This window comes from Poeciliopsis prolifica, unplaced genomic scaffold (assembly GCF_027474105.1).
Source record: "Poeciliopsis prolifica strain line A6 unplaced genomic scaffold, Auburn_PproV2 SCAFFOLD002, whole genome shotgun sequence".
Lineage (NCBI taxonomy): Eukaryota > Metazoa > Chordata > Actinopteri > Cyprinodontiformes > Poeciliidae > Poeciliopsis > Poeciliopsis prolifica.
In genome coordinates, this window is record NW_026562377.1 from 16,050,929 (window position 1) to 16,172,824 (window position 121,896).

Genomic DNA, 121,896 nt, shown 5'->3' on the forward strand with positions numbered 1-121,896 from the left:
AACTGTCTAAAAATACACATTTTATATCTTAAGAAATTTAATGTCACTGTCATCAACTTAAGGTTGAACACAAATATTACTATTCAGGGTTAGGGTTCTGGGTGCCTCAAAGGGGCAATATTATGTAAAATTGACTTTTTGAGCTTTATATCATGTTATTATGCTATTACTTCATAAAAAATATACATAGAGTGTTGCTTTGATTCTGTCATGCATGTTTGGGAAATACTTTAATCTCCCAGGGCAACTATTCAGCTGTTCAAAACTCTTGGTGGGACCGAGCGGCGCCTTCATCAACCAAACGCCTACTAAGAGCTGCAGTTTCTTCAGAGGAATTGCAGCAACTGAATTAATTATCTGATCCACTTCACTTAACAATGTGAAAACATGTTAAAGGGTTTTGATAGGGGAGCCATGTTCTGATGACTTCCTGAAGGCGGAGTTTTTAAAGCGACACAGGCCCGAATTCAACACGTTTAATCATGAAGCCAAATGCTTTTATATATACAGCATTTTTCTAACAAATGGAGACAACATGGTTTCTTTATCGTGCTATAAGATGATAGTTTGTGTGCGATAAATGCTTGATACTGCCATTTAACTGTTCAAACATCAAAAACTCAAGTATTAATATCAGTGAAATCTCCAGCCATCAGGGAAATGATAAGTTCTGTGGACGTGTTTTGGTGGGGAGCGGGTGTTTTGACCCCAGAACAGAAGCAGCAGACCTTGTTAAGATGTTGGCTGGATAGAGAGAGTCCTTGTACCGACGTGAACTGACTGGCTATTCATAGAGGAGGAAGCCATTACTCAAAACACATTTCTTCAAATGCTCTCAGGGACCTTATGTTGTGTAGTTTGATGAAACTAAATTGGAGCTTGTGGTTATAAATGTTACTGCTACATTTGAAGGAAAACGGGCAGAAGAGTACAAGATTGAGAACACCATCCTGAAGTAAGAGCGGAAGGACAGAGTTATGATATGTTTTATTCTTGTTTGTTTGGTTGGTTGGGTTATTTTTCCACAAGATACATGTACTTCACAAATTAAATGACATCATGAGGAAAATACTGATGTGGACATATTGAAGCAACACCTTCAGAAAGTCATTGCGACTGATACCAAACGATAAATAAAAGGGTTGTTTGGATGGAAATGTTGACTATTAGGATGGTGAATGTTTTCCGACGCATTCTGCTGTTTAAATTTTCCCCCCTCGTTGTTTATTTAAACTACTATTAAATGGTCAAATCTAGATTTATGGCACTTAGCTTGTTCCTAATGTACATTTTACGGTTAATGGTCTCGATGCAAAAAAAAGAAAAAGAAAAACAGAAGAAGCTTATTCCAATTACAGTTTTTATTTCTAGAGATCAGCTTTAACAACTTTATAGTTTCTCAACTATAGGTGACAGTCCTAAAATCCTTTGTCACTAGCAGATATAAACTGAAACATAGACACTTCTGATTTAGATTTTTATAAATGCTTCTAGTTACATGCAGCACTTTTAAACCAAATTTGCTAAATACATTCACAAACGACCGCCACTTTTTTGCTCTCATCTTCACGTTTGGCGGCTGCTGCTCCAAACCAGCATTAGGCTTTTATAGATAACAAGGTTTCCCCTCTGCTCTCCTCCATCATCTGGTATCATCGTGAGCTATAATTAGAAAGGTAATGGAGAGTAGAGAAACTCCATCCCCATCCTTCTTAATGAAAAGAGCCATAACAATGTAAATACTGGCCCCTTGATTACTCCGATGCCGACAAGTGTCATACCTTTTTAACTTTTTAAGTATCAGAGTGAAGCCCCAACACTTGGGGGAGGTAGTGAATATGGATGAGGAGATGCGGTTCCTAATTTTAAGAGGGCTGGGGGGGAGTTATGAGTCAGCTCAGATGAATAAAATGGGTAATAAAATTGGGAATGAGGGCATGATGAGACTTTGCCCTCTCTCCTCCACCCTCAGTCCATCACCTTCTAAACCCGTCCACCCACTCCTTTTCTCTCTCGCAAAATGGCAGGGACTGTCTGCTTTCCTATCCATTGTAATTCCTTTTTCATTTCCCCCCTAATTTTCTCCCTCCACATCTCTCCCTCTTTCTCTTTTCAGCCTCTGCTTTTCCGCTCTGTCCCCCGTCAGCTGATCTGTTTTTCATCCGATCACATCAGCAGTGAGGAATGGGGACGATATCAGCAGTAAAGGCAACAGCTGGAGGGCGTAAAAATGCAGGTACCTGAGTCTTTAGAGACTATTGAGCTCCAGCTGAGACTTAAGAGCTTCAGACTGTAATAAAGAAGAATATTTTTGACTTAGAGTGTAAGCGTGGACAGCGCTGGGAATGCTACAAGGGGGTAAAGCAGCTCAGCTCAGTTCAGGGATTAACATCATGCACATGATGAGCATGGCGACAGTGAGACTTAAACTTGTTAAAGTTCAAGAAGATGTTCAAAAGGATATGAAAACCCCCAATGCTCAAATAATAAGCAACTTTTATTTTTCATACAGACCCTCTGTCTTACTTATGTCGTTTGTTTGGCTCCAGTATAGAGATCCAGCAACATTAGACAACATCGAAATACATCAGTGTTCAAAAAAATACATTTGAAAGCTTTTATTTTATTTGTAAGCTTCATAATTATAAAAGTGCTTTAACATCATTTTAAAGCACTTAAAGGGGCATTAAGGAAGCTAGAAATAACTCATCTATGCAGGTTGATGAAAATGTTTTTGTTTTTTTTAATAAAATTAAAGGCTGAAAAAATGTGCTTTTTGCCAAGATGGAAAGTTGTACTCTCAATTACTTACACATTAGAAGTCTCTTTCAGGTGTTTCTAGTGATGGTTTACAATTAATAGAAACTAAAGGGAAAAAAAAATCATTTTATTTATTTTATTTCAGGGTTCAACATTTCAGGTGGGTCCATGCAGGGCTTTACAAACCAAAGAGAGGTTGAGGCTTTTCATTGATTAAAAAAAAGTACCATGTTTTGTAAAAATTGAGAAAATGATCACTACCTATCATCAGTGTCACCTTGCCGGAAGATATTTAAAACCCAGTGATATTCAGTGCAAATTAACTCAAAAACAATGTTGAGTGTCTCTTACCAATTTCAACCTCGACATCCAATATGGCTTCCTTGCAATAAAACCCGACTATTTCAATTTTTGATCTCAGCAAATCTTTTGCTCACATGGTACAATAAACCCTCCTTCAGTGAACATTTTCCTACATTCTTTTAATGTAGCAAATTTGGAGAGATGTGGCGTATTAGCCTGCATTGATGTTAGCATCACAGTTAGCACACGGACTCAGCATATCAATCTCTGGTGTTCAAACTTGAAACTGCAACGTGGTTTTATGTCAGTCCTAGAACCAAGATCCAGTTTTAAATACCTTACACCACAAACCTGGATCGTGGTGTAAGTGGCTGCCTGTAATTGTTGCTGCGTCGCTTTTACTCGTTTTCTTTGTCCGGTTTACTTGAAGAAAACTCATTTGTGGTTGTAAGGATCTACAACACAGTTCAGTTCACCTGAAAAATAATCAAAATGTCATCTAAGTACCCCTGAATGCAACACAAGTACAATCCCTCAGAAATTGAGTTTTAAACCGTTGTCCAAATGTACAGTGTATCATAAAATGTTATGAACATTTATCATATGAAGATGTCATTTGAAGTTTTGACTGAAATGTATACATGCAATATATCCTAAGGTACAAATAGTGGCTAAAACTTGGATTAGTGTGTGTGAGAATGTCTTCTGTAGTTCCATCAGCCTGTTGTGAAAAAAAGGATGTTGAACATTTGGGTTTGTCTAATCACACAACCACAGACACAAAAATCGCCTTATCCACCGTTCCTTCCTTACTCTCACCTTCTACAAATAATTTCCGTTGGAAATTCATGTTTTAATAAACAGGTTCACTTTTAGAAAATGGCTATGACACGTTTAGCTTATGCTGTTATTATGGCAACACTCCCTGAGCGAATGAGAGCATGTTATCATTACCCGATGCAGAGACCCTCCAGCCATGAACCAGACAAAAGATAAGGCATCTCTGTGCATCGTCTGTTTATGTCTACTTGTTTATTTTCTGCCGCTGTTGGGACCCCGCCCGTCCACGTCTGACTGGTGAGACAGTCTGTCCTGCAGGGACCAGATCTTAGTCTAAATCAGCAGGTTGCCACCATGTTTGGAGCAGTGGTGCTGCGCCCTACAGCAGTCTGGAACATTAGCAGAGGGGGGCTTTTACCACTGCTGTATTTTGCAAAAACAAATTTTTTTTACACAAGATAGTTTATTTTTTATTTTTTACCCCCTACAATCGAGCATGAATTTTGTTTTTAGCGACTTTTACATATCTTTAGCACAGACACCAACAATAGGGACGGTGCTGCGCCTTTGCCATGAACACGACTCCTTTAAAGCTTCGAGATTCTTTATTTCAAATAAAAAAAAAAAAACTGAAAGAAAAATGATGGTTATTTAAAAATGAGAAATCTCAACAATAGCTACTTATAAAAACTCTTGTAAAAAGCAAAAAAGTTAGGAAAAGTCTCTGTCCACCTAATGTTCTGATTAGATGGACTGAGGGCAAATATTGTGTTAATAAATTGTAAAAGATGCAACACCCATCTCTGCTTTCAACATTGGCACTTTATTTTTTTCTAATAAATTGAACATTATGAAAAGCTTCCTAAACACTGACTTAAGCAGATATTTATAGTAGTGCTGCATGTGCAGTATATTTAATGTATGTCTATAAATAATGAGAAAAATTTATTTTATTTAAAGTTTATCTAATTTACAAAAGGTTTTAGTTGATCTTGAGATATCAGAAGACACAAAGAGCAATCAATATCCCCCATGCAAGGAGTTAATCACGTTTTGATTTCTAATGACTAGGAAAGGTTTCATTAAATCAGCACTTAAAAACTTAGTTTTATTTCAATATTTTTAATAGAATTGTTTTTTTAATGGGTTATTTGCCTGTTTTGTTACTGCTGAGTCAAAGAAAACAAATGATCATCGGATTCTACTCTCTTTTCTCTTCTATGAAGGAAAGGCTCAAAATGATCTAAATAATTTATGCAGGTTTTCCAATGTGACGCAGTCAAGCGAGATGCTAAATCTTCCTTCCTCTGTTCAGCACTTGAACCAAAACCAGTTGTGAAAAGGTGTGAAAAGCCAGTTCAGTGGTTGCCATCTCCAGAGCTCAGAGTGTGAGAGGACGGTGCGTTCTGGACAGGTGGACAATCTGTCAGGACAACACAGATACAGGCAGTCACACACAAACACACACACACATGACTTGATGACAAATTAGACAATTTAGAGTCTTCCTAATGCACATGTTTGCCACCTCTGGGAGGAATCCGCAGTAACCGGAGAAAAACCAGAGAGAAAATGAATACTTAAAACAGACAAGGCAGCAGCCAACCTGAGTTTTTAACCTTTCTGTGTCCTGAATTATACAGCATAAAGCAGAACCAATCTTAGGAGATTTAAACATGAGGTTCATGACATCTTAATTGGATGTTTGTCTTCATTAACCCACCTGCAGCCCCTGACTAAACTGGCACTTTGCTCTGGTATAGCAGAAAAAGCATTTTCTTTTTCAGTGAAAACCGAAAACATTGGCGCTAAGCAGCCGCTAGTCCCAATTCAGCACTGAACCCGATTTAGTAGAAGAAATCTCTAAAGAAGCCATGAAGCACCGTGTCCATTTAAAGTTGCCAAAATGTGGAAAGAAGCATTTTAAAATGTAGCTTTTGCAGAATATTAGAAACGATTGATATCTGTACAACACCAATGCCAACAATTTTCGGATTGTGCAAAATATAAAGAGAGAACAAATCACATAATAAATACTTTTAATGTTGGTGGAGACATCTAAATTTAATAGAAGCAACTTTCCAAAACGTTAGGACAGGGGATTTAAAAGTTGTTAAAAAAAAAAGAGAAAGTCAAACAACTGCAGGAGTATTTTGCAACTAACTGGTTTAATTGTCAACGGGTCAGAAAGAGCTCTGTGTTTGAAATGAATATTTCAACGAGGCTGAGTTTCTCAGATGTGCAGAGGTTCGAGACGCTGACTCAACAAACACTGGGGAGGATTTTGTACATCCCATCAAATTCAGTTCATTGTATCATCAATTTTATTCAGTGTAACTGCTGACAATGTTTCTCCACTTTGATGAAAAATCCCACAATCTTTCACTGCATCACTGTCACTGCCACACATCCAACCAAAAACAGCCTGACCACAATCCTCTCCTAAAACACAAACAGCAACAAAGAGGAATGTGGCTCAAGACGTTGGTGGATTTTTACTTTACAACAAGATAAGTTAAAAAATGCCAGACATTGACCAATACCGATAGTTCTGCACATATGTAATTTATTTCTGATTGAAGCATGACTGGTCCAAGGTGTAGATGAGATTTTCTTTTCTAGTTTAAATTTTAAGACTTACTTAAGAACACGAGGTGAAGATATTTGCCAGAAGTTGGAGCAGATCCCGTCGTTCTACTGGGATTGAAAAAAAAAAGACACTTCACTGTCCTTGGGGAAAATGAGTGCACCTTTACGAATAGGTAGAATATTATTGAAATGTTCATTTACTCCAATAATCACATTCACTAAGAGAGACAGATTATTTAGAAACTTAGTGATGTCTTCAAGCCTTTAAATGCTTATTGTGATAATAGGAGAAATAAAGTTTAGTTTTGTTTTATTCTTAGTTTTTAAAAAATACTTTAAACAGAAATGTGTGTTTCATGAAATTGTTTTTCAAAAGGCACTTTTAATCTGACAAACAAGCCTTACCAGAACATATGTGGTCATATTTTTTCAGTGTGACTGTAAATCAAGGTCAGAGCAAAGACACTCATCAGTAAGAGCAAAATTGTAGCGGCACTTATAAAAACTAGTATGTTCATTTTCAGGGGCTGTTGTGCCACAAGCTTTTGTTCGCTCTTGCCTTCCAGTAATAATCTGCATCACTGATGTGATAGAAGTGTCTCAAACTGAGGTTTTACCTCTTGGTAGACTTTGTGACTAACTCTGTCATTATTGGACTTAATTTCAGGAAATCACACTAATTGGGATTCATGTTAAAAAAAATTAAAACGGTGTGAAGGCCAACCATGAGTAAGCACTCTCAGTGGAATGACCTAATTTCTTTCATTTTTAAGGCTCTGTTAGTTCTTTTTATTTTAATTTATATCCAACTAATGAAGTAATATTCCTATACCAGTTTCTTTTCTTCTAAATCAGTACAAAGGTTTAGATCCACATAAGTGATATAAAAAAAATCCCTTTCAAATGATGGAGAAAATGCTAATTTGTCTGTCACTAAGAGAGCATAGGTTAAACCAAACCAATGTAAACATTGTTAACATAAATTAGGCATAATTTGGATTATTTTTGCCTGTGGTCCTCACTGTGGCGTAACAACAAGAAAGAGTGTGCATCAGCAGACTGGAGGCTGAGTTTCAGAGGGGATTGGAAGAAGAGATATTACAGAAAAAGGAGGATAAGGTTGAGAAACCAGAGTGATAAAGCTCTCTGTGGGAGAAAATCGATGGGCTCAGTTAGGACCTGGTGAGGGATGGCATTAGATTCTAATGAAAAAGCTGCCTGGTGGTATTCATCGCATCTGCAGTCGTATTATTTCATGACCAACTCAGGAGCTGAAACTGACTTAAAGCCCATTTGCAAGTTCTGAAATTATGATCGGTCTCTTGAAAGCTTGGTGTGGCAGAGGGTTAAAATTAGGCAAGCGTTAAGGTCATAAACACCCTAAAGTATTCAATATGTTGGGAAAACACTGAGGAAACAATAACATAAGGACTGAATACAAAAATTCAAAACCCATGATCCATTTACATAATGTACTCATCTGGTAACCTACATGTGTAAAAACTTAATTTTTTTAACTGTGAGAAGTATGAAACAGAAGAAAAGAGTTTTTAGCATTGTTTTGACTATGTAAATAGATTTCCCCCTTTGCAAAAAAAATAAGAAAACAGTGATAAAAATGTCGATATCTTAATAAACAAGGCGCAATGAAAGACCAGGTACAAAAAATACCAGGTGCGCTTCATTTTTACTGCAATTAGCAGTGTTAGAATCACAACATTTTGTTCCCCCATGATGGTCATAGTTTACCATCTTCCTGCTCTTTATGAAAGCTGGACAGGTGGATGATTTACCAGGTGGACGTGTTTTTGACAGAGTATTTACTTCTTATTGCCTTTAAGCTTCAAACTAATCCTGTTTCCTCGTTGTTTCTGCTGGCTTTAACAGTCAACAACAGTTACTGGAGAAAAGACGATAATCTTTAGAAATAAATCATCACAATCCCCTTACTCTCGTCTTTTCTCTCTCTGTGTATTCACAGAGAAAGCCTGGAGTCTTTCCCATCAGTCATTGGGTCGGAGGCGATGTTGCATCCTCAGTTCACTAGATCGTAGAAAAACTTACGTAAAAAAATAGATTTTGTCATTTGTTGTCACACAAATCTTCTTGCTTAGAAACACATTTTGGTGTGTTTGACCATGTCTGAGTTATTTAATGAAAATTGTGAATTCTCACCAGTAAAAATAGAATATCAGAATCAAATTTATGCTCCTCATATAGTGAATAAAACTCTGAGTACCGCAGAGAGGCTTCTGTGTTATTTTTTGTACCTAATTTTTACTTCAAAGCACAATTATTTCAAGCTGTCTTGCTTTCTTTGATTCCTCCAATCTGCCATAAGTGCTCTCACGCAGGTCTATTGCTTCTCTTCTCTGAAGAGAGGTTTCTGCTGCGCTGTTCTATCTGCAGACTGAACATCACACGCCGTGGAGGTCACAAATATATTGAATCAGACCTTCATTATCCAGCAGACACCACGGTGCTTCTGACAGACGGCAAACAAAGAATGAAGATGCTGCTTCCCAGTATGGCAGTGATGACATTTGTCATTGTTACACGGATATTTCATATTTATCAGCCTTGCAACTAGTTTTTTTTGTTTTTTCCTCTTGACTGGAGGGTTAAAGTTCTTTAAATGTCTCTCTGGGAATAATTAATCATTGGGTGTAGAGATAATCTAGTTTTCACAAACTCCTTCACTGTGATTTATGTTTCCAGGCATTGGTGTTTTTTTTTTTTTTTTGCCCAGAACCTGAGCTGTATTATTGGCAGCATTTGGGATCAGGATGCATATAAGTGCATGTGTGTGATAGTCCCAGCTGTCGTTATTCTGACTTTAAAGTATCAGCTCTTCCTTATCTTGCTATGTGGAGATAATAAATTAGCCAATGGTTGTGGAGTTGGGAGAATAACAAGTGAATATCATTTGAAAATAATGACTGCAGGCTTTAAGGAAGAGTTGCAACATATTAAAGAAAGAGACATATTAAGGGAAATTATTGGATTAAAATGTCAACATTTTTGCTCTTTAAATAAATGTGGGCTAAACAGGACTCCCCAAATACATGCACGTAAAATTTCCAGTCTACCTTTGTTTTTTTTTGCATAATGTTATTATGCTTTCTCCTTCAGGCTAATTGTCCCTCAGCCCTTCAAAGTTAAAGCCCTGCTGATTCTATGGGATTATCTGATTTGGCCGTCATATCTTTTTCAGAGACTATGTTACATCCGTCTATCGTCTATTCCTCCTTTTCCTTGCAGGGTTGCAGGATGGTTGGTGCAGTCATTGGGTGAGAGGCAAAGTACAACCTGGGCACCACACAGAGACATACAGGACAAAAAATAATCCATGTACAACACGGAGCTGTTTAAATTGTCAGTCAGGCGACAAATACAAATTTTAAAAGTTAAAAGATGGGCGTCTTTGTGCCTGAGGGAAAATTGCTTGACCTTTCCACTGGAAGACGACCACCTAACCAAAGAGCTAGCTGTTTTCAGAACCGCCTAACTTTCACAAGTTAGCCAGTTCTGCATATTTACATGTTTTAAACAAAGTGTGACATTCTGTTTTTCCTTCTTCTCGGAAAAACACACTGAATCTCTTGCTCCACAACAACCAAGGTGACTGTGACGTGTGAATTTCCTGAAAATTTGTATTCGCTGCATGGTGTAAAATCATGCAGAGGACAGAACAAAGGCATGGCCAGGTGTGAATTTAGAGACCTGCACCCAGTGGAACCCGAGGGTTTCAACAGAGAGAGGAAAGAGCAACGGAAAAACATCCGAAAAATATATTTATATGTCCTGCAAAGCAGGTAGAAGAGAAAACAAAGCTTTGTATTCATTCACTGCCTCATTAATGCAACCTTCAATCTTCCATTTTCCCAGCTACTATTAAAGTAAAAAAACAGCAGGAAAGGATAAAACCATCTGTGATCATCAAGTTTGAACTGATAGAGACAACAAATACAACCTTCATCTAAATTTTAGACTTGATTTAGTTCTGCGAAGCTTCTGCAGTGCGACCTTTTAAATGTGCTTATTGGACATCATAAAAATATTTCCAGGAGCTGCTTTCAGAAGGCATTTTTTTATTATTTTAAAAACGAAAAATCAAAAAGGAATCGCAGCTCATTAGTTGTGCTGCCCAGCTGCTGCAGCCTTTCTTTGACTCATCTTTATTAATATCGCTTATGATTATGGATGGTGCTGCATACTATGCATCAGATTTAAAGAGCTGAAAAAAAAACCCAAAATACTGCACCGCTGTGATGAAATGTCTCCCCTAAAAAAGACCTATCAGCGAAGGTTTCAAAAGAAACCATTTCTCCCCATTCTGTCTGCTTTATAGGAGCTTTTGGTCCCTTGCCTTAAGGTGAAAAACACAATCAGATTTAAAGCCAATCCTCTCATCATTCTCCTCAATTTGTTCCAAATGACAAGATGAGTCTAGAGAGGAGAAATGAACAGTTTGACTAAGTGGTTTAGAAAATGGGGGAAGCAAAGTATTAAAAACACAAAGGCCATAATCCTGGTGTTTCTGCCAGAGATGGTCGCAAACTTTCTTTTTCAATTGATTCGTGGGATCCAGGCTGAGTGAAAACTGTTTCATAGCATATTGTGATTTCAAACATGTAAATGTTTTGCTCCAAATTGACTAATTATGTCATTTCAAAAACTGACATAAGTTTTTGAAATGACATCATTTCAAAAACGTAAAATTGTGACATTATGTCAAAACTTTAGTCAAAATATTTTTCGAAGAGGATTGTGAGGAACTGAAGCACATCATGCGCAATTAAAAAGCTGCCGCTACAATAGTAAACAATACCTGATTGATTAAATGCACAATTAGCCCAAAATATTCCAAATCATTCTCAACTAAAAAAAAGTCACAAACGTCGCCTGTCATGTGCTCAAATAAACAAATTCAACAGTACGAAATAGTCAAAATATGCAATAGCTTCTGAGAGTATATTAGCTTGACTAAATATTCATTTAGACATTTCATAAGATTTACATCAAAATATCACAGAAGAATTTTTTTGGATTGCAAAACATTCTGCAGAACATGATCCAAACTTTTTTACACGACTATTTGTGTACTAGAGAAGAATAAACTTGATCCAGCGTCATCTGAAAAAAGTAAATAATTTAGCTGTACACACATTCACTTTTTTATGCTTGCCAGTTTTTATGAAGACATTCTTGTTTGGCCCAAACTGTGTGATTCACAGGCTGTTGCTGGATTAATTAGGTTTTCTTGTATTTGTCTTTCTCTGATGGCTTTCCGTCCGTTTGGTCTTCATCAGTCTGATCAGGAAACTTAACGGAGGAACCGCAGAAAAAATAAATAATCAGAGCAGTAAACAACAAACCACTGAAGCCTGGCTGGAACAAACATGCAGACACATTTGAGTCAGAGTCGTTGATTAATTTCGCAAAAGCAATTCCTTGAATCTTTCACCTGTGCGTCTGAAAAATAAATGTGCATCGAAACGCGTAAGAGGCACTGCCAGGCCGCCGAGGGTAATAAAACAATATAATGAAAAAAGAAATTAGACACAGCGAGCTCAGACCGTTGCTATCATCTCAATCATGTTCAATCCCCAAGTGCAGCTGGAGGTCGGACTCTTATCTGCACCTCTCACAGCTCTGTGACCAATCAATAGGTTTAAGCTGCTTTGCTCTCAGCCCGGTTGGAATCTGTGAACGCCCTCATGCCAAGAGATCTGCTCATTTTCCTGCTGAAAGTCTCAAAACAGCTTGACGTCAACAAGGTGAAGATTTCTGCAAATCGCAATCCAGCTCTACACTCTTAAATGTTGTGCAAAAACATTGCTGATCTCGTGAGTATTTTAATGTTATGACAATCAAATTTGTTTAAATGTTTTAATTTTTCAACAGAAACAGAAGTAAACAGCATAAGTACAGAAGGAACAAGTGTCCTCTGCCATGTGCATTGGATCAATAAAACTCTTCTCCCTTGTGATCTCTCCTCACTCAGCGATTATTATCCTCTGCAAAAGGCTCAAGATGCAGAGCATTAAAGAGAAAGTGCTCCGTCTACGTCCTGTGAAGTTACCATGACATGTACACTTAAAGAACATTCACAAAGCAGAGACCATAATTTACTCCTATATTGTCTGGAGCTGCAAATAACACAGGGGAGGGGGGGAGTTTTCTTCCAGCCTTTTGACGGGTGCCCACTGTGTGGTAAGAAAAAAAAAAAAGAAAACTTTAGTAGAAACCTAGAGTAGTTGGTTTCGTAGCAAAGAGAGTAAAGCCTGAGACACTGACGGGCATGCAACTATGGTGTATAGATGCTGGAACAGCATTTTTGGGTTTTCACACTGTTTGGAGAAGCAAAGAAACTGTAAATCCAGCAGCACCATCACACAAGGCATAAATCAAATTTCAAATATCTAAGCTACGCTGCTCCTTATCGTACAATCTCTGATGTCTTTGCGACGTGAAGAATTTCAGTCTGAGTTAAATTATGCAGCATTTAGAAGACTTTTCTGAAACAAAACCCTCTGATGAATGTTTAGATCCAAGAGGATGATGCAACCGCAGCAAGACATGACCACCTGATGGACAGTTCGTTTTGCACGAGGTGTTGGTCACACACAAATACCGGAACTTAGAGGAAAAATGCGTGAGGCCACATTACATAATAGTGTCTCATTATCGTATTTGTAACATTTAGTCCAGCTAAATAAAACTCATTTAGAGCCACAAGAGTTACGTGACCTTTGCAAGACATTTTTTAAATTATTGATTGAAAAATGTCAAATTTCTTGTATCCTATAGTAAATTTACTTTTTTTAAAAATCTAAATTTTATTTCTATTTTTAAGTTTTAATATACAGAAAAACAAAGATTTTTAGCAAAAAGAGATGGATGCAACTCTTTCATGGGATTTTAATATTGGCAAAATATAAGCACATTGTTTTCAACCTAATGACAAGATAATTAGAAGAATGTTATTGGTGCAATTAAATTACTAAAAGAAAAAACAGCAAAATAGAACTATTTTCTTTTCTTACTAAACCTGAATATGAGTCCAAAACCAGGTGATGGCCAACGCAAAATGAAAATAGAATGGAGTTGTAGAAGTCAAATAATGTGTCTTGTTCCAAAATCTGATATTGCCATCACAGGCCTGTTTATTTCCAATCTGTGACTCGGCCACATAGTGAGCACTTCCTCTGTCAACAAAGCCACTCGTTGTTTTCAGAGTGCCACCACTCAAATTTAGCTCAGTACACACAGACACATTATTATGGGCATTTTATCCGTTTTCAACCTGTCTTAATAACTGATCGTATTTGTGGAATCTTTGGGTATAGAAATAAGTCTAAGTATTAAGAAATTAATAATATGATTTATTCTAGATCAGCAGTTCTCCTGACTTCTAACCATTTACCCAAGCCTATCCTCTTCCTTATAAGCATCTGTCTGTGTAAAGCATTGAACTTTAATCCTCAGATTAGACGATCAGAGGAACATTAAGTACTGAGCAATCTCCTATTTATACCCACAAATTCATAAAATGTGATGGGAAACTCTGCTTCAGCAAAGAAATGCAGCAGGAGTGGATTATTCAAACTATGAAAACCAACAACATGTCAACAATTAAGTTGTTGTTTTGCTACAATGAGATCAACCTCTTCCCTGCTATGTCTTTCACTATACAACAACTTGAATAAAAACATGCAGGCGGTAAAAAAAAAAAAAAAGTCTGGTGAGGGTTTTAGCTGCTTCATTCAGCCTTTGTTTCTTTGTCATGGCGGATGATATAAACAAATGCAAACAATTATCAACACATGAGACTTTTTTTTTGTTCTTTTGAGTGTTTAGCGTCAGCTCACACTTGATTTCAGAACAAAAACAGATTTTCTTTTCCTTTTTATACAGACCAATGTCATAAACATGTTACGTGCATGAATAGCAATGACAGGGAAATACTGGACATGCACTAACAGATGCATTCACAGCTCCATTAGAGTCTTTGTCGCAGTAATCATGCTCACAACATTGGAGTTCAATGTTGTCAACATGTAATCATCTTCTCTTAGTTGCCTTCAGCAAGGTTCAAAGAAAGAAAGCTGCACATCAACCCCTGCAGGGATTGATATGTAGCTTGCCATTATGGTAATGATGGCAAGATGCAACGCTGAATCAAGCAGCCATTGTGTGCTGTAGACAGTTTCGGTGGATCAAAATAAGAAATAAAAATTTATGAGTGGAGTTTAAGATGTAATGAGGAGCAAATGCCAGTAACTTATAAAAAAAAAACAAGAAAATAACAGCAATGCAAATGATGATGACATTAAATTTGTCTTACAAGCACAGATTTTCTTGTTAAAAAAAAGTACTGCAAACCAAACTGAGTCCATGGAGAGCAGTGTAGATGTTATTTTCTCTATTCAAAAGTTATTAATAATGGCACACAGAATGTTTATTAATCTTTTTTTTCATATCCCCAATTTTAACCAAGCTAAAGTTTGTCTTTAATTATAGAAAAAGGATATTTTTGGTAGAGAGGTCGCTTGCCAGGATCTGAAAGCTTCAGTGTTTCCTAATCTTTGGTCCAGTTTACAGCAGTCTATAGGGTCCTGTTTAAATGATCGTCAGTTTTCAAACTCATTCCTTAAAACTATGACACAATCACGAGTAATAAGCAGAGTTACAAAATATTTCTATAAAGGATTTAACGCTCTAGATTACAACATGATAGATTCTCTCAGGGCATCACTGTGCTAATAAAACACTCAGTGCAAGCTGGAATTAGGGAAGCTGAATTGTTTTGGGTGGAAAGTATTTGTTAAAAGTGTCACATCTGAAGGCAGCATGCTGCTACAGAGCTGTTGTGTTAAATTAAAAAGTACACCATCTGTCAATTGCTGGATTCTTCACAAATAAAAGGAAAAGAGAAACCAAAGCTAAATGTGATATCATAAGAAAGAAATAATTCAGCTAGGTTCAAGAAGATCATCACCAGCAGAATATTATTTTTGCATTTCCCAGCCTCCGAGGCCGGCGAGAACCCCGGTTATTTTAGTTCTGTCAGCATGAAATCATTAAACTAATGATCCGAGTGTGAGTTTACATGGTGCATATTTAGTTAGTGACGTCCGAGTGTTTGGAGAATGATTCATGTTTGTGTCTCTTATTTCTGTGATCAAATATTGCAGCTTTGTCCGGTTTCGATCCTGGTGTGAACACAACACACACCAGGATGTGTGTTGTGTTCTACCGCCCGGCCAAACCAGACAGACCAGTAACAGCAAATATTGGACTCTAAATAAATACGTTCTACTTCATGCTGTCACCACCTTGGGATTGGGAAACTGGTTTTGCTCAAGTTTGTATCTTTTCTGCATCCAGCAGCCGTGACAATGTTTCAACACTGCAGCTGATGGCTGACTAAGCTTTTCACATTTAGGCACATTATTCCCGGTGTTGTTCGATTTAAAGTTTAACTTGCATTTAATAATCAGTCTTCTCTCTTAATAATCAGTCTTCTCTCTTAATGTAAAATCATAGGACAAATGATGTTAAGGAAATGTGAAGTTAAAGCATGTGAAGCCTGGTTGTGTGTGGGATTTAAACAAATATGGAAACAAAACAATTCCACATTATGTGGAACTTCAGCAGTGTTTCCAAAGACAATGTCCACCTTGTGTATCTTATAGGTTGTTTTAAAATGCAAAACAAACCCATGACTCAGTCAAAATACTGTATCTGGGCAGCAAATTCCTAACATGACTATAATTATCCTGCAAGATTTATTGGCTTTTAAGGATTTCCCATTTACATGGCCCCTTTAATTGGACCTGCTTTTAAGATTGAACTGTTCTTTGCATCTTCAGGCAGAATGAAAAACACAGCGATCCACTCAGTCAGGAGCACAGACTGTCTTAATATTCACCCTCCAGAGTTTCCATGAACACCTTCTCTGCAGGAGCTTTCGTGTCAATTTGAAAACCCTCCTTTACTTGCTCATTAGAAGAGAGAGCAGCACTGATCTGACATTTCCTGCAACACAAAGTAATTAATAAGGTAATAATGAGAAAATGTTAAACCAGAAAACTCTCAAGATCTTTGATTCTCATGTCCTTCTGCATGTGCAGTGATTTTTTTAAATTTTTTTTTTTATGAGGTATAATCACAGTAGGAAAGCTGGAATGATTTTAAATGCTGACTACAAACACCAACTCACCTTCTGCTGCTTTGGACATCACTACAGAAAACAATGAATTTGAGAAGGTTCCTGAAAGCCTACGCTGATTGAAATGACATAGTTAACAATGATTATGGTGCATGATTTATTAGTAGAAGAAAAATACTTATCTATTTATAAGTATTTATATTCTTGATCACTCATCTCTTCATACTTTCAGTCATCGATTGCTTTTCAAAAAGTGAGGAAAATCACTGTATTTGAACATAAAACTGATATAACCCTGTCATAAACATTGACAGCTATGAACACGAAGGAGTGTTTATGAATGTCTCTGACTGTTGTCATGAAGTGTCATAATAATGAAACTGTTAATGAACTTTTGACGCAAAGTTTTTGTGCAACTTTGCATTAAAAGTGTCATTATTTACTGAATGACGACAGTCATAGACATTCCTAAAGACTCCTCCATGTGGTTATGTCACATTTATGACACGTCAGTCTTATGCACGCCGCTTCAAATAAAGTGTTGCCAAAGTTGGTAAAGCCATAGGACAGGCATATGTGATGGCAGGACAATGAAATAAAGGAATTAATCACCATCTTATCTGAGATGGTGAAACAGAAATGATGAGAGGGAATCTGTAAAACAGACAATAACTCTTCAGCACGAAGAAAATGTTGTTTCATCCTGAGTAAGATGAATAGCAGGCAGCCAGCTTTAGCTTTAGGAACCGGCTGAGTGACTCGGGAGTCCAATTAAAAGAAACGACAGATTATTAAAATGTCTGAGATGGAATCATCTCTGCACAGGTGGAGAGAGAAGCTTTCTTCAAGACTCGCTATTCGACCAACATAAATGTTGGAAATGTAAGTTGAATGGAAGAACAAAAAAAAAGGAGTTGTGCAAGACCTCACCTTGACATTAGTGGTACGGATAGAGCAAGCGTGTCATTTTTGTATCTGGGTAAGCAAGGTGTTCCAGTTAGTGGACCTGTATTAAGCTCTGAGCATCAGAGATTTTTAGTTCAGGGTGTAAGGACTGATTATCCAGACAAGAGGCGTTGTGGTCTTAAAGAACAGCATGTTGTGTTCTGCAGGAACATTAGATTCAACAGCTGTTGGAGCTAAAGGGTCAGTGTAGTCTCCTTGTTGTGACATTTGGCAGATGGAACCACCAGCAGAAAGTTTACAACAAAATAACAATTCTTCTTATTTTACACCAGTCGAATTGGTTTGGTAACACTTTGTGGTCAACTTTGCTTCTCTGGCTCTATTTTGGTGGTTCAGTACAATCTGACGTAATGTGCATTTAGCTCAGTTGATCATAAACAGCACATTAAGAGATGGAAGTTAAATTTATTCAAGCTTTGGCCCCTGGGTCAGACTCTGGGCTCGTCTGCAATTTTTTCTTTTATTACTTTTATTACAAATTTTCTTATATTAAAACTGTCCAGACATATTTGTGTGGTATAATTAAAGCCCGCTATCTGACTCGCTCATTTGAAAGCAGTGCCAAAGCCATGGGCGCACCTTTCTACCTGTCTGATCACATCAAATCTGCAAATTCAGTTTTTTCCCCAAGTATATGGTCATAAAGACAACGATGTTGATTCAAAATGCAGAAAATTGCATGGTCTTTAATTCCACTCTTTTAGTGCAGGTTACAGGACTGAATAATCCATCCTCTGCTTCAGCCAACGTGACAGATAGCAGAGGCTCCTGGCACTCTTTGCACATTAGTCTCACAGCTAGATGCTTGCTGAGAGGCATGGTAATGGTCGACCTTTTTTATTACGACGCAGGTAGCTTGTTGTGTGCCTTGAACAATGGAAAGAGGAATCCATTTCACTCAACTTGTCCCCACAAGGTATTGATTCAGGATATTTGAGTCCAGAGATGTCTTCAGAAGAAGCAGCGGCGCATCGCATGAGTGAGAAATGGAAGTCCATTCGCTGGAATGATCTTTTCCGATCAGAGACGTTGATAAGTTTGAGCACAAAGAGTAAAACTGAATGATCAATATGTGATTTTTTTTTTATTATTATTCAGCAGGATTACCCTTCTTCACCCCCCCCTTCCCTCAGGGTTTGTGTGGTGATAAACTAATCATACATCTTGTAGTCTCTGGATCGGACACCTGTTCATTTGAAGGTAAATTTTATGGCGGCAGCGCGTTGATAAAAAGCCGGGATAACACGCTGATTTGCTCGGCTGTCCTGCTCTTTCCTTTGCGTTTCTAATTAAGATCCTGGCTCTGCAGCACTAATGGTAATTCACAGGTGTCCGCTGCCTGGCAGTCACCATGACAACCTCAAGGTATGCCATCGAATCCACAACGCGCGCGCGTGCGCACACGCATGCGCACACGCGCGCGTGCGCACACGCATGCGCACACGCGCGCGGTTTTATTCCAGCTCTCTTATCAGAGTTGATTAATCCGGACAACAAGCGCTGCTCTCTGCGGCGTGGGCAACCTGCCGCTGATTTCACCTCCACAGGAAATTGAGTCACTCTGGTAAAAGTCAAACCTTTAAACTGCACTGTTGTTTGAAAACAGTCCTTTGAGGGACGGTCACGATGAAGCACTAAAGCTCCTCAGACCCGTTTAGTTTCATTTTAAAAGTGATCGGGAAAGATGCTGGAGCGCAACAGGGTCGATTTAAACCCCCGTCCTGCTCCGTTTTGCTTTGTTGTTGTTGTTGTTGTTGTTTTTCTTCCACTGGTGCTGCATGGAGCCTGCTTGTGTTCTCCCACCCATCCAAGCTTTATGGCCTGAGCAAACAGGAGCATATTGCACACGGTTCGTTGAGTCACACACAAAACTTTCGACATTAATTTACCGCAGCGTTTCTCCCTGTGTGTTTGCAGATGTGTCTTTACGACGTTATTGTCTCGAAGTTGTTGCTCACAGAGGAGCCAGACTCACTGTTGACCCGAAATCAATTCAGTCTCATAACTTGTCCCACAACATCTGAAGCATTCATTTGCATTTTCGCGAGTCAACAATTATTATTGCAAGCAAGAGGAGAGGATGTCTTGGATATTTATTTATTTATTTTTTACATCTGATGTTTATTTACAAGAAAAGATGAATTCTGTAGAAACTAGAGCAAACATCACATCTGCTACCAGTTATCTATTTGATAACCATGACTTAAAAGTTTTAAAATCAGCTATTTACATACATTTTTTTTTGTAAAAGAGAAACATTGCATTTGGTTACTGAAATAAGGTGAAACTGAAAATAAGTAATTAAAAGAAAATAAAGAAATAACAGTAAAATTGCCATTCAAAAATGATTTGGTCTAACCTGGCCTGCAGATGAAGGATGTTATCCTGAACTTATTTTCTTGTTCAACTTTTCAAAGCCATCTCAGCAGATGAGTGATTTCCATTAGTTTCTGCAGCAGGTATTTTTTTTGCCTTACAATAAGTTAACTTCTCAAGCCGTCTCAGGTTTTGAAGGTCACTTCTTTCCACTCCACATTTCTGCTCCTTTTATGGATCAAATCTCATAGAAACCCACTTTTGAAGAGCAAGTTACATTTTTAGCATTTGTTTTGGGTCATTATCTCGTTGGAGTGCCCCTGACCTTAGATTGAGACCATGCTTTCTGACAAATGGGAGCAGGTTTCACTTCATATGCCTTGATATTTCATTCAACCCAGCGCAGACTCAAGCCCACCTGTGCCAGTAGCAACCCGAGAACAGCAAATGTAACTCTCTCTTTTTTTGGAAACCTTAATTTTGCTCGTGTAAGTTGCCTGAAAATCCAGTGTTGTCTCATTTGTCCATAAGGAATGTTTCAAATTTCCCGACAATAAGAAAAGGCGTAGTGAGAAAAACACAGTTTTGGCCCATTGGCCAATACTCAGTGACTTTCATGCTGCATAAAATCTTTAAAACCACTGACCACTTTGGCATCTATGTTTTAGAAATAAACTTTCAGTCAACACAACAAACATTACGACTGCCTTTCTTAAAAAAAAAACAAAAAAAAAGCTATTAAGTGTTGATTTTGTAGTAAGTGCCCTTATTTCACCACAATCTTTGCTCCACTGTTGAAACATTAAGTGTTTTGCTATCGTGAAAGGCTAATAGCGTCCCTCAACAAAATCATTTAAAAAAATCTAAATTGTTGATTTCTAGAATGTAATTTTTTTTAAATCACCATTTTATGTTTTTTTTTCTCTACAACTCAACTCATTCAGCGTCTCAGAGAAGACATACTCTGGTTTCTCTTCTTTTCCTTTGACTCACTCTTATCTAAAAAATTAATTTGTTCATGTAGGCTACATGATACAAATTAACACCCGTAAAAATATAATTCTGATAATCAGCTTGAGGACCGAAGATTGCACTTCCATCATTTAACGTTCCTCTGCATTTTAGCAGTGAGCAGAAAGAAAAGCACAGGAAGTAGAAGTGGCCAATCGGGGTTTGGTTTGCAGAAGTGCCAGCGTTTTAGAAACGTCCGCCTGCTGAGTCTGCAGATAATCCTCTCACTTCATTCCGTTTCTCTGGATTACAAAAGGACATAAAAATAATGCAAGCGTAACTTTTCATGTTGACTGATGTGTTTGTATTTGTTGTTGTTTTACCGAAACTGGTGCACTCAAATAAATCCCTGCACTTGATTCATTGATCATCAATGAAGCTGACAGTGTCGTGTAAAACGCAAAGGGCGTGGGGTGGGATTCAAATATAGAGTCACACTATGTAAAATATGTGGTGAACATCGCCAATTAAAGAGAATATACTCCTGTGTTATACATTAAATTATCACAATCCACACAACAGACCAACCACTCTCCTCCTTCTTGGTTTGGTTGTGTTTGTGCTGTTACAGCAGAAACTGACCATGGCTAAAATCCAGTAATAGCCACAGTGTCCAAAATAATCACTTCTTTTGCTCACGTCTCATGAACAATAAGCTTGCACAGCCACTGTCTCACTGTAGAGGCATCTCGTCTGCAACCACAAGCTGCTATTGGTTCCCTTGTGACTTTTCAGCATTTTTGAAGGTTTTTATTATGATTAATGCTGGGCTTTGTTCATTTTTTCTGTCTCTGATGACCTATAAACACTTTGCAATATTTTATGCATGAATGGTTGTTTTTACATGTAAACTTGCCCGGCCATTTCACATCGTGCAGTCAGGCTAAGATTGTTTAGACCTGGACATTTTGGCCATTGGCTTAAATGTTCTCCATTTGAAGACTTCTCTCCAAAACTTATTCTTCTGAAGTTGTACGTATGGATGTCTGAGCATTACACACCAGCACAGCACGTTTAATTTCACATCTATTGTGGTGTGGTCGAATTACATGGACTCAAAATCAACCCTCCTGTCTCAGCCTGTGGGGCTCTGTGGACGTTTTCAGTGTCAATCAAAGAGCCACGCGTGACGCTTATTTTTACCAGTGTTGGTTTGACAGGTAGGAGATGCATCTTTAAAGAGCGACACGCTGAAAGAGGCAGGAGATGAAGCGGGAGTTACAGAGTCGAAACTGTGTCAGCTGTGTTTATTGATGAGGACACCATGTCAGGATCTTGTCACTTTGATGAAAGAGATGAATAATTTGTTGCTCAGAGAGAGAACAAACAGTACAGCGCTTCTCTCAAGATTATCGTAGAATGACGAGAGACTGAAGAGAAAAATAGCTCTCTCATCGTCTGCAGGGTCTAATGGCTGTTTAAAATTGCTCCTTTCATTTGCTGTCATAAGGTTTAGGCTTTTTTTCATGAAATGAAATAGTAAGCTATGATCATTTTGGATTCAGTGATCAAAATCAACACTTGCAATCATCAAAAGTGGCATTTCCTGTTCTTTATTTTTAATGACCACTTCATAAACTTCACTGATGAATCTTTTCAAAACTTTAAGGTTGCTTTGGTAGATAAAAGAAGCAACATGCTTTAAAGCCTGCTTTATAAGAAACATGAGAGTGCTTTATTGTTAAAATGTGTTTTTCAGAGATTTTGAAAGAGACCATAATACAACATTAATTATCTAGCTCTGCAACTTGATGGAAGCACATATGTTGCAAAACAAAATTTATTGATTTTGCTTCTGAATGATGTTCAGTTTTGTTTTTAAGCACTCTAAATCAAAGGTATCTGAAGAATCGATTAACAGTCTTGCGGTGCAAATGTTTCACTGCTGAAGAAAATAATCCCTTATTTAACATCCAACCCTATAGATTACAAAAATATATTTTGTTGCCTTATAAACTTTAAAGACCAACTACATTGTTTTTCGAAGAGTACATGAATTTTAGTGATATCCCATTTTTAATCCGTAAAGTTTACTATAATGTTGAACCACCATTTGTAATCTATAACAACTTCAGCTGTTTTGGATTTTCAAGGACTTCAAGGATGAGATTTTTTTTCAACCCTAATCCCATTAGTCTATTTGTGAGGTCAGACACTGGTGTTGGATGAGAGGTAATGGCTCACAGTCTTCAGTCTAATTCTAATGCTGTCCTCTAGGAAACTACCAAATGCAGAGTGATAGAAAAGCATGTTGTGTGACTGTTGATAACACACATTGTCTGTTCTGGAGTCTAATCATTTCTTACATGCATTGGAGTTGATGGTGTGAGGTTTAGATGCAGAACGGTCATGGAGACCCATTTCACAAAGCTTTCCACACTATTTATATGTATACAGTGTAGACTTTAGTATTTCAACACTAAGGAGACACTTTAAGGAAAGCAAAGGCTTGTAATAACAGACAATCAGCCAGCTGTACCGTGGGCTTTGTACCTGTCACCTCCTAACAGGCCAATCAAGTTGGACTTTCTTGATAATCAATACAACAATCACTGTGCCTGTGATTCACAGTATAATTTTGTAGCTTGACTCAAACAGCGGTGCGCTACTTAGAGCTTCCTTTGAGCACTTAGATGTAAGTAAGACGGCAGGAAACAAGACTGCTGAAGATCAAAGCTGTTGTATCAGATCGGTGAGGGATTATTTTCAGCTCTCAGAAAAAACGTTGTCCAAATGAAAATTTGTTTTTCAAATGTCCAGTGGGCGATTCCGCTGCTGTAATGTAAGCCACTTTAATTTTAAGGCATCTTGCACATCTATTGTCACCAGGAGTGGCAATGAATATGGAGAAAACTGTTTTTCCAGAAGCCAGTCACTGGAAACATTGAGTGGATAACATCGGCTAAATCTGAGTTTCCTATGATTTAAAGCTCTGAAGTAAAGACTTGTTGACTTGTGCTGTACAAACAGTTTTCCCCACTGCCTTCTCCTTCACATTTTTACACTGACTCTGAGGAACGCCACTTAAAGTTGTCAGAAAATTGCTGTTAAGGTATAAACACAGCAGGCGGCCATTGGACTAAATGGCAATTTTAACTCCACTGCTGTCAACTCCACCAGACACACACTCACCCTCTTCTATCTCATTCCTTCACTCTCAGAGCACTCCTTTATGTGGTTGCCATCGTAACCAGAAAGCCAATAACAGCCCTCAACCTTCCCCCTCTTAAGTCAGGAAAGCCGTGGATGAAAATTGCCCCAATCAAATTTGCCCCACAGAGTATCGGCTCTCTTTGACGATGCTGCGCCGCGTCCAGAATCGGCTCCCTTCACCCTCAGGCGCTCTCGTGTTTCCGGCGTGTTTCCCTGACTCAGAGGAAGACGGCAGCATAAATCAATTTGCAAGCTGTGAGAGACGTTCAGCGTCGGATGGAAATCAACAGTGGCAGATGGAGGATATTGGAAAACATTTTCTTCCCCCGCCAAGTGCAGCGGCAGCATCTCCTGTGCAGCTGGCAGAGGAACCCTAATAGTGTGTTTGCATGTGCATTCGCTTCGAAGGTGATGAATTGGAGACAATGAGGATCCAGAGAGGATACGGAGTTGTGAATCTCGTGCCTGACTCGCATTTTAACAATATCAAATCATGCAACTTTTTCATGTCGGCCAAAGTTTTTGGAGGTTGACTCAGCTGAATGTGTTGGTAAATGAGGGGCCAACAGGCTTCCACTTCCCTCTTACAGATCAACACAAGATCGATGTGAGTTTGTTGTGAATATTGGGTGGACTGATAACGAGATCAACTCGTTTGATTTTTCCAAAATAAAAAGCTACCCTCTCATGACCTGTATTCTTTTGATATGTATAACTAGAAGAAAAGATATTACTGGGGCCTGCCACAGCACTTCATAGGAGAAGCATTGAAATGCCTTGCAAAGCAAAAATATTCGCCTTTATTATCTTTCTTTTCTCAGGTTAGTGCACTGCCTTCTCATCACCATGTTTTTTTTTTACTTTTGTACATATTTCATTATAATTGCAAATTTCAGACCCATTGAAATTCGTGGAAAATCTTCAAAATCATAGAGCTACAAACTGTTTCTCAGCCTGTTGGTCACACTCTTCATGCTCTTCCTTCAGGCTCCTGCCTGATGGAAGAGGCTAAACCAGGCGTCACCAACACACCCGATGCCCCTAAAAATAAACATTGTCATTAGGGAGCCCTGCCTCGACAAATGTTCATTTTTATGTTTTTACGTTGAGGTAATAACATTTATTTATATTTAGAGTTTTCGAAAAAAGGAAATGATGAAAACATTTAAAATAAGTTGCTTTATGTATGAAACTCTTTCCTACGGTTAAAGTTCAGAACTATGCACAGACGACTGCAGGATATTTGTATCAGAACCTGAACCTGCGATCAACACCCTCCTCTTTCCGTGAGCCACACCGGTAGACTTCACTTCCATGTCTTAATTATTCAGCATCGTCTGAAAAAACAAAAATGTCAGCCACTCTTGCGGTTTAGGTTTGTGCTGATTTTTGTGCGTTGGAGAGGTGGTTGTGCTCTTGCAGGTCAGGTGCAGTGATAGTTTTGTGCCACCCTCTGATCTTACAGAAAAACTCCAAGCCGTGAAATAAACCAAACCAAACTGACCAATAAGATTTAGGCTTTGGCGTGACCCACCTGGGTGAAAGAAAATCACATGTGTAATGATCTTTAAACTGTAAACAAAAGTCCCATTACACACAGTAGCTAGTTACCTTCAGCCTTGTTGCAGGACACACACTGTCTTGTAAGCGAAGTTTCATGTGCAGATGTTTTCTTTATGTTTAGCTGTGAGGGTCTCGGCTTGAGGCCGAACTATGACGTGAGACACTATGATCTGTAATCCAAAGAGATTTCTCATGAGTAAGAATAACAACCTCAGAGTAAAGAAGTGAACATTTACAGGTACAAATAAAAGAGCTCCACTTCAGCAGCAGTGGGATGTCTCTTGACTGATCCAGCATGTCTCTGAGTACTCAAGCTGGAGGACATGTTTCTGTTTAAGGAAGATTTTTTTTTCCCAGGGCCAACCAGTGCTCAGTTGAGAGCACACACACACACCCACACACACACACACACACACACACACACACGCACACACACACACACGCACGCACGCACGCACGCACGCACGCACACTAAAAAATACGAACAGAGATCAATGACACCAGAACCATTCACATAAAATTTAAACAAAATGAATAAAAATAACATGATGAAATAGAAACACGAATAAAATCCATGAGATAAAATCCATTAAGAACCACTGAGAGCGTCACTGTCACTTCAGTGAACAAAGAGTGGTTTAAAAAGACATTTGAAACAAAAAAGTAAAGTTGACGGAGCAGCAATTGGCATGAAATTAAAAGTGTTGTGAATCAGTAAAGCTCGATAAGATATCAAAAAGGTTTAAGGTGGTTTAGAGCCATGGCATTACAGTCTTAGATATTTTTTATGGAGCCGATCCACTGCTTTAGTTATGCATAACTAGACTCTCAAAAGAATGTGAAGGATTTATTTCACGAAGTCCATGACTGATAGACAAAGAGGAGTATCTGATTTTGAAATTAGATGTAAATTGTATTCTATTTATTAAGAGTAACCCAAGAGTTTGAGAAACTCAAGCATTCAAGGTTGGCACAAAATAGCAGGGCCTCAATAAATAATGTCTGGAAAGTGGAATTAGTCCTCTTTGAAGTTTCCAGCACATGTTTTTCTAAGAGTAGATCAAACCATGGAAGGATGGAATATTCCTTCTGTTAATGGACTAAATCCAGTGCCAATTAGCCGTCGTCTGGGTGGTTTCTGCCTCATTTACTTCTGTTAAAAACGTGGTTATTTTAAGACTAAAGCTCCAAACCTAATTAAGTTGAAACTATAGAAAAAGCATCGTTTCCACACCGATGAGACAGGACTTCAGCAAATTATTCCTGTTACTGACAAACATTACTGATATTTTCTAAGGTGTGTAAATGGATGTCATATTTCTATGTAGACAATATTCTACCAGTAGTCACTCAGTCGTTTCAGTCAGTCTGGGTTTGCTGTTGGGTTTCGACTACATTTTGTTAAATCATAAAAATTAGAAGAGTAAATAGGTTGTTTTTGAGCTAAGGCTGATGATGGCCCATCAATTACATGTCTGAAAGTCCCTTGAACATAGAAACGAAGGTCTTTAGCCAAACCCGTTGGAAAGGCAATGACAGATCCAGATACAAGAAAAACAGTCCAAAAAAATCTTAATGCTAAAGACTCTTCAGCATGGTGATGTGCTGTTGCCTTGAAGCAAAAAGGTTTTGCGTTTGAATCCCAACCTGGACTCCTTTTGCATGGAGTTTACCCTGTGCATTAATTTGTTCTTCTCTGGGTGCTCCAGCTTCCTGCAACAATCCAAAAACATGACCATTAAGGTAATGACCCATAATTGTCCGCGTGTGTTGGTGTGTGTGTGTGTGTGTGTGTGTGTGTGTGTGTGTGTGTGTGTGTGTGTGTGTGTGTGGGGTGTGTGGGTGTGTGTGTGTGTGTGTGTGAGGCCAGACCACGGTGAGGGAGATGTTGGCTACAAAGGGCCAGCTGTTGCTGTGAGCGCTGGAGCTGTTCTGGGAAGCCGAGAGGTGATTGATGCTGGAAAATTGATTCATTTCTTGTGCTGATAAGCAGCTTCTCTCTTTGTCCTCTCATGCTGCAGCGGGCTTTGAAAGGGGCCCCTGAACAACACGTCTGTTGTCACAGAGAAAAGAAGCAGGTTGGGAAACAGTATCTTACAAATGCAGAAACACAGGTCAGCATCACAGAACCTTAATCAGTCAGCATACTGTCAGTCTGCACATTGGTGAACATTATCGGCATAATTGGGTCTGGAGGTGTTTCAGAGTTAGCGGTGAATCCAGACGGGATGAAGCTTCAGTTGGAGAATCCTCACTTGCGTGTGTGTATGATGAAAGCAAAGCAGACGTTCACTTTGCTTTGAGGAGCTGCAAAGGAAATGGAGCAACTTCTTATCAGTATGCAGCAGTCCACAACAAGAAGACCGGCTGCAAAAATAAAATTATAAGCCACCCACTTTGTGCGTGGGTGTCCGTTCCAGTTTAAACCTCTGCACCGATGGAAAGGTGAGAGACTAACATGAATGTATTAGTTGAGATTTAGTCCAAAGCAACGTTGTCTTTTCCTCCGATCATTAAGACGTTCTGAGTCAGGGAAGTTCATCTTTTGGTCACAAAGAAGACAAATAAGAATAAATAAAACTGGATGCCAGTGGTAGAATATTGTTTAAAAACTGGAACCTTGATCTTTGCTTTTTTACAAAAACTGAGCTTAAAGATGTTCAACAAAAAAAGAACGAAACAAATGAAGACCGTACACTCTTTGTTCTTCGCCAGAGCCAACATGAAAATGTTTTATTTTTGCAAATGCTGAACAGGGAAAGCAGATAAATAATTCATGTCATCATCTGATATGCAATTCCTGAAAATTCCCATCAGAATTTTTTCAGCTTCTTTTTATCCGGAAAATAAAACTCTTTGACAGTGGCTCCCATCAGTGCCTGTGTGAACACAAGGCAGCTGTAGGTTATTAATATGATTAAAGTTTGTGTAAAAACAGTTCATAGTCTGGAAAACAGCAGACCTTCATGTCTGCTTTCAGTGCTGGGAGAACTCAGCTTCATTCTCACAATAAATGGTGATTTTCAAGTGACTTACATGAGCTTTGTTTTGCTGTCATCAGTAATGAATGCTTGGTCATTTGAAGATGCACGAGTCTGTGTATCGTTGTTATTTTCTAGTCAATACCACAACTTTGAAATTATGAGCCCTGATGGGAAAACTCAGCACAAAACTCATTCTGATCAAACGGTTAACTTTGTTTGAAACGATGCGATTGCATTTTGTCACTTTTAGAAAATAGGAATTTGTTCCATCCTTACAAAACTATGACATTGAGCTTGTGTTTTGCATGTCACCGGGACAGGAAGCCTTAAAAAATACTTGATCATCTTTCTTTGTTTTACTCTATATCTTCTAACACACACACACACACACACACACACACACACACACACACACACACACACACACACACACACACACACCCCCCCACACACACACACACACACACACACACACACACACACACACGCGTACACACACACAGGCTCAAACAGAAGGCTGCAGACTTGATCAATTATTTTGCATGAACACATGTATAAAACAGACATCTACCCAGGGACAGACAATTCGGTCCAACATTTGAGAATATCAAGTCATGTAGATGACAGTCACCGTGGCGACTTTCTCATGCTTTCTGTGGCATCCAGTCAGAGACAGACAGTCTGTCTAAGATTTCCTTTTGGGGATTATTTCTATGTGTGTTTTTGTTTTGTGTTTTTTTTTTAGTTGGAAGGGGAAAAATGACAGACTTTTGTTTGCAGAAGCGATCTGTCCCTCACTAATGAGGAACCGCTTTTCTCCTGCCAGCAGAAGACGCGGCGCTCGGGTTTCACACTCTGACACTACAGTGGAAGGTCTCTCATCTATGTTGTTTTCCCAGTCTGACAGACAAACATACACAACATATGGAAATGACTGCTGCGTTGCATGTGCCAGTCCGATGCAAATCCAGCAGAGTTCCTGTTTGCAAATCCCCGGCATTAGCGAGTTTCTGACACCGAGCAGAGGGGCATGGAGACAAACAAAAGCAAGCAGGTGAGAGTGCGTGTTAAGATGTTCTCTTTAATATTAACTATAAAAAACATGTTTTTATTCTTCCTCCACCAGACTCTACACAAATGTTTCACCGCCTCCAAAGGGAGGCAGTCTCTGGTCACAGTCTATGTCCAGCAGGTAAACAATTATTACAAATTGAAGACTTACAAATGAATTAAGAGCAGTAGTCATGTACAGAGGGCGTCCATATTTGTGTCAAACGCATCGTAAAGAATCAGAAACATGGAAATGAATGCTCCGCTCCAATGAGTTTTACATTCAGGTCAGTTAGTTTTATAATTTTAAATACATTTTTTTACGCCTTAAGGACTCATGAAATTGATACAAGACAAATGAAGAAGTCACAATTTAAATTGATATGAGGCTGAGTTGTTATTACACTTTAATCAACCTTTGTTATATTTGGCCTTTAATGTTATTAAAGTATGACAGCACATTTATCGGACTGTTTCAAGTAGGACACCACTTCATATTTCAGCCACTGACAGACTTTTACATTTCTCTTTCTCTCAGTTATATACATAGAAAATACCCAGAAAGATATTTGAAAGCTTGGATTAACAGATTGGAGGGTTTCTTTGCACCTCCAGGCAGCAATAATGAATTGGCAAAACTGAGCTAAAACTTACCTGCCCATAAAATGAAAAAGTATAAGCATAGTAGATAACATTGAGTGTTCCCAGCAAATGATGAAAAGTATTCAGATTTCAGGCAAAGTCCACCACATTTTCAAACATCAAGCTTCTTCTGAGCCCACAGCATGACAGATTATCCACCATGCTCAACAGTGGGGTCCACCATAAATTGACTCCAGGTCTCACTAGGAGTGTTTATCACCAAAAACAATAAAAAACAGAAGTTGTCAGTTAAATTTTCTTAGATATTATCTTAAATATGCATATAATTTAAGGGTTTGAACATGTCCCTTGCAGGTTTATAGATAAGTCTGTAGATTTCTGCTTAAGTCAACTATATATCCCTCCTGAAAAACTGTGTCCACATAGCATTTCTCCTCCATCAGAAAAGCACTAAAAACCACAAATGCACCAATCAATCGCCCAAAGTTGAATTCAGCTGATTTCCCCCTGATACAACAAATACTGAAAAATCAGTCTTTACCACCTGCTAGTCATTAAATGCTTCTAAAACATAAAAATCCCATTATGTTCAGTCTCCCAATGCATCAGCCAAAACATGTACTTTGGCACACATATTAGCCATTTCTTCATTTTTCTTCTAAGTGCAAAGAAGATATTAAAGAATGGGTTCAGATTTGAGTTGGCAAGTCAGACCTCAAATAAAACCGGAAACCAGAAGCAGAAAAACTCAATAAGTGCCTTTATAAAACTCAAAACAGGCTTGGAAAAACATTCATCTGAGCAGCTTGACAGTGGAGATTTTAACACATTAACCAGTAAAATCATCAGCCAAATTCAGTGTAGTGCAGCAGCTTGAATTCAAATTCAATTTCAAGAAATTGACATGCTTTTCAGTCTTTGTTGTACAGACACATCATATTTCCAAGATTAATAATAGATGATTACAAAAAGCAGCTTATTCGGATGAGTATCTGTCCTAACAGCTCACATTTTGGTGAAAAATGTGAACTTTTCTAGGCTTCTTCTTTATCTGTCTGTAACTGGTGGATGCTCCTGCAGCACTACAGCAGTGGAGTGCATGACCCCTTCTCCACCACTAATGGCCATGCTGTACTTCACAGCATCTCTACTTCAGCAACTTTTACAGAGCAACATAACGCACGGCCCAAACGCTTCTTTTGTAAAGCAATCCTGCCGATAAACACAGGTGTGATTTAAATGACGTGATTCCAGCTTTTATTACAGACCTTTATTACAGATCTTAAACTAAAAACCAATGAAACATGACAGTCGGAGAGGATTTTGTACGGAAAACGTTCTTCATGTGAAAAAGTGCTCAGTCGCTGCTTTTAGTCCTGTCTGCATGATAAACGTGGGGAAGCATTGCGTTTCCTTCCGCCTCACGCCACTGAGTAAAAGAAGCTCAGAGGACTCCGTAGTCCCTCAGCGACTTGAGCAGGACCGTGTCTCTGATGTCGGTGAACACCTTGCGGATGTTGTTGGTGTCCGTGGCACAAGTGAAGTGCGGGTACAAGGTCTTCCACTCCCGGGTTTCTTGGTTCATGGAACGCTGCTCGTACATTTTGAGGATGTACTGCTTTGCGAGCTCAGCGTTCTGCTTTTCACCTGCAAGACGATGGGAGACGATGGAGGGAAAGACAAAAATCTGAGCCGAGTACCAGTAGGAGTTCAAAAAGCCAAAACCATTTGTGTATTTTATAGGGGCGTTAAATTGAGTAAAACATGTTTAGGGAGGCACAACATTTTGAAATGAGCCAAAGTTATCCCACAAGTAGCGGCACTGGAACAACGATTCCTTAAAACATCCTCATCATTTTTATATTCTGTTGCTATTTAGTTAAAAATCAAAGATAAAACCTTATCTTGGAATTATTTTCATTATTGTTTTACTCTAATTACATATTTCTACTTATTGTTTAGACTTTATGTAGGATAAGGGGAACATGTGTATAGTGTCACTTTGGCACAAACAGTGCTGTCATTTGTTTTTAAAATCAATTGAAACATTCCTCAAATACAATTTAAGTTGAGTTTTATGAAAACTTGACTGGATTGAACCGAGTTGTTTCCTTTGACTGACCTCAGCCATTCGGACCCTCAGTCCAAATGTAACAAACATTCAGTCATTCGCCTATTTGACTGGATGAACTCCCATCTCATGAATTTCAGACATTCTTCATTCGATGTTGGTTGCTTTTCAGCGTATTTTTCCTTTTCCCCCCGTTCTTATTTTATCCTCAACTTGTTAACTTTTGAGATCTCCTCAGCAGCTGCTGCACAATTTTCTCCCATGCTCCAGGTCAAGGACTGGAAAGATAATGAATAAAATACCTTTTTGTTAACTTGAAATCTATTTTTGTGTGGATTTTGTCATAAAATGTCTTAGTGGGTTATGCTCAAACAGACGCTGCGCCGCAGCCGACAGGTTAGTGAGTCTAAACAAGCAAGATGCGAAACGGCCAAAACGCCGCAACTGGAGGCTGAATTAAACTATGAAAAGAACTATTATGACATTGTTGTTTTTAATTGCTAAAGAGCGAGTGAAATCGAGTTTCTCAGTGTCAGAGAACAGCGTCAGCACGCAGAGCGACTTGGCAGCAGTGCTTTCAAATGCAGTTACAGCCGCAGTAATAAGGGCCACGCAGTCCCCACACAGGAACACAACATCATTAGCGGCAAACAGCAGCCAGCGGTAGGAGCTGCTCGGAGTTGTCATTAAGGTTAAATTGACATCAAGAAGCTTGACCTTGTATGAGTCATTATTTTACCGTGCTAATGCTGCCGGTAAAACACAGTGGGTGCACTGCAGATGCACACAAGTGTTCGCTCACAGTCACTAAGCCTAACCCTAAGCCACCTGACACACAAACACATGGCTAGTGCATATAGTACACCTGAAGGGGGGTGTGGGGTGTTCAGGTGGTGGTGCAGGGCTGGCAGGGAACAAAGTACCTGACTGTAGTTGCCAAGGGAAACAGAGGGAGAGAGGGTGGAGGTGATGGAGTTGAGGGGGGAGCGATGAGACGCCATAGAGCCTTTTTACACCAGCAGAACCGAAGGTAAGCTGATCAAGAGCACCTGAAGGCATCATTTATTACGAGGGCAGAAGGAGACAGAAGGAGACAAGAGACAGAAGGAAAGAACAGAAAGAACGAAGAAAGGGGAAAAGAAAGGCAGAAGATAAGGAAACAGGGGAGGCAAGGGCGGAAGAAGGAAGGAGAGAAAAATGTCAGAATGGAAAGCAGCGAGGATGAAATAACTAAAGGAACAAAAAAAAAAACAAAGGAGTAAAAACGAACAGGAGAGAAGCAAAAAAGTAAGGAGGAATATACAGGAAGAACTGAAGGCGAAAAAAAGAGATTGCAGAAACAAGAAAGGACAGAGCAAAAGAAGGTATAGAAAAGTGGAAAGGGGAGGAGAAAAGCAAAAGTATGAATGAAATAAAATAAGTATAGAAGGAATAAAATATTTAAGGCAGAAGGGAGAAAACGGAAGAAAACAAGTCATGAAGGAAGCAGGGAGACAGGGATGATGAAACAGAAAAAGAGACGAGAGGAGAGAAAATATGAAGGGGAGGACAGGAGCAATGAGCATAGGAAGGAAGAAAACAGAAAACAAAATAGAAGCAGAGCAGAAAGTCAGAAAGAAAAATGAAGAATGTAAAGAGAAATGGGAGAGCAAACAAGCATACAAAGAAGGGCATAATGAAGGAAGGGAAATGGATGGCAGGAAAGAAAGAGGAAGGACTGTGGAATGAAAAAGTAGAGAGGGAAAAGAGAAGGAAGACAGAAAAAGAAAGGAGAAATGGAAATGTTGGGAAGGACAGAAAAAGATGAACAGAAGTAAAAGATAAAGACTGAAAAGTGTGACGAAAGGAGAAAGAAAAAAGGAGCAAAAAGGAAAAAGAGAAATGGAGGAAAGATGATTATGACAATAGCAAAGAACAAAAGGAAGGAGGAGGAAGAGTAATCGCAGTGGGGCTGAAATCACTTTGTCAGTATTTTTGGTGAATAATTCATTATTTCTGCAGAACATTATGAGATGGTTATAAGTGAAAGGCAAATTGACCGGAGGGCAAACGGCATCACAGCCCTCATGTCCCTGCCGTGGTCCTGATGAGAATAAACAGCTGCCACTGAGCGCGCTGATGGCACTGAAATTGACTGATAACCTGACTCTGCCTCAACACTGGTGCAATTTCTGCTCTGGATGTTTGAACATTTTGCAGCAAGCTTTAAAAAAAAATGCAGTCGTTTAGTAATAGCAGATTGCAGTCAAACTCAAGCACACACGCACGCACGCACGCACGCACGCATGCAAACACCCACACCCACAAACAAAATAAAACGAGTTAAATAAACTTCTTCTTTTCTCTTTTTGGTGAACACACACCTAATTTCATCCAGTAAAGTCTCCGCCTCCTTCTGTAAACTCGACGTTGTGTTTATGGCGGTAAATGAAAACCAAAAGCACATCTTAGAACAACGAACCTGTGAAACTGTCAAAGTATTTCCCCAGATCTGACGTCCGGATCTTGTCTTCCAGGATGTCAGTCTTGTTGAGGAAGAGGATGATGGAGGTGTTGTGGAACCAGGCGGAATGGATGGTGGTGTAGAAGAGAGCCAGACTCTCCTGCATGCGGTTCTGAGGAACACACAGTCAGTTTAACATGTTTTGATTCTGCAGAAAACATACATGTTTTATTTCTCTCTCTCTCTCTCTTTTATCCTTTAATTACGAAATTTTCACAAGGAGAGAAAACATGAGCTGCAGCAGTTTGCAGGGGGCTTTTGGGTAGCTGGAGGCGAAACCGGAGGAAGGAATAATTTAAACAGAGAGCAAGGGGAAGAAAATGAGCAACAGACCAACATGGAGGTTAATGAATGCTGTGGGAGACCAAAAAGAGTCTGGGAGAGATAACAGGTTTAGTCATAGCATGGGAGGGAAGAAGAGAGCACCAGGGGGCTCACAGGAGAGCAGGAGAGACGACGTGTGTTGTACGATAGTGCCACCCACAGGAGGAAGGATGAAATTACACAAACAAAGAACTACTACTACAGACTGCAACTAAATATATCAAATAAAAAGATAACACAATAAAATGTAAAGTGGTAGTAAATTGCTTATTATTCCTAACTTGGTCCTCAATTAGCCAGGGTAGGCTTATTGAGTTCCCGAGTTAATTATCTGTAGTGTTTTAGGGATTTTTTTTCTGCTGTTCTTGGATTATAGATTATGAACAGTTTCTGTCAGTCTAAACATTTCACATAAGATAGATGCACTGATCATTCTGGAGGCAGAGGAGACAACAGAGCTACAAGAGGTGACGCCTCATCCTGTCTGTCTTGTCCTTCAGTTTGCGAGGTCACTGTAGGACTGGTTGGGTAAGATTTTCAGGAGGGTCGAGTGCTGAGGCGTTTGTCTGCTTGTCGACAATAAGAAATCATGTCGGAACATGACTACTGGCTCTTTTTATCTGGATGATCTCAAAACAATAAACTCTTGATAATGAGTTTGGTTTCTGAGACCTGTGTTCAGGTTTTCTACAAAACTTGTTTTTTAGGCTTTAACTGATGAAACATTATAAAATTGGAACTAAAACCAGAACAAAGACATTAAAGTACCCGGCACAAAAAAACAAAACATGTATTAATCTTTTTCACATTTTTTTTAATGTAAAAACTACAAACTTCAAGATACTTGTACTGAGAATTGACCCAATAGATGAATGCAGGAGAAAATTATGAATTGTAAAGTTCTAATTTAATACTTAAAACCTGGAAAATGTGTCACGGCTGGCTGTGTGTTTGGTTTTGTTGACTCGCTTCATTCATCGCCCCTTTAACTCTGACCAGTTTTCCTGTTCCTGCACATGTCCCACATCATGACGCTGCCGCCACTGTGTTAGTTTTCTGCTTCACTTGTCTTGAAAAGAACACACTAACGAGGTGACTTCTGCAGACAATTATTTCAACTGTATTTTATCTCAAGGTTTTGGAATAAAGAGGATTGAATGCAAGTGAGCAGGAACTTTCAGTTTTTTATCTGTAAAATATTTTTTGAGTTCTGCACCCTTGTCCTGAATAAAATGTGCAAATAAATCTGAATTTTAATAAAGGCCTTTTGCAAAAACCTGAAAATCTGATGGAATATTATATTGCAACTTTTCAAATGCTTTCCAGCTCAAGATCACAAACAGCTCAAAAAAACACTGCTCTAATCTAATTTTAAAGCCGAAACGATCACTGAGTCTCCATAATTAAGGAAATGCAGCAGATATGCATTGGAAACACGATATAAATATGATTCAAGAGAAGAAATGGATTCATATTTAATCCACTTCCTGCTTGAGCTGACAGAGTGAAGGGAAAAGGGAGCAAACTCCTCTTACGATGGTCTCTCTCTCCTCCAGGACCTGGTCGTACTCGCTGAGGGAGGCCAGGAAGATGAGCGAGGTCACGTTTTCAAAGCAATGGATCCACTTCCGACGCTCCGACTTCTGCCCGCCAACATCCACAATCCTGAGGGAGGGAAGACGAAGAAAGCCTGTCTGCATCAATGTGAAGGACGTATCGAGGACTGAAAAATAAACTCAAACTCTGAGGGTTTCAAAGAACATGATAACGCTCTCGTGGATAGTTGATCAGTGGTTAAACTCGTCAAACTGACGGAGTTTAAAAAAACCTACAGATGTACATCTGGTCAGACTTCAAAACTACTTTTACAGCAGCAGTGGCAAATTCAAGTCAGGAGGTCGTAGGAAAGGACGCAGAAGAGAGAAAGTACAACATTTTAGAAACAAAAAGGTAGGAGTGAAATAAAAAATAAATGAATCAATAAAGAAACAAAAACCAAGTTCAAAAGGTACGGTTACTAATAAACAAAGGAGGAAAGGATGGCAGGCATGCAGAGAAGAAAGGAGGGAAGTAAGGACATAAAGGATTGAAAAAATAAGATGGCAAAATTAAAGAAAAAGGAAAGAGAAAGAAAACAGAAGGAGGGAATGTTGCATGAAGAGAAAACTAGAAAAGACAGGAAGAAGAACAAAGGAGAAAGAATAAAACAAAGAAAAGGATGAAGGATAGTGGAAAGCTTGAACAAAAAGGAAGGAAAGCAGAAAGGGTTTACATAATCACAGCAGAGAAAAAAGAAAGAGGGAGAGTTAAACAAAAAGTCTTCATCGATAGAAATGGCATCGATTAGAGAAAAGTGTCCGTAAAGGATTTACAAACATTATCAGCAAGGTGTTCGATCACAGGGAACTTAGATTCTTTTCACCAATGCATCTCACGTTTTGCTTGGATGGTGTTTAAATGTTCAGCCGATATGAGAGGAAAAAAACCCTGCTGCTGACTCAGAACCAGAAACGTGATGTACAGTAGTGAGAGCAAACGTTGTTTCTTGACACTTTTTTTTGTTGTTGTTGCTGTTTAAACCAGTCAAGTTGTGTTTAAGAATCGTGCCATTAATTATTGGGGCAGAAAAACAATGACTTGTGTGGAACTGTCCCAGTTCTCACAGATCATTCTCACGCCTACAGACTCTGACGAAGCTGCAAAAAAACCGGGCAGCAAATTTAGGACGTTCTTCACACTGACGATATGTGACGCCTCCAACCGGTCGCTGTGTCAGAAAGGAAGCAAACACCTCCTCCAGTTTAAGAAAAAATAAAAAAATCTAATACAAAAACAGAAAAAAAGCTAGCTAAAAGCAAAAAAAAAGTAAGGATTATGTTAAAAATATGTCCAGGTCGGGCTACTTATTCCTTCTAAAGCTGCTCGGTGTTTGTGTCGCCCGTGAAGGTTTAAATCTTTAACGGTAGAAACCCACATATGTGGGATTTGGATCAAAATCAAACACAAAATGGACACTTCACCTCTCAGCACGAACTCTGCAGAGAGGCAATTAGAAACATGATCCTACTGTGTCCAAGCAGACGCGAGCAGACAAAGCCTCAACAGTATTTTATTCACAGCGCCGTGAATAGTGCCGGTATTGGATTTGTCCCTGTGAGAGGGCGGTAATGTGAGGCCCAGCCACCTTAGCGTGATGTTCTTGATGGTGAAGGAGTAGTCGTGGATGCCCGTAGTGGGAAACCGAACACGCAGCACGTCCTGCTCCGTGGGGATGTAATCGTGGGCCGAGATCCGCTCCAAGTTGCTCAGGTAGCTGAAAGACAGAGAGACTTAGGGAAAACTCTGCTGCTGTTTGCTTTACATGAAGCTTTGTGAGACAAACTGAAAGTGACAGGAGACAAGTGATGAATTAGTGAGGGAAGAAAAAGTGTGATTAAAAAAACAGAAGAGGCGGCCTGGGGGTGGGGAGAGCCCACATTGACCTGTGTGCAAACAGCATCTTTATGGCCGGTGTTGAAACAAGATGTCATCAGCCAGTGTTGACCGACTGTCCCTTATCGAGTCCACATCATGATGACAGAGCTGCTGGGCAAACAGGACGGCGCAGCAATAGAAAAGAGGGACTGAAGAGAACCGGCCGGACCCGGGCTTTGTTCTGATTCTGAGTCACTCTGAGCCTCAGGATCACGCCTACTGCTATTCATTACACCATGACGAGAAACAGCCGTAAACTCTGCACTCTGACATTGAAAGCTGCGTGATTCCACAAAAACGCAGTTTGTTGGTGAGGAAGACGCCGTCTAGTGCTGAAATGTGTGACAGTTTTGCTTTTAGAGGTGAAACTGTGAAAGAAAAGAAGAAAACTCCAATTTCATTTCAGAAACCGAAGACCCCCAAAAAATCACATTTGAATCAAATGTATTCAAACATATAAATTAAACGTGTTTCTATTTGTTAACATTTAACTTGGTGATCAGTTTCCAAGTGGGCATGATTGTGAAGTTTTGTGTTTTTTTTCTAACAACTAATATGTTTAATAGATTAATCAATCAAAACTGCAAGATCCCATCATTTTCAATCCATGAACATCCAGTGGAATGCATTTTGAATCACTGTTTTTGAGATTAATAAAAATCTAATCCAGATTAGGCACATGAGCTCTGATACAGAAGGAGGAACTCGTAATTCCTTCCTTTCCTGTTTTATTAAAAACCATCAAATTTGAACTTCTCCTTTCACTCAACCTTTCATTGATATGTATCTTGTTCATATTTTATGCAACCCTCTTTTACCAATAGGACTTTGTCTTCTCCTACAGCATTAGTGAAGTCATAGCACATGGAGAGAATTCATGCTTTATTTCTACATCTATATAGGTTAAAGTCTGGAAACATGGTGGATATGGAACGAGGTTAATTTTGTGTCCGGTGAAACATCTTTGGTTTGATTTGGTCATACACATTGACTGATAACAAATTTTCAGTATACATTTGTATAAATGTCTTGCTTTATCAAAAATCTGTTATTGGTGCCCAAAACATGCCCACCGCATCACTGATTCTACACTTATCAGAGACAGTAATAATAAAAAGACCCTGTCACTTTTTATCACTCCAGTGGGAAATAGTTGTGACACCAGCAAATTTACTAAAACAACTATTTCTTAGTGTGGCATTCATACTTTGAGTCGCAGTCTTCTGGGAAGACTCTTCACATTTCTGCCATTGCAGAGACACTTCAATCACGCGCCTACATCTGATTCCCAGTCCAGTCAGAGGGTGCGGCTCACTCTTCTCCAGAATAAGTATGTCTTAGTTTTACTCACTACTCGGTGGAGTCCAGGAGCTGATACTCGCAGCGGCGGCTGTAACAGATCCGTATTCCTTGGTCTGACCAGAGGCGGCGGATGGCATCCACATATCTCCTCTCCAGGTGGGCGATGTGCATCGTGTTCACATCCTGCAGCCACCTGGCGAACCTCTGGAGAGCAAACGTCGGATGGTGAGAAAAGTGTTTGAGACGTGTGCAAAGACATGGTCTACAATTATTTTACACTAGAAAAATAAATGATCCAAAGATACTAATTTCCCAAAGAACTGCTATAAGTTTTCAACTCTGCTAACATTGCATGTACATCCAGAAAAACCCAAGCGATGCTCTTTATCCGATTGTTTGGAGATTATTTCTCCATGAAGCTGAGGATCCTACATGCTGACGTTGCAACGCTAACGTTTGAGAGCAACTTGAAAAGTTCAGTGAAAGTCCTGCATCTGCAGCAGTGACGCCGTAGACCTCCTGTACAATAAAAGCTAACAATATCTTCTTTAATATTAACTTCATGGACACAAACAACCCAAGGACACAGGCGGTACGTTAATTCGTACCATTTGTCTGCGGTACGAATTAATGCAGCTTTTCCAGTGTGTAGCCTCTCTCTCTTCTTGTAGATGCTGCAGTCTGTTTTCCAACCACAATAGGATGCACGTGTTTTTGTTTGAGTCATAAATGCCCTTTTCTCATTGCATGCACAATCCAATCAGCCTAAAAAGTGTTTTTTACCTGATGCCTTCACACCTGTGTTTATATGTGAGCATTCAAGTGTAACCAAGTGCAACTGTGCGTATTTATGCTGGCTGACATTTATGTGCGGGGCTCTACCTCGTTCTCCGGGCTGGTGTAAGGGATTCTGAGTGTGGTCATGGCTCCAGTCATGGCTTTGATGGCAGTGAAGATGTTCTGGTAGATACACTTAGCGAAGGCTTTCCGCTCCTCTTCTGAGAAGCCTCGACCGTGGATGATCTTCATCTGTCGGAGGAAGGTGGTTTTCCCACTTTCTCCAGTTCCTGAAGAAACAATAGCAATGGTGGTAATAACTAGGATTATTAAGTGAGCTATATGTAATTCCTTCACCATTATTAATGTCAGCCATGTCTGTAGTAATGTCTTCTCTTTTACACAATTCATTGCTCTGGTTTTCACGCTCTAGACAAACAGATTATGTGATTTTGACATTTAAAAATGTTCTCTCAATCAGTTCTGATTGGTCAAAATTTATTCTACCAATAACCAAACTTAAAGGAACGTCTTTGTTGCCATTTGAGACACATCAACTAAAAAAAAAAATGTTCTAATTTCTGCTCAGTAATTGCATCAATCAACAGCATTTGCAGAGCTCAAAGAAAGGTATAAGTGGGATGTTCATTCGGTAAGTCAGACAAAAACAGACCAAGGGGAGATTATTGGTGCGCACGTCCTCACAATAGGTGCTGAAAAGTATCCATTCTGCTCTCTGTCTGAAAAACCAGCCTCTTCAAATTGAGAAGTTGCTGCTAATTTCCTCGTAAAAAAACAAAGCCATGAAACTCTGATCGATCACACAATGGTTTCACACATGAAACGTTCCCCAAGAGGAGCCGTGGTGAGAAGGCATGCAGCCAAGACGGCTTTCCGCTCCTCTTCTGAGTCGATGAGAACTGATTCTGACAGGCAGAGCCCTTACCCTCCATAAACCTACACAGAATTACTTCTGTTGCTTTTGATATATGAGTATAAAATGATGTGCTTTTACATACAGTGTACAGAATTAGCCAATTTTCCCCCCTTTTTGTACATATTTTACAGTTTTCTTTACCCTAAAAACCTAAAAATAGAAGATAATTTGTGGTTTGTTATTCAAACAAGCATTCATGTTTAATTAATTCTTGACAGATTCTTCATTTCTGAAGATCATGTTAGCTTTGTAGTTGTAGAAATGTTTTTCTTAGCAGGAACCCAGTATACATAAGGCTCTTTGATTTGTAAAGGTTGGTTCAGATTGAAGGAGAAAAAAAGAAAATCCTCCCTCACCAGTTTCAGCTGATCTCATCAAGTTTTGAGAAACGTAAAATTTGTTATATTTCTCTTGTCACATATTTTATGTAACTACTGATAACTACCTTCACCCTAAATGAATGCAAATGCTATGGCTTTTTGCACCCTTCTCCTGACATATATCTTTATAAAATGAAACCCTAGATTCTTAGTAAGCTGTCCTACAGATTGAATATCTTATATCAGCTGAATTTTATTTAAAATTAATCAAAGTAAAAAAATATTTCGGTCCAAGGGGCTGTAAACATGAGCAACCAGATCACAGCAGCTTTTTATTTATATATGCTTTCCTCTAATACATTTTTTCTTTGTTTGTTTTGCACTTGAATTGCGCAAAGTATGATGGCATGTAAAAAAAATGTTTTGAATTTCTTTTTCTAATACAAATGTTTAAGCCCCAGAGACCTGGTGTGCATATACATTGAGCTGTATGATCATAGACAGAGGTTTCAGTTTCAGTAAGGAAGGTATAGGAACTCTTACTTATAAGATAAGACCTAAAAGCTTCCGCTCTAATGAACCATTTTTCTCTATTGGAGAGAAAACTGAGCACCGTTTTCTTCACACAATCCTTTCATTATGGCCTTTAAGAGGTATTTTATGAGGGAGAAAAGTCAGAAAGATAGAGAAGATATAAAAATATCATTACCTCCGCTACCGCTATGATTAGCACTACTGCAGGTCAATGAGGTCTGAGCAGCCTCCTCCTAGGTGACATCACGCAAACGTTTCAAGATCCCATATGCGAGAAGGGTCTTTGGAGTGAGCAGATCTCTAATGATGACTTTTTGTAAGCCAGTTGTTGCATTACCAATTCGTTTTGTTGTTGTTTGCTGGGGAGCAGGCAGCTCCGACCAGGAGAGGAGACTAAACAAGAGCCCTGCACCTTTTTCTGTCTTTGCAAGCTGCTTTAACAATTGAATTTCCCTGCTGTGGGGTCAATAAAGTCAAGTCCTATCTTCTCTTATCGTGTCTGCCATGGCCGTCTGGCCGGAGATGTTTACACTGTAAGGAAAAGACTTTGATTTCCAAAGTTGACTGTGGCACCTGGTGTGGGTCTGACTGCACCACTCAAAAGTAGAGGAGATTTAGAAGCTAAATTTGAAGTGCTTTTCTATTATTTCACATTGAGTTTGACTGGAAACTATTCATATATGTAGATTTAGATTGAAAATACGTTTAAGATACGTTCAGTCAACAGGGAATTTTGTTTCTGAGACAAGCATTCTTTAAAGACAATGCAAAACGAATTTGGACAAAAACATATTTTGCTGAAAAGTCTTTACTGGTGATCAGCTTTTTTGTTTTTAAAGCTGATCATTTAAAAAAGATTAGCTTTTTGAATGTTTTCAGTGGAACTTGAACAATATATTTTTGGTGAGGAGCGGGTCAGGTTGGAAGGCCTTTCCATCACCCTAATCAAGAGACGGCAAAGCAGAACAATGACCAAACAACTTCAGCCTTTTACATCACAAACTGATTCATGGCACTTTTGCTTTCTTCCAATGGCCGAACCTAATTCCTGACACGGACATGTTCACAGCAGCAATAACCTGACTTTAGCAGGCACAAATACTCTGCAGTTTCTCATAATACTTGTCAAACAAATCTTATCTCACCTTATGCACATCTGGACTTTTTTTGTGCAAGGCTAAAGCTTCTGTCTCAAACTGTCTCTGATGTAAATGTTCACACAACTTTACTCAAAACAGGAACAGAGAGAGTGAGGTTAAAATGCCGTAAAGACCTAAACAAAGTGGGACACTTGGCCACCCGAGTCTCTTTCCTGTCCTCTCGTCCCCCAGATGGAAGCTCATGCTAAGGCTTGGTATTCTGTGAGTTTCTTTCTGATAAAATGGAGTGAATGTTGCATTTCCGGTGTAAAATGTGGTCTAAGAGGAAATCAGCATTGTCCTCCACTACATGCCTTTCCCAGGGAAAACAGATCCTATTCCTCCTCATTTTATAATACCAGTCATCTTTTCTGTCTGTTTTTCTGTAGTTTTTCTGTGTTCAGCCTCCTTTTAACCACTGGTTTGTATCCCAGCAGTAAATTACTTTGAATATTTCTGTGGAGACTTTGAAGTGTAACAGGAAGTCAAAGTGAAGACAAACTGCTACATTCTTCATCCTTCAGACATTTTCTTACTCCCTTGCCAGTTAGTACATTTGTGGTTTTGATTGTCTGATGTGGCTTTACCGCTCTAAGAAATGTCTTCCAGCAGAGAATCACAGGTTAATTTGGCTTGATTTTTAATAGCAATTTGACATAAGTGAGGATCAGAAACTAAATAATTGGAAAGCAGAACTGTTTCCAGATAATTACCAATAAATCATAAACCAATAAATTTAGTACAATTGAACCCAAAATGATTCACTCCTCAGACAGATTTTGGGTATAAATAGTAAATTGTTTGTACTTGTATCATGCTTTATCGAGTCCAGATAAAGCACCACATTCACCCATTTACAACCGTTTACACTCTGATGGATACAATAAGCTGGTATTCAGTACAAAATGGAGGTACAAATATGATGTAAACTTGAGACTAATGAAGGTCCACACATTCCCGAAAAACGTACGATCCTGCAATGGAGAAAAATAAAAGCGTGATAAAAAGGTTTGTTTCATTTTATGTAAAGTGTACGCTTTAACATGTGAAATATAAAAAAGTAGAAGGTAAATAACATAAATGCACAAGTGACCACACCCTTTGTTAAATCACCTTCAGATTCACTTCCACCATTCAGTCTTCAGCTTCAGTTTTCACAATTGTATGGGGTGTTTTAAAAGTGTTACCAAAAACAACAGATCTTAAAGGCAATGTTGCATTTCACATTTCAAGCCTCACTATTGTTGCTTGCTGCATGTCACTACACACCAAGTGCTGTTTATATCAGCTGATAACCAGTCCACTGAAAAGCCTCATTAAAGCTCTGAAGAAAACCAGAGCTTAAATTATTCAAGCAAGCTGAGAAACAGCACGTGAAATATCAATAAAATGCTTTGGACGACGGTTTTAGCTCAGAGGAATGAAGGGACTGGAATCTGTAATGCAACACCAACACTGTTTATCGACAGGATCCACAGCGTCTCATCAAACCGACCTCTTAAAGCCGGAGACGATCTCCGAACTTGTTGATTTTTGCTGTAGTTCCCAAACGACACTCTCCAAGAATACAACATGATTCACCGAGCAGCAGGAAGTTGTGTGAAACGCTATCAGGATTTTACAGGCAACCCTGTTCCCATGTACAAACATTTGTTTTCTGTCTCCTCACACAGTCACTCAGGCAATAAGACTGGAAATAATTTTATGTTATTGTTTACAGGATCTCTACACTGTGTCAGGATTTTCCCTAATCCTGGTTCATTCCTGTTATCTGTTTAGCTTGCTAATGTTGGACTAAAATACAACCCGGGTGGGTCAATTAACATCGGAGTTAAGCCACTTTCAATGGGTCAAATTAATATATTCAAGTTTCTCAGTGATTTGTCAGACATTCATAATAAAGACAAAAAAAAAAAGCTAAACATAGCAGAAGTTGACATCAGTCATTAATATTGATTTCGTACAAAGAAGTAGCCTTCAATAGTGAAGCTGTGATCGGCACATTTCAATCATAATTGCATCAACAAAGATGTTATTTTGGGAATTGTTGCTGAGCACCACAAGCAGGAGTCCTGCACGTTTCTTATTTCTTTCTAGGGATGGATGGAGACACAAACGGTTGTAAAGAAAGGATGGAAAGACTTATGAATGGATGGATGGAGAGAACAAGGATGGGGAAATCGACACACAGATGGAAAGAAAATTATACGTTGGTTAAAGAAAAATGCACAGAGAGTCGAATGTATAAATATGAATGAATGGAGTGATGGACAGTGAGAAGAGCAAGAGAACTTGGGCAGAACATGTAGACAAAAAGAGACAGAGCATCAAGTGTTGGAAATGTTTGCTTTTTCATATTTTTAATTTTATGTTTTAAGTTATCCAGACATGGAAAGTGCTTAAAGCAAGTAACGAAAATTTTACCTGCATTGCACCTTTCACAGATAAAATCACAAGGACACATAGGAAAAACACATGAAAATAACATCAAATTGATTAAAAGTCTGTCTGTGTAAATATGTTTTAGCTGTATTTAAAGTCTAACTAAATTCTAGTCGAACAGAAAATTTTCTTACTTCACAAAATTTTCCAAAATATTCACCCTGAGCTTTTCCAGTGTACAAGTAGGATGAATGATCGCAGGAAATGTCGGCTGGCCGAGGACAAAAGCTTCAAAATTGCCACAACTTTATAACAGGTGATCAATTTACAGCACAGACCCACACACATGTAATTTCAGCTTTGATTATTTTTAACAGTTTCTTCCATTTCATAGTTTTTATTTGTTTTCTATCTAAATGAAATCGTCAGGGTGAAACACTGCCCCTGTCTGCAGGACCCCAAGTTCTTTAATCAACCCTGAACACAGCCTCACAGATTTCAGCGAGGTGTGCATCCAAGCACTGTTTCCAGGTGTGTAACCAGACCTAATCTATGTTCATTCTTCACATACTCTCAAAGTGACACATGCCTCACATAGTTTCTGCCTCCTTTGGCGCAGCTGCCAAGCAGGCCGAGCTGTTTGGGGCTGAACACAGGATGGTTCAGGGCATCATCCCACATCCTTTAATTGCGTTTCGCAATTGCCCGTAACTTTCTTCTTTGTGCCCTCGCTTTGATTTCGTGCCATCGTGTGTTTGAACTCAGGTGCAGCGTTGCTGTACTCACCCAGCAGCAGGACTTTAATCTCTCTTCTCTCCTTCTTCTTCTGCTGCCTGAGGATCCTCTTGATCTCTTTGTCCACAGAGATGGCGATCTTCTCATCCTCAGACAGACAGCACACGCAGGTGCGGTAGATCCAGTCACAGCACCCCGCCATGGACAAAACTTAGAAAATCCACCTGTTGACAGAGTAACCACATGGTGTAAAGCAGAACTGATAACAGACATGTTATAATAAACGAGGGCGTCACTTTGATGTTGACTCAACTTGCCATGATTTATTCCATCACAAATTGAGAATATTCAATTAAAACTCTCTATAGTGCTCAGTGAACTTTTAACCTTTAAAAAAAAACAACAAAAAAAAAACTTTACAGTGGTGTTCTGTGTGTAACTTTGAAACTTTTTACAGCCTTTATTTTAGACAAATAACCAGAGCTCACCTGTTTCTTTTTAAGGCTGAGGTGGACTTCAGCTACTTAAGCGTATCTCCTTACCTCCAATCAGAGCTTCAGACTTCCTGGAGATGGTGCAGGTGCAGGCTCCGACTGCTTTACGCAATCCATTTCCCACCCAGTACTCCCCCTGACCTCTCCTCTCTCCTCCTGCCGGCTACCCGCGAACGCCTGCCGTCATTCCCTCCAGCTGATGCCGGGTTCCCAGCGCCTTTCTCCCGGTCAGTCCGCTCCGGACGGTTCTGCCGCGCCCACACAGGAATGCACCGTCTCCTTGATCCGTTGAGCGCTCTGTGAAACTGGAATGCGCGCGGCGTGAAGCGCAGCGGATTTCAGCGGAAAACACGCAAAACCCGCCTCCTCAATAAGAGCGTGCTGCTTCCATTCTGCGCCTCCAGCAAGCCTTTACTTAACCAGGAAAAAAAATAACTCATTGAGAGTAAAAAAAATATCTTTTCTAAGAGTGACAGCAGCATAGAACATACTGTATGTCAAATCTAAAATTCAGAGGCAGAATAGCTTTTAAACTTTAAAAAAAAAAAAAAAAGTTTAAAAACCTTTTCATCAAAGTCACTTCTAACCTGTGATATCCTGAGAGTGTAGGCTGTGATGGCTGAAACTGATAGGCAAAAATATGCAGATGTCCAGGGTTTCATTTATAAAATGAAAACCAGGAAGTGGGAAAGTCTGCAGTCTGAAAAAAGGGACAATTTGCTGTAGCATAGAAAGTGCAGCGATAATGACTGACTGTTTTTTTTATGATAGTCAGTCATAAAAAAAACAGGTCACAATGATGTACAACATCCAAGCTTTTCAAATGCTGAGCTGAGGAGTTCCTAAGTCCATTGAATCTACCGAGTGGCTGAAATAAAGAGGTGAATGATGCGTAACATTTATTTTCTTTTCCAGGTGCATTAATCTTTCATTAATCTTTCATTTTGTTTTTTTTTAAATCACTTTTAGAAGAAAGTGATGAAGATTGTGATTGGTTATTATTTACATATGAGTTTGTTTACTTATTACTTTATTATTCAATTTCAACAAACGCTGTTGTTTGAATTTGCTAAAAAATAAATAAATAAATTATATATATATATATATATATATATATATATATATATATATATATATATATATATATATATATATATATATATATATATATTTCCAGTTATAGTGACTAAAAGTTCAACAAATTGAAGAGTATGTGGTGATTAAAGATGAGGCAGAATAGCTTTGTTTGTGGTTCTTGTCTTGATAATGGTCACACCCTGAGTTTATTGTTCCAAAGTAAATAGGGGACTCTGAACTGTGACAGCTGGTGAAACCTAAATGGCTCCTGACTGTTTCCTTCATGTTTCAGTTTTTTTTTTTTTTTTGCTTTGTTTTGTTTTTTATTTGTTTGTTTCCAGGTGGTCGAACCGTCCTCAGGTCCAGGGTCCTTTCGGTTCAATTCCTCCAAAAACCCCAAAAGGAAACAAACAAAAACAAACTAATTAATGGAGCTTTATTTTGAAAGCACCGACCCAGAAGTATACTCTCTTTGAGTTCCCTGGGCTTTACGCTGTTGTGACTGAGGGTGCAGAGACTGCGGATAAAGTTTCGGGCGCTGCAGGAGCTCACTGCTTCACGTTTCAGCCCAGGCCCAGAGAAACCACAGACCGCAAAACATTTTGTTTTACTTTTAATTTCTAACATAGCTGGACAGCAGGCCTGCACTGCTGAATGTCGGCGTCTGATTGTTTTCCTGTGAATTTGAGGAGTCAATACGGTCGCTTGACGTCTATTCTTAGAAAGAAACATCCATTATGCAAACCAAAAGAGCATGAGAAATGCAAACAATATTGCAAACCATATCAAGCACCCACGACATGCCAAATGTTGCAATGCATCACACTGAGCAAAATAAATCACCATAGCATAGACTTATGAGACACTATGCAGCAGAATTTCACAGATATTCTGTTATTTATTTAAACAGCTACATTTTTTGTTTTTTAATTCTATTTTTTTTAAGTGTACAACAGATGTTTAAACACATTGTCTCCTCGGATGTTATTTAAATGTCAATCCTTTGTTTGCGTGTGCAGAACCGGTTATTCAGGCTTTCATGGTTTCAGATATTGAGATCATCTGAGCCCTCCACTCCTGTGAGAAAAGGGTGAGGCAAGGAACCCAGAGAAAAGAGTATGAGCGGGTGCTGTTAGCATTCACCAACATGAGGACGTAAAACGAGGCTTAACTTTAACAGAGGTTCATAGGAGTGATGTGTTTTGTGTCTGGGTTGCTCACATTTGTGTCTGGGTTGCTCACATTTGCGTTGAAACAGAGTAGAAAAATGGTAACTGATGCATGTTATTTTGACAAACATGTTGGTTCATTGCTCAAAATCTTCAGACATAGGTGTTCCAGTGACAACAGGTGTATAAAGTTAAGCACCTGTAGGCAAGCAGACTGCTTTTCCCAACATTCTGTGAAAGAATGGGTCCCTCTGAGAAGCTCAGAGAAATGGAGTGACGCAATTAAGCAGTTTCTGAAATTTCTAAAAAAAACCTGGATATCATATGCCGGATAGGGGAGGGAGTTGTTTGGAGAGCTAATATGGAGGCGTCAACATGTAGAGTCAGCAGTAACTCAAAACTTTAAGTGGCCTTCAGACTAGTTGAAGATCAGGGAGCTGGAAGCTTTGTGAAATAGGCTTCCAGAGCCAAGAGCAACTGTCTGGATCCAGTTGTTACACTAACTGTGATGCAAAGTGTAGCATGTATGTTTGGATTCTGGGAAGAATGTGGGAAGACAATTTTCACCTTGATTATTTGTTGAGTAGTTCTTCAAAGCCAGGTGAACAGGTATACAATATTAACAACCTGTATTATTTTTTTAATTATGTTAAGGACGTTTAATAGCATCTATAGCAAATACATTTAACTACTAAAAACAACAATATGAAACAAAATTGAAAAAAATTTGCAAATAGCAATTACCTTGCTCCTTTCTTTCCTTCCCAGCCTCTTTAATGTTCCCATTCTTGAGCTTTAGCATGTTGGACTCTAAGATTTGAGCATAAAAGACAAGGAATGTCTATCCAAGAGGCCAAATATATCACTGGTTAGGAGAGTTTGGCAGCTGTAACATAATACCCCAAACATTGCATCCAAGAAGTCATTTAAGACACTCTGAAAGGATGGCAAGGATGAGTGCAATTAATTATACTTTGCAGATCTAGTTCCAGTGAAAGAACTCTTAATGCTGCAGCATGAAACACATGTTGTACTACCTCCCTTTCTAGTTCCGACATGACTGAGCACCAGTAGACAACGAAAGATTCAAAAGAGCATGAAAGGTCAAGTTAGGTGCCAATGGTTAGGACTCTGACTCTTAAAGTAATTAAGTTTCTTTGGAATAGATTGGAGTAGAATCTGTAAACCATGCCACCTCATCCAGCATCAGTGTTTGACCTCCCTAATGCTTCCCTGCAAGAGTGAACCTACAAACAAACTTGCACACAGACAAGGACAATAATCTATGAAGAGCTGGAGCTGCTAAGGGTAGGCTGACTTCATGTTGTATTCACTTTGTGACAAATGGGGTGTCATTAAAATTTTTTTCGAGAAAACAGTTTATGTATAAACGTGTTAAATATTAGTCACAGAAGCAAATTACATAGTTTGTGTTTGCAGGCAGCAATCTTGACAATTATGTTCAGTTTTTTGTGAGTGACTGTGAATTGTTTCAGGGATGCTTTTTTTAAAAAAGAAAAAAAAGCAGATGTTTATTTGAATGTAATTAGTCATAAAACATATATTTTTAATCAGTTTTTATTCAGAATACATCCAAAAACTTCCTAAATATGTGTTAGCAATAGTATTAAATACAAGAAAACAACTGATTAGAGAAGCAAAGGGTAGAAGAAAGGTGACATGAGTGCAGGGAAATCCTGGACGATGTATATGTACCTGAAAAGTACCCGTCTCTTTCTTCTTGCGGCAGGTTTGGCATCACTGTCAGCCTTCTGTGAAGTTTCCCGACCTGCTAGTGATATAACACAAATTCCTCTCATTCATGTCATGAATATGCAGCAGAAGACAAATTGTCTCTGTCACCATATGAGGTGCAAATCAGAAGATGATCAGCGATTACTTCACCAGCGTCAGCTCTCAGACAGCGTGACAAAACCCGGCAAACCCAAGATAGGGCGCTGCAGGCATTTTTTGTGTCAGCATAATTTCTAACAGTACATTCACTCAGACACAGTACTTTTCAGCTCTCAAAGTACAAGTTTGGCTGTTTCATACGTTTTCACCTCAACATTAAAATACACCTGTAATTCAATGATGTCGATGGTTTCTTATGAGGTTATGGAGTCCAAATTTGAGGAAATTCTCATTTTTGCAGAAGTGAAGAACACTTGTGATTTCACACTTCCTTACTGTATGTGGAAAAAATATATGTATAAAAAATACACTAACATTTAATTGGAACATAAAAACAAAACAACAGCAAATGTGCATAATTGTGGAATTAGATGCATGATTTAATATATAGTGCTGTTTAAAACTTAAGTGAAGTTCCTGTCTAATATTTCATTAAGTAGAGCTTTTGGCATAAGTTGTCGCTCAAGATAAAGGCATTCAGGACTACATTGTTATAATTCATACCTGAAGATCTTCCCAATCATTCCAAACATACCATATCCTTGTGAACATCTGTCACGTCTCAATTTTTCTGGCTTGGTGTCATTTGAGAAGTGGGAAATACAATCTGAAAACAATGAGAGACTGATCATCATTTATTTTTTCTGGAAATAAAGGAGGGGATTTTTATTTTTGCAAAATAAAGTAAACCAGATCTTTAACATCAATTTAAATTTGGATTAATACACACCATTTAAATGCCTATGTGAAGAAGAGGGCAGGGCTTGTGGTGTCATTGTGATTTTAAGATAAAACTTAAACTCCTAAAAATGTATTTGTTTCTTGAAAAACAAAATAACAAGAAAATGTGAAACAGGCCAAGTACACCAGATCCTCTTAAAACGTGGTTACATTGAATGCCCACAAGATAATCGCTTTGCTTTGCAGAATTTTAGCATTTGAACAGAAGAAGCTTTGCTAATATTTTGTTTTTGATCTCATCTGCATGAAGGGTCAGCAGTGCCTCATATTTAAATAAAAAAGGTGATGAATAAATAATTATATATATGATAAAACAAATAAAATTAGAAGTACACAAGTTAAATGTTTTTAGCTGCATTTTAATCAGTGCTATGTTCACTTTTTTTTGTTTTTCAAGTTTTGCTGCCAGATGTATGTCAAATTACACTATGTGTGTAACAAAGATAACAACACAGATCTTTTCAAAATGTGGAGCAAAAACATTGCCAGTAGCACCATAAAAATGTCACCTTCAAACAGTTAAATTAAACTTGGTCATTCCTACGTCAAACACATACCAGACTGTAATAAATGCAGGGATAGAGAACACATCCTTCTGTGGCTCTGATTTGTTTTACCTTTCGAAAATCTAATAATTTGTTTTACCTGCAACATATGATTAGTGAAATCTTGCAGATTACAGGCTGAGGTGAAGCAAGAAGTCTGAGGGATGAACAGTCATGATGATGAAATTGATTATTTGATATATTCTTTGTTAAATTTCTATTAATATCCACAACTGAAAGTTTTTAGTGATCCAATTGGATTATTGGTTGAAGTCTTTCTTTAATGTTTTTGCATGTTGTTACAAAAGTACTAACTTCAGTGTTTTCCTTAAAAGTGGCCATGTTAAGGCAACACAAAGTAGTTGCCTTAGAGACCGTGAAATTAAAATATCGGTTTTAAATGAGTTACCAAAAGAAACCGTTTACTGCAACTTGTACTTGTGCTGCTACACCAGATTATTTGAATCTCAGATTCTGTGACCCCAGAGGGAATGAAATAAAAATGGTCGCACATTTTGACAGTTAAACCTTCAGGCAGTAATTTTGGAAATTTGGGAGTATAAAATATATTACTGATCTCGAACATCAGAAGACGAATCCCAAGACTGACAAGCCAAATGATAGCTGGTAACAGTTGAAAAAAAAAGTGACCCAGTTTTTCTTTTTTTTAGGAAACAGTGATTTGAATATGCAACATTCTGCATTTACACACACTTCTTAAGCCAGTGGTAGGTAAATTGTCAAGCAGAAATACTTCATCTTCTATTTTGGTCACATTTTCTCATAACAGCTCTTAAAATGTGACCAGCAGTGTTTCAGTTCAGCGGCTTAACGACGCCCTCTGGAGACTTGATGCAGAAAACGCAACCGATTCTACATCTGGACTGCCAAGAATGAGATGAATAGTTATTCAAAACTTTGCATTCATTTGGTTATGCTGCACGGCTGGAAGATTATTTTTTATTTTTTGCGTTCAGTGATTTATAAACCCAAATAATGTATTTTAAAATCTATTCTCTGAGCTACAGGGAGAGAGTGCAAGGACTTTAAAATTGGGCTGGTGTGCTCTTTCCTCCTGATTTTAGTCAGTAGCGGCTTTCTGGATCAGCTGCAGTTGTCTGGTTGATTTTTTTATTTTTTTTTTAGGCAGAACTGTAAAGATAAAAATAAGCAAATGGAAATCCTAGATCTTGCTGGGACATTAGTTTTTCAATTCAGATAATGTTCTTCAGGTGAGAGAAGGCTGACTTTATAAACATCTTTATGTGGCTCTGACAGTCCAGGTCAGAGTCCCAGATTCAAGCCAGATATCTAGTTTCTAGCTGTAATAAGCTGTATGCTGACTCTGGAACGCTTAAGTCCAAAGATAATAACTTCAGTTGTGTTTTTGTTCTGCTGGAGAAAGTTACGGCACATCCACAAATGTACTTGTTCTCAACATCTATTCAGTGCTTGGATTGAAGTCACTTGGTGACATCGTAATGTAGAGCTGCGTATCATCTACATATGTTGGCTAATATAATTTCCTGTAATCACCTCAGCAAGTCGGAGCATATATACATATATATATTAAATAAGAGAGGTTCTAAGATTGATCCTTGGGGTACTCCACATGTGACTGATTCACTCTGATCATCGGTGTTTTCAATAATTAAAGTAACCTTATAATTAAGTTAATTTAATTATTAAAAGTCACCCTAAATGGTCATGTGGTTAAATAAAGACACTGCTGTTCATGTTGTTGACCTCTTGTCTCACTCCACTGAAGGAAACGTGTGGAAGCAAACATCCCTGTGGATCGACCTCCTGCTGTTTGACAGAAGATGGGCGTTGCCTGTCAAATCAAACACCGATATCTTTCCCTGTCACGCCTCCAGAATAAAAGCACTACTCCCTCTCAAGCAAACTTGGGAAATTCTCCATTAGGGAGGGTCTCAACCGTGGCGCTGTCACATACTCTGTTTTGATTGGTTGAGTCTCTTGTCAGCCAGCTGCATCCCAAGTGACGTCAGCAGCAGCAGCAGCGCCACACCGGGGCTGTGGAGTGGGTGACGAGGAGCGACCAGAACCACTAGGAAAAATTAAAAGGAGCGACAAAATGCACGGGCAGTAATTGTCAGTCGTCTGCTTTCACGTCTCGAGGCTCTTCCGTCTTCGGGACCCCCGGAGAGAGCTTCAGGTTGAGGCCATGACGGCTGCCTGTCATTCCAGGCTGTGTGGTTTTTAGGGATGGCTTCCTCGGCTAGCTTGCCCAGCTAACAGTTAGCCTCACTGGGTTCCAGTGTGGAAGAGATAGCAGCAACAGCTCTGCACTCCTGCTCTCATTTGGAATACTCCCGGGATCGTTGTTCTCCGAGGACCGTGAGACAGTGAGCCAAGCTGTCTGGATGGACAGTTTGACGGCGATTAATTGTCGCAACTTGGGCGTTTTTTCCAGGGTAGGTTTTTCTGGGCGGCTAGGCTCGCACTCGGCCAGGCGACCAGGAGAAGGGATTGTACAGATGTGGCCGTGGCAGCCTGTTGTGTCCCACCGTCTCTGCGCCTGAAGTTGGTAGTTTTTTGTTTTGTTTTGTTTTGTTTTTTAAATATATACACATGTTTTTCATCAGGGAAAATTGCTAAAAGTGTCTATAAAACATTTGCGAGTTTATTTGGTGGTTTAGCGCGCCAGCATCCAGCTAGTTTTCCAGCCTAGCTTCTGAGAAATTCACGCGTCCAAACTAAAACCAGCGCAATTTGGAGAGTGCATCTAATTAAAATGTGCTAATTGCACGTCTGGAGCCATCTAATGTGGACATGTTGCACTGCAGATTTTCTGTAAACCTCTCATTGTCCTCGTAGTTTGTTTGTTTGTTTGTTTGTTTTTTAACCGAGACAAAGCTGTCAAATATTGAACCTTTGACGGCAAAGGAGGCCAGATTCTGCACAAAAGCAGCAAGACCGTCACCAACTCCTGCACTCTGATACTCTCGGCGGTGGTGCAGCCCGGCGCTTCTGGTCAGACGGACTTTCCTTCCACCCTCCCACCCCCCACCAGCTCATGCGGTGATGACTTTGGAGCCCACGATGGCTTGTTGCCTGAGCGAGGAGGCGAAGGAGTCCAAGCGGATCAACGCTGAGATCGAGAAGCAACTCCGGCGAGATAAGAGAGACGCACGAAGGGAGCTGAAGCTGCTGCTCTTAGGTAGGTCTGCATGATCACACAAGTGATTGTTTTTATGTTTTTTTTTTTTTTTTTTAATTGTTGTAAAGATTGCTCAATTTGACCCCGGTGCACTCGAAGCCCAAAACTGCTGGACGTAATTTCACATGCAAAAACGACTGAAACCACAATTGCTCAAGCCACATTACTCAGGCCGCCGCAGGATTTGTTTGGGATGTGATATGCAAAAATCTAAAATCACACGCGGTTGTGGAGAGTGGTTCCTGCAGGACAATGAGTGAAAACAAGAACTGCACTCAGAGCAACAGGCTCAGATGCACAGGATCAGACTCAGTGATGACAAAGACCCGTATAAAAGTCTGAAAATAGACAAAAACCTTCATTGTGGCGGCAAAACCTCACTCTGAAAACATAGAAAATCCAACCTTTTTGGTTTCACTGCAGCTTTGTAGCAAAAAACCCCCCAAAACATTAACAGTAAGATGGAATCACCAAACCACATATGTTGTTAACCATACCGATTTCTATAAAATATACATAAAAGGAGTTCTTTTTTTAGTGTTTTGCTTACTTTAAGCTGACTGGAGTTTCTAGGAGATTTTTAATTAAGTAGACTGACACTTGTCATGGTATTCTTTAAATCTGAATTGGTTAAAAAAATAAATTCCAAGTTTTTCCAGATTTTTTCAAATCTACAGTTGTTATTCATAACTTTCTGTTTCCCCGAGAGATAACACTGACAACATTTTAGCCTCTATTTAAGAACGGAAAGATGGGCGATCGTGTTGTGTAAGGCAGATGTGACTACAAGGCAAGCATCTTGCCTATTTTTTTTGTATCTAAAGTCAGGATAATATAATCTGGAACTGTGAAAAAAAGAAAGAATTCATCTGGTTGTCTCATTGTGAGGATAGTAAGGGAGGTAAACGTCTCTACACATCCCTTCTGGAGATCTGCAGCAAAGAGTAGCTTCATGAAATCACAAATATCTTTTAAAATTATTACCAATTACCAATAATTGTTGAGAGCTCTGGGTATAAGTAATGACAAAAGAAGCAAATCTTTTATTCATATTTTTTTTTTCCACTAACTACTTTGTCTTACCTGAGTCTGTCTTCATGAGCTGTAATAAAAAGCTTTGGATTTTGCTTTCCTTTTCCTTTTATGTTTATGTAAACAAATTCTTACTATTGTGATGAACCTATAAACAGCAGCAGAATTATAGAGTACAGTAACTCTAATTTGCCTCTTTTGTAAAATATACTACCTATAAATCTTGACAAATGAAAAGTAGAATTAACAACATATTCCATTCCGTGTTTTATGAGCCTACTTTAGCATTACCATTGATTTATGCGTGTGTAAAACAAGAGTGTAAGAGTTGGCTTTTAATTAAGTCTGCTACAAAGGAGGCAGCTCTCTCTGGATGTCTGGCCTTGGTACGGCTTTCATTCAGGTGGTCTACTTTGGGAAATGACTGCTGCCCTAGGAGTTGGCTGATTTCTTAATGAAACTGGAGTAATGAAACCTTTGTGCACTGATGTAATTGCGCTGATAAAAGATGCTTGGCCCAGGATTCAGGTCTGCTTCTCTGAAAAGCTGGCAAAGACTCAGGCTCATGTTAAAGGTTACCTATCTCTGGTTTGTTGTCACAGGTGACTGAATACACACTTCCTGCTTCTAAGGATGTTCGCTTTACCAGTCAACACAAGCAAGCATAGCAACTTGTATTGATAAATGTTTCCTTCTTTGACGTCCTTGGTAGTAGTACATATTTGTGCACAAAGTTGAACCGTTTACCCAGTTATTAAATTAATTAAGAACCGTCAGTGTTTCCAAAATCATAATGCTGAATCTTGATATTTCCTGACAAGTATGTCAAGTTACGTGAAACAGTGTGGCCAGTAATTCATTATGGTTAATGCAACGCTACTTTTTTTTCCCTTCTCCCTGCCACCAAAGGAAAATTAAAGTAGATTTTTTTTCTCTAAGAAATATTTAAACAAAGCTTTTCACATTGAAAATGTGAAGGCTTATCACAATATTTAAAGTTTCATCCAGTTCTCGGGTTAAATATTCATCAGTATTTAAAGCTTATTTAAATTTGAGAATTTGTTCTTGCATTATTATGTCATTACTGTGACATTACTTAAGAGTGGTCTCAAAACAATATTATTGTTTATCACAATACACGGTTTCCCCCAGTGTATTATAAGTCTGGCTGGCCACCAGGTTAAGCAATGCTTATTTATTTGTCTTTTTAAAATGTTTGCATTTTTTAAAATTTTATAGTTGGTTTTCAGGTATTAATCTTTAAATAACACATGATTACAAATTTCCTGTCGCTGGATTAATGCCTGCCCCAGCGCCAAACCACTGGTGCTAACACATTTTCTAAGGGAAACCTTACAATAACTTCTAGGACAATTTATCATCCAGCAACATTTAATGTGACAGGCCCAAATATGTGCACCCATCCAACCTTTCTTCTGATGCACATTTTCTGTAGGGTCTCTCTTTAGAGAGTGTAATTTACCAGCCTGCACACAAGCTGGTAGCTCTTGTCATACTGGATACTCAAGGCATTTTACCTGAGAACCACATTCACACACACTCTGTGCAGATAATTTTATGACTCGATACTAAACTGATGGTAAAATTGCTGCACAGGGGTGGATCAACATGCGGGGAGGCCTGAATTGAACTGACATCCTTCAAACTGCAAGACTGCTATTCCAAAAATGTGAATGAGTCACCTCATAAAATTGGCAGACAGTCCATATTTTCACCTGACTTGTCTCTAGATATATATATTTTGTTGTCGTTCTAGATCTGGGGTGTCATCCCAGTCCTCAACGGCTGGTGTCCTGCAACTTTTAGATATGCCTCTGCTGCACCACACCTAAATAGAATAATTAGGTTATTAGCAAGGCTCTGGAGAACTGATCTACACAAGGAGGAGGTAATTGAGGTATTTCATTCCAGTGTTTTGTGCTTGTGGCACATCTAAAAACTGCAGGACACCAGGCCTTGAGGACTGGAGTTTGACACCTATGTTCTCGATGCTCCATAGACTTCCATTTACTGTTTGTTGATCTTCTTGAAGTCTTGTTTCCCAAGAAATTGGAACACCACATTAAGAAGTTCAAAGCTCATTTATGTTTGCTTTTAGATAGGTGGACTGCAAGTATTTGCCGTATTCTGTCTCAGGCTCAAAAATAATCAACCTATCTCAGTAATTGTCAGTTAATTAAATGGGCGACATACAAAGTTGATTAGCCACAAGCTAACCAACGAATTCAGTGCTAGTTCAAAACGAAACTCGAGGAGTGGTTTAAACTGAAGTGGAACATGGTTTATTACAAACTAAGAAGAATGAAGAATGTAGTTTGCAGTCTTAAATAGTATAGCAATGATGGTTGTAAAAATAAAGTAACTACTTACATGTGCATGTCACTTTGTGTAACTACAAGTAACAGCAGCGTTTGCTAAAAGTCAGATGTTGGTTAGTTAGGAAAGCTGCACTTGTTACTTGCCTAATGTTTGTTAGCTTAAATAGATGTATTTCTGACTTTTAAAAACCACATTTTGTATTTTCTAGAGATCGTGGAACTTGAAAATATAGAAATGAACAAAACATTTTCTTCAAAGCACCACTCTACTGAAAACAAACGCATAAATTAACTTAATGCATTTTAATTTGCCATAGTGAACATGGAGAGTGCCAATGAGATCACTAGATTTTGGTAAAGTGTCAATATGCCATCGAGCTGCGGTCATTATCTGACCTCTATTGGATATTGCAAAGCCGTGTTTTTGTGTTAATGTAGATGACCAATGATACAGAATGTAATGCACCCTAAATTTCAAAATTACATAAAGTTGTTATAGCAATAAATCATTTTAAATGGGGGGGAAAATACCCACATTTATGCACTCACTTAATTTTCACTTGAATACGTTTGACATGTAACATTTGAGATGACATACACCTTTCACGAATAAATCATGTCACAATCATTTAATCAGAAGAAATATATATTTCCAGCTTTGTTTTAGTCTATGCTTTTCATTAGCAACATAAAACATTTTATATTTTGTTTAAGCTACATCTTCAAACATTCAATTGAAAAGTGTTTCCTATCAGAGTTCAGATTTCTAGTTTTTCCTGTTTCTAATAATGTAGTGGAATGGTGAGCTCTTGAGAAAATGATTTGGAAGTCGGTATTCTTTATTCTTTCAGTCACCATAAAAATCTAAATTGTAGGAGGCTTGTTTTTTTTCTGCTTCTCATAGTCGCTGATATAATTTGGCAGTAAACGATAATAAAAAGCTATGGTGGGCCGGATTTGGCCGAGGGGGTTTGACATGTTAGGTGTTTCTTTGCTTCAGCTTATTTTGTTTGCTGAGATGCAATCAGATGAATCAGGCGTGTTTAAGCAGGGAAACGTCTAAAACATGCAGGGCAGTGTTCCTGGAGGAGCAGGTTTGGGAAGCACTGCCCTAAACGATGACTTTCAATTTTTAAAATGACTGGCAAGCAATCAATTATTGCACGTTTACACAATACTCTATATTTATAAAATGGACTAGTATGTGCTTTTTCAGCAAAATGTATGCAACTCTGACATTGCTCTATTGCGTTTGTTTCTTTGTTCTGAGTTAAACTGGAAGCTGTTTATGTGGCGTTGTGGTTAGAGCTCTCTAGCTCTGGTCTGATGCAGCAGAGTGAGACGCTCATCTGCTACCTGTAAGAAACACTGTTGGTTTTGTTTGAAGTTTTAGGGGAAGGCAATTATTCCAGCTGTTATTCCGGCAATATGCCGTCATTCCCCTTTGGTGTGGTGAAGAGTGGAGCAGTCGGAAGGGCAGTCTTCTGCTCTGTACTCTGACTAAAATGTGCACAGATTTCATTAAGTTGTGACTTAAGTTTTGATATTTACTTCTTTACATCCAAATAAAATCTTGATCTTCTGTCGGACCAAGTTTAAAAGTTAATATTCCTTATCTGGTAAATGTGTGTCCCTGCCCCCAGTATGTGTCTACCCTGCTCACAAATGTGTGCTCAGACTAACTTGAACAAGTTAGTTTTAATCAAGTGAACACCAATCCTTTTTAATTAGACCTATTGTTGTTTTTTGTGGAGTTTTTTTCCCCGCAGTGCATTGTATTCTGCATTCTGATTGGCTAAACAGTCTCTCCTCTTCTTCTCTACTTGTGTGTCAATAACGTTGCAGTTTAATATGTACACGTACATAAAACAGCTTGCCAAATTTAAGTTTGCAAATTCTCTTGCAATTTCAAGTTTCTCTGAAGCCCATATCGTCGACAAAACATTCTGCACCGACAAAGGCGCTTGTGGTTGGGCCCAAAAGGCAGAGGAAGATGCTAACTATCGGAGAAAAATTTAACTTCTGGACATGCTACTCAAACATAATCCATGGTGGCATATCTGTTTATGAGAATCTTTTTGCCCAGAAGAAAAAAAGAACGACAACAACTTCCTATAAACTATGTTCGTCTCTCAAAAAAAACACACCTGCAAAAAAAAAAAACACTAGAGAGTGGATTCAGGAAAGTTGCATTAAAAATCCCAACTTTGCATAATTTTGCAAACATTGTCACTTTAATGCAAAGTTGACCCTTTTAATGGACTTTAAATTTCAACTTTTAGAGCAACTTTGCATAAAGTGCCATTATTTACCAAATGATACTTCATGACAACAGTCATAGACATTCATAAAGACTCCTTCATGTTCATGACAGGTGTTATATCATGTTTATGACAATGCCATGTCAGTTTTATGAACACCCCGTCAAATAGTGTTACCCAACAAACAAGTTGACGATGGGCCACAAAATTCTGGTCGATGCGTGTCTGCTGGTGATTCATATCCGTTTTCTTTTCGTTTATTTCTTTGTTTTAAAAGAGGAACAGATTATCTGCTGGCTCTTCTTGGCAGCACAACCCGCCTCTTCCACTTTCTCTTCCCAACTATTGCCAGCAAGGTTAGGTAGACACAGGGCATGTGGGTAATGAGAACACATGCAGGTATATCACGTAACTTGTATTTGCACAAAATGCAATGTGACCTAAGAATCTATTTCAAATATGTACTTGGTATCACAAGCACAAACGACGGTGCAGGATCAGATGTGAGAATATTCTTAGTCATGCTGGAGTTGGCTTTTTATTTGGTCATCACGTTTGTCTTTAAAAATATAACTTGAAATTAATTTTCCAAGTTTAAAGTCTTTGCAAGATACAATTCTTACCCATACTTTATTTAATTGTATGGTTAGATTTGGTTAAGGATTAAGAGACTTGAAAACAAAGATCAACATCCAATTTTAAAACGGGTTTAAGTCAAGACTTTTATTTTTAGAAGATTGTTCGACAAGTTGGGATTTTAAGGATAATAGTTGAATTTAATCAAGTTAAGACGTTAAATCTCATCTACACAGCTCTTCGATTCACAACATCAGGGCTGCAATCAGTCCATGCAAATGACAGGCAGAGACAGGACTGACAATTAAAATATTAAGATTTTGAATTAAGACATGCAAAACAAGGATGCAGTTGATCTCGCGTTGCCTAAAAGGGTTAGCATTTATCTGGGTTAATAAGTATTTGTCTTTTGGCAACACCCAAAGTTGTCTCATGCATGGAGCTGCCTACGCCCATTATGGTTTCTCTTAGCAAATCTTACAGTGAAATAAGCAGATAAGCCTCAAGTTGGCCATATTTGTTTGCCTCCATGTTGGCTGCTTCCAAGGCAACGGCAAACACGGTTGGCGTTTGTTGAAATAACAAAACTGCAGACAGTGGAGCTGAACAGTCCACACTGAAGAGATAAAAATGACCCAAAAGAAACTCTGGAGAGTTTGTTTGTACAGCAGTATTTTTGGACATCACAGGGATTCCTCGTATCAGCTCTCCTCAAAGGTATTCAGGCTTGCTGAAGGCAGAGGTAGAGGATACTTTAGGAAGGCCTCACATGTATAATTATGCATTGGTACGACTGATTATTGCTGTGGCTAAATTTAATCTGTCCTTTCCTAAGTAATTTTCATTTCGCATCTATCTGTATTTTCAAGCCCCGTAAGATGAATGGTGCACTGGTTTCACTACATCCGACAGTCGAAACCAGTTATTCCAGGATCCAATTCTTGCGTATTCTTTTGTAAAATGCACATCTTTATTATAACCTTTCCAATTATTTGGTATGTACATAGCAACCGCTGTACTGGTGGAGATGTCAGTCAGCATGTCACTCAATTTAGCTGCTTAAATTACCAGTGGACTATAATAAACAAGTTGGGTTTTGTATGGTCCGTTTTAATGGAGGCATGTCCTTATTCCCTTTTACCACACACTTCAAGCTTGGATTAAAGCTTTGTTTTGCCACCTTCATGTTTTCTGTAAAAGGCCAGATGTGACAGAGGGGTTGAGGTGAGCCTGGCGGTTGCCTTGTCTGTTAGCGACATAGTGGTAAACCCGCATTGTCTGACTTGAGCAGGCACAAGCCAGCTTTGCGTCTTGAGTGAGTGATGTAGCTGTGTGGTTTATTCGACCGGTGAGGTCCAGAATTGCAAGACTTGAATAAATTCTGATGAGAAGATCAAACATAAAATAAAAATTTTAAGGATTTGTTCTGCCATCCCACCATTATTTTAAAATAATAGGATGGGAAGACTTCAGACCGATTTTATGTTCAGTACCGATGTTGATGGTGGGCATTGCTTTATTTATCTGTGATTTGTGAATGGCCAGAGGAATCGGAATCGGCTCACGTTTGCAGGTTTGTGATAGGTTTTATAAAAGAGTAACCCTCATTGTTATGATTTTCTTTGTAATGTCATTAAAGGCTTAAATGTCAAAGCGGGATCTGAACTGACTAAAGCCACAGAACCTGCAAACCGCACTTACTGAATTATTCAGGAACTCCCTCGAATGCTAATGTGTTCTAGGGTCAAATTTGAGGCTACCTGATACCTACGTTTCAATTACCCCCAAAAATAAACACTTCAGGTTGAATTGGGAACATGATCTGTTAGACTTTTTTTTTTCTCTTTTTCTAACCACATTTTATTTTTTGTTTTTTAGCAGATTTTTAGATATAGATTTTAAATTTAAAGCCTGCCCTTTTTCAGTGTTGTTTCACTGAGTCAAGAACGCAGATTGTAATGATGTTGGTTAAAAAATGGGCTTGATACTTGTGCAACACTTTCAATAGATGGCACTAACTACTTTATCGTTTTATCCAATTTACAAAAAATGCACAAGCTTACAGAGAATACATGTCATAGATTATCTAAAGAGTAGGATAATTCCAAAATGTCAAATTACTGTAAATATATACATTCACAAAAATGGTGCACTGTTTTCAGTACCGCAGTATATATATTTTTAGCAATTTAATTTAGCAAAACAGATGGTGTGTTAATATCCTTTGTGCAAGCATATATTTTTAAAACAGTTCTGCAATTATTATTTTTAATACTGCTCGTCTTTGGTCACTGTGATTTCAGTTGCCTGCCAGTTTGTTGTCGCTACAAATAAATTTTACTACTGGAGAACAAATAAAGAATCATTCTAATTCTGTGCTAAAATGAATTGTATTTTAAAACAAACATGGCAAATAAAAACAATATTTTTGTAGTGCAAACAACAATTTGGTTAATTCAAACAGAAACCCTGTGCAATTCCTGTCTTTCTGAAATAATTCCAGAAAGACAGGATTCTTACACTGGTTTGTTTCATTACTGAACTGTTTAGTAGTTCACTGGACCATAAACCATTAGAGCAGACTGTTGTGTGGTATGGAGCTCCGCAACTGGGAAGTGCATCCTGATTAGAGCACCGACATCGGACTGCTGGTGTTTTGTGAAGAGGATTTTCAAGCAAATGGCATGAGCCTATGTCATCCAGAAAGTTTACGACTTCACTGCTGCAAACACAGGAGCTTTACTGGACTTTTTAAGTTGCTTTGACATTGGTGAATTGTTAGCCTTAGCAAAGCTAGCATTTCCTTTCTGCCTCAAAGGGAAAGTAACTTTGAACAACACTTTGTTTGCCTTGTTGGATAAAGAGAGCTGCACATGCGGCTTGTTTTCTGTCTGTACTTTCCATGTTGGAGTTTAAACCTTCCAGCAGCTGCAGGGAGCTTTGGGGGTGCAGAGTGTATTCTGCCGTAAGGAAACTCAGCAGTGTGAGCAGCTGTTCATGGGGCAGTTTAGTTTGATTTTGTCACAAAAGAGTATCTTTAAGTAATGATTTATATTGTGATATTGATTATTTTGACACCCTTTCTAAAGAATCCACAATCCTTTTGAAACCCAACATTCATGTTTTGAGCTTTTGTTGTTGAGCTATGCCTTGTTAAATATAGAGTTACATGTATGCATTTATTTGGAAAATGAAAACTTGAGTTTCATAGGAAGCCATAAAAGCTTCTCATGAAAAGCAAGTCAGGCAGGTGTTTCATTCTTCTCTGTCACGTCACTGTGTTGGTTGAGCAAACCGAGGTCGACACACCCAGAGTTTCGGCAGATCCATAGCAGTCAGGTCTGTGAAGAACAGCATGGTCCCTTTCATGTCAGTGCCTGCCTGGTTCATCACAGACACACATGGTGTCATTAAGAACATGAGTTATTAAAGAAGACTCCACAGGCGAAGACCTTAGAGTGCGAGTGTCCATCATGACATTAGTGGTTTAATTAGCAACACATTCTGGCTCCAAGACAGATGAGTTGCCTGTGCTGGTAAATATGGAGAGTCATGTGAGCACACAAGTTTATTTAACACTTGAGATCCATACTTAAGATATGGATCCAAGCAATAATTTTGAAACTTGAGATCTGAAATTCAATCCTTGATATCAAGTATAAGTGTCTTGTGTTAATAATTGAATGGCTTATTAACTCTGCAGAGTGAGAAGCCATTGAGACAAATTTTTAGTTTGGATTTGCTTTTTTTTTTCCTGCAGCACATTTTTTAATACTATGATTCATTCTTTTACAATGCTTTGCTGCAAGTTTAGACAATTAAAAATCCATGTGAAAATTGTTATTTATAAAAAATGCCCCTACACAATTTTATTTATATTTGTACTTATTTTGTTTTCTCATTTTACCAGCAGGAAGTTTTCGGTATAACCAATTTGATCAGATATTGATCCAGATTAGCTCATCACAATGCCTTTTACCTGAAATCATTCTGAAACTTTTATAGGAATTCAGGATTTTGACGATTTGTCATGTGCAGCCATCATGTGTATCTGTCGTCATGCAGTCTTGCAGCAGAGCGGCTATTAATGTACATACTTAGCAGATTGCAAACTGACTGTTGGAGCTACTAAATTATGAAAACTTTGAAGGTCAGGAAACAAGTTGTGGCCTTGCATGAGTAGTCATCTGTGTTGAACAGCACCTGGCACTGAAACCACAGGATAAACTGGGCCGTAGTCTGAAAAGGACTGTCTACTCAGGAGAACAGGATTTATCTAAAAGATAAAGCATTTTTGTTTTTATCACTCATTTCAAAAAGAAAAACTTGTACATAAATTTATCAAACAAGGAGTTAAATATTTCAAGTCTTTCACTCTTGTGATTTTGATGATTATGGTTTACAAATATTAAAAATATGAAACTCTGTGCCTTTGAAAATTGGAATACTACCTATTGGCTATATTATAGCCGACACATTAATGGGGAAGACAGATGACCTGGCCAACATCCTGGTGACCACAGGAATATTTATGATGGGGGCAATATTAAATCGACACAGATTTCCTTAATTTTGTGAGATTCTCAATTGACCGATACTTGCATGAGAAACTGATCTTGCATGAGAAACCCCAAATTTATACTCCGCAGCCACCTCCATTTATTCTAGGAAAGAAAAGGGGTTTGACATTTAACCCTATATTTCTTAAAATCTGCAACAATCTACTTTTTGTTCACTTTGAAGATGGGATTGTTCCCACACCTGGGCACTAGGCAGTCAAGCAGCTCTCTCTGCTTCTTGTCCTCTCTGATACGACTGCAGTCAGTTAAGTATTAATGCAGACGACGGGAGTGTGTTTTGTACAGGACGTCAAACGTGCACAGAGTGAAAATAAATGGTGAGAGTACAGTCCCCTGTGGTGCTCCTGTACTCCTGACACACAGTCCTTTGCTCTCTTAATCTGTGGTCTATTGTTCCGGTAGTCATTAACATGTTTTCTATAGTTTTTGACTTATGAAATCTAAAACTTCTGGCAGAATTAGGTTAATTTAATCTTTTAATTTTACCAAGATGTTTCTTATGTCAGGAAGGAATTTTGCAGTGTTGAATTGACCCAGAGCTAAAGATTATTGTGATACAGATAAAGTATTTGTCTGTTGAAATGCCCAAAAAATATTTTCACATTGATTTTACTTTGAAATGTACTTTTTCCAAAACTGATAGTAGTCATCTATCAGAAACGTTATTGGTTGAATGAGAAATAATTTTCAATCCAAACCTGTTAGTGGTCTAAGTAATTTTGAGTTTTATTACAATATAAAAATATAATTCGATATAATAAACTATTCAATATTTGCAGTTACTCCAATGAGTGAGCCAACAACTTATCTTCAAGTTCTATAATAACACACATGCTTACAGTTTGGTTGAGTATGTTAAAATAAGCCCTCTTGTTACAGTAAAAAATGTTCTTTTAGCACCGAGTGGGAGGAAACTAGAGTGGAAATACGGGAGAAAAAAAGACAAACCAGGTGAATAAAGAACAGTTGCCAAAAATGTTCATATGTTATGAAAATTAAGATTCTATTGAAACGAAGTAGTTTGATCTCACATTGATGCTTTAATAGACCGCGCACAATAGACACCTAAAACTATTCTATAAGGTGTCCTGAAAGAATAGTGATACAAATAAGTGATTTTAAAGAGCTCTATTTGTGTTTGAGAGACTATGACTGCTGAAGAAAGGAGGAATAAATGGTTGTTTTTGCCACGCTTGGCATTACTATAACAGTACCACAAAAAAATCGTGAAACACATTGAATGCACAACATATGTGCCTTATATGTTGTCTGAAATATTTTTTCACCACTGCTCTATTGTACAGATGAATGCCAAAATCATTTTCACTCTCAATTGCTCAGAAAACATATTTTTTCTTTAACAACAGCTTTATATACCTTTGCACTTGAAAATATTTCTTCCAGTGTTTTCAATTTATCCTCTCTCTAACATGGTTGAATGTTTCTGACAGTCTTGCTACATGCAGATTTGTTTTGGTTTCATCCTGTGGTGTTCACTTGAAGCGGGCCAAGACTTATGTTTTTAGAGGGACTCTAAAGATCGACTCCACATCGGCTCCTCCCCAAACTGCACAGTCCGAGGAAACGTGCTTGACATTCATTCAATAGGGCTGTGAATGCACTTTAGCATTTTTAGCTGTTTTTCCCCCTTTGACCTTCCATATTTCATGTTATGTGTAGCTACTGTTAAGCAGGGCTCCTGCACAGCAGAAACTGTAGAGTCCTACATGACCCTTTATAGTTTCTCATCAAGGCTCCTTTGTGGCGAATAAAGTTTAAATTCCTAATATAATCTTGGGAATAGTTCCCACAAATGGACACTCAGCAATAATTAAGTTTTTCTACATCGAGTCGGGCCTCCAGCTGTGCCATCTGACCCAACTCTGGGCTGTTTAATTATTGCAGTAATTAAAACTCTTTGGACATCACTTCCTGTTTGATGTGCTTGGATAGGCTTCTCAGGAATCATTTACTCAAAGTGCTGTTTGCTTCCTTTTTTCACCCTTTGTGCCTCTGTTTTGTCCCTCTTGTCTATTTTGCAATTTTTTTCTCTGTGTTGATGCTGAACTTTAGGAGTTTATTTTGCTGAAGGAGTAATGATGCTCAGGTTTTTGCTTTTAAGAAGAGTTATTATAAATTAGCTGCATGACGTAGTACTTCTGTCGTTAGCTCGTGTGAAAATAAAAAGATTGTGTTGTTTTAAGTCAAAAGATTGTGTTGTTTAATCCAACACCCTGATAATCTTTCACTTTTGTTTTGACTCGGTTGATTTTTATCTTGCTTCTGTTTGATCCAAGTTGATCAGTTCTTAGTCAATGTAGCTATTTTCTCTGGAGGGTAGCTGCCATACCATAGACACGTTGGGGTAATTTTGCTGTTTTGTGGATTAGTGCTGAAGTTAAAGCTATTTGAATACATCAGAAAGGCATCTCAGCATGATGGGATGGATACTTTTCTGTTGTTCCTCCTCAGTATATCTTGTCAATTTTGGGTGTGACCATTTTATCAGTCTATATCCAGCTGGTGATAAACAACAAACATGTCAAAGGGAAAAACATGAGACAAATGATCACAAATGGTTTTCTTTAACTCAAGTAAATACTGGTGGGAATTCACCAAGCAGTTGCTGTCTACAAGGTGCAACTCAAAGTTGCTGTGGTTTTGCGCTTGCAAACACAATTCCTGTAAAGTAAACTTTGAATCATAATAAAACCACTTTAATAAAGCATCACATTTTTTGATTTTAACAAACCAAAAAATGGCAAGTTGTTTTTTTTTTTTTTTTTTTTTTTTTTTTGAGAGTGAGGTACATTTGGGTTATGGAATAAGCAATGGAGCTACAAAGTCGAAAAAGGATGTGACTCGCATGAATACATTGAAACATGACACCGCCATTTTGAAATTTGTTTCACTCTCGGTTTGTAAAAAATTCTAGTTAGTGTTTTCCCAAAACACCGGAGCCATGTGGATGTGGATGCTTAGTTTCCCCAAACGCCATAAATTTCTTTTGACTCTTTTGGTTGAGGATGTTTTTTTTTTGTTAAAAAATGGAAAAAACTCAAAGCTCTCTGAATACAAGCTGAAGCCGATCAGCTGGTGTTTTCTGCCACGTTTTTAGAAGTACAGTGATGATGGAGTTGCTATGGGAACTAGCATTACCCCTCAGGAGTCGCTCCAATGAGTTTATAGTTGCTTGTCCATTAAAAAAGCTTCTGCTTGCTATATCAGGCTGGCAACAGTTACGTTGAGTTACACTGATCAAACATGCAAAACTCAAATCCACTGCAAGGTAAACACGCTTTAGTTTGTCTATGCAGAGTGTAAAATGAACCATCCTTCTCTAAATGCTAGATGGTAGAGAATATTACCAGACTGCAGATGTATGGGGATGTTTAGTTTGCTATCAAGTGACAGTGTTCAATTAATTTCTTTCACTCTTGAGCTCTAGTGAATTTAGAAATTAATCTGGGATAATGCATGCTTCCCGTTGCCCTGTTTTCTTGTCTAAGATTGAGTAAGGACAATATAGATGCAGTGTTTTCCTGACTTTTGCGTCCTTAAAAACCAGTGGCAATTCCCTCTTCTTTTTTTTCGATTGAGCTCTTTAATAAAATAGGAAGCAGGGTATCTAATAGTGTCTTGGTCCAGTTGATCCAGAGTTAAAGATCTTCAATCTGGGAAGGAAACTCCAATGTTGTCTGACCTGCTTTACTCAGTTCAAGATCCTGTCTGGTTAGAACCGTCGCAAGGCACACAGCACTCCCTCACTGTACACTCCTGTCTTCATATCCTTGGAAGACATTTTAATCTTTTCTTCTTAGGACGCCTAGTGGAGCACAGCACACATTCTGTTGTCTTAACAGCCGCTGCTGTTTTTCTGCAGAAAACTTGCTCCAACTAGTGTAAATTGTTATGAACAGATGGACTCAATACAGTTCACACAATTTCTGAAATACTGACTTTCCAAATAGGAAACTGATAGAAATTTTGTCCACATTCTTACTAAAACCTTTTAAAAAACCTTTTTATATGACCACTTAATATCTTAGCTGCAGCAAACAATTCTGCTTTGATGAAACAGACCATGTTTGGGATGGGCAATTATTGTATTCTTTATTCTTTGTGTTGTTGTGTATTGTCATATACACAACCACACATGGACTCATATGCCACTCATTTACTAGGGATGTGTAATTTTATTGATTCTACGATATTTATTGATATTCTTCGATTTTTAATTTTTATCCGTGAGTATCGATCAATTGAATACTATTGAGTTTTAGGTTAAATCCACACAAATTCATGCAATAATCGCATGAGAAAGTAAAGCGACTCCAAAAATTTCCATGTGCAGGATTTTATTTTTTTTCTGTTTTTTTCCTTCTACCAAAAATTGGATTAAAAAGATCTTCAGTCTGGTGCTTTGGTCTCAAATAGCTCTTTTTTTTTTTTTAAGAACAATTATGTTTACAGAGACTTCATTTATTTAGTCATTTCTGCTGTTTATTTTGGATACTTAAAATATCTTCCAGCTCCAGTGTTAAATGTTTATTAGAAAGTAAAGTTTATTGATCTTTGAGCAATTTTTCTTTTTTAATGTGACAGGCCTTTTTGTTTTGTTTTGTTCTTTTTGTACATTAAGTGAAGTGGGTGAGTCCCTGTTTTGGTTTTTTTGGTTTTTTTTGGTTTTGATCACCAGAAAGAGATTCACTGCTGTTTGGATTAATGCCCAGCATTAATCCCACATACTAGTGTAGCTTTCTTCAGTCTTACCCATTGTCATCACTGAAGTGTGAGTGGACACCAGTTTGTTGCAAACACACCTATTTATAATCAGAGTTGGGTTTATAAAATGGAAATGATTATTAACAAGCAACAGATACTAATGTAGAAGAAGTATTAGCTTTGATGTCTTCTACATTTCAAACAAAGGTCTTGTCAATAAGTAGTCTTTTAAGTGACTTAAATAGATGGAGTAATTATAAATGTTCTTTTTATTTGCATTTTTTAATGGACTTCATTGTACACACTAATTCTACTCTCATGTTTGCAGAAAAACTAGAACCACATTGTTTTCAAACATTCCCAGTCTTAGCCCAGCACTTTTAGCCACCATTACATTATTTTGGTCCATGGTCATTAAAAATCTGTAAAGTCAAATTTGTGGTGTTTTCCAGTAGTTTATTTGTGATTTTTTTTTAAAAATGTTTTTTTGTATTGTCTTGTCTTTTAGGGACAGGTGAAAGTGGCAAGAGCACGTTCATCAAACAGATGAGGATAATTCATGGGACGGGCTACTCAGATGAAGACAAAAAGAGCTACACCAAACTGGTCTATCAGAACATCTTCACCTCCATGCAGGCCATGATCCGTGCCACTGAGACCCTCAAGATCCCCTTGGAGAATGAAGAGAACAAGGTCAGCTGTACAAATGGGATGCATGTCAAATAGCCCTTTACCTAAAAATCTTACATATTTAATGTAATTGTTTGACAATATTTTCCTACACCTGCTTACAAATAATTTACAAAACATCTGGCAATTTGTTTGTAATTTTTGTTTGTTTTTTTTTTGTCTCGAAATGGTCTCACACAGAATCAGTTGTAAATTGATTCTTATCTCAACAAACAATGATTTAAAATTTTGACATGACAAAATCTACTGCAAAGAAAGGCCATTGGACCCAAATTGATTCAACTTAAAAATGTACCTTATTCTCTGCCAAAATGTTGATAGCTACATCTTAACATTCTTGGCATCTATGAATCTAGGAAATTATGAAGACAACAAACGGTAAAATCCTATATACCATAATTAGTTGCTGATTTTATTGATTTATTTTTAGCATAACGCGTTTCTGGTGCGAGATGTGGACGTGGAAAAGGTGTCGACGTTTGAAGAGCCGTTCATCACTGCGATAACGATGCTTTGGAAGGATCCCGGGATCCAGGAGGCTTACGATCGTAGGAGAGAGTACCAGCTCTCCGATTCAACCAAATAGTATGTCTGTTTGCTCTGTACTGTAATTAATTACACTTTTTTGGACGGATCTGGAAGAGGGAAAACATTGATGGTAGATGACAGAAACTTAGAATGCCATTTCTTTGAATCAAATATAAAATGGCCTCATTTGGCTCAGTTAGAAAGATCAAAGTTTGAAAATAATACTCATCTAATTCATAGTTGGATTGTAATATTTATTCAAGTGAAATGATAATCTAAGGTATTCCTATGCATCTGTTCTGTATGACAGCAGATATTGTTGAAGTCGACTGTAATCGGCATGTAATGTTGAGACGGATTAGTTTGTCCACATGTGCGCTTTTGTCATATCTTATGTTCCCTGCATTTTCGCAGTTACCTTGAGAGATTAGGAGTAATAGCAGAACCAGAATATGTGCCCGACCTGCAGGATGTGCTGCGGGTTAGAGTGGCCACCACTGGTATCCATGAGTATCCATTTGACCTGCAGAATATTGTATTCAGGTACTGGTCCCACGTTCTGCCAGTAAAGGCTGACAAACTTTAAAACTGCTAGTGAGCCAATGGGAAACTTTACTACCTTCTCCATGTACCCTCCGCTGCAGGGACAGGCTCGGCACTAACAAATTCCCAATGGTGGCTCCGAAAGACTATCTGTACATATTAGCAGGCAATATCAATTAATTGGTTGGTCTTTGGGAGCTGCCATCAAAGATGAAGCTTATATATCTAAGGAAGTGGGACCCCAACTCTTATCTTCTTGAAAATGGTCCTCTGTCAGTATATCTGAACTCACATTTTAAGGTGTTTAATCTGCTGTGATGCTTTACTCTCTTTTTCTTTCCTCTCTCGTTTTTATTTCCACTTTCTTTTTCCTTTAGCTATCTAAGTGATCTGGGTCGTATCTCCGATGCGTCCTATCTACCAACCCAACAGGATGTACTTAGGGTTCGAGTCCCAACCACTGGGATTATAGAATACCCTTTCGACTTGCAAAGCATCATTTTCAGGTAGAAGACAACGTTCACTGCTTTATCCAGTCCTGCGTCTGCACCTTATTTCTGCTTCAATCCTTATTAAGCTGCTTTGTTCAAAGCATTTAAACAAATATGGGGATATATTTGGTTCAAATCTCAAAGTCTAATTCAACATCTCATCCAGTTGGCAATTACCTTTGCAGTTTGTGGGTAACAATTAAAAATGAATTCTCCACTACTGACTTCATTATTGATTTATAATTAATTTCAGATTGTGTGAAATGGGATTCTGTCAAGGGATTATTAGCAGGTACTATTTACAGTAGATGTGGTGTAGATAGAAATCGTAGCTAACTTTGATAGTCATATTAGTCTTCTTCTAAGTCAGACTAAATAGAAACAATATTTTACACTGAAGATCCAACTTAAAAAATTAACAAAATAACAACTAAACAGATGTACAAATCTACAATTATCTAAAAATTTAATTGCATAAAATTTAACATTAAAATTACATCACATTTAATAACAGAAAACGACAGTGTCTCCACAGCTATGGATTATATTGTGTAGATGAGACAGTGAAGATTTAATAAGAATTTTAACCAATAGAACTTTTGGTAAAATTGGCATAACATTTTTATAAGGAATAATGATACACTTATTATAAACCAATAAACTTTTAACTATTATAGATAAGACACCAACGACTAACTGCCTCACTTTGGAAGAAAGATCTGATTTAAAAACTCCTTTCTGGTTCATTTAGCAACACTTTTGTTAAATAAGGTAGTTACAAATGCAGCATTTCTACTGACTCGCTTGCTATGTTGCTGGGCTTTTTGAGAGCCGCTGCAATACTGACTGCAACAGAAAATCCTTCCTGCCCACTGCCATCAGGGTCTACATCAGCTTTTTGAAGAACCTTAAATTAATGAGTTGCAGCATAATTTATTCTCCCTTTGAGAATGATAAAAAATATTGTAATTGAATTTACAGTTTGGTTAATCTGATCACTTATTTTTGGATATTGTAATTTCATTGACCAAGAGCTTCTCGTTGGTGGAATAGTGAATTCTGATGATGATCTTTGAAGGTTTGTGTCTAATTAATGCAGTGAAGATGAAGGCAGAAAAATAGTTGGGATGCAGGAGGCCTGACTGGAATAGAGCCAAAATGTGGACTGTGTTTGTTTTATGCATCCTAATCACTTGGCTGTCTTTTTTTTTTGTGTGTGTGCCGAATATATATAAGTGGATTTCCAAACTTTAATTGATAAATCGATCAAATTATCAAGTCGGCATAGATAAATGAAATTCTCAATGATAAGAAATGTTTTAAAGTTTAAGGTGCATCATAGGAGCTAATATAGCTCACAATTTTTGTGTTTCTCTTGGGAGTAGCTTCCTTTTCTTTTGTTTTCAAATAAGGAAGGGAAGAAGAGCGATTGCAAATCGATAGGAAGCAATCATGTCAGACCCCTCCCACGTTCGGCACAGCTAGAAATAACTCTGCTCGCAATAAGGCTGCGTTCAAGAGGTTTCCAGCAACCTTGCTGCAGCTTTGCTGATTGGCTTTCCTCTGCTCGACTGTGCTGCCTTTGGCGGTGAATCACTGAATAAGCTCAATGACATCAGTTTTGTGCTGTGGGCTATGAGGGTTTAGATTGAGGTGTATTTCAATGGGAGAAAGTGGTTGATTTAGATTTAACTTTAGCAATTTATTAATGATGTGTTGTCACTTTCTTGTCGTTAATAACATGGCTGGTTTAATGCATGATGAGGTGTTCTTTAGCTGATGCGTAGCTAGAAGAATAACACTCCTTGTGGGTCTAAACTGGCTCTGCTTGCAATTAACTGAGATGGTCACAATTGTTTTGACAACAATCTCCATTAGGATGGCTGCCTTCATTCTTAATTGGCGTTAAACGTAACAGAACATGTGGTTTGGCTACAGTGGTGGAGCTTATGGGGTCAAGTAGGTCACTTGTCATTTTGAGAGGTGGTTTTATTTTGGGGCTGATTTTTGGAGCAACTTGATTTTATCTTTAGTGTTGCTTTTTCTGGTCACTTCACCTTTTACAGGTTGATGGTGTTTTAGCTTAGTATCCCATAATAAAAGGGGAGTTTTTATGTGAAGTTTTTATATTTTGCTTTTAGCCTGATATCAAATTTTTTGAAGTCATGTTTCATATAGATGGAATATTTATTATGAGGATATGTACATGGAAAACGCATAATAATTCCCTTTAAAGGAAAAAGATAGATTTTTGCTACTTTGTTTGATTTTATTTAAAACCAGTAGTTCATGTTTGAAGTCCTTTCACTTGGTTTCATTTTAAAAGATCCATTAAAGCAATATCTCAAACAAATGCGTACCACAAAGTAACCAGAGTCGAGAAGTGCTGCATTGTAATCAAAATTTCAACATGTTTTAAAATCTATAAGTGTTGCTTGCTGCTTGAGCTTTCCGTTGCATGTATATACATTTTGTACGTCTGTGTCGCTAGTTTTTTCTTAATCCAAGGGAGGATTTGCTCTGTCCACACTATTTTATTTCAGACTTTCTGGTCATTATTTTTGTTTATCTTCATTGTTAAAACAGGATTTTTGGTTTGCAGATGATACTGGGTTTTGAAATCAGGGATTTGTAGTGATGCTGTCATAATCTGGTGATCCATCTACTAATGTGTAAAAAAAACAACAAAAAAATAGTTTTCTTCCAAAAATCCAACCCCTATATTCTGTTTTAACCATGATTATTTACCAAATTATTTCACTGGGTGCTCTCTTATAACGCTTTCCAATCATTCCTATTACCTCTGAACATTATTATATAAAATTGTTGAATAAGAGACGTGTGCATTCTGCATTTCAAATGTTTCAATTTACTAAACCGAAATATTATCCATTATTTTACTCTTGGAGCCTTGTTAATGACATCTAGACATAGCATTGATTGTAATTCTGTGTCATGTGTTTCTGTTTGATCTACCCCATCCTGTTCTGTCAGGATGGTGGATGTTGGGGGTCAGAGGTCAGAGAGGAGGAAGTGGATCCATTGCTTTGAGAATGTCACCTCTATCATGTTTCTGGTGGCGCTCAGCGAGTATGACCAGGTTCTGGTGGAGTCTGACAATGAGGTAAAACATTAACGCTCCTTTTCTCACAGCTGCTCTGGATATTTAGAATTTTTTTAATGGGTTTTTTTTCTGGCAGTAATTTTTTTTTTTAATTAAAGACAATCAAAAGTGGTACCATTAAACAAAATTTAACTGTCTAACTTGATCTATTGTATAATAGGAGATGTTTTTTTGAAAACCTGAGAGGTTTGTTGGGGAACATTTATGAAAAAATGGCATGATGAAGACCAAGAAACACATTAGGAAAGTCAGACCAAGAGTTGAAAGGATGTTTAATCCAGTGTAAGAAATTGCAAATGCTTTCTTTTTAAAAGTCATATATATATATATTATCATAATAAATATAAAATAATATTGTGATAAGATTCTAAATCTATATTCCCCAGATTAAGCTACATCTAGTGCAATCTTGGAAGAGGAGCTGATGAAAATGAATGAATGAATTTAGATTTTCTCGACTGTTTTTAGTAGCCTTTGCAAAGTTGAATATAATTGCTTACATTTACCTTATGCAAGAATGAACGCAGATGTTTAATTCATATAAGATGGAACAAATGACATTCACCCAGTAGATGAATTGGTAACTCTTGTTTCCTGTTAGAACCGTATGGAGGAGAGCAAAGCCCTGTTCAGGACCATCATCACATATCCCTGGTTCCAGAACTCCTCTGTAATTCTGTTCCTCAACAAGAAAGACCTGCTGGAGGAGAAAATCATGTTCTCTCACCTGGTCGACTATTTTCCAGAGTTTGATGGTATTCTTATTACTTTACATTTCACTTTTTTTACATTTGCACAGATTTAGTGTCGCTAAATAAAATGCTCAAGTAATGTGCTCTTTGTCACCTTTGAACTGCTGGTGTATCTTTTTTGTTTTTTTTTTTCTTACTTTTGAGTGACACCTTGTGGTGGTTATGTGCGCTACAAGACAAAATTAATTTTTAAACGTATATGTACATTCTTTCACAGACTCACTGCTGTAAATTTTCACACTATACACATTTATCTAAAGTTTTTACTTTTGTTCTCTATTCCTTTTAAGGCTTTCAAATTGATTCCCGTGTTGATTATTTTGCCAAAAATGGACAGAAAGACAAAATTGTCCGGTGTCTATGAAAACAAAAAAAACATTCATATTGAGCGTAATCATGAGATGGTCGTTTTTCCCAGGTGCTCAGCGGGACGCTCAGGCAGGTCGAGAGTTCATCCTGAAGATGTTTGTGGATTTGAACCCAGATAGTGACAAGATAATCTACTCTCACTTCACGTGTGCCACCGACACAGAGAACATCCGCTTCGTCTTCGCAGCTGTCAAAGACACCATCTTGCAGCTCAATCTCAAAGAGTACAACTTGGTGTGAAGGGAGGGTCCGCTAGTGAGATGCTGGCCTCTCGAGACACACTTGGTGCAGGAATTACCCTCCAGAGACGGACACCTGCATGAAACACACTGCTGCACAAAGAGACGAGCAACGCTTCATTCTTTACCAGACCAACGCTTATCCCTTTTTGCTCCTTCTCTTCATGCGGCTGTTTGGTTTGTTGACAGTTTAAAGACTTTTCTGTTTTGTGGTTTTTACTAACTGCTGGTCTTGCACAGTCACAAATTTAAATAGAACACTTTTGTCCTCTTTTTGGATGCCTCTTGGCTCTCTGTTTGGCTCACTTTTTTTCTACACTACATTATTATTTGTCTTTTAGCGTTGGAGGTAGGCAGGAGTGGGAGGGGGCATCTCTGGGTAGAACAATCCTTTGTGGACAAAGGGCTCTCTCATGCATGCTATAGACTACAGCATGGGTTTGTGACACCAGGCTGCAGATTACTGGACTCTGCTTATCTGCGAAGGATGACTAATTTAGGCAATGCTGAGGTGCAGTCAGGTACTTAGTTCCCTGGAACTCCAATTGCTTTTTTTTTTTCTTTCTTTCTTAATCACCCTGATTTCCAGCAGAGCAGATACGCTCTAATTGAATGTAAATAAGGTTTTGATGCTGGCCACGCAGAGTGAGGGCTGTTACAAAGATGACAAATGTTCTCTCTTCACTTTAAATATATTCAGAAATGTTAACTTCTTGAGCCTATTATTTCTGCTATTGTCTGTTAATTATGCTGAAGATGACTACTCAAAGGAGTACATAAGAAAAAGTTGCAATTTAACTATCAATTCTGCAAATGGTCAGTGATAACATGAGTGGTATTTATTACTGTTGTTGGAGTTTTCACATTGCCAAATTCAAACTAGCTGGGGTTGATAATTAAAAATATATATATAACTTTGTCACCAGGACAATGTCCATTCTTTAAATGTTACATATTGAGAAAAGAGATTAAGGATCTGAAGTCAGAATCAATTGGGTCAGATTTCCATGTTTCTCAGTGGGATTTTTTAAATGTCAAAGTTTGAATTGCTCATGTAATTAAAATCATGTTTTCTTTTTTTCCCCATTTTAAATGCAATTGGCTATTCCTGATCACTACCATGGTAAGATGTCAGGAAACTACAGCTTTTAGGTTGCTGATTTAAGCTTCCGTTAGTCCTGAACATTCATGGGGCTTTTTTTTTTGCCAAAATAAACACACAGTAATCAAATAGAATATTTTTTTTTATTATTTATCACAGCTCTGTTGACTCAGTATTCCAAATCTTATTTCAGATCATTTTTTTTCCAGCTTTGTTAATGGAAAAAAAATTTATACTGCTGTAAAATATCCAAACTATTTTATGGACAAGTGTTCTATCTTTCTGATGATGCATCATGGTTAGTTTTTGCGGGTCTGTTTTGACATAATTGCTGATTGGGGAAAATAGTGTTTCCATGTCAGGTTTGTGCTTCATGCAAATCAAAACAGACAAAAAAAGAAAACTTTATGGTTAAATATTTGCTGTTTTAAAGATTCTTGCGGATTTTTGGGAACATTTGTAAGGAAGGCCGTTGGCTATTGGTACAAATCCCATATCACGTGTTTTTTCCGGGTAGCTGTTGAAATACTTCTCTAAGATTTGTGATTGCTATTTTTGTCTTCACAATGTAATTCAGGTGAGTTTTCATAACTTTTTCATCATAAGGGCTACTCCTAGCAGATCTGATTGAGCTGAAAAGACTATAGAAGACAAAAAGAGCCAAAGGTGCAATTGATGACCGGGGTGAGTTGGGGTTTTGGCCAGCTGAACTGAGTTGGATGAGAGTTCAGGGAGGAGGAATGATGACGCTCCTGTAGGAAGTCTGGCCACAGTCCACTTGTTTCATTTTTTATTTTAAATGTAAAGAGGAGTGTCCTGAATGTCCAATTGGTGTCCTACCTGTTGGACTGTGCCGTCCAGTAATTCTGATAGGATTCCACAAAGGGTTTTTTGACCGTAATTGTTTTCCATAACGTGCATTTGCCTTTACATCTGCAGTATTTCCATGTATGACTTTTAACTTTGACCCCTTGTCTGAAGGGCTAAGATAATTTGATCCTCACACTGTTTAGAAACACAAAGAACTGGGAGGGTCTTATGAAAGAACGATTTAGATTTTCTCATCTTTTATTGTTGAGCGGTTGGAACCGTCATGAAGTGAAGTGTTCTGTGCTTTGCTTTGGGTTTTTTTCCAACCAATTTATGTTGTGAAATACTCAAGGGATTAACATTTTGGCTAATTTTCTAGATTTCTACACAGTCTTGAAGAGAGATCGATTTGATTTAATCATTATACAAGTTTGGAAAACGGTCAAATAAAAAACCTCAGAAAGACTGTAGAATAAAGGTGATGTACATTTCAAAACTTTCTTATTCTGACATCAAAAGGAAAACTGCTCTGAATATCTGACAAATTGAGGGCTGTTCAATGTCAGATTTAAGGTCTATGTAGCACATTTTTAAAATAACTTTTAAGATTAGTTACTCTGGCTCTAGAGTCAAGTTAAAACAAGCTTAAACAACTTACAGGAAGTGCTTTGCACTTCAGATGTCTGGAATGTCATCAAAGCTGCTGGAAAAATAAGGAATTTCAAAGTAGTTTGGAAATTGTTAATGAAAAACCCTGAGTGCCACATCCCTCTCCCTCACTTTTTTTAAAAAGATTGTTTCGGAGCTAAAAGTATTTCTTTAGCTCTAGATATTTTCATGCTTGATGCTTAAAAAAAATAAGAAAAAAAAAAGCAGCAAATTAATCATGTTCATAAAGTTTGTTTCGAAGTCGCAAGTTAATTTGGTGAATGACTAACATAACTACACAGCAGACTTTTGCATTGTTTGGAAAAAACAGTATGTCCCCCTCTGGGTGATAATGATTTTGGAGATTGTCGTCCATGGCTTTCAGGAAGCATGCTGATCTCCCAAATTTCAGCTTACCACCCTAAAACAATGTGTGCAGCTTTTCCTCCATTTGATCAGTTGTCTTCACGCACACTTGGTGGGACTCTGTAAAGATTAAATTGTCGACTGTCAGATTTCCAACTAGACTTCAAAAGGGGCCAGCAGTGAAAGTAACATGGCAATGACACAGTTATCGGAACAGCTGGGTTACTCCTTTTGAATCCTTTCACACAGATTGCTACTTTGCTTTGTTCTACATGTGAAACATTTTCAGAAGTTGTTTAGTTCACGATCCAATACAAAGACGGTGCCAAAAACAGACATCAAAAATGATTTTGAATCTGACCCAACACTGGTACATTTTACTAATGCATTTCTTGAAAGATTACGTTTTTCCCCCCAGAAGAAGCCTCAGTATTGGTCTATTTATTAAAGTGCTTGCCACGTAAAGGTACTGAACAGGTCCAATAGTGGTCAGAGCAGTGAATGAAGAGGAGGATGATTCTGCTGAGTGTTTACATTCACCGTTTTCCCACCCTCCTTTTTTTTTTATTTGATTGGACTGTGGACTGTCCTGCCACATTGAAGCTACAACACTGCAGTGGGCTTGCATTTGTTAACGTAGATGTCCATTCAAGCATTGTTGGTACTTTGAGGTGTGTGTGTGTGCATACACAATTGTTTAAGCTTGAGCTCCATCCTGGTCGGAGGATTGGACGTACAGTGATTATTATTAAAAGCTATCTTTGCTTCTTGTTCAGTTTTCTTTTATAAGGTTTACACACCTTAAAACGTGGACCACTTTAAATTACTTTTTATTTGTTGTTAAATCAACAGTTAAGTTTGTGTAGTGGTGTACAAATTGAAAGTAATGCTTTTTTTTTTTTCTTAAGTATACCAAATGTAAATTCTGTACAATGTGTGCCAATCCCCTTTCTTTGTAAAGCCAGACTTATCAAGTGCCGATGTTGTGAAAAATCAGAGGGCCTGTATAGTTCCACGGCCCACTTTTTAAAGCAAACACTAAGTATATGATTGATTAACGAGAAAAAAGTACACTATTATATATTTAAGATTAATGATGAACTGCTGTTTTTAAGATGCGTGTCAATTGATTTGCATGTCTTGTGTCAGGTTGGGGGAGGATTTGGGTGGGTGACAAACTGTTCTTGCGTCACCCTTAAGAGAAGGGTGGAAATGGTTATTAATTTACAGTATTTTAGCCATATTTCTCTTTTTGTATGTTTCATTTCAGCCATTGTTGCCTGAACCTCATTCAAACATGAAAAATGATGATTTTTACATAGCCTTCTCCTTTTAAATGTTTTCAATTGGAATAAACTATGTTCCTATACTCTCCTCTTGCATCTTTGTACATTTACTGGTGTTACATATTTTACTTTCTGTAGACATGTCAGGTTTTTAAAGCAATTGCCTGTTTTTTTTTGTTGTTTTTTTTGCCCCACCATTTTTCTACAAATCTTTTAGTTTGGGTTTATTATCTTGAAGCACAAGACTGGCCTTTGAATGTAGGGGAAAAAAATCAAGAGTTTCCAAGCTACAGCCGAAATTATGTTTGCAAGTCATCTGAACTGGGGTATTACTTGAAGTATGCAAATGCCATTTGACTTTTAAGATATAGTGCCAAAATAACCCTGCAGATTTTTCTATTTTTCTTATTTTCAGAATTTTCAACTATGGAATAAGAATTAACTGGAGAGGAAACAGGGATGCGTTTTATGTTTCTGCAATGAATGACAGGCGTGCAGACTGACTGATCTAACATCCAACACTGTGCTGTAATATTTTGTCTTGTTGAAATGAGATGTGGTCCATTTCTATATTTCTATCAAACCTGTTGAGGGTTTAATAAGAACGATCAACTCGTTTGAGCTGGAAATTTCGGAACATCTACTTCCACATTCCACCTTGTTTAAAAGAATTTTGATGATCTTGCATTGAGGCAACAGAGCAAAGAACAGCAGCACCACACAGCCCATTTGATGTCTTTATTCCTAAAGTACAAGATGAAAAGGTTTCTTTATATTTTCTGCATATACTTATAATACTTTATAATACTTTGAAGATTTGAATCTTCTGACTATTGGGACTTTAAGAAAATCAGATTTATATGTATATCACTTCCTTCCTCATAAAGAAGATGAATTTTCTTTCTTTTTTTCCCCAATTTCCATCCCACCTCAATCATTGTTGAACTTTGAGGGATCCATATCCCTCATAGGATAAGGATTGTTTCCTCTGAAGCATGCTGGAGCGTAAAACAAAATTACAGCACCTCCGAAAAGTATTGAAAACCCCTGAGTGTTTTTTTTTTATCACCGTATAAACACAGAATTCAACGTACGTAATTAAAATTGCATGATTGACCAACACAAACGGGTATAATAGAAATATATTTTACTGTTCTTCGGCGAAGTAACACAAGGTAAAATATATAAATGAGACTGTACAGTAACGGCAGCTTTATAGGAAAAGTATCACTCATTTTCAAAGAAAATACAACTGAGAATGGCATAAAATTTAAATGTGCTACTTGTTTGTGATGTAGGAAAGTATGGCACTTTTTTTTTTTCCAAGCCCTCTTGAGTAAAATATTTTTGTCGTTTCATTTTGCTGTAGGCACAGCTGCAAGTCTTTGTGTCTATGCCTCAACAGCTTTACACATCGAGGGACATTTTTCACATACTTCTGTGCAAAACAGCGGTCGCTCCATTAGATTGAATGAAGAGTGGGTTTTTGTCTCTGTTGGATTTATGACTTGGTTTTGACAGGGACATTCTAATACATTATATACAACATTTTATTGTACCTCTGACTGTACATTCAGGGTCCTTGTCCTGCTGGGGTTTGTGTGTTTCCCCAAGTCTTGAATCTTTGACAGCCTCAAACAGGATTCACCCATCTTCCTATCAACTCTTCTAAGCTTCCTTGTTCCAGCAACTTTCTGATGGGTCTCCGCTTCAACACACCTGAGTCAAATAATTAGGTAATTATCAGGACTCTGGGTATCTTGACTGCATATTGAGGATGTAATTCAGTAATTTGATTCACCTGAGAAACTCTGGGACACATTGAAAAGCAGCAGGACTTCGGCCTTTGTTGTCTGCAGTTGAATACCCCTGCTGCTAGGTTTCAGATGTCCACCTACCTAGCTGATCTCTGAAGCCAACTGACTTCTTTGTTTTTTGTGGCATCAGAGTAAAGGGGTTCAAATATGAAATATGTCTTCTCTTTGGTGTTTCTCTATCACACAAAATGCATTGGACTTTGTTACTGCAATATTTACTGACGATATTTAAAATGTGAACAAAAATGTTGACTTGGATGAAAAATGGAGCAATCATATTACTTCTGATTGTTCTACTTCTGTCACTTATTTAGTGACATTGAACGTTTCCTGCCATTCCACTGCTGACGGCGTTGATATGCCGTCGTGTCCACTAGGGGCGCTGCTTGCTCAGACATCGGCCCAGCAAGAGGCGGATAGATCCCCGCTGTGTAGATCTGCTCGGCGCTCATCTAGCGGCTCTTATTTCTGTGCGGGGCTGTTCTGTTCTCAGCAGCGTTTTTGGTCTGTCTACAGATCCAGCTGCTGCAGCGACCGGACTCACTATTTTTTTTTCTTTTTTCTGCGGCTTCACCTCCGCCGGCCGAATCCACTCGGGTTAATATCGAGCGCTGCTCGGCTCGACGGGGATAAACAGAGAGTTTCAACTCCAGCCCGTGAACGTCACTATTCTGAGTGGAAACGCCGCTTCAGCGACATTTGTTTGTTTCTTTAACGGACAGCTTTTTTTTTCTTGTTGCTGCTGCGTTGGTGCTTAATTAAACTGTGGCATTGTTTTTATTTGTTATTATTATTATTATTATTTTTAATAGAAATCACCTATTTACCAACAGTGGTCGAGTCGAGCTTTTGAAGGGGGGAACACAAGGCGAGGAAGGAGATTTTTTTTTTTATCCAGACGCCTCCCTCTCTTTCTGTGTACATAACGTTATTAATTTACAGACGCCGAACTGACGCTGCCGCCGCGGAAAAAGCTCGCAGCGGCGATGAATCATTTTAACTGACAGCTTTTGAAGAATTAGCCAGCTTTAGCCGGAGACACGAACTGGAAACCGACGGCTGTGTTCTGCTCACATACGCAGTAAAATAGCAGGTTCGGGGAGCAGGCACAGCTACAGCTGATAACACTACCGACTCCTCTGGGTTTTGTTTTTTTGTATGTTTTTTTTTTTCCCTCCCCTCCCTAAAGGCTGCAAAGTGCAACACTTGCCGTTTGGCTTGAAGCTTGTTTTGGTAGGAAGGGGGACCGCTAGCCGCCGTTAGCTAGTCGTTCTGCTAACCCTGGACAGCTCCCGAGAAAGAAAGGCTGAGCTAGCTTTTGGACAAAGGAGCAACGCAGCGGGGAGATTTACAAAACACCGGGCACACGAGTCGTGTTCTGGAGCGACAAACAAGGACCTGACATGATGTTTCCACAATCAAGACACTCAGTAAGTTGCTCGGATTTTAAAGCGTGCTCAGTAGTCCTCCGGTTAAAGCAAATGACGCGTGAAACTTCATGCGATTAATTTAATTGAGATAGGTCTGTTCGCTGGGAAGTTCTTAAGTTCTGCAGAACATTTTTTTCGGAGGTTTGACGTAATGGCGAATGTGTCAAACGCTGCATTGTTGTTAGATTTCACATGACATTTGCTATAACTTCACATAAACCCGGTAAGGCATTATTTTTTTTTATTATTTGCACGTATTAAAAATAGCAAACGAGTGCCGAACACGAATGATGGGCTGTCATATTTGGCTCGTCAGCGGATGAGCGGAAAGAAAAAAAGCGTACGTTTCTGTTCCCCTAAATCTCAGGTATCCTTGGTAACAGTAATTCAGTTTAGGGCAGGCGTTCATCAGTAGTGTGGGTTTTCAGCCCAATGGTCAAAACGCTCGAGTTTGGAGCTGTGTCTTTGTCAAATGTCTAAAAAAACAAGTCCACGATGGGCTTTTAATGGTGACGTACACCAAGGTTTTAAAGAGTTACAGTTGGAGCCAATCACTATGGCATTGCTGCGCTTCCCCCACTCTTCAGCTGGCTGAAAGACGGCTCAGACACGTCACCTAAAACGAAGAGAAGTTTGGCATTCCCGCTCACAAAGAACGGACTCCAACAACATATTTTTATGTATTTTTTTTAAGTCACTATTGATTTAAAAGTGCAGTTTGCAAGCTGTGTGGGTGTGCCTGTTATAATGCAGTTGCAGGCTCCCCGACTAAATAACTCAAATAAGTGGCTAATAAGTAGTTATGTTTTTCTAAGGAGCTCCGAATGATAAAAAAAGAGCATTCCGTGGAATAAAATATAATGATACATCGAGGCTAGTTACAGACCGTCAAAGTATTTCAATGGCAAGCAGTGAATTCAATGAAATGAATGAAACCAAGCGGTCAGTTGCGTTATCACAAACGGTATGGTGATGATTGCAGTTCAATATTATTCATCACTCAAGCCCAACTTTGCTTACTTCACATGTTGGGATTTTTTAGTTTTAATAGTAACCAGTGTAATTCGGGTCATCTTTCCGTCACAGTCTGCCTTTTTCTGGTACCAACGCAACAGTGAACTATTCTAGCTTTTTATAGCTTTTTGCTTTCTTTCATTAGTTCTTCACAACTGATGAGGTAAATGTTGTTTAAGACACTCAAACCTAAAAGTCTTGTGGCATGAATAATTATTTGCTGCACAGTAGGGATGGTCTTACTGGGAAATGTTAGAGTTGGTAGCAGGATTTTAGGATTGTTTTTTGGTTCATCAGATTTAATTAAATACTTGTATATGGCCAGAAGGTATGTGCACCCTCTTTCATGTGAAGACAATGCACATCAAGGAATAATGATGAAAACCCAACATGGATTTTCTAGAAAACCACACTGCCATTGTTGACATAGAGCTTGCTGACATAGATGCAGGAGTTGCTTCTGCCTTTTGCATCGCAATAGCTCAAGCCTTTTCACATTGTCTCTTTTTCGCTCTGCTTCTTTTTACCTTTGGAGCGGTTTCTTCGCAGTCTGAAAACGTTGTAGAAATTGCCTGAGGGGGACAACATGCACCGAAGCAAATGTCCACAGCATTTGTTCCAGACTTCTTGCAGACCTTTCCATCTGCCCCACAGGCAAACTACTCCACAAATCAGTGAGTGAGAAAATTTGCAAGCACAATTCTTGTGGCCTTTGCCACAGTTATGCATGCATACTCACAGGAATTTGTGCTGTAGTGTTTTCTGCTGACCCCTATGTTGTTTTACATACCCTGCAATTTTGTGTTAATAAAGACACACTGTCAATGTGTGAGAAAACCTCACAGACTGATCTCAAAGCGAAGCAGAGAACATACAGCCATCTTTTATGTTGTACTCTGTGCATGATGTACTGCCTCCTGTGAACTCCAGTCAGCTACTCACTCACACCCCCACACTCCCCTATCCTTCGGATTTCCAGCTGCGAAAACTCATCGCCGACTGACGAATACCCTGCTGTGGGTACATTGTGAAGAGCAAGTGTAGACTTAGTCTGGAGCAATCTCTCAACCAATGAAAACCTGAAAACCAGTTTGTGCCACAGCATTTCAATCGGATTGATACCGCGACTTTTACGTTCGCCATTACAGCATTTTGTTTTCTCTTTTTCTGTCATTCTGTTGTGGATTTGCTACTGTTGTTCTATTAGCAAAATCCATAGCATTTTATTCCAGAATACTCTGGTATACAATTTATAGCTGACTCTGTGACTATATTGTGCTGAGACCTGCTGTAAACTGACAAATCTACAAGCTGACTCCTTGTATTTTTCATGGACAAGAGGCTTTTTGCTGTAAATTTCAAAACAATTGAGGGGGACTGTCATTGCTTGATGCACACACTTGATTCAGATTTTAGCAGCTGAAATACAGCTGGCCACAGAGAGTAATAAGGACATCCTGATGGGTTTTAAAGAAGGTGATGCGTGAGGAAAATTAGGATTAATCACAACTGAAATCAATGTTGCAATTGACAGCAATAAAATGTTAGTTATCAGTTTTCCATCCCCATAATTGGAGGCAATCTCAATGCATGGAGTGTTCCAGATGGTTTTCTGTAACCACTAGCAATTACATTTGGTCTTGCAGTCTGGGACTATTTTTTGACATTTACATTTCTCTATTGTCAACATCAATAGAGATTTACTTGATTTACATGTCATTCAAGTGAATTATGTCCACTTTCATGACAATTTGAATTGTGTAACAAAAAAAAAAAAGAAAGTTGAATAGCAGGCATAAGTGTGACCAGCAATGTATAAGATATTTTTAGTTTAGTGGGATATATTTTCTGTTCTGTTTTCTAACCATACCAACTTTTTATAATTTTTTTTTTTTTTTTTTTGGTTGAAACTGGTTGAGTCCCTCCCCAATTGGGCTAAAACCTCAGTCAACTTTTCTGAGGTGAAACAGATGGCTTACTGCACTCCTGCTTGAATTTAATTTTTATAATCCAATTGAGTGCTGTGGTGCTGCTTGATTTGAGCATTAGGACCCCAGGACCCAGGATTAAATGTGAGGTTTGGGACTTCAGCGGGCCTTTTCTCCAGAGTTACAGCTGCCTCATTTTTACTCCAAAATATGGCTCGTCAACTTCCGCTGTGGCTTCACACTTAAATATGCAGTACACACAGTACTTGTCTTTTGTCGTGACATTTTGCCTTTACCCGACTGCTGTGGTCTAAAGATGGGGAAAAATTATGACGCATTCGTAGATGTGTGTAAAAACATGAAAATCAAGAGAAAGAAGTGATGACAGATGGACTAATCTAAACCCTCATTCTCCATCAAATCAACTATATTATATTCTTTAGGTTACAGTACTTCTAAACTATAGACTTTAGTCGCGTTCATCATCATCAGGTACTTGTGAAAGCAACCCGGTACTACAAACTAAACCACGTCTGTGCACGACTTTCTTCCTGTGCTGCTACTTTCTCTCATGTGTGGAGAGGTGGAACCGCTTGAAAATTTTCCACAAAAAATAGTTTTACTTAACAAACCCCACAGCCATGTATCCTGCGCATGTGCGTTTTCACACCTGCAAACTACTTCACTCCTCCATGGGGTTTGCTTCGGAAAAGTTTCACTTCGACACAAACACTTTTTGAAACCAGGTCTCAGAGACTTTGATCGCTGGAGACGTGGAAAGGCACGCCTGGATTTGAACGAAAATGTTACTAAAATTCGGCCCCACGGAAATGACGCGAGTATATTAACTCACTTTGGTTTATTTGCTGTGTTAGGGATGCTGAGCTGTTTGGATGGTTGTGAAATATTGATTAGTCAATGCATGAAGAAAAGACAATAAAGCAGAAACATTTTTACTGTCGATGCATTCTGGAGTATTCACACACATTGTCACACACTTCATTCTACTTACTTTTTTTTTATACTTGGGAGCTGGTTGGATATAGGTTATTTACCAGCATTTATTTTCTTATGCAAAATCTAAAACAATACACAGGTGAATTCAGAAAGAGAAAGCATACTTGCTTTGCAGCTTTTTGCAGGGACTCAGGTTTCCATTTGCCCTTTATGTGCACACTTTAATCCCTCGCCATGGCCACAGTTCATTGATTTAAGAGATGGGGGCGGGAGTGGAGGGGGGGCGGCGGCATCACTTGATTGTGGCACATCGCCTGACCCAGTTGACAATGTTTGGCATATTGTTTTGGTGTTGATTAATCCTAATGCAGCTTCAACAAAGCTGGACTGTGGTGTGAAAGTGGAACAACATAAAAGCTCAGTGCCAGAGCGGGAGAGCAGCACAAGTAATGCGGAGGGAAAATCTCTCAGGTCCCCTGAGCTCATACTCAACTGCAGAGATGGCCACAGGTTGTACACACACACATAGACCACCCCCTCCTTTTCTTCCTCCTCCTTGTCTCCTTTATCACGCGTTTCCTCCCAGATCTTCTGTAGTGGTGGGAGGGACAGGGGCAGAGGGTGCACAGGCATTATTAAGCCCACTTGAATTAACAGAACAGCCCCCAGCCTTTCCTCTAAAGCCTCCAGCTGGGGGGAGCTTAATCTCCATGGTCCCCTGTCTCGTCCATTAAACAAACTCCCCCGCCCCTTTCCCATCATTCTGCAGCACACACACACATGCAGACACACACACTTTTGTGTGTTTCTGCGTGAATAATAAGCCATGCTGTGTGTGTCTGGCTTATTAGGAGAGCTGGACATTTGCGTGCACACCCATACGCGGGATAATGAGAGAACGCAAGAGCGCCCAAATATTAACTGTAGCTCTCCTTTCTGCATATAATTATTGCTCTCATACATGCTTAGAAAAAAAAAGGTTTTGTTTTCTTTTCGGCACGCACATTCTCACCAGCCTCAAGGGTCTTATCTGCTTTTTGTATCTGGGGGAACAAATTGAATGTGGGTCTTGACACACGCGGGCCAGCAGATGTCTGGGTTGTTGAGGTTAGGCCAGCTGATTAGCATGACAAACGCAGCCTTGCAGCCCCTCTCCCCCCCGACACTCTACACCACTACACAACCAACCTGCGGGGGGCCATGCTTCAAGAGTGGCCAAGTCGAGGCCACAGGTCACAGGTGATGTTGATTTTTGTGAAGGGCCACAGCACGTGATTGTCAGAAGACCTTAGATTGGGTTGGGTTTAGCGAAGGGTGGAGGCTGGTACAATCCTTCTCTTGTCAAGCACATGGTGATTTGGACTCAGGTATTCACAAAAAAATACCTGAGTCCAGGCATTTTCTGCTTTCAGAATTACCTTCAACAATTGCTTTCAAGTTGAACATGAGTATTGTGTCAAAGTTAAAAGAACTAGTATTTGTACAATTTCATTTAGCTCTCGTTTCTGGTTGTTGTGTTCCTATGTGTATGATGTGTACATATTCAACATGATATGCCTATAACTGGTAAAAACTGGGATCATGGTATGACACATTTAATAATAATAATAAAAAAATAATAGCTGTATTTAATGTGCAAAAAGAACAACAAGGACTGAGTTCGCTGGTTTAAAATGAGAATTTGATGCTTACTAGCACATGAAATGGCTAACAGAGCTAAAATGAGCTCATTTGTTGGATGAAGAGGTACAATTTCAATAGTAAGGTCTGTTTAGCTATTATGTTCTGTTATTAAAAAAAATTATCTCATTTGATTTGAAAGTGATACTTTTTTTTGTTGACGTTTTAAGAACATCATCAGTAGTTGTGAGGCACAGCTGCAAGTCCATTTACAGCTGCTCACACGGGTCCATAAAACGATTTCCCATCACTACTTAGCATTTATCTTCAATGCCCTCAGGGGCACAAACAACAAAGATTTTAAGCTGTAGCAGAGTAGGTCTGGTCTGTACATGCTGTGTTACATCACAGTACTTGATAAAACATTTTTCTGAGCTAATTGGAGGACAATTTATATTGGACATTTAACTTCATCAGCAACTTTACAAACACTAATTACATTAAATTTCTTTTTTGCTGTCAATTTTAGTTTGTCAGACCTTGTAGTTAGCAAACATGTGCCTCTGTTGGCACATGTTTGCTAACTACATGTAAACAAGACTGCGCCCTGTCCTGCATCCTCAAGTGCGCCACTGAAAATGGGTGAATTCACTTGATTTGAATCGTCACCTCAGTGCACCAGCCTGAAGGCCCTTAATACTCAAGCTTTTCCAAAGTGCTTTTAGTTCAAGATTCAATGTTAACTAAAACATTTTTGACCTTTGATAGGTAGGAAAGGCTGTTTTTTACTGCACAAAATGTGCACATTGGTATTCACGATGTCCAGTCCAGAATTAAGTAGGATTTCTGTTTTTTTTCATATGGAAGAATTGAATCTACACAGTTGACATCTTAGGCCAAATTGCTACAGAACCTAATTTTATTTTTCCTACAGAAACATGTAAAAAACAAAAAAACATTTCAACTGATTGGTGTCATGTCTATCATCTTTTAAGTTTATAGGTGTATTAAGGAGACTGAGCTCTTACTGTTGCTCTCATGAAGACTGTCTAGATCTGTGTCATAGTGGACGTTAATCATTTTTCTTTCATTTATTTAAAATGGGAATGGTTTCGGACATCCTGGCATCTTTTGGTGTCTTCATTTTCTATCCACATTTAGCTAGTGTGTCTTTCCGTGCTTAGGTTAAAACTGTTTGGGGGGGAGCTGACTGATTGAATTTATGTGTTTGCATGCATGTTGTGCAATTCGGAGTCCGCCAGATTGTGTGTTTTGTGTGGGAGGAAACTCAGAGGAACTGAATCAGTATTCAGGAAAAGATTCCTTGAAGGGGAATGTGGGAGGTAGGAAGAAAAGAGGCTGCTGGGAGGACGGGTTAACCCCTCTCCTGTGGAGAAAGGTGTGATGGGCTGTAACAAAGCAGCTCAACGGGAGGTGGGTTGATTGGCTGCGTCGTTCCAAAGCCAAAAAGACCTGCTCGACCGCGAGACCTTGCGAGCTGAGAGGTAGCTGCTTCATTTGGTGCCTGTAAGGAATGAGATCATGTATAAAAAAATATTATATTAACCCAACTAAAACACCACCTACAATCAGGATTCAATGTTATGTCATTATGTTGTTTTAAAAAAAAAAATGTCCACACTTAAATAGTACAGTTTAAACAACCGACTGGTATACTCAATTATGCTTAGGCAGACTGTCATACCCATTTTGAAGAATGATCAATTGGTACCACTATTTGAAAACTATTAAGTCAGTCGTGTTTAAAACTGGAGCCTAAAATTTGAAGCTTTACTAATTGTAAGAGCAGGAACAGTAGTGCTGATGCATTGCAGGATGAAACAGCAGCTCCCTGCTGTCCAACATATGCAGGCACAGCTTTGGTTGTTTGTTTGCTTGTTGCTAACTTTGGGACTAATCTTTTCCTGCCTGTCTTTGCTCTTTTGCTGCCTGTTCTCAGTAATAACCTTGGTTTTTACAAATGGGCATCAATCATCTGCACAAGCCTTGTGGGTGTAATCTTAAAGCCCTCCCTCTGTGAGCCTGCCTTTAATCTCAGCTATGGTCCCCAAAACCACAGTACTGTCAGCCTCACCACTTTCCCCACTCTTGACAAATTGCCTATTTCCCTTGGCTTTGAAATCTCTGCACTTCGTTCCTGTGGCGTGTATGTGTTTAGGAGCATGCCTTCCTCACCTTGTGTGTGTTTTTCTTATGTTTTTTCTGCATAGGTGCATCTGTATTTGCAAAACATACCGTTTTTAAATACTATGTTTGTGTGTGTTGTGCTGAGTGCTTGGCTGGCCTTGTGTATGGGTCAAGATAGTCGTGCTGGGAGGGGAGGGAAGGCTAGCCATGGCAATCCTGTGTTTGCAAGGGCACTTCACTTGAAGTGATAAAAGTAGAATAATCCCCTTTAAAGCGTCTTAACGAGGTCAAATCTGCTAGACTGCAAGGGGGAGGGAGGTTTCTGCGTGTTTGCGTGTGTGCATGTGTGTTGTTGGGATAACGCTGCAGAAATTGGGGTAAGCCTTTGCTTGGTTTGTGAGAGATAATAATCAAAATCAAATTCCTGGCCGAAACAGGATTAGGCGCTCTCGCCGTGCTCTAAAGCCCCTGTCCAGAGCTGCTGAAGACACAATCCTATTCCTCAGCCTCTCTTGCAAACCCTGAGCAGCTAGCGTGGCTGGGCTCTCTCCATTGGTTCAGACGGAGTTGGCCCAGATGAGCTTGGATACGGGCCAGTTACTTCAGTCCCTCTCTCAGATCGCTGGGCTCATATGCTATAGTCCAAACACTAATCCGGGATATTTAGATGGAATTGTTTGGTAGGAACTATTCTTGGATGGAGGATTCAATCTTGTTTGGCGCTGCTGTAATAGCAAAAGACTTAATCATTTCAACGTCTGCCTTGGTGAATCTTGTAACAGTGGACTTTTTCTGAAATGTTTATGCACATTCTGTGAGTTTCATTCATACACGTATGAGTGTCATACAGTCACATTTCCATTTAAAATCTGTATTGATGAGAAATTAGTTACTTATTGCATTATATTGCTTAGTTTGTATACTGTATTGTAATGCTTTGGAGAGGTCTGTGAAACAGCTAACCAGTTTTAGCTGCAAAACAACACAACATTAAATACTCATTGTCTAAGGAGTGCTTTCTGGGTATTTAACAAAGCACTTTCACCATTTGTTTTTCTTTCGTCTCACTGTGAAAGGGTCTCGTGACTGCTTTTATTCCTTTTGGGACCCCAAAATTTTACCCTTTTACCAATACATATCTCCTTTTAGAAGTCTGCATTTAACTCTTAAAAAGATTGCTAAAAAGATTTCTTAGCAATCTTTTTAAGATGTGATTTTATCTCTAAAAATCATTTTAAGACTGTCCTTTTGCCACCTTTCAGAAAAAAATGTTTGCCACATTCGTATACAGTCAGTGTAAGAAACATATTAAGTATTATAAATATATTCACCATAGTCTTTTTAATAACTGGCTTTTATTGTTTATGTTCCATTCTTGTCAAAACTCTTGAGTCCAGTGGAACTTGATAATTCCCCTTCTGCTAACTCTACAAAGGACCCCACACCTATTCAAAGATCAGTATTTGTTCATTTGTCTTTTTTCTTTTTTGTGGAATGTAACTAAATCTACTTAAAGCATAGTTTAAGAATATTGCAAAGGCCTTGCTTGTGTATGCAAGATTTAAAAATTCTGTTTCTAAGTGAGGAAATAATTTATGTCCTCTGTCTTAATCTAAACTGCTAAGGAATGCCCGACCAGAATCAGTATAGTTACTTTCTTTCTTACTTACTCTCATTTCCATTGAAACTGTGACAGACAGAAGAGGCGGAAAGCTTACATGGCATCCTCTAGACTGTTGCTATGGAACAGAAAGACAACCTGGCAGTGAAACATAGAGGAACTGTTTGCCATTACGGATATTCTGCATTCGTTTAAGAGTGGGAGTGAGATAACATCCAGTCATTAGTGAGCGATTACAATGCCAAGGCTCCATCCCTCCCTCCAAGCGCACAAACATTCACGCATGTGCCACACACAAACACACATCGACTGAGATGTAAACAGTCAGGCAGTGCTCCAGGAAATACAATCCCCACACTGCAGCTACCCCTCAGGCAGGATTTATACTGAGGAAGATGTTTTCCAAAGGATCCTGCTATTATTCCGTGTGGCTGTCTACGCTTTTTATTTGTGTATGTGCTCAGCTTGTGTGTCTAAATGCCCTGCTGCATTCATTTATTGTTCATGTGTCTCATCATTGTAGTGTGATCTGTATGTGTGTGCGTAAAGCCCCCTTCACCCCCCCGCTGTAATCTCCATCCCTTCCTGTCGGGTTTTTTTTTTACCCCCGATTGATCTAAGAGCAGAAACAGCCTTAGTCTGATTCTTATTTAAAATAGACATAATGGTTCACAGAAGATTTCACAAGGATTGAACCAGATGATGAGGCCAGGAAGGCTCTGTGCATGTCTGTGTGTGGGGGTGAATGGGGCTTAGGGGTTGGTGGGTGGGGGATGGGGGTGGGGCAGCAATTTCCTGAAACGATGAATCCCATTTATTCGCCGAAGACTGTCTCAATTGCCTCAGCAGCCCACAAAGCTTTTTAATGCCTTAATTACGTCTCAAAGGAGCAGGGTGGAATCAAATTAGAGATCGTCCTACATTTAGGTGCCAGGCGTGTGCCTTTTCTTATGTGCGTGTGAGCCCTGCAGATTTTACATATGAGGGAGTATGTGAATGTGTGGGGGGGGGTGGAAATTTCATATCTTTCTGTATGATTCATAGCACTGAATATTTGTTGCTCTTGCATCCATTCATACAACTTAAAACACATGCAAACAGATGTTAACTCACATAAATGTGTCCCTGGAAAACACCTCATCAATGACTTCAACATTGTTTTTTCTTTTCTTTCTGCTTTTTCCCCCTTGGAACACTAAAGAAAGCTTTTGCACACATAATTATCTTTTCCTTTTTTTACACAGATGCATATTCACTAACGCAGCATGCAGCCTTTTTTTTTTCTGACATAGCAGATGGCATGTGTCTCAATATTACGGCAGTATTTCATTAACATTATGGGCATCCATCTGTTGTGCCCTCTCAGGCCCCTGTGGAGCACCTTGTTTTCTTGTTTTCGTCACTGAAGAAGAGAAGAAAATAAATATTGTTAGAATTGTGTGGCAAAAAGCGAAGTAAGCTTGGTATACAAAAAATATTAGTTGGACATATGTAGGTAAAACCCAGTACTCTTAGTCATTGTTCACCAAGTTTCTTCTTGATGTGCGATTTAGGATCCACATATTTTAGCAACTTTAAGTAAATATGTTTTGTAGTGGCGCATCCGCCTCACAAAACGGAATAATAAACAATATGTAGTTTGAGATTACATTTCTTTCCAATCACCAATCTGCTTGTCATTAAGCCTGTCATAATGACACATTTTGCTGGATAATAAATTGTGCCAAACGTTATTGCGAAAAATTATATTGTTTTGGGACTATTTTAAAGTAATATTGTCTAATTAATGGAAAAAAATGGAAGTACGCCCTCTGAAAGATAACTAAGCATACATTTCTAACAAACATTTAATATTGGAACTGGAAGATATTTTTAAAAAATCCAAAATACATAAACAATACAACAAATAATGAATATTGAAGTCTGTAAACAAAATTGCTCTTCATAGAATGGGCCAGATGAGACTCAGGCACCAGACTGAAGACTTTTGTTGTCCAGTTAATTCACAGCAAATCTAATCTCAAGCACAGATTTATGTATATCCAGCAATATCCTGCTGATGGTGTGCAGTTATGTATCATGACCAACTGGGTTTTGAGAAAACAGAAATGAGATGAGGGAAAAAAAACACAGAACCACTGATCCAGCACTACATTCTACATTAAAAGAAAATATACAGAATTAATAGCAGCAATAGCTTGTTTCGTGGCTTCATCTAGGAGGGAAACAATGAGGCAATTAACCTTCATGCTGGGTTTTATTTAACTCTGCTTGTACCTGTTAAGACTAACTGGTTGTCCTGTTTGGTGAGTACCATTCATAGAACACAGAGGCTCACTCAGTCTGCCGTCTTCTGCCGCCTTCTGCCACATGGAGGGACAAAAAATGGAGCGCATAATCCCGTTGGAAAATGGTCTATCAACTGTACTTCCTTAGTCTTGCACATACATTTGCTCCCTACTAAATTTGGATATCTTTGTGGTTGTTTAGTATAATTTTTAATTTATATATAAAAATTTTACTCTTTTCATGCAGACTTTTGATGTATTTTTTTTTAAGGTGGAAGGTTGAACATTTATCTTGTTACCCCAGGCTGCCAGATGTTGTCCATTGCCAACAACTTTCTTTGATCTGGTTACACTTACTGGAAACCAGTATTCTCAGATGGGGAGAAATATCCTTTGCTCTTGTTGCCCTTAAGGGAAAGGGATGTAGTCGATCAGAAGTACCAAACTGAAAGTGTAAAGGAAAGGTGTTGACAGGGTAGATGAAACGTGATACGCATCAGGTTGCCTCTGAAGTGGAAAGGACCATCCTTCATAAGCTTAACCCAAAGTAACCTTTTACAGATGATATCAGATCTGGTTTCAGAGTTGGACGGAGAAGCTGTGGTCTGCAGACTTTTTTTTTAAATTCAGCTTTGGCAAGACAGACTTGGTGGCTGGTTTTCAACCCCTACTGTCAATCGTTTGGTACATCTTTGTCAAAATGTTTTTTTCTTGTTATTTTGACAACCCAAACTGTAAAAAGTGCTAGTGATATTTTTAGAAAAAATGTTACCACATCTGGAAAGTCAGGTTGTGTCCGAAGCGGTTTCTTAAAAAGATTAGACAGGCATCAAATTCCTTACCAAGAATGTAGTAAGTGGGCATACACAAAGTTCCACATATTTGTCTCTATTAATACTCATACATCCAAACTACACTGAAGCATCACATATTAGGTAGTTAAACAAATCTTATGTTTGGCAATGTGTGTTTGTCAGTTTGCAAAAGTAATGTCTATTGAGCTTTTAATATTTGTCTGCCGTTTTATTTTTTTCCTCTTATCAGTTTTCATCCACCTACTTGAACCAGTTACCTTAGGGCCAAGACTCAAAGATTCAGACTTTGGTATTTGAAATGTTCATATAATACCCCTCATAGGGGGTAAGTCATATCTTGCACATCAGTACATCTCTCTGGGAAAATGGCAATGCTGGACACATACACCTGAAACGAGCACTAATTCAGCAGAGTGTGTGTGGTGCAGCTTTCCGTTGCCAAGTGCCTTTTGTTGACGCAGGTCCTGCGTGACAGACCCGTATAGCCGAGCTGTTTGTTGAATTTAGTCCCTGCATTATTGGCTTCCGAGATAATGGAACAGGTTTTCCTGCTTTACCACAGAAAACATTGTCAAAAGGCAACAGTTTGCTTTGGGTGGAATGGAAGTTTTGATGTGTGGGGTTAGCTTGTTAAGGTCAGTTCACGGTTCTCACTGTGTTTTAGTGGCTTCATTATTTGATTAAAGTCTCAAGTATATTTTCATTTTAACAAGAAAGCTTTGTCTTATCTGGTTATCTAATAAACCTGTGGAAATTATTCTGAACTTATTCAAAACTTTTAACCTCCCAAAATAAAACACCAGCCAGGTAAATGTTATCACCGAACATTATTGTTCTGCATTATTGTTCAATGCAGTTCATTGACAAATAATGAGATTTTGTTTTACTATACTGGCTGTGCTCTATGTGCACTGCTTCCTGGGAATTGTAGTGAAAACAGAATTACAATAAGGGTTAAAAACTGCATCGAGATTGAGTATTTGAATGGTGATGTAGCTCACTATGTGAGATTTAGAATGTGTTTAATTGCATTTATTGACCAAGAATAAGCTGCAGCATGTTTAGGCTGTCAGATTACAAGTCAGATTGTATACTGTTTTTAAAATCTCAAAGTGTGAAAACTGAATGAGTTGCTTTGTGTTTACTTGTTGTCTCCTATTTAAACTGAATATTGGACTGTTATAAAAAGTCTCAAAAAGACTTAAATTAGGGGCTTGATTAACTCTTCAAGTGTCAATCAATAAGCTCCTGCAAATCCTCACATGATGTTTGAGGTGACTTTATGTCATAGCACCAGAAAAGTGCCATTATCATCAAACCATGAACAAATAGCAACTTTATCATTAAAAATGTCAACATAGGTGTGCATTAAAATCGGTCTTTCACTGTTCATGTGGATTAGACTCGTGTGCATCATCGGATAGTGGAAGTGCAGCAGCTTCCTGCATTTAGATCTCACATTTTTCTTGTTTGTCTGTCTTGATAGGCCTCATCGCAGCAGCTGAAATTTACGACCTCTGACTCCTGTGACAGGATCAAGGATGAGTTCCAGTTTCTTCAAGCACAATATCACAGGTGAACACAATGACATACACTCAGTCACAAAAACAGATATGTTGGCCTTTCATGTATTTTTTTCTACATGAAACTGAAACCGATTTTACAGTTGACCTGTTGCTGTAATGACTTCGTCTTGGCCAGAGGTTAGATTTATTAGTTTTTTTCTTCTTTTTTTTTCATTTTGTGAAGTGATTGTGTTGAGCTTTACCTGATTCCAAATCTAGCTAATCTACATGGGTGTTGCAGTGTTGTAGGTGGAAAGATGCAGAAGTGATTGTAATAAACACATTCATTTTCTCATGATTTTCTCCATCTTCAAATGTCTTCAGATCAGAGTCGGAGTAATAAAACAGCTATTCTTTAAAAAACATGGTGAGAGTAGCACCATGCTTATAGATGACATTTTTTTCTCGCAAATGCTTAACTCCTTAATGCTTGAATTTATTCACAATTCCATAAAAATACAAATTGTCTTTACTTTCAAAGAGATTCTAACTTAAAGCTTGCTCTGACCATTATGTCAATGAATGACTAAAAAACACCCACTTGGCAACTGCATGTAAATGCTGTCATATTCCATGAAAAATGGTAAAAACCGAGACATTTTCATTAATGCTTTCTGATGCTTCACACAGAAAGTGGAAAGTGAACATGTTTAGGGGAAAGAGGACGTTTGGTCCTCTTAGTATAATTCAACTTGCCTGTGTGGTAGTTTAAGATGTAGTTTTATGCCGTTTATGCCAAGAAGTCTAATAACAGTGTAAGAATCCCAAAAGCAGCACCAATTGCTTAAACATTATTCTCTGACTCGCACCTCAATCAGGCCCATTTTCCCCTTGCTGCTGAAGTATAGCTCTGGATATACTTCTACATTTCCAGGGGTATGAGATGCCTCCAAAGTCCTGACCTTCATCCATCCGTTTGATAGCTGTTCTTTAGAGGATTGTGCCACAGGGTCTGCATCTCAGTTAAAAAAAAAAAAAAAATCTACTTTCTGTAAGGAAAGGAGACTTTGAAGCCCATCTTCCTTCCGGAGCAGGTTGGTTTGTTGATGTGTACATCTCCTTTCAGAACCTTCCTCAGACTTGGCTCTCCCAGGTACAGACACACAAAGGCACATGAAAGCCCAGTGTATTGTGTGTAAAATCCCTGCTGTGGTCTGATCGCTCCTGTTATGCAGAAGGATTCTGAAGCTGCAGTAACGCCCTTCGTATCTTCTTCCTCGCCTTTGCTTTTGTTATTCCCATAACAGCAAGCAGCACCGTTTAACCCTCTTCAGAGAGTGAGGGTGCAGTTAAAAGAATGCCTCTTTTGTCTCAGCATACAGAACATGCATACAGTGCCTATTGACTCAGGAGCAGGGATGGGATGGGGTGGGGGGTCTTGGGAGCCACAAACGAAGCTTTGTAGCGCTCTGCTGCTGCGCTTTGCTTGTCTCTGTTGCTGAAGACTAAAAGGCAAATGTACCGCAGGCGTTCCCTTGGGTATAGTACGAAGCATTGTAGCTGTCGTTGTCTTTCTCTTTCCTCTCCCCCCGACCCCCCTCGACTCTTCCTGTTCCCCTGCCGCCTCTCCCCTCCCCAATTTCACGTGCATAAATAGATCAGGGAATACATAAATCAAAATAAAGATGACAGCAGGAGCGATTTAGAGACGGAAGAAGCGGCAATAAAACTCCATCAAAGTGTCGTTTGACAACGCCGGTGCAGACCCTGGGGCTGCTGAGCAGCAATCAGAGGAGGCACAGAGCCAATCCATGGCAGGCTGGCAGAGAGGACGCCAGTTGTCATGACAACTTGTTATACGGCCTGCGCGCATAAGTGGGGATAGCAGAAAGATTTTTATGTAGGAGTCAGAGGGAGCATTTTGGGAAAGTGGACACTGCTTGTTCGCACACTTCAAAAGGCAAAAGAACATCATTATCACTCGCACGAAATGCAGGAGTGATCCAAACCCCGTTTCAGTGTCATTAGGCTTAACATTGTCTGCCATGACATGAGCATTAATTTATGACGTGAACCAACTTTTCATTCACATTCACCAGTAAATGCCTCAACGACCCTTGAATTGTTTTAGTAGTCTGGAGTTTTATCAGATGTGGCCTTCAGATTTTTGGGTCGTAAAAATTGCCATCATTCTAAGATTATCAGTGATGACTTTATTCTCTTGCTTTGTTTCAAATGAATAAACTCTTAAAGCAGTGAACTTGTAAACGCACTTACCAAAGCAGATTTGAATTCCTCTGCTGTCAATGGGTACCAGTTCTCTGCAGCCTCTAGGTTCAGCTGCTTTGGGTTCAGCTGTGCCTAAAAGCACATACAATTGCAAACCTTCATGTGGGAGATTGCTATCATCTTTATTAGATACTTGTCTTTTAGCCCAAAAAGAAAGCGGGCAACTTGTAATTCTTGTAATTCAAAAGAAGAGAAAATCTAACAAAATACATTTTAAGAATTAGACAGTGCTATTATGTATCACTAGGATTCAATAATGAAATTAACTAAACTTCCAAACCACATATGTAATAAAATAAAACAATTCATGACACTGCAGTAATTCAGTGCACAGTTAGCTGTGTTCTGACTTTAAATGATCAAGCTTTCCTGATTTCTTACGTCTGACATGTACCTCATAACTTGTCTAATGTGGTGTCCTGATGTATGCTACTATACAGTTGTAGGGTGTGTGTTGTTTTTCTTCTTGTTTTTTGTTTTTTTTTTCCAGAAAGAAAATCTAAGGAAAATAATTCTTAGAAATGAAGGCACGGAAGCTCAGGCATAATGTTGAACTGGAACTTCAACATTACTAGGCAAACATGTTTGCGTCTAAATATTTTCTATCCCTAATTACAAATTCAGATTTTGAGAAAAGACCGTGCAGTTGACTAAATTTGGAATAACAGAGGCTGGTGTGATTATTATAGGAGCAGCACAGCGCGGTGTGCATGAACGAACGCACATCATTGGCTGAGTGTAACACGATGTTCAGTCTGCCAGTTAAGACTATTTATGATGCAGACTCAGCCAGCGCTCTCTGTAATCGAGCTGTCATTCGTGTAGACAGCTGAGAAGAACATCCCAGCATAAATATACACACCATCAAGCTCGCTGCAGACTTATCTCGAATCTAAACCTTTCCACCATGTCTCTGCATATTTGGTTAAGCCATACCAATAACTTGGAATAAATGATGCCCTCTGAGACTGGCAGGTTTTAACTGGATGCTTCAGTCAGACACCATGTAGGGACTGTTTTTGTCATTTTTACTTGACAATGAGGCTGACTTGTTGACGTGTTCCCCTTTGTCATGCCGCCTCATATGACAACAGCGTTGACATGATTGCAGTTAATGGCTGTCACTGGGTCTGGGTTACAGGGAATGCTATAACACCACTCTGAGGCGTCATACTTCATTGCCTCTTCCCTGCAGAAGGAAACGTATTTTATCTGAGCTAGATCCTGGAGTTCAAGACAGGTTTATCTCAGAAAATCAGAACTAGTTCAACCCCTTCCTGCCAATCAGCACCTGTCATCTATAGTGAAATGCTGCCACTGACTTCTGAAGGGGACGATGATGATGAGAGTGGCAAAGATGATCTAGATTATTTGGGTGAAGGAGATGATGAAAATGCACTGGTAATGATGAAAATGAAGGTTTTAGTGATGATGGAAGTAATGAGAGTGGTGAAAGAAAGTGAAATAGGTAATGATGATGAAGGGGATTTGAAAAGTCACCTGGTGTCAGCACTTCAGAAAAACGACTGTCGAGCTGAATAACAAGCTGACTTTGTTCCCCTCTCTCTCCCTCTCTCTTCCCAGTTTGAAGCTTGAATGTGACAAGTTAGCGAGTGAGAAGTCAGAGATGCAGCGCCATTATATTATGGTAAGTTAACCTAAGCATAAATATTCTGCACCAGTATTTTTTTATTTATTTAACCTTTATTTTATCAGGGTAAAAAACATTTAGCCCTCCAGGATAAAAAAAAAACTCAAGTGAATCCTAGGTAAGAAGCAGCAACAAATAATGCAGAAAAATAAATGGTAAAAGAAAACGTCAAGCTATAGGGCAAGTTGTTTCCAACTCCTTTCGTTTCCACTGAGTCCATCTCCTGCCTTCGTCTTTCTGCACACACGTTTACACACAGAGATGTGCTTGCTTGCTCTCTGATCCACCTTGGGGCTAATCTCATTGTTGCTAGCCATAGCTGTGTTGCCGTCTGATGTTTTGCCTCTAATTGATCCTCTGACTCCCTTTAATCTCATCTAATCTGTGCTGCCGCACTGCTCTCTCCATCATCAGCAGGCCAACAGAGTCACAAAATGCAGACGCAATTGCTGTGCGTCTCTTTCAGACACATAGTTTATTACACACACTCATCATCAACCTTTTGTACAGAACATGTAGCTTTGAAAATTAGCAATAATTCTCAAATTCAAAATAAAGGTTTGGAAGATTTTTTTTGTAGTTTTTAAATGGCATTTTCTATTGCACTTTGTATGATTCATAACTTTAGGTAATTTATCATGGTTAAAATATTTCAAGCATTTAGAGGGCTTGTAGAAAGGCATTTACCCCAATTACCCAAGTTTCTATTTTAATGGTCAGGAAAATGTTCTTCTGAATGCTTCCTGGCCCTCAGGCTGATGATATCTACACAAAGTTGTATAGATATCATCAGCCATTGCACACACCCAATGTTGTAATTGGAGGAAAAATAGTTTTTCATCAATGTTCGGTTTTTGCACTTGCATGTTTGTGGTGCTCTGCGGGATGAAATAAAACTTGCAGCTGCCTCTTGTTATGAATCAGAGGGGATTCTGCACAAACATGTTAACAATTTATTTGTGTAAGCAGATCAAAGAAGATGACTGAATTTTTGCAGTTATTTTTTAGTTTGAATAGTACCATGTAACAGCTTGGCAAAACTGGATCCAGGTCCCTTGGAATAAAAACAAGCTCATAATAAATATATTACAGTGAGATATTTGAACACAAGTTTAGCTTGGTGGGGGACTTCTAGCTGCGGTGTGGTGATCTATCAACTTTTAGAATGAGTGATTAATGGTAGAGAAAACAATGGGGTGATTATGAACAACAAAAAGCTGAGCTCTAATTATCTCACAATTATATTCTGTGGCACAAAAAGCCATCCAGTGGTATGCAGTGTTTCCGCAGGTTCTAACGCCCATCAGCAGCTTTGCAGGACTGTGTACGGTTGTATGTATCTCGAGTTATAGCCAGCGTTCTTATTTGTTGCTCAAAATGTTTCTGTAAAATTAAATTGTAAATGGAATATTTCAGAACGCCCACACATGCACGCACACACACAAACACACTTCCAATCCACCAGTGGCAGGCCCGTTCTTGTATCCCCACAACCACCTCCCCTCTTCTGCTCTAATAGCATATCAGGTTGCCCCACTCCCCCAGCCAGTGGCAGCACCTCCATTTCCCCAGTGCTGTAATTACTTTAGGGAGCTTCCGCGTGGGCAGCTACGCAGAATACAGTGTGTGCGCGTGTTTCTGTTTGTAGGGATTAGTGTGTGTGTGTGTGTGGGTGTGTGTGTGTGTGTGTGTGTGTGTGTGTGTGTGTGTGTGTGTGTGTGTGTGTGTGTGTGTGTGTGCGCACTCTTGCATTCGTGCACAAGACCCTGTCAGCATGAGATTGCACTAAAAACATTGGTGCATGTGTGAAAGAGCAATTCAGGTACATCAATGTGTGTGTGTATGTGTCTGTGTGAGTGAGGGAAGTGTGTTGTTTGTTTTCCAGTGACAGAAGCAGACCCCTGCAGACAGAGTAGGTGATTAACGGGGTTGACGCCTGGAAGGTGGCCCTCTCATTAACAGGGAACGCACATCCACACGTTCACACAAAGGAGGCTCTTTTTCTGCCGTCTCCTTTTCTTTCTCTGTTCCTTTATTTCTCTTGTTTAAATATGTTTCTAGCATCCAATTCTTTGATACGGAACATTAAGATTTCAAACATATCTTGAGTTCAGCATACTTTGTGGTGAAAAGGCCCTCGTTATGTAATTATGTATTCGCTTTAAACTAATGATGCATCTGTCTACTTTTTGTCCCATCTACCAACCAGCCATTTCGGAACGGGCATTGACTGATTCCAAGGTCTTGTCCCGTACATCTCAAAAGCAATAAAGAACACTTGCATAAAAAAATCGGGAAACTTTATGAAAATTGCTGCGTTTCAACATATTTGGACAGAATAAACACTATAAAATGATGAAAAGACCCTTCTGCCAAGAGATAAATTATGACACCCCTACATTTATTACCATGTAAATATTTAATTGCCCCAATTGAATCTTGTTAGTATTGGGACAAAGAGCAGGACATGTGGGATAAGTTACACGCCAGTTGTCAAAGATAAGAACATTGTTGCACATTATTATGAATGAGATTTGAAGTAAGTGTGAACATCATGGTGAGATCAAAAGAGCTGTCTGCCTCCAGCAAGAATGTTGTGATGGTTTGAGTCCGGCAAGAGATTTAAAAAGGTTACAATACAATTTAAAGTTAGTCAATTCCTCTGTGTGGAAAACTGTTTCCAAGTGGAAGACAGTCTAAGAAACTATAAACAAGTTCATCTGGCCATTTAGGCAAGTTAACCCTGAAAGCAGACTGCAAGATGCTAAGAAATGCCTCCAGTCAGGCTCTTGCTACAGATGATGTGAAAAGACTCTTCTGTTTTTGAGGTGTGCAAGAGAAGATCTTTGCTCTTTAAGGAAAACATGAAGCCCCAATTTAATCTTGTTAGAATTGGGACAAAGAGCAGGACATGTGGGATAAGTTACACAAAAATGTAATTATTTGAACATCAGAACAGACAACACTTTAGTACATCATTCCAAGAAAATTACCTTCTACCTATTGTGAAGCAAAAGTGCTGAAAGAGTCCCGGATGAAGCTGCTTTGTTGGAGTAGTAGCAACTAAAATCCATCGCAATTGTGTGTCGGAGTGCATTTGAGGGTGAAAAATCTGAATAGAACCAGAACCTGCAACCTGAAAGAAAAGCAAGAACGTGCCAGGAAATCCACAGACGACTGGCTAAGAATTAAGAAATGATTCAGCTCTTGGCTGAATTAAAGTGTAGCTCTTTATCCTCTTGAGATGCTATGAAGTGGTTTGAAACGGCTGAACATGGAGGACAGTGAGGAGTGGGACAAACTTACTTCAGAATAATGTCACAGGCTACTAAATTGCTATAATAGTCTCACTGAAGTTACTACGAGCTGCTACACTTTCACATGATTAAGCAATTGTTTTGAATAGCTTTCCTGCAAGTTTCTTAACAGTTACATGCATGTGCAATTTCACAAACTGTTCTGGACTATAATCCTTTTTCTTTTTATTCTTCAGGTGTTCCTCCAACCATTCCAACTTGTCTGAGCAGTTATTGTAAATAATAGGATCATAATTATTGAACTGCAGGAATGTAAATGCATAGCTTTCAGAGAACTTAGACAGTAGACTCTAACAAATGTATTGTACATTTTGAATCCAAACTTACAACTTGATCTGCAACAAGCAGTCACTGAAGTTTGATTTCATGTGCAAAGATTACCTGATTTTCTTTAAGTGCCTGTTTATTTTTAAAGTTGTTTTTATTTTTTGCTTTCTCTGTAGTACTACGAGATGTCCTACGGGCTGAATATCGAGATGCACAAACAGGTATGGTTATTTAAAATCTTAATTGGCTTTTGCATTAAAGATGTTGCCATTATTTTATGAAATATGTTACCTGCATGAGATACGTTATGTATATGTTTTGTACTAGGATGCCTCCATTTTTTCAAATCCATTTAATTTACTGCAAAAAATGCTGGAGTCACAATTAACATGTTTTTTTTTTCTTTTTTAAAGTCCTTTAAAACGCCTGAAGCAAACTAATTGGAACAACAACCATCAATAGAAATCAGTAAGCTGGGAGTCATGGCATTTCTCCACTATCGAAATTATTTTCTGCAGAAATATTAGTTTGGTGGATGCCTTTAGAACTGTAGTTGGTGCTTGATTCAGGCTGAAAGGGAGGAGAGGATTATGTTTTACGTATCGGTTTATTTGGCTCAAACTGGAGGAGTAATTTATGCTCAGCCTGTAGGTGGGAGAGAGCGATTGGCCTCAGAAGGGCTCGGCCTTATCGGTGACCTCGTCTCCAGCTTCACACACACAAACACACTCAATCCCTATGACTGATGGTGCACACTGACAAGCTTATTGGCAGAAGCCAGCACGCTTTGACAAATGGACTCGCACACACAGAGAAAGTAACAGCTTCCATGATTTAAAGAGCTGCACATTTATGCACCCACACACTCTCAGATGCTGGAAGCCCAAGACGGCCACTGTGATGCATGCTGGTCACATGCACAAACACGCACGCACTCAAAGCTGTGTGTGTGCTTGTTTAAAATTCACCAACACAAGTTGGGTGGAGCGTTTCTTGTGTGTTTGTGCATGTTCCCATCAGTTTTGTTGTGCATGTGGCATTGTATATTTGTTCTTGTACTTTAGTATTAGCTATCTAAAACAAAAATAAAAAATAGTAAGTCAGTGTGTGGGTTGAGACTGTAAGTACAAGTTGATGTGTGCGTGTGTGTGTGTGTGTGTGTGTGCGTATGTGTGTGTGTGTGTGTGTGAGAGTGAGAAAGTGTGCCCTCTTTCATCGGTGCCTCAATTTATGTGTGTATTTCTGGCACGTGTTCAGGAATAACTGCGTGCTATTGTGGTCCTGTGTGTGTGTGCGTATGTATGTGTGTGTGTGCATAGTTCCTTTGTGCCCAGTGTGAGTGGGTGCAGCGAATGGCTAGTTCCATTAGAGTGTTGAAATTGAAGGGGATGTGTGGAAACGAGTGTCGAGGAGCATTCATGTCTGGGCCTATTGTGCAGAGCCAGTCTCCCCTCTCCATCTCCTCCTCGTTTTCCTCTCTCCACCGCCATCTCTATTTCCCTCTTTTTCTTTCTTTCTCACACATTGTGAGTTGCCCACAGTTGCGCCCTCTCGATCACTTCTCAATTCAGAATATACCTCTCCACTCTTTTTGCTTTTTTCTCTCTCGTCTCTCTGAACATTTTCATTTTCTCTTAGAGAGAAAAAGCTAGACTGAACTAGAAATGAAACTGAGACTTTGGTAGAAATAAATAAAGATATAGCTATTTTTTTTTCTGATACTCATTTGATTTACAACTTTATTCATCAAAAGTCCACGACAGATATTTTTTTAGTTGTATTTGATTGCTCCAAAGTGTGGACTGAACTGGGGAAAGGAGAAATCAGTTTTTCTGTTTCTCCTCTTAAAATACTTTACAAACTGAACTAAAACGATAATAATTTTTATTAAGTTGAATGTATTATACATGTTTGAAAACAAAATTGCAACCCCACTTAGTTTTTGAAAGGTCGGTTAGAAAATGGAAATTAAAAGATTTAGTTGGATCCTTCTGGAAGTGCATTGTATGATTGTAAATATCAAAGCATGTTGACAATTGAAAGTGTCTTTACAATATTCAGATCAGAAAAGTATAGTAATACCTCATGAAATGCAGTAGATTTTTAAATCTTTATGTAAACTTTTTGACATGCATCTGTTTTGAATTTAGCTATGGTATTTATAATAGCTGTGAAGGGATGAATCATTTAGAAAGTTAGTTTTCTAAAAAAAAAAAAATAAATAAAAAAATAATAATGGAGTCATGAATACACTTCCATCTGGCAGGAAATAGCCCCACATGGTTCAAATACTGAAGGTCGCCCGAAGACAAAACCAAAACGCAGAGGAAGTCTGTGTCGTGTTACAGTTGTCCGGGTTGTCTTCCACACTGCCTTGAAACACATTTTAAATCAACTCGAGCATATTTTTCACTCTTCTTCAAGTTCAATATCACAAAAGATGAAATCAATCAGGATGACTAAAAGCACAGCGATCAACAGAAGCAGATCCAACCACTGTCACACTATGCACAGCAAATCTTTCATGCTTTGAGTGTATATTCAGTTTTTTGCATAAGGGGCATAGTTTTTTTGTTTGTTTGTTTTTTTTTTCTGTTTTTTTAGTAATTAAGTCCTCTAATAATGCTTAGGGAAAGCAAGAAAGACACAATTCAATAGAAAGTAGCATTTATAAAGAAATATCTGAAGAAGAGACCCACTGGGAATAGAGATGATAGCAAGTTGGATCAAAGAAAAACAGAAGGTTGGCAGGAAAATAAAACCAAGATAGCACAAAGGGCACAGAATAGAGGAAGCTCCGTAGATGGCACAGAGCGAGTCCCGCAGAGACATTTTAGAGATGTCAGGGAGATTGTACGTGTAATGACGAGCAGGATAGGAATCGAGCGCTTGATGGGGAGCTGCGCTCTGCATGCCTAATGATTGTTAGGAGGCCCCCTCTCTCTCCTCATCGCTCTATAAATTAAACTCTAACACAATTACTGCTGCTTTGCATATCTCAGACGGATTGGGTGATTACCAACTAAATGTGATAACAGACCTGCATGTAAGAAAGAAGGGGAATGTGCACAAGGTAAAAAAAAATCTGTGCGCCCGCATCTGTGACTGTTGTTTTGCGTTCATGTGTCTTAATTGCCCACATATCCACAATTCCTGGGTGAGGAATGTTGAGTACATGCGATATAATTAATGAGGTGAATGGGGGAGGGGGTGAAATGTCTGCTGTATTAATAGATATGAGATACTGGAGATATTTTTCCTTGTTTGGGAAGGTCGTATCAGATGTTTCCCATACTAATGAGTGTGTGCTTTTTTTTTCTCAAAAGGCAGTTTACATTTAATCAGGACATCAAGCCATTGCACTGCTTGTATTTTGTGTTTTACGTTTCAACCAAACCCACAGAGTGACCGAAACAAATCCAAAATTGATCTACAACCAAGTAATCGGTTATTTGGTCAATATTTCAAAAAAGTTTCACATTTGGATTGTCTTCAGCTGCAGTTCCAGAGCTGCGCCTAAAATATGAAGTCCATCCAAAAGTTGAAGTTGTCATAAGTTAATGTTTTGTTTTCAAATATATGTTCAGTTTTTTTTTTATTTTATGGTTTGCTTATTGTTTTGACATAAGGTAGTTTAATGGGGAAGTAAAGAACAATTCACTTAATCTTCTTTTGCGTTCCTACACTTTCTTGTGCAGCATGTTTAAGGACTTTATTCATACTAGCAGTTTTGTAGGTTCATTAGAAATGTCCATTTTTATTAAAATTATTGATAATCTACACCATATATCAGTTTATACTTTAACATTTGTTCTCTTTAGTTTAGAAAAAGTGTATTTGCCATTCCTCTGTTTTGAAGGAATCGGTTATCTAATCTGATACTGCAGCTTACTTGGGTAACCTAAACTGCTGCAGATTCTTTGGACTTACATTGGAAGTGTAAAATTCTCAATGAGCCCATGATGATCTATTTAACTTAATGCTATGTAAATGCTTTGTCTTTACTAATGGAGACTTAGAGTGACAGGCATGGCGTGGAAACTGAATTAATTCAGCTAATTGTCTGACTAGTTGGAGGCATTCATAAACTTTGGAGAACATTGAAATTTCAATCTGAGATTTCCAGCTGATCATAAATGATATCACTGACAGGAAAGAATGTAATTGTAATTCAAGACAAATCTTAATCCAGCAGAAGCTACTGTGACACATACTAAATGTGTTTAGAAAGTAAGAGGTCTTTATTGATTAAAAATTAAAACTCAAAATCCAATGTTAGAAGTTTGTAACAATGCCATTGGTACTTGCAACCAGTCTGCTTAGTTGTTTTTCCTTTGAACCTAATGTTCTCTATTATTTTGGTTCTTTTTCTAGTTTTGCCCACTTTTCTTGAGCTGATCAGCCTTTAGTTTGGATTGTTACATTGATTTAAATTTTACTTCTAACCAAAGTAGAGCTACTTCCTGTAAGGAACCAAAAACCTGCCTTCTGTCATGACAATGCTGGAAAACCAGCATGAACAACCAACAGAAACCGAACCAGAGACTGTCCAAAGGTCAAATCATGTTTCAGGGTTATTTACGTGTGCGCCTCTATCATGATGTCACAATCACGTTTATGTAAACTCTGGTAACAGACGAAAGCAGCCTTTCTAATAGGACAGTTTGTAAGCTATCCTTCAACCTCAGCTTGCATGCACCCACACAGTCTTTAATAATAGTCATAATTAGACACTCTAATTGGACACACCTGCATGAATGGATGCACAGAGGACTCGCACATTTACCCTTCACTCAGCAATAAGGGGGAAACCATAAGACAAATTTACTGGGTTTAACTTTTTATAAGCTTCTAGATCCCACCATATATCGATTTTTTTAAACTTTTATATTAGATTTTTGAAGACCTTCACAATCCTCTTGTTTAGTGAGATTATTTGAACCTTTTTACTATCCGTCTCCTTAATGAGATTTCAGTCTGATTGCTCTGTGTGTCGACAGTCTCCAGTATTGGAACATTGTATGATGCATTATGATCTTTTGGTGAACATGCATGTCATTGTTTTTTATTTTTATTTTAATGCTTCTGTAAATAAATGACAACTGATTGAAATACAGTCTTATATTTAGCAGACCGAATAACTGATTGACAGAATAATTGGACCCTTGTCCTTTTAACCAACAGGCTGAAATAGTGAAGAGACTGAATGGGATCTGCGCCCAAGTCCTCCCCTACCTGTCTCAGGAGGTAAGCGATGCATCTCACACATACATACACACCGACACACGGATACAAAGTCATCACCAACCCCCTGACCCGCAGCAATATCCCTCACATCCTGGAATGAGATCACCCTCATTCCCACCTCATTACCTCCCCACCTCCATGACCCTTCACTCGGCATCCCACTCCTCTCCTCCTGTCATTCATCATCTTTGGCTTCCCGTGTTCACTTCCAACTCACTCTCCCTGTGACCCCGCCCCAGCCTCCTCACCTCAGCTCTCCTCTGCCATTTTTAATCTGTAACCATCCTCCCACTTCTCTTCTCCCCCCACTTTATTTTTGACCTCCTCTTTCAATTCTTGGCTTCCCTCAATTCTTCCGTAGTCTCCCCCTTTTCTTCCCACTCTTCCTTTTGTGTGTGTGTGTGTGTGTGTGTGTGTGTGTGTGTGTGTGTGTGTGTGTGTGTGTGTGTGTGTGTGTGTGTGTGTGTGTGTGCGTGCGTGCGTGCGTGTGTGTGTGTGTGTGTGTGTGTGTGTGTGTGTGTCAGTGTAATAAATGGCTGTGTGATTCAGATAAGCCATGCTCTTATCTGGGGGTTGACCTCCACCTATTATAGCACACCAGTCAGCCATTCATTCACCAGTGTCACACTAGGCTTTTTGTGGATGTGTGTGTTTGTGTGTGTATATATGATTGAATGAATAGCTAAATGTCCAGAGGGGGAGGTGCATCACCAGGGAGGATTGTCAAGGGAGTCTGTTGGGACTGTTGATATTGATCTAACCTCTTAACCTTTCTCTCCTCCTAAACTGGCCTCCCCTTGTTTCTCTCTGTCTGTTATTGTCCGTCTCACTTTCTCTGCTCCGCTCCTCCACACCACATCGACACAAACTCCGTCTGCAGCACCAGCAGCAGGTCCTGGCAGCCATAGAGAGGGCCAAGCAGGTCACCCCTCCAGAGATGAACTCCATCATCAGGGTAAGATACTCCAGTTGCTCAGCCCCACCCAGGAGTGTGATATTGATTAGAAAAATGCAAACAATAATCTGGACGATCAGTTCAATTGTTTGATGTCCTTGATTATCATATTGTTGTACTTCTATTTTTTTTATTTTACACACTTAAAAAGCACTTATGCTCCTCTCATCATAGCAGCCTGATGATAAATGCTAGCTCTCCTCAGCCTTTTATACTTTATGGATAATGGTTGTATTCTCAAAAGGGAACTGAGACTCAATTGTTGGTCGGCTGCCATAAGGTTGTTTTTATAAAATTTTCTTCATGGATTTGTTTTTTCTCCTTGGGAAAACCAAACAAAAACCAAGTAAAAACTCACTAAGAATAAGAATACATGTAATTGTAAGTTATCCACACCCCTGGCAGATTTCAATTTAAAGTCATCTTTTGATTTAAAAATGAAATTGATATTAATCTTTTGTAGTGGCCCAGACACAGCCTTGTCTAGGGAGCTAAATATGAGGGTAATGGCAAAGAGGCCTTCCAACCTTATTACTAAAGCTCATTGAAAGATAAATGATCAAAATACCAGTGAAAACATGTAAGAATCTCATTGAAAAGTTTATTTAAAATATATACATTTTTCAAAATTGAAATATTTTGAGAGATGTCTGCCTTCCTATCAGAAACAACTACTTGGTTGATTGAAAAATAATTTTACATCTAACTTCTCCAGAAAAATAATATTGTTGGCTCACCTATAACGACATGTTTTTTGAGGGAAATGAAATCACCATTTGAAGAAGACGATGTCGAGCACTAAATAAAAATGTTCTGTCAAAATCACCAATGCTTGCAGGTAAAGATTGAACATTCTTGGTGGAGATGAATTGTTTGTTTTAGTGCTTCAAATGTAAGGTGGTGGATAGGATCAAAGCTCTGACATGGGATCTGTCTAGCAAGAATGTTAAAATTTGTGGACTATGTTCTGCATGTCAGCATAAGACTTGTGCTTGATAGGGTTGCACTCTGTGTAGCAATTTCTAGATTACCACAGTAACACAATATGGATGAGCTGAAAAGCCTCACTGTTCTGCATTAAATGTTAGGTAATTATGATTGAGACTCTTCATGCCTGTAATGAATCTGTTGTTGGCAATATATATATATATATATATAAGGGTCCAGTCCCACCCAACTACCAACCAATAACCTGCCTGTCCACAACCTGGAAGCTCATGTCAGGCATCATAGCGGCCAAGATAAGCAAACACATGGATAAACACGTGAGCACGGCACAGAAGGATATCGGTGTAAATAGCAGAGGAGCCAAACACCAACTCCTCGTAGACCGCACAGTTGCCCAAGACTGCAAAACCCGACACACCAACCTGTGCATGGCTTGGATTGATTACAAGAAAGCCTATGACTGAATGCCGCATACTTGGATCATTGAATGCTTAGAGATGTATAACATCAACAGGACTCTGAGAGCCTTCATTGCAAACTCGATGAGGCTGTGGAAAACCACCCTTGAAGCCAACTGCAAACCACTTGCACAAGTGTCCATCAAATGTGGCATATACCAAGGAGATGCTCTGTCCCCGCTACTGTTCTGCATAGACCTGAACCCCCTCAGCCAAATCATCAACAAGACTGGCTACGGATACAGACTCAAAAATGGGGCCAATATCAGTCACCTACTCTACATGGATGACATCAAGCTGTATGCCAAGTGTGAGCGAGACATCGACTCACTGATCCACACAACCAGGATCTACAGCACGGACATTGGGATGTCATTCGGACTAGAGAAATGTGGTCGGCTGGTCACAAAGAGGGGGAAGGTGATCCGCACAGAAGGGGTCTCACTCCCACAAGGAACAATAGCAGACATAGAGGACAGTTACAAGTACCTTGGTATACCACAAGCAAATGGTAACCTCGATGAGGTCACAAGAAAGGGAGCCACAGCTAAATACCTCCAACGAATAAGGCAAGTCCTGAGAAGCCAGCTCAATGGCAAGAACAAAATCCGTGCAATAAACAGCTATGCCTTGCCAGTAATCAGATACCCTGCTGGAATAATTAGCTGGCCAAAGGAGGAGATAAAGCCACAGATATTAAGACCAGAAAGCTACTAACCATGCATGGAGGGTTCCATCCCAAATCCAGCACCCTGAGACTGTACACGAGCCGCAAGGAAGGAGGCAGAGGACTAGTGAGTGTGAGAACCACTATCCAGGACGAAACAACTAAGATCCATAAATACATCAGGGACAAAGCCTCAACAGACAATGTGCTCAGTGAATGTCTCAGACAACAGGGAACGGAGGTTGAGGTGCCAGAGATACCATCATGGGAGGACAAGCCCCTACATGGGATGTACCACCAGCAAATAACCCAAGTAGCTGATATCAGTAAATCCTACCAATGGCTGGAAAAAGCTGGACTCAAGGACAGCACAGAGGCCCTCATCCTGGCCGCCCAGGAACAGGCCCTAAACACCAGAGCAACAGAGGCCCAGATCTACCACACCAGACAAGACCCAAGGTGTAGGTTGTGCAAGGAGGCCCCTGAGACAGTCCAGCACATCACAGCAGGGTGCAAGATACTGGCAGGGAAAGCGTACATGGAGCGACATAACCAAGTGGCAGGCATAGTGTACAGAAACATCTGTGCAGAATATGGACTGGAAACCCCGAGATCAAAGTGGGAAACACCCCCAAAGGTGGTGGAGAACGCCAGAGCTAAGATCCTGTGGGACTTCCAGATCCAGACAGACAAAATGGTAATGGCGAACCAACCAGACATTGTCGTAGTGGATAAACAACAGAGGAAAGCCGTTGTGGTAGATGTAGCAATACCAAGTGATTGCAACATCAGGAAAAAGGAGCACGAGAAACTGGAGAAATACCAGGGCCTCAGGGAAGAACTGGAGAGGGGCTGGAAGGTGAAGACCACAGTGGTGCCTGTGGTCATCGGGGCCCTCGGGGCAGTAACCCCCAAACTGGAGCAGTGGCTACAACAGATCCCAGGAACAACATCAGACATCTCAGTCCAGAAATGTGCAGTCCTTGGCACAGCCAAGATACTGCAGGACCCTCAAGCTCCCAGGCCTCTGGTAGAGGACCCGAGCTCAGAGGATAAGAACCACCCGCGGTGGGTGAGAAGGGAATTATATATATAGATATAGATATATATATATATATATATATATATATATATATATATATGCGCCTGTCAGTGATTGAAATATTTAATTTTGTCCTTTTTGAATGTAGTTCTCACCATCAAAAGCTGAAAGTGCAGAGTGGTCTGTAAAGTTTAAAGGCGACTCATGAGAATGAGCACACTGAATATGTCTCACGGTGCCTGTCTCTGCAGACTAATGGAAATACATGGGCTTGGAAGTATTTCTATAAATAAAACTATGTTAATTGTGCCGTTCCTTTGTGTTCTGCTGCACTTGTTCTGTGTTTTTAGCTTTGATTCCTTTTGACTTTATTAAAAGCTGCCTCAGTTATCCACAGGTTATGCAGCTGAATCCTAAAATATCAGCACTTTTACCTTAAGACACATAGCAGGGCCTTCATTGAGCGTCTGCATCATTTGTTTTTCATAACCTGCTTGTTTCTGTTTATTTGTGTTGGCTCTCACCCACCTGCTTGTGTTCCTTGTAGCAGCAGCTCCAGGCTCACCAGCTGTCCCAGCTCCAGGGCCTGGCCTTGCCCATGACCCCGCTGCCTCTGGGCCTGAGCCAGCCAACGCTGCCAGCCGTCACCACTTCCTCCGGTCTCTTCTCGCTGTCTTCTCTGCTGGCCTCCCAGGCCCAGCTGGCCAAGGAGGAGAAGGCTTCTCGCGACGGCGTGGACAGCCACCGTGAGGAGGACGGAGACAAGTCTGATTAGGTCTCGTCTCCATGCAGCTCTTTTATCATAGAGACATGAATTCCCAGATCTGTCCCTGCAGCCTCGCCCGTGGTTGTCCCCTTTTTGACCTTACTCAACATGGGGTTTCTTTCTTCAATGCAGCTTCAGCTTTAGACCCCTAACTTATCCCCTCTGGGAAAAGCTTTGGCACTCATATTACAGTAACTAAATTAAAATAATAGTAGATTTTCTGTTTTGGTTTAAGATGTACTTTTTCCTTTTCACTTTAGGGATAGGTAGTTTTTTTTTTTTCTGATTCACCATCTTTATATTTTAGTTTCTGCATTGTTCTTTAGTCCAGGTTTTTTTCCTCCCACTCTGCTCTTCTTCTAGTTTGGCAGCATAAATCCCTCAGCTGGTTTTGAAACAAGCAAGCTGTTTAACAGAGAGATCCATGACAAACATCAACACAGGTTTCTTCCAAAATCCATTCTCTTAAAATAAGGTCGTTATTAATATACTGAACTTTTTGAAATTCCATGAATTTGTCTTGAGTTTTATGTGGGCTGTGAGTTTAGTGGGCTGTCACAGATGAAAAAAATGTTTAAGCTCTTCTCATACTGCAGCCTTCATCGAAAATACTTTGATTCTAAATTCTCCGATGCAAGAAGACACTAGCTGAAAATTTTAAGTCTTTTGCAAAATGTAACATTCATCTGATGTTGGGGGTCGACACCTCAGATTTCAATTATCTTAGTTGTTTCCTGACATTATGAGGGGTAGTGCTTTGCAAAAATATTTAAATCTCTTAAACTTTTTTACATTTTCTCATGTTACAACCCGAGACATCAATGCCTCTAAATTAGTCCGTAATTGTGAAGTGGAAATTAAATGACACACAGCTTCTTTTTTTCTTCTTCTTCTTTTTTTAACCTGAAAAGCATAGTGTGCATTTGTATTCAGACTCCTTGTCTCTAATACCTCTACACATAATGTAATGTAACTATTTGTACCTTCACAAGTCACCTGATCACCTCAGCAAGGTTAAATTATGAAAACTGTTTTTTCACTTATGGGAAACTGGCTCGTTATAAGGGGGGGAAAAAACACAAGACAAAACCAACTGTTTAGCAAGCTGTAGAAGTTTGTTTTATTTCAAGTGTACAAAAATATTTCTACTAGGAACTAGACAAAAATACTTGGTGAGATTTTGTGTTTCTTCGGTGACATGATTAATGTCGAGCTGTTTTGCAAAGACAGACGGGCATGGAAATTCTTTCCACATGTGCAAAGCTGGTAGAGATGAATCCCAAAAGATTTGCAGACGTAATGGCAGTAAAATCTGTTTCTATGACGTATTAACTCAAGGTGATTGAACACAAATGCACAACTCACAATTTAGGATAGGTAAAAAAATAAAAAAATAAAAACTATACATCCTTTTTCTTGCACATAGAGATTGACTGATTTGTTTTGGCTATAGAAAAAACATTTTAAGGGGTATTGATACCTTGGCAGGGCTCTATTATTAAGATTACCCACCCAGTACCTTAACCAAGAGGCATCATCAATCAGAGCTGCGGTAACTTAAACTGCAACCGAAACAACTGAAACCACCTCAATTATCTGCTCCTCTGTCAGCTGTTTTTCATATTTAATGTGCACTTATATTGGAGCAGACACTAAGGGGAGGGAGTGTGGTGAGTGTTTGACAGCAGAGGGCAGCGCATGCCTTTGAACAATCCTCCTAAGGTTTTTACTTCCACAAGGACAACGGCAGCGCACAGACCAAGTCTGATGGGGAATAGTTTATTCATTAGCTCCGAGCGTACCAACTTATTGTACATGAACTGGACTGTGGATATTTACCTCTACATGCGGTCCTTCAGTTTGTCTTGCTCTCCAAATGATCCAATTATGAAAACAGAGTTGTAAAGAATCTGTTTTCTCAGATTAAACCTAAAGTTGAAAGGATGTTCATGAACGTAAAACAAAAGCTGTGGTATGTTTACTGCCTGCCACTTAATGCAAGTGAGTGGCAACTTGGCATTGTTCAGTACAAAGTGTCGCATCGTGAGACGATATTCTGTTGTAATTTACTGGTCACCTTAATACCCTCAGCACAAGAAGCGGTGAAGTAATAGCCAGATTGAAAAAAATTTATAGGCCATAATAAATGATTTCAGAACGTTTTACTGCCGTTGTGAGAAACATCTTGTGCGGTTCGACGTAAAAGCAAACCCATATGTTTTAAATCGCAGGTGCGTTCTCCAAGATGCAAAAGCATGGTTGAGTAAGTGTGCACTCTTTGCTGACACATCGGTTGGATCCAGCTTAGCAATGCGTCTTTGGTGGGAGTCTTTCAACAGGTCAGATTTTAACTTAGCAAGAGTTGCCTCCACCTTGCAAAACTCTTCTAGAAGATTCTTTGAGAAGTTCTTTTCCACAGCCCTCCTCAGGTTCCCCTTAAGATTTTTTTTTTTTGTCTGATTTAGCTGCAGATGCTGTCTAGGTTTTTCAAAAACATGTTTTCTTGTGGTGAAGTTGTCGTTTTGGTCATTTAGATGTAAGCTCTTTCTCAGTGATATTTTATCTTCAGGCTCATGGCTGAGTGGTATTTTTTAACTGTTCAACATTTCTTATGCCTTGACAAATCTAGTCAGAAGAAAGGTGAACCGGAGTCTGAGGCACCATGGTTCACTGTTGGCACAGTGATCTTTTGGTCTTGTACAGGTTTGGGGTATTTTGCCAAAATGGAGTCGTGGCCCAGAAATGTTTTACAAGACTCATTCGGTCTGGCAGACAAACTCCCAGTAGATTTTGGGAGATTTCATCCAGACTTGGATTTTTTTCTCTGTTCTGGCTTGCAACCCATCTTCTTAGTTCCCTAAAGCACAACAGATGTATACTAAAAGTTCCTGTAGCTTAACTGGTGTTGCTGACCCGGTCCCTGGCCAGTTTCAAAACACACAACTAACTTTGGAGAAATGTAAGCAGCATATTTTCTAAAGTCTTCATCAGACCGAGTGCATTTATCATTCTTTTTGGGTTTTTCTTTTTTCGCATTCTTGTCCTGAGTGGTACCTTTATTGAATTGCACATTTTTGATTCTCTGTATCCGTGCTGAAAATAACACCTTTCGCTTGAGGATTCACACTATCAAAATTTTCCAATGAAACCTTTTTTGCAAATCGGGTGTAATTTACGATGGCTGTGTTTTGGTTTAAGGGTCTGCACCCGCGGACAAGCAGTGTATTTTTTAGTCTGAGTTTTATTCTGGAATAAAGCATTTTTCAGTTGAATTGGACATAATATATGTTGCATTAAAAAAAATTTGTCAATGATTTATGCTGTCATTTTGTTTCACATCCCCAAATGACTGATTTTTGGAGAAGCGTAGACTTTTGATATTTGCCGTATGCTCATCCTTTTTTTAAAACCTCTTTTGTATAGAGTCATTTGAATGCAGTGTTGGTGTTACAACCCAAGTATATATGCCGGGTGAATTCACAGTCGCTTGAGAAAAATCTAATCAGAAAACAATAGTGTGTGCATAAATAGTTGCTGTGTAGGGTTTTTGCATTTAAGCCTAGGCCACTGCTATAAATATCGGCTTTCCCAGGAGGTTTTAAGAGTTAAACTCAAACACTTAATACACTTCTGAATTTTCAGAAAGGTTTGGCTCAGAGGTAGCTGGACCCCAGAAACAAGGACCTCAGTTGTAACAACTGAAAATGTAGTTGAACTTTGCAGAAACACACACACTTCCCTTTGTTCTAGTAGCTGAATGGCTCGACCAATCACTGTCTTTACAGAAGCCACAGTATGGTTTCTGGTAAGATTACGAAACGCATTTCCCACAAAAATGAGGCCTCATTTGGACATTTCATCCAGTAGAAGGGGTGAAAATTGACTTATTTGAAAATCACATGGATTTTCAAACAAGTCCAACAAAATCTGAATGTCTCCAAAGGTAAAGCTTTTCTTTCATTAAGCCTGCAGTTGTATATCTATGTATATACATAGCACATTGTGTATAAACAGGTGTACAGATCTAGTAGTCGGTGATAAACCACTCGAAACTTCGTCACATGCTTGTGAAATAAGCTTGCAGCAAGTTCTCACATGTTGCTTGTATCTTGCTACATCCTTCACTTGTCATAGTGATGCCCAGATGTGTAGACAGAAAGCCAAACACATCAATGCATGTCTGCAGGGAACAGATTGATTTTGTTCTAGTGGAGAGACTTTTTTTTTTTTTAAAGAAATTTTGTGATCAATGCACTTGATTTTTTTTTCTCCCCCCCATTTATTTCAAACTGTACTCAATATAACCTAGAAGGAGAACTTCAAAGCCTGTGTTATAATTAAATGAAATTCTATGTATATGTTCAAGTAGTCAGAGGGGCTTGCCTCTCTATACAGTTATACATAGAAAGCTTTATGTGTATATGGCTGCATCTTCTCTCGTCTGTCTTGGATGATTCTTGTGGTGTTGTTACAAAAACCGACGTGACACCTGAAAATTGCAGTACATTCACCTTTTTTAACCCTTTGACCCCTACCTCCATCTTCTTTATTCATCCTCAGTCTCCCCTTGTTTCCTTCCTGACTTTCTTGCCCTCATAGAGTGAAACATTGTAAGCATTTTGAGCTTTGTGAAGGTCTTTCTTTTTTTTTTAATACTTATTTTGTGTATAATGTAAAACAAAAAAGTGTGTACTTTGACCGAAAAAAAAACAAAAACATGTGTGTCTGAAACCATAGCTTCATTTAAGCCAAAAAGAAAAGGAAAAAAAAAGTGCAACAAAATTTACTATAAATAATGAGATGTTCTG

General features: G+C 38.8%; 3 protein-coding genes across 4 annotated transcripts; 2 read left to right on the top strand and 1 right to left on the bottom strand.

The window, feature by feature from the left end:
• Positions 1 to 29,663: 29,663 nt before the first annotated feature.
• Positions 29,664 to 47,555, bottom strand: LOC129375288 (guanine nucleotide-binding protein subunit alpha-11-like). The gene is made up of 8 exons (XM_055054277.1): positions 47,296 to 47,555; positions 46,805 to 46,977; positions 40,812 to 40,996; positions 39,979 to 40,133; positions 38,338 to 38,466; positions 36,689 to 36,818; positions 34,788 to 34,941; positions 29,664 to 31,902 (listed from the first exon to the last, which is right to left on the bottom strand). The coding sequence occupies exons 2-8, from the start codon at positions 46,953 to 46,955 to the stop codon at positions 31,700 to 31,702; spliced, it is 1,107 nt and encodes a 368-aa protein (XP_054910252.1). The 5' UTR covers positions 46,956 to 46,977; positions 47,296 to 47,555; the 3' UTR covers positions 29,664 to 31,699.
• A 7,169-nt stretch (positions 47,556 to 54,724) lies between these two features.
• Positions 54,725 to 82,426, top strand: LOC129371651 (guanine nucleotide-binding protein G(q) subunit alpha-like). The gene is made up of 7 exons (XM_055048358.1): positions 54,725 to 55,877; positions 71,899 to 72,083; positions 72,511 to 72,665; positions 73,529 to 73,657; positions 76,637 to 76,766; positions 77,368 to 77,521; positions 77,937 to 82,426. The coding sequence occupies exons 1-7, from the start codon at positions 55,742 to 55,744 to the stop codon at positions 78,125 to 78,127; spliced, it is 1,080 nt and encodes a 359-aa protein (XP_054904333.1). The 5' UTR covers positions 54,725 to 55,741; the 3' UTR covers positions 78,128 to 82,426.
• Positions 82,427 to 84,597: 2,171 nt separating this feature from the next.
• Positions 84,598 to 119,207, top strand: tle5 (TLE family member 5, transcriptional modulator). Of its 2 annotated transcripts, none has more exons than XM_055050710.1 (7): positions 84,598 to 85,585; positions 99,463 to 99,551; positions 103,355 to 103,418; positions 107,182 to 107,226; positions 112,190 to 112,252; positions 113,133 to 113,207; positions 116,873 to 119,207. In XM_055050710.1, the coding sequence occupies exons 1-7, from the start codon at positions 85,559 to 85,561 to the stop codon at positions 117,095 to 117,097; spliced, it is 588 nt and encodes a 195-aa protein (XP_054906685.1). In that variant the 5' UTR covers positions 84,598 to 85,558; the 3' UTR covers positions 117,098 to 119,207. The 2 variants fall into 2 exon arrangements, with proteins under 2 accessions (XP_054906685.1, XP_054906676.1); XM_055050701.1 differs by having other exon boundaries at positions 84,599 to 85,585; positions 116,870 to 119,207.
• The last annotated feature ends 2,689 nt before the right edge of the window (positions 119,208 to 121,896 follow it).

Coding starts and splice junctions, on each gene's coding strand:
- LOC129371651 (XM_055048358.1), top strand. CDS start 55,742: ATGACTTTGGAGCCCACGATGGCTTGTTGCCTGAGCGAGGAGGCGAAG. Junction 73,658..76,636: donor TTGCAAAGCATCATTTTCAG/GTAGAAGACAAC, acceptor CTGTTCTGTCAG/GATGGTGGATGTTGGGGGTC. Junction 76,767..77,367: donor TGGTGGAGTCTGACAATGAG/GTAAAACATTAA, acceptor GTTTCCTGTTAG/AACCGTATGGAGGAGAGCAA.
- LOC129375288 (XM_055054277.1), bottom strand. CDS start 46,955: ATGGCGGGGTGCTGTGACTGGATCTACCGCACCTGCGTGTGCTGTCTG. Junction 40,134..40,811: donor ACACCAGCCCGGAGAACGAG/GTAGAGCCCCGC, acceptor TTTGCTCTCCAG/AGGTTCGCCAGGTGGCTGCA. Junction 38,467..39,978: donor CTCCTGGACTCCACCGAGTA/GTGAGTAAAACT, acceptor TCTGTCTTTCAG/CTACCTGAGCAACTTGGAGC.
- tle5 (XM_055050701.1), top strand. CDS start 85,559: ATGATGTTTCCACAATCAAGACACTCA. Junction 85,586..99,462: donor TTCCACAATCAAGACACTCA/GTAAGTTGCTCG, acceptor CTGTCTTGATAG/GCCTCATCGCAGCAGCTGAA. Junction 107,227..112,189: donor ATATCGAGATGCACAAACAG/GTATGGTTATTT, acceptor TTTAACCAACAG/GCTGAAATAGTGAAGAGACT.